Source organism: Harpia harpyja, chromosome 3 (assembly GCF_026419915.1).
Source record: "Harpia harpyja isolate bHarHar1 chromosome 3, bHarHar1 primary haplotype, whole genome shotgun sequence".
Lineage (NCBI taxonomy): Eukaryota > Metazoa > Chordata > Aves > Accipitriformes > Accipitridae > Harpia > Harpia harpyja.
Window position 1 is genome coordinate 73,217,519 of NC_068942.1, and position 144,179 is coordinate 73,361,697.

Here is a 144,179-nt window from a genome sequence, read left to right on the forward strand (position 1 = left end):
ACCAGACTACATAATTAAAATGCCAAAGCTGGTACTGATGGAAGTCTGAGCCCTATGCAGAATGTATTGATGATTTCTACCCAGAGGAAACATGCCCAGCAGCACAAAAAAGTCTCATTCACTTAATTGGCACCCTGGATGGTAGGCCTAGGACTGAACATTACTTTTATAGCTTATGTCACACCACCCATGCGAACTGCTCAGCAGAGAGCAAAGAAAATGAGTGCCTTCAAGACTTCCCAGTGTAAACAGATTTCAACTGAAAAGGCTGTACTAAGAAAATTTCCACATTAGCCCTAGTGATGGTCCCTGTAGCTGTGGCATGTTATCCTGGCAACGTTCAGGGACTCGCATTGACTCTGTGCAGCTTCTGTTTTCTAGACAGAGATCTTCTCTATCCAGGATTGACGATACAGCCACACATATTTAAAGTAAACACACTTTGTGGGCTGCTGCTGGGGAATCATTTGTTAGACATAGTGAGTGCAGAGAGCCAGGTTCTTTGCCAGCGTGCGCTGACATAGTCCCTTTGAGCTGAACGGATGGACCCTGAGTTATTCCAGCTAAATGGCTGCTTCAGGCAGTGGATAAACGTCAGCATGCGAGGCACAACATACAAAGCTGTCTCGAAGGAAGTATTCCTTTCCACAACAAAATAACAAGACCAGGGCTGGATGCAGCCTCAGTGTGGAGGGAGGAAGATTTTGCCCAGCCCTTTCCATGCCATGTGAGGGAGAGGATGTTTTGTACTGTGTGGGGCTAGTGAAAGGGCAGAGGTACCTGTAGCCTCTCCCAAGTCAATCCACATTGAATAGTGGAACAGCACCATTTGGACACACATTTAAAGAATTCTTAGGACAACCACCTAGTATTAAATGAAAAACATTGTCTCCTGCAGAGAAAGAAACCAGAACACCGTGGCACCACGTTAGGTCAGGAATGGCAGTAATCACTGTCAGAGCTCAGTTTTCTTTTTTCTTGATAGATTAAAATAATCAGGAAAGAGGCAAAATAAAAGGAAATTGTGTGCAACAGAAATGAAAGCACACAACTGGAAAGGCCAGGAACAACAACCATGAAAAAAAAAACCTGGAGAAAGCAGACCCTTTGTAAACCCTGCACATTGCTGTCAGCAGAACAGTAACAGCCTTGCAACAGCAAAACCAATTTATTGTCTTGAGAGTGCCCTCTAGTGTAAGTGGGACCTTCGACCGTTGGTCTGCTGGGCAGAACTGGTCTATCTCATGGCTGGCAGAATAGTAACATGCTATGAAATTTAACCACGCCATGCTAATTTAAGAACCAGTACTGTCTGCCGTGCCAAGATGGCAGAACCTTGGCTTAACAGCAGCATACTTCAGGAGCCAGCCCTTAATCCTGCACATTACTGGTTTATCAAATGTTTTTTGATGCACGAACCAACTCATCAAGATGAGGGCACGAACTCCGTTGCTAACAAGTCATAGTAAAACGACGTGCACTTGCGAACAGATAATGTCTGAACTGGGTGTAGTGCTTTGATCCGAGTTGTAAACATGTTGTCTGCTAAGGCTGATGTGCTACGGTAGTATAGGAAAAGCAAAGGGTACAAAAGAAAGGAATCGGCCCTGAGCCATTCTAGTAAAAGCAGGTTTATTCAAGGAGGTTTTTTTAAACCTTCGAATCTGCATTGCAGAGCACAGAAAGAAGAGTACAGTGGGACTGAGTGCATAGGGTGCAGTGCTTTACTTCAGTCCTAACAGAGGATGTGTGTGCATCCTGATACTCCAGCGGACATAACATAGATTGCATGCTGACCCGCGGCCAATTACATCAGCTACTATAACATGTATTCCACTTAAAAGATTTTCCAGAATATTCCTTTCACCATTTTAGCATGAAAACATTAGAAAAGAACCAGTGAGTTGGCCAAAATCCACTCTTTTTGTATCAATACAAATTGAGAGCAGTCATTAAGGGAACTCCTTATTTAAAGTGGTGTAAGAGAGAGTCCTGCCTCTAGGTATTGTGTTTTGATTTCTTTCTAAATGGCCTAATAAGGAAAGAATAGAATAAATGGGGAATTTTTACTACAAGCACGTGGAGAGGAGGGCTTTGGTATAAGTGAAGCTGGAGAGAAAGATAAAGTATTTTTAAGGCCCTTCCAATGCTCATGGGAACCTACTGTTAGGCATTTGGAACAGTTTAAAAGCTAATATAATCTGGATTGCTATTTACCTGCCACCTGTTCCTAGAATGGAACACTTTAACTTGTTACAGTAAATGGATAAAGGTTGCTTACAAAACAAGGCATAGAGGGGAAGAAGTAAAACTGATGAATATTTAGATTCACAAAGCCAAATCAGCCATTGTGGATATTTTGTCTGACCCTGCCTAAAACAGAAGGCAGAATTTTCCTCAATTTGCTCTTTTTCAAGTTTATAAGTTCTTTTCCTTTTAAGAAAACCTCCAGTCTTGATTTGCAATGTCTGTGACTTACAGTCTATGATTTTTATTCCAGTCTACCTGTTTATTTCTAATTATGTTTTGGAGTAGTTGGAAACATTGGCTCACAGGCAAACATTTATTGTGATTTTCTTACAGATGGATCAGAAACAAAAAAATCTTAAAATCTGTAATTGCTTACTGGAGTATTTAAAATCTAAATCTACACATTTTGTAGGCAAAGCCTATCGTAGTTCAGGTCTGAATGTGATATATTTATTTAAATTAGTCTCAGTGCAAAAGGAACGCAATGCCAGTTCTTACAAAGGGATCGGTGTAATCCTGAGGACTGTATATCAGTAAACCTGAGGAAGCTTCTGGCAATTCAATGTATTTATAAGTACTCTGAGGAAAGGAGATGAGCAGTGCGGTATACGTATTTGCTGCATTATTGTTAAAAGTCAAATCCAAAAGCCAGCTGGGAAGAGCTGCAGCTGTGTATTTTCCAGGCTCTCACAATACCAAACGGGCAATAAATTGGCAGTGTCAGTAAGTATGCAGTACACGTGGGGGAAAAATAGCCTCAGTTATATACATAGAGTGATGGGTTCTGAATTAAGTGAGTAGCACTCAGGGGAGTGATGCTGTAAACCATTTATGAATAGTTCCCTGAAAGCATCAGTTTGGTACTTTAGTAGTAATCGAAATGACAAATCAGATGTTAGGAATTATCAGGGAAGGGCCCAAGAAGAAAACACCTTTAGATTTGTGCTGTCTGGGTGCATAGCATGCCCGCAGCTGGTGCACTGGCCACCCAGCTTCAGGAAGGACGTTAGAGACTATGAGAGGTATGGAAAATGATATCTGAGGCTGTCTGTACCCTGTAGCTTAGGTATGCTGGGTGCACTTGGTCACCTAGTCCTCCGCTGCCCAGAGCTCTTGGGGCACCCGGGGCTCCCTCCCTCCCTCCCTTCCCATGCACCCCAGTCGCTCTCCAGAGCAACAGTGCACGTTAGAGAATTTTCCTGTGCCGTGAACTGGGATGTGGCACAGGTGATGTGGATCGGGACACACTGCAAAGGAGTGCTTCAACATGGCAAAATATTTCATCTTGAATAAAAGATGGAGGAGGACGATATAGCAGACGTCTTTGTAGTCATGGATGTTATGCAGAGAGTCAACAGGGAATGGTTATTCATTACTTTTTATAAAACCAGACATAGGAGACACCCAGGGAAATTAACAGGCAGCAAACTGAAAACAAACCTGATGAAGCATTTTTTTTAAATAATACATTACTAAGTTATAGACCTTGCTAGACAAGATAAACAAAATGTTACCAGTTTTGAGAAGGGGACTGGACAAATTCGTGAAGAGTGGGCCTACTGACAGCAATTAAACATTAAGATCCAGATGGAAATTTTGGCTCAGAAAATTTCTGAACTTTAAACTGCTAGAAGCAAAGAAGGTGAACTATGGCCAGAGTCCTTCTGTGGCTGCCCTGACTTTCTTAGAGCACTGGTAGAAACAGAATATTAGGAAAGACAGACTTAGCGAGCACAGTCCATTTTGCTCTTTAAATTTGCTTACTGGAAATGGAAACTATTGAAAAAAAATGAAATTAAATTTTTCTTTGTTCTGTAAGTGACAAAGCTGTCAACCAGGCAATTTGTCTGTAATATTCACATAGGCACAGGAGAAGCAAAGGAGCAAGAAAAAGACTGTCATTTTTATTCTCTGCTTTTTTTTTTCACAAACACGTTTTCAAGGATAAACCAAAATCATCGTATTTCACAATTACCATTAGTGGTCTGGGATTTGTTTGGGTTGCTTTTTCACATTCAGAAGCTGCGTAATGTAACACATGATCTCATTAACTAACTTGGGAAGTTGTTAGCATTAATTTTCATGAGTGCTCAATGCCAGCAAGCTTTGCCAGATCAGATCTCAGCCTTTCTTCTAATTCCAAATCACCAGTGGACCTTCCTCAAGGCTTACTGCTATGAAACTAATAAAATACTCAGAATCATTCTGTTGGGTAACAAGTCAACAGACTGGCAGATGAACCACTTCCCTCCCTGTAGGATGCTAAGGTATGTTGGTACAGACCAGACAGAATTATTTTGCCTTCATAGCTTACAAATAGGGAATAGCTGGTCAGTAACAGATGTTGTTAAGTTTGGGGCTTGCAAAGCAATTAAGAGATGTCACTACCTGAGGCTGACTCAGCTGCAACAGAAGATTTCTGCATCTGCCCTGCAGTGGGGTGGTGGTGGCACATGTCAAACCTAATCAGCCCTCAGGGAAAGTGCCCTTAAATTTACCCTTCAGTGACAGCACCAGAAGCACTGCTGCAGCACATGCTGCTTACTTTCAAATCTACTTCATATTCTGACATGAGTGTTTCAGAGCACTCCTTCTTCACAAACAGAACAGCACTTTTAACTTTTTTCTTTGTATTTCACACCATTCTCAGACAGTCGAGTTCCATCCACGCTTATCCTATGCCGTGTTCATGAAACGTGTGATCTGCTGCCCTCTATCCTGACAGGGCTCCATCTGACTGGGATTACATTCTCATTCACCCATATTCCCCAGAGAGCTTCAGGGACATCAGAATGTATATCTAATGAATATTTACAGAGAAATTTCCTTAAAGAGAAAGAGAAGACCATAAGTTTTCAATGTGCAGTGGAAAATTGTCTGTCGAACATCTTTAAGCATGCCTTTGCAAGTGCATGCAGAAAAAGCCAAAGTAGAAATCTTCACAGGTAAAGAAAGCATGACAGGAGTCAGACTTTGGTGCTCAGAAGGGATTTTTGTGAATTACTGTGCATGACAACCGTAGCTTCCACTCCACAGACCACAAGCCTGGGCTGATCAGCTCTACAGAAAAAAAAAACCAAAAAACCAAAACAAAGAAAACAAAACCCCCACATTAACCTGTATGAAATCAGTATGGTTGTGCCTGCAAACTAGCAGCAGTTCAGCAGCTAGTGGAAGTATGGTTTTGGTGTTCACTGATGGAAAAATCACCCTTATACTTGGTCGTGATTTTGCCCAGAATCCTAGTGTACATACAGGTGAAGGTTTGAATTCAAAAACCTCTCTGGAAGAAATACAACTGTCCTGACTGATTACCTTCTTCAAATGACACAAAGCATTGCACCAGGGACACCACCACCAGTTTTAAAGGTCTTGTTTGCCCTGTGGAAAACAATGTGTTTTCAAAATATACATAGCAACCAGACTGACTGCTACTTGGAATTGAACACGACACTTTTGATCTGTGAAATGATACCGAGACTGCTGTAGACAGTTTACCTATAAATAGCAAATTAATTGTAGTAATTCCCGGTCACACAATGACAGCAGAAAGTCTCAGGGAACTCGGGTGATTGAGCTGAAACCGAGCATCAGTCCCCGCAGCCTCACTGAGCACTGCGAGTGGTGAACCCGCCCTCCCTGTTAGCAGGCCCTGGCCGGCCGGAGGTTCTCCAGCCTCCCGGCTGGTTTTTTAAAAAAAGTGAATTCTTGCACTTGCGCACGTTCTCGTTGGTTCTACAGCATTGAGACAGCTAGAGCTTTGGCAGGTGGTTTAAGTTTTAGGAAGAACTGGGTGGGCCCGAACCCAGACGTAACCCGCAGGACTTGTGGAAAGGAAGGCGAGTCCGAAACCACTAACGGGGAAAGAGGATTTATTGGCAAACCCGAGTTTCAAAACCTCGTTTCGCTTTGTCCTGCCGGGTTCTTCACACCAAGGACCAGACGCACGGAGGAGCGGACGACCTCCGGCCGCCGAGACGCGTGAGGAGCGGCAGGGCCGGCCGGGCGCCGCAGACGGCCCCGGCGGGCGGCAGCGGGCGCTCGGGGAGCGGCGAAAAGCGAAATTTTTCCTGCGGCCGAAGCGCTGGGCTCCCGGCGGGCAGAGCCGGGCGCTCCCGGCTCCGAAGTACCTCAGGCTGAGGAGGGAGGCTGCGGAGGGGCGGGGCGGGCTCCCCTGAGGCGACGCCGCCACAGCCCGCCCCGCCCATGCCCTCGCGCTTCCCCTTGCCGCCCCGCCATTGGCCCTGCGCGCCGATGACGCCGCGGAGAGCGGCCGTCCGTGGGAGGCGGCGGCGGGCCGGTCCCGCCATGCCGAAACGCTCCTGCCCCTTCGGGGAGGCGGCCCCGCTCCAGCTGAAAACCCGCGTGGGGCTGCGTGAGCTGAGCCGCGGCGTGCGGGGCGAGGAGTACCGGCGGGAGGTCTTCGGTGAGGCGGAGGGCGGGCGGGCGGGGAGGGGTGGCGGGAAGCGCCGCGAGCCGTCGCCCCGCCGGGCCGGGCCGGGCCTGGCCTGTGCCCGCAGGCCTCCCCCGCCGCCGCTGTCTCCCAACCTCCCGGGCCTGGCGGCGGGGTGTGAGGGGCGGGAAGCCGCCCCTAACCCTCCTCTCCCCTCTCGTCCCGCCGGCAGAGCGGACCCGGCGGCTGCTCTTCAGGGGCGCCCAGGCGTACATGGAGGGCGCCTGGCCCGCCAGCCCCGCCGCCGCCCGGGTGGTCAGCCGCTCGCCGGAGCCCGGCGGGGAGGCCCAGGACGGCAGCGCGGGGCGGCGGTGGAGCGGACAGCTCCTCATCGGCCACGACGGGAGACTGCTGAGGGGCCCCGCCGCCACGGAGAAGGGTGAGTGGGCCCGCCGCGGGCGGGGCGTCCGGCGCTGCCCTGCGGTGTTGCCTGGAGCCAGGCTGCGGGGGCTGTCCCCCCCCTCCCTAGTTCTTCTTTGTTGTATTTTTTTTAAAGGAAGTGTTAGATTTGAGCTTCGCTGGCGGATTTAGAAACTGTTGCACGTATGGTCTGCTGGAGAATCTCTCGGTGGTCTCTGCCATTGAGCAGAAAAAGTACCAACAAAGTTACAAGCAGCGGGCCCTGTGCTTGGGGCCTGCTGCCGCCTGTGGCTGTAACGCTGAGCGGAGATAACCACGCTCTGCAGTTCTTGGAACTTCCAGGTGCTTTCTCTGTTTTGCTGTAAAGTATCTCTCTTCTTAACTGCATCTTTTCAAAGCAGTTCCACCCGTGGGAGTTTCCAAAGCCTGTTCATCGTGTGTAAGAACTGCTGATGTCAAGGAAGCATGTACACAGTGCGACCAGTTCGTCTGCCAGAACTGCAGCAGGCTCTGCAGCTGCTGTAACACAGTTACCTGTTCTTTGTGCTCCACTATTGAGTAAGTGCCTTTTGAATTTTTAAGCTTATTTTAATTATATATGCCCTGAAAATTGGCTGTAGCCTATAAAGACCCAGCAGATATCTAGCTCAAACTGTCTGAAACATGGAAAATAAAATGTCTGCATGAAGTAGTCTAATCAATCTTAGTGCAAGTCTCGTTTAGCTTTTCATTTAAGTGTTCTAGGAGGCAAAAATTCCACTTGCTTTCCCACCAGCAATAGAGTATGCTGGCCAGTGATGAATGAATGCACTCCCAAGGAATAATCTTAAGTTTTTGCCATCATTGTTAACAAATCTATGATATGAGTGTGCTGCGTGGGAGTCCCGTGGTTACAGTTGATAATGGAATAGGATGGCATTCTTTTTGTTATGTTCCAGAAACAGTAGACACACTGACATTGTTTCTTTTGGTTTTCTCCCCCCCCCCCCCCAGTTATGGTGATGTGGGAGAGCAAGTTCTCTGCAATGGTTGTTCAATATTTCAAGTCTGAAACTTGATGAAATGGCCTTTATGGCTAGGATGTCCATAAATTTCATGAAGTCTCCTCCTTACGGCTGGTCAATTAATCCTTTTAGCATGTGAATTAATTATGGAATTTCTATGTTTTATATCTTTATATTGTACTTTTTAATATTGTAGCTAAATAAACTTTTATATTTTGAGGCTTTCTAGATTATTTCGGGTCAACTTTCTCCTTTTCCCTAGTTGTGATATGCCTATCTGGAAGGGGGCCACTTTGTGCTCTTACCTGGTGTTCCTTATGTGATACAGAATTCAGAATATTCATCCAGTGTCTCTCCACTTGTTGCTCATGTTAGGACACACTTTTGTGGGATCAGAATAGAAATCGGTTGCTCCTCATGTGCTTTCAGGTGAGTGTAAATCTATTCTGGACACACAATGTTTTCTTTGTGAGCTAACTAGGAAAATCAGCCAGGCCTGAAGGTTTTTCCAAGCAGAGAGTTTGCTGATTTCTGGTCAAATTTTTTTAAACCGTCACAAACTTCTTATGATTACTGACAGCTTGGATGGTTTTAATTGTTCTTTCCATGGTAACTTTGATAAAAAGAACAATGGTACACCAGGCTTAACTTCTCAATAGTTAAGTGTCAAAGACTAATTTTCCTGTACCCTCCTTGCAAGGTCTTTCTTGGAAAGCGGCTTGTTTGTATAAGTTTATCATCTCCACTGTAAACTTCATATTGTCCTGAATACCCACTCAAAAATAGCTCATGAAGTGGTCTGAAAGATGGTCAGCACTGAAGTGTACATCTCCATAAACTAGCTCATTCTTCATTTTCCTTTCATATCACTGCAGAGACCAGTTTGCTGAGTATTGTTTGTGCTGTAGGAGTGAGACTATCATTAAGTACTACTGCAAAGCCCCTCAAAGTAATTTGCTTTTACTATTTTTGAAAACACCAGACTTCTCGTTTTGCAAGCCAACTATACGTAAGACAAAACTACAGTGGTCTTCATCTCAGGAAAACGATGACTTAAGTGGCTGATTTCAGACTATAGGAGAAAAGGAATAGAGCTGAGAGAAAAAAGAAATTATCATGGCACTCATAGCTAATACTCAGTTTCCCAAATTATTTGCCCTGAATTCCCAAACAAAGTCTGCCACTCATGCTTCCCAGCCTTCTCAACTGTGATTAGTGTGTTTTGCGTGAGGTAACATTTTTTTACCTATTCCCCTCCACTCTAGCCATTTCTATTTGAAGACACTGAAAGGCCCTTGCAATGCAAGTTGAGGGACATCTTTATTTGACACACTTTTGAAAGCATACTGGGTATTTTTACATTTCAGAATACTGCAACTAACCAAAATGGAACAGTAGATGCAAAGGGTGGGGTGATAGCTATTGCTGAAGAGCAGTACTTTTTCATAGCTGCACATTGGACGGCTTTGGATATATGAGCCACACTGAGGTACAAGATGACATTTTTTTTCTAGCCCCTGTGTAATACTTTGTATAACTACACAGAGACACTTCAAAAGCATTCGTGGCCTTTAGGGTATCCTGGTGGGAGGGGCAGGTGTCACCTCACTACTAAATCAACCATCTGTGTGCTAGCCTAGTGTGCCTGATGGATCTGGTTTTTTTCCCTGTTCTGCATGCTTTGTAGCCAATTAAAATGGGAGTTTGCTAGTTCTTACTCCAGTCTTGATTATGAGCAACTGTAAAATGTATCTTGTCCTCACCCCCAAAACAAACAGAAAAAGTCGTAAGTCAGTCAGGTGAGCTAGTAGTGGAAGTATTAGTCAGTGTGCAGTAATTCCACAGTATTATCTATCTTTTCAAAACTGTAGTAGATTAAGGCAGATTGATGCCAGATCTCTGGTGCAGTTCCCAGCTGTCAGGTATCATAGGGTAGATGAAAATGTTGCTGTGGTAATCATCTTAAAACACAGAGATGAGTTTTATGAATGGGAAGAATCTGTGGGTTATTGCATTTAAATGTTAGTTTTAGGAAAGAATTTTAAAACTTGGCTTCATTTCATATGAAGCCTTAAGCAGTGAACAGAAATGTTTTTCAGTCAAGCATATTTTTCAAACTGAAACCTTCAAGTATGTGTCTGCTTTTTCTCATTCTCTCCTGACGGTGAGAGACTGAAAATACTGTTTTACTTCTAGGCTCCTGGAGAGATGAGACATGTTGTTTACAAATGATTTGTGTTTCAAAGTAGTTGATAAATGTGGGGTTTTGGCTCATTTATTCACTGCTGTATTTCATAGAAAGATGTCCTCTGTAAACAATGACATGGATTTCATGGCTTAAAGTTCTTATTTGTTATCCTCTAGCCTGCTCCTTGAAAGATGGTTGTTCATTAGGACAGATACCTGATGCGGAGTGAAGAGCTGGGAGAAGGAAAAAGCAGGAGGGGAGGGCTGGTAAAGAGGGGTTAGTGGCTGGGAGGAGCAGGGCAGGAGGAGCACAGAACAGCGTAGTCAACTCTTGCACAGGGATGGTGCATCACACATGTAAGAAATGTTCTTTAGTGGGTTGCCAGCTGACTTGCTTCTCTGGCTTCAGAAGGTGTTAAAAACTGCTTCTCATGTGCTTGTATCTCCCAAAAGATTCAAATATTATTGAGGAAAGTTCCTGCTCTAGTCCTGCAGTTCTTAGATGAACAATGGGAGGTAGGATTGGGGACTGTTTTTAAATCTTTATATTGCCTACAGGAAAAAACTATGGGAAGGGAAGAATCTTTGGGTGAGAGGTCCAAAGATTTTCCTCTTTGTCTAATTTACTCCTACTCACAAGGCTTTGTATGTTGCCACTGGTCAAGGAGCTGTACGTTGGGTACTCCTAGGACTGCATAGGAGAGCCAGAGAAACTGGTTTATTAATTGAGCAGGAAATTATTTTTTATACTGAGCTTTGTTGTTGTTATCATATGTTCTTCCCCTCCTATTCTGTGCAAAGTGTCAAAATTCAAAGTTTGCCTGGTGTTCAGAGGGAAGGAGATCCTCCGAGGAGCCAGCATAATGTTGGGTGAAAATATCCTACGGTAATGATTTTACAGACGGATGAGAAACTTCTTCTGAGGCCTGTATATCATTACTGGTGAAATAAGTCTCCAAGAGCACAGTTTTATGTCTAAAAGGAAGTCAGCTGATCTGATCAGGGTAAAACAATTTCTTTTAAGCCTAGTATGTGAGTAAATACTAGAAATGTATGGTTTCAGAGACACCAGATATTCCTTTAAAGACAGTCTAAGGTGGTAAATGACTTCAGTAGTCTCCAGTATCTACAATCTGCATTAGAACAAAACCACACAATATTTTGAAGAACTTCAGTAAAAAGATCAAATACACTTGAGTTACCTCCTTCAATAGCATTTATCCATTACATGCATCCCTCATAGTAATGTTGTGTTCTTGGTGTGTAGATCAGATTTAGTGGTTACACAAATAACCTTAGTCCTGTGTGCACAGTAATTCCTGGATGCTTTGCAGATCAGGTCAGAAGCCTGTTTGCTTTCCAAGAGAAAAGTGAGCCATTCTACAGATGATCCAGACAACCTAAAAAAAAAAAAAATTAAAACCCAAAAATCTTAGCTCAGGACACAAATCTAACCACTGCCATTGTGTGATCGGTACATCTTTTGTTTAATACAGCCAGCACCTAAGCCTCTGCTGCTCCTTTTGTTTTAGTGTCCTACACATTTGGACCTTGACTTGTAGCCAATTCATAGCCTTTTAAAAAATTTTTTCTTCTTTCTGGGCAGGTGATAACTAGATGCAGTTGTATTTTATCTCAGGACAGGGCACAAAAACCAAGTTATTTGGGTGTAAGCGAAAGATTATGTCCTTTTTTTGTTTATGAATATGGGCAAGATATTTATGCTTTGCTTCTGTGCTATATTTGCTACCATCGGCTGTGAGATACTAAGATGTGGCAGCAGTCTACAAATGGTTTAAGTCTTCTGAATCTTTTCTGAACAGGCACAACCAAGAAGTAGAAATGGAAACTTTATCTTTGTCCCTATGTTTGTTAGGTCTGATTCTTCTGAAAACACACAACTAGCGTCAAGGTGAATTGGTTAGACAACAACAAATGCCAGCACTATGCAAGTAATACATACTTCTGTCTTTCTCCATGCAGGACCCTTGTAGTAGTTGCATGATGGTTTTGTGTTTTGACAAGATCAGACTGTATTAAAAAATTGAATCCTACCAAAACTTAACTACCATTAAACTCCTACCTATGCTGTATGTGTACAAACTTACATATACTACTCCTCTGTAATTTTTGGTTAGTTGTAATATTGTTTCATCATGGCAGGTGATGCAACTATTAGCTATTTGTGCCACCTTTACCTTCCATCCAGATTCTGATAGTGCTGACTACCTAGGTGTGAAGTCCTCACTCAGTGCTTGGGGAAACTCCAGTTAGTATAGAGTGTGGCAGTATATCTCCACAGTTTATTCTGTACACATCAAGCTTGTCCTCTGTTCTATGGAGTAGTTTACCATCGATTGTTAGACTAAGCTTAGATCCCAAGCTACTGTAGAAATGTGTGGGGTTGTCCAAGCGGGGGGGGGGGGAAACTTCAAACCACCCAACAGAAGCACTCTACTGATGTGCAGAACAAAACTGCTACAGCAGCACTAAGATTGTATAGCCAAACTTTGTAGCATAACATTGGGTATTACAGCTTTGCAAATGTGAAATGAGAGGATTGGTGGGAGGCTCTTCCAAGAGACTGTCTTTCTTCCAGCAGGCTTTTGCATGAGGACAGGTAAGGTTAAGAAAGACCACGTGTACTGTGATGTTGAGTTTCCTTGTGCTGTTTCTTCCACTGTCTTTAGGGTTTTTCATTACTGAATCTTACAGGGGAAGGTAGCAAAGCTTTGAACATTGTGTTTTGTTCATTTTGAAGCAAATTGGTTAACCTATTAAAAGTAGCCAAGAGGCTTTAGAAAATGTTAATGCTTCTTTAAAAATAAATAGGAGCTATGTAATTCAAAGACCAACAGTGCTTGTGGATAGAAAATTGGAAGAAAATGATTCTAAATCTTACTTTCTATTTTACATTAATAAAATTGCAATAGAGTGAAAGTGATCAGACACTGTATATTTTATAATATTTTAATGACTATCACAGTTATGTATATAACTCTTATTTCTTTTGTATAGATACTTTATTTCTAAAGATACTGAAATACCATAGTTCTTATAGTTGATTGCATTTTGAACTGCTACCATTGTAATACAAGTTTTAATGATATTTGCTAGTGTTGTGTATTCTGGGCTTTTGTTGTTTTGTTTTTTTCCCTTAGGAAAAGCTGCAGCTGGAATCAAATGATTATAGCTTACACTTTAATTACAAGTTTTTAGTTCTTGTGGTTGTGATTTCCATTAAAACCTAGTGATAGATGTTATATTACTTATCTCTTGCAGAGGTTATTATTGCTTAAACATTTTGTCATTGTAGGATTTACTTTAAACTTTAGGATTTATTTAATTGTATTTGCTTAAATTGTTTTACTCAAATGTAATAGTTCTGCCCTTCTCATTTGTTCTGTTGTCACTTTCTCTGTAAGATATGGATGTTTTTCTGTTCTTTCCCTGACAAATACAGTTGTAGGTAGTGGGGCCAGATGTCCACTTGATAACCTGCACAGCAATATCAAAATCAACATAGTATCACCAGGTACTATCTCGATCTGTTCTACATACATATGCTCTTAAACTTGCACTGAAGTTCTGAAAACTGCCAGCAGCTTCTTGTGCAGAAGTCCACTTTATTCTGATTGGAAGATAAAACATAACCATTCATCCTACCTTTTCAGCAGAAGTTTCATGTTGTAGCCACAGGGTGGCATCACTATGTTAGTTTTGTGTAGATTGTTACCCAAGTTCTTAGTTTTTTTCTCAAGTCCTCACAGCTTGATTGATACTATTATAATTGGACTGTTGGGAGGGGTAGGGAGGGCTGGTGTCTTAAAATATCCCCCTCATAGATCTGTAGGTCCAAAACAAATGTTTCCAAAACAGAATTTTTTTATCCAAAATACTTTGTACCATTCATAAAAGATAGCCTGAAATTCAAAATGGACCATTTTGCTGTCTACAAAGACAAAAGCAAAATGTAAATCATATGCATAAACATAAATTGATCACATTTTTTCTTTTGAATTTTAAGGTATCAGTATCATAAACAAGGATATTTATATGCCAGACAATATGTAAGTTATATCACTCTTTTCTTAAAAAACCCAAATGCCAACAACAACAAAAGACCCCCCAAACACCCACATTCCACATCTTGTTGCAGTAAATTAACGTATCACACGCAAGTTGCTTCTCATAAAGATGTGAAAGTATGGTGATAGCTATGCCAATAGTAGGACTGTAATGCTGGACTTTGAAATCTACTGGAGGGTGCTGAGCAAGCCAGCTAACGTCACTAGAAGGCTGCTGTCCATCACCTTTGAATGGCAGTGGCAACTGGTGGATGGTCCTGATGACTGAGAAAAGGTGAGGGTTATGCCATTCTTTGAAGACAAAAATTTTGGGAATTATGGGCTGGTCAGTCTGACCTCAGTCCACAGGAAGATTATAGTGTGAATCCTCACAAAAGCTGTGTCTAGGACTATATCCAGACACATGAAGGGCAAGAACATAACTGGGAACAGTCAACACAATTTAGAAAGGGCAAATTATGTCTGACCAAGCTAACTGCCTTTTCTGATGAGATGAGCAGCACCAGATGAGAGGAGAGAAATGGATGTCATTCACCTTGACATTAGCAAGGCTTTCAACGCGGTCCCTGAAAGTACCGTTGTAGAAGCTCTATTGGAGAGGTGAACTGTAAGGGGTAGAAGCTTTGCTAGACTGTCATACAAAGGGCTGTGACAGGCAGGGCAAACCCAACCAGCAGCAGATTACTAGTAGTATTGCTCAGGGGTTGTTACTGGAGCTGATGCTGTTTGATGTCTTTGCTAGTGACCTGGACGATGAGATAGAGCAGACCCTTGGGCAGTCCCTGGATGATGCTGGGTTGGCGGCAGTGGTCAGTACCTGAAGGGTGGTGGACAGGAGCCTCAGCAAGCCATAGCAGTGGGCTGGCAGGGGCCTCCTGGATTTGGTGAGGGTAAGTGCAAAGCCCTGCTCTGGGGACAGAGTCATGCCATCCATAGCCCAGGCTGGGTGCTGATGGACTAGAAAACGGCTTTGCAGAAAAGGACCAGGGTGTCCTGGGTTGCACCTGAGTCAGTGTGTCCTTGCTATGGTAAAGGCAAACTGCTGGGCTGCATTAGCAAGAGCAGAGGCAGCAGGGTTCCCCTTGTGCATGAGATCCAGAGCTGTTACTGTTGCACACGGAGGCTTTAGTTGTCCTGAAGACCCATACAGTGCAGAGAGACAACGCTAAGGGACAGGAAGCCTGGAGACTTCCACTTCACAGATGGGGCATGTCTGTGGCCTTCAGAGTATCAAAAGCACAAGTATTTTATGATTTTTCTTGGGATTGCAAGGCTCTGTATTCATGTATGGTGCTTTTGAATACACTTGGGAATTGATAGTACTGTTGAAACCCTTCAGCGGCCTTAGACCTGCTACATTCTTCTTCTGTTCTCCTGAGCATTGATTACTGCTAGTCAGAAATGAGGAACTGGTAAAAGGATATGTGGTCTGAGTGTGTCCACTCTTACATCCTGTTTACTCTGCTAGAACTACTGATATGATGAAACTTACTCATATCCTTAAGTGTTTTGGTGGGCTGTGCTGTAGAGTGCAGCACTTCGCAGAATATAGATTCCTGACCCTAAAGAAATAAATAATTAAAATTTCAACCAAGTAGCTTACATACAAAAATTAATGCACTTTTATGTATCTTAGTCCCACTGATTTACGTTTTAGGAGCTTGATTCTCCCACGCTTTCTTGCACTGAGTAATACCTTGCTAAATGAGTAGTCTGATTGTTCTGATTCCTCTTTCCATGATAGCAAGATTATTTACTGCCCCAAACTAGATTTTAAAATATTTTTAAACCCAGTGAAAACAAGCTTAGAGACCTGGGACTGTAGTCAGTTTGGACGAACAGTATAAGGAATTAAAGTATAGTGAAATGTAAGGCTGAAAATATATAGTCAATGTGCAAGTTTTCATGGTCTCCTCACAAAGGTTAGAAGAAACCCAGCTGAAATACTTCCTTTGTACCTTGTTTCATCAGAAGATGAGTGGTTTAACTCCAGGTTGTTCTGGAAGTCCTCACTTTGAAAATGAGAGAACTTAGTCTCAGTTGGATATAGTCACATGTATTGCTACTTTACAGAGCTGGTTTAGGATACCTGTGTATTTAGACAGGTCAGATTTTCACATGAATGCAAGAGCTTTCTTACTCAGCCATTGCATGGAGTAAAGAAGTTCTGTAGAAAACTGCTTCATTCATGTGAATTCTCATGAGCACTGTTGAACACAAGCATCTGTAAGTCTGGAAAATATCCTGTGTTCCTCACCTATCCAATATTGGAGTGCACTGTCTTAGTGAGACCAAGAACTAGAAGTTATTGTAAACCAGGTTAGAGGAACTTTCCCTCTTTACTGGTACAAGTTGTCCATTCTTTGTTTACTTCATGCACTTTCATGTATCTATGTATTTGTGTTTAGGATCATTGCTATAACCTTTTTTCCTTACATCTTTTACTGACTTTGTCCTTTCTGTGCTGATGCTACTGATACGGATACAGCAAGAGCTTGCGCACTTCTGTTCACTTTAACACTAGTAAGTTTTCCATTTGTGGAAATTGTGCTGTCCTTGCTCTGCTGAAGAGTTCATCAAAGCTCATGATGCTTCATTGCTGCTGGTGCTTGTAATCTGCTGCAAAATGACATGATTTGGGGTTCTTTTGTTTTTTCCTTAGTGCCAGGTATTGTCTTTGGTTGTGTTTTATAGTGCAAGTGTAGCTTAATATGCAAGAGTTGTGGCTTTGAGCTGTATCTGAAATGTCTGTAATATTAATTTCACACATAGTCTCTTCTGCCCAAGTTGAATGAAAACTTTCATAATAATGAGGGCTTCAGAAACAAGACTACTCTTTAAAGTTTAGTGGTATACATCACTTGGACATGAAAACTAGTTCAAACCTCAACACTTGTTCTCTGTATTTTCTCAAGAATTTCAGTTCTTGTGAGGCTTTTAACTTTATTCCTCCACTCAGAATGTTTTCTTAGTTTGCTTAACTCATGCTACCATCTGTTGTTCAGTAACTACTCAGAGCCAAGACGGCTGATGGAGATCTGAGTTCTCTTAGATCAGCACTTGGCACTGTGAGCTTTTTCACAACCCAACAAGCAGTTCCAACAGCTGCATGCATGAATCACTTAAGTTATAGTACCCTGCAGCACCCTGTAAGAATGGGTTTTGACAATCTGGTCAGATACCACACAAGCAAAAGTGCTATGAACTGAGCTCCTTGGAAGGTGTGACATAAATTTAAGATCATTATTTTGATACTTATTTTAATGTAATGTGCTCTAAAGTTTCATTACTCTTCAGAAAGCTTTGGGAACACCTAGATTGCACATAAGAATTTACCATTAATTTCCCCAAAAATTCAGTAGGCTGGAGGGGGGATGTGTGCGTTTGTTACAGCAAACTATTCTGACACGTTGCTTATGGCATTTCATATTACTGAGAGACAGTTTGCCCCAGCAGTAGAACTGCTCTTCACGTGCTTTTGGGTCAGTCTATATTTAAAACTGTCTCCAGCAGTATTTTATTTCTGTTGTTTTAGTCTGGTTTGCTTAGCTGTGGATACATTCTTGATTATGCTGTATGTTTATTGAAAGATTTGGTATCATAGAATCATTTAGGTTGGAAAAGACCTTTTAAGATGATCGAGTCCAACCGTTAACCTAGCACTGCCAAGTCCACCACTGAACCATCTCTCTAAGTGACACATCTATATGTCTTTTAAATACCTCCAGGGATGGTGACTCAACCACTTCCCCGGGCAGCCTGTTCCAATGTTCATGTACTGTTCTTCTGCAAACACTACAAAACATCATTTCATTCACAGTTTAGCAAGCTGCAAGAGCACTTTAAGGTTTTCAAGAGGATAGTGTAGGTTCCTTGTTGCTTTCGTAGCACTTAGCTGACTGCACCAACACCAAGCCCAAAGGACTGGTGTACATCAGCCTAGTGTCATTGGGCAAACTGAGCTATGCAGCTGAGGATCTTGTCCTGTGTATAACTTGTGTTACGCTCTAGTGTTATTATTTGTTTAATGATAACCATTGCTTTGGCTGAGTATTTAAACCAAGGCCGTTCACAAAAGAATTTATGGCGTCCATATGTTTTTATTTCACTTAACTGCCTTAATAAGGGGTGGGGGGGAAGCACTATGGAGGTTATATTGTCTTGATTTTTATTTTGAAGCTGCATCTGCAAACTAGCTGGAGCCAAGCAGGGTAACTATAGGATGGGACAGTATCATCCAGGAATAGAGTGTTGAAACTTCTTGGGCAACTTTCACAGAGCTGCCTGGCAGGACTTCCCCCCCCCAGCTCCTTGTAGAAAATTAGATCAGTGGGTACCCAGGGGATAATGAGGGATGGGTGCCAGAGATGGAAAGCCTCAGTGGTTCTGCAGGAGGATGGGAAAGGACATGATTAATTCTTGTGTTCTAAGAGTTTAACCAGTTTTGTTGAGTTGGACTGCAAGCCTTTCACACCACTAGAAAAGTGGTCTTGGGATGTACAGTCTGCAGACTGAGGCAGTGAACTTGAGGATGCTGAAGAAGGTTGGTGTTAAGTTTCCCACATTTTAAAGAGTTCTTAAGAGTTTATAAGAGTTTTTAAAATAATATGTAAATGTCTTCCATCAGCAATTTTCAGTTAATGTCTTATCAGGGATTTAACTCTATTTTTATAGAGACCTCTGGGTAAGTTAAACTTGATAGTTCATCCCACAATGAAAAGATAAGCTAGATAAAGGGCAGAGAAATGGTCTATTTTGCTTTCCCCAGCTTTCTGACATTTATCAGCTGGAAAATGACACAAATTTAGGGATGCCCTGGAACAGAAATGGCTGCCACTCAGTAAGGGATGACCAGATTATTTTTTTGGAAAGCAACTGACTCCACACATTCTTATTTCTTTAGTAGAGTTAGAAGGATGAAAGGCACTGGGCAGTTACCTCCTCTTCATACCCTAGTAATTTCTACTTGTGCTTCTGGAGCAGAATTGATATGAAAAATACCAATGGGAATAGGGAATCACTTTAAAATTCAATGGGAGACATTCTCTTTATTTTGGTTAGGCCAGTATTTCATGCCAAAATACACCAATCAAGATTCTACAGGAAACTTAGGGATTTAGGTTCATATAGACAATGTAATGTAAAGTGGTCCTACAGGTTTGGGTCAGATGACAAAATTCAACTCGCCCAGCTTTGCTACATTAAGGAACTGTAGTATCCAAAACAAGCTAATACACCCATCCCTAAAGTCAAATATTTGGTTGTCTTCAGTATTTTGTATCTTCTAGTAAAGTCACCCACACCCAGACCAGTCCTGACCCATGCTGGTGCCTATGGCCAGGACTTTCTCCCAGGCCCTGTGCCACACCAGATAGTGCTGATGGGAAGAGGAAGGACTACACTACAGGCTTTAACTACCATACCTCCTTTTGCTCATTAAATCTGCACTTGTCTGAGACACCAAGGTTAAGAGGGTCTTGCAGCTTCCTTTCATTATTTAAAAGGGAGCTTAACTATATATTGAGTCTCTGAAGTCTCCACAGTGACCCAAGGAACATCCAGCATCAGGACACTGCCCAAGATAAAGTAATTATTTAAAGAGATACTATGTCAGTTCATAACACACCTCTAGAAAGGACTGCAGAAGATCAGAAACAGGCCAAGTCGGCATAAAAAAGAATGAGAGGAGGAGGAAGGAATCCATTGTTGTCTGCTGGGAAGAGAAGGGAAGGAAGAAGGTGTCATAAGGAAAAAGGCAAAATAAAGAGAACTGGAATTCAGACAGAACTGACTAAAATAAGGGAGTGGGGACAGAACAGAGCAGCCTGGTCTCTACAGGTAACGCCCAGCAATCTGCATCCAACCTCCGTGCAGCAGGGAAGTGAAAGCCCACCTCCATGTGCCAGCTTTTTTTCTGCTCCCAGGAGAGGAGGTCTGCTCTGCAGAAGACAGACAGATGGCATTGCCATTGCCTGTGCTCCTGTGGGGGATTTTTCCAGATGGGGAGTTGGAAGCTTCTTTGTGCTGCTACAGCCTTCCTCTCCAGCAGCCCTCGAGTGCTCGGGGCCTCCACCAGTCTGCGTACCCGTATCATATGCTACCCAGACATGTGCGCACATGCATCTCAGTACTGTGAAAATTTCAGCTGAACCTGTTAGAAAAATAGCTGTATTTATATCTAGGGTTTTCTTCATATTTGAAAAGTATCTGTGTTGACTTTTCCTTTCTTGTAACATGCACCTGTGTTTTTACATTCTCGAGAGATTGCTAATAAAAACCGAGTTACCAGCAGTGATCTGAAAAGAAAGTTGACACGACTGTTTTGCAGAGAGGAACTTCAGACAACACTGCATCACTCACACACTGACTTCATCAGTCAATCTCAATGCCTTCCTATATTGTTAGGGTACCTCTTGTACCTCTGACAAAGCACAGGTGTGACAAGTTTCTCAAAGTTACCTGGAAAAACCACTGGGCAGCCCAGGAAGCATCACCCTCCTCACAACTCAGTGAGTTGCTTACTAGAATTAAAAAAAAAAAAAAAAAAAAAAATCCATTTTAAGTAACAAGCAGCTACCTTTGACCTCACTTCCTTAACAGATGAGCAAATGAGCACAGAAAGTAAAACTTTGGAAAGGTAATGTGATTTCAAGTTTTACAATCAAGTAAAGGGAGATAATAAGTTTAATCCCTTTATCTTAGTTACACATTAAATTTATGACAACCTCACCTGTGTAAATAAGTACATTTTGTTCTGCTTTCTTGTACTTCCCTTCCTCTTCAACTTTCCAGTCTGCAGTTGAACCAAGTGACCTTTTTTTTTTTTTTTTTCCTTTCCCTCAGTTTCAGTTTATGCTCATTACTGGACTGTCAGCAGGTATTCCTGTCTTCCTGTTTAGTTTCATTTCCCCCAGTAATATCGGAATAAGGAACAATTGCAGCAGCTGAATGTATCATATGGAAAGCTTACTATATGCTGCAACCAGCTTAAGAATAGTATCACTCCCTTTTTCATTACTGAAGTTCATTAAAGGGCTTATGTTTTGATCTTTCTGCACATCCATAAAGCCTTCAAAAATCATTGGAGCAATTTATCAAATACATTTTATAAGTTCATTAGCTATTTAAAATCACTCAAACACTGTATCATCTCCAGGCCTGTGTGGGGGAAAAGATGGTGCAATTGTTCTCCAAAGTAAGTCACATCTGCACTTCACTAAATTAAAAATAAAAAGCCAATTTCAGCGTAAGGAGCCCCTACAGCACAGACCTTGCCCTCAGCCATGCCGGTGCTCCTGATTGACTGAGGCACTGCTGACATGTGGTGAGCTGCTGGTTCAGTTCTGTCAGGAGACCAAAGCCAAACTGGCATTTTCAACAGCAGTCAGCAAACTGGAAGCATATATAAATCCACAGGGTACAGCTGTGCAGCTCCAGGTGCAAGCTACCTTAAGGGAGCTGGCAGCTCCAGCCTGCACTAGAAAAAATTCTGAGTGACTTGTGTCAGACGGGTGAAAAGAACATTAAAAGGAATCTATTCTGGGCATGACACTGTGGAAAGGAAAAGCTGCAACCACCAAAACCAAGCAGAGATGGAAGTGCCTGGTGGTGATGCTGTTAACGCAGCCTCTCAGAAACAGCCAAAGGACCCTGTTAGAGTGCAAATGCTAATGCAAAGCAGACATCATCCTTCACCTGAAAGAGTAATCACTCAGGGTTTTCTCTCCTAGTCATGCCAGGAGGAAACCTAGAATATCCAGCCTGCCTGCAACCATCTCAAGCAATGCAAGGGCAAAGTGACAATATACTAGAATAGAATGTACTCTTCATATCCCTGAGAAAATTACTTGCAAAACTGTAATGCAATAAAATGCATATCAATTCAACAAAGATACATACTTTGCTTAAAACAGTAAGTGCAGTGAACTTGGGATGACCAGGGCCAATGACATAAAAGAAAATGAGAAAAATGCAGGATTTGTACTACTTGGAAGCATCTCAAAGCAAGGCTGGTGCCGAGTCACATAGATTGTATGACAGTAGTAGAGAGGTTGTGTCAGTCTGGAAGTATAAATACATACCAGAGATGATAGTAAAAAAAAAAAACCATGAAGAACCTCCTTCACTAAAGCACATGATCTCAAATCCAGGACCTAAATCACGGAATAGACTCACAGACTCGTTGAGGCTTGCAGGGATTTCTGGAGATTGTCTAGTCCAGTGCCCCTGCTCCAAGCATGGTCAGCAAGACTTCCCCAAAGGAGTCCAATTTGTTCCAATCACTGTACTTCAATAAGATGAAGGAAGAACAGCACTACTGTTTTTTCTTTTTTTCCAAAACAATATAAAGTTTAAAAATGTATTTTATGATCACTTTAATCCAATTTCTATGAATTCCCAGGCACTGTGCTGAAAATCACAATCGCTATTTTTTTGTTCTGATACAGGTTTTCTCAGTACTACACAACAGTTTTCTGGCTAACAGCATCAGTACTGTAAGAATACAATAGTGCAAGGAAATAGATATGGTGGAGTTTACAAATAACTAAAGATCACAGCATTTGGGGTAGGGATTGTGCCTCCTCTGTTTCTGTGAAGAATTTTCACTCCTGTACTCAGAATAATTACAGTATCTTCTGTGGGATGAAAGTTATGTATTATTATAAAAATGTGCAGAATTTGAGACCCTCAGAAAGACAGCAACCGCCATCTGTGTTGTCATTATCTTCTTGAAAGAAACTCAAAGACCTGATGAAGATGCAGAATACAAGCAGTGACAGTAATATGACAGAAGACAATGAAGAAACTGTGTGGAAAAATTCCTGCAAATAGAATCTTAGGTTAGACCGGGGTTACATTTAACACAAGAGGAAGTTCCTAAAGTCCATCTCTAGAGAAACAGGTAGTGAGCAGTAACTAGCAACCAACGACATGAAGCAGCGCTTCAGCGAAGGAGAAACTGAGAACCAAGCTGCCAGGACGCTGAAAAACCACAGAGGGAAGAAGTGTTTTCACATACAAAGTCTTTGATCTGATGCTCAAGAAAGAACCCACCATGCTTACAAAACCAGGATGGTGACCAGCAGTTACAAAAATTAAAATTGGGGCAAAAAAAAAAAAAAAAAAAAAAAAGTGGCATGCAGGGACTACTGTAACAAAATGGTTTTGTTTAAAATTATTTCAGACACAGAGCAACTAGTCATCACCTGATTAGAATGCAACATATGTTCCATTAGACAGCTACCAAACGTCTGTAAACTCAGCTGCATTGGGGATAATAAGCTCCCATTTGCTGTAGGCACTGTGTGTTCTTTCGTTTTACTTCTAGTGGCAATTAACCTCCCTGTTATTAAGAAAATTGAGCTAAAAGTGGAAGACAAACACACTTGTTTGCAACACTGAAGAAACAAGATCCTTTTACGTTCACCCATTTCTTCAAATATGTTTTTATCTCTGAAGCTCTTTTAGACACAGTGAAATAAATCAAACTTTCCTCCTGAATTACCATTTCTGAAACTTCTCAGGCAGAAAACCCATGCAACAGTCACAGGTGCTTTACATGTGTGTGCTTCTCTTCCGCAACTCCGTCTCCAACTTGGAGTCTGCATTCCCACTACAGGTTGTGACCTCCAATTTGGGACCACCGTCCTAAATCCTGCTCCTGGAGATAAAAATCTGACTTAGCATATGCTCTAAAAAGCAAAGGGTTATTTTCTCTGATAAAGATTTAAAAATCCCACAAACACTTAGGAGTATGAAGAACACAGTACTTTTGTACTGAGCATTTAAATGCACATAAGCAATCCAAAGTAGCAGACAAGAAAATTCACTCTCAGTTAAAGCAAAGATCATCCAATTCAAACAATCAAGGGAAAGTTTTTACCCTCAGATATCCAAAAACTATCATAATTTTTTTCTCAGGTGGAAAACAGGGAACAAATTCAAATAGCAGCTGAGATACTCAAGGCCTGCATGAGAGCAGTGCAGCAGCTGGAGAGCATGTGGAGGTTACCTGCTGGAGGGGTGATGGTGGAGAAAGAAAAATGAAGCAAGCAGTTTGTTTTATTGTGGGGGGTGGAGGTCATAATTTGTGCAGAGTTGGGAATGCTATAAAGTACAGTGATCTTCACCCAGTTTAAAGGGAGAACAGCCTGCTATATCCTAATGGGATTGTACTGGATGTTTTAGTTACACAAGAGAACATAAAATGGAATTTGCAGAATTACCTGGCTTCTGCCAATGTCTCTTAACCCCAAATAGCAGGAGCAGCAGTGTATCTCTTTTGACCAGTGCTCAGCCGACCTTATCTTCTGACTGCAGTCAGAGGCACACAGAGAACTGCATGTTACTTACTCGCTCTTGCAAAGGTTTTTTCCTATTTTTCTTCCAATCCGAGTTTACAACCAAGTTCCTGGGCTGTAACATACATACACTACCAGTGTTCTGGACTTGGGATGCACACCATCTTTGCTGCAACGTACAACACCAGAGCAAGATGACATTTGTCAATGCCAGAAGGAAGAATGAGGAGGTTTTGGCTGTACAGGTAGAAAAGTTTTGGGTTTTCAAATAAAAAAAGCTAAAGGAACATGCAAGATTTAAGCAGTCTCCACATATATGGTACAAAAGCAATCCAAGGTGAATGACATGTTATACAGACTTTTGTGATAGGATTTTCTGTGCTAAACCAAAATTTAGAGGACACATTTTATGTTTGCAGGTAGACAGCTGCAATGCCAGTAATCATTCAGTTATAGGCAACAGGCAAGGCGTTTTAATAATCACAGGCAAAATGAGGGAAAATATCCAGAAGACCCTGCATTCAGGTGTGGCACTCATGGCTCACTGTTGCTAACAATACTAAGATTCCCAGACTTTTTTGGCATTTTTTTTTTTTAAGTTCCATTTTATAGATGGGAATTAAACCAAAAATCCATTAGCAACAACTGGCAGAAAAATACTGTTCTGAGACATGATCAGCCTCAGCAGAACCACCAGATCCATGTCTGTTCCTGCATTTAAAAGACCAGATTTTCCTGGGGCAGATTATGGTAACCTTTGCTCATTCGTGTTGCCTATATTTGGATGCACGTAGTGTGTTAGTTCAGAACTTGTCAGGGCTTGTAGACTTGCAGAGAAGTTCTTTGGACTTCGTCCCTGGGCTGCCTGGAAACTCAGATGAAGGCTTGGAAGCAAAGGAAGGAGAGCAGTTAGGAGATGATACTTGCAGAATAGGACAGGCTGTCCAGCATCAGTCTCTACAGAAACACACATCCCTTCTTTCACCTTCCCTCCTTGCATAAAAGTGCAGTAAATTGTACTGGGAATTACAGCTTATTCCTTGAACCAAAAAATGTTTTGCATGTTTAATGGCTTACTACAGTTGCAACTTCTGTGCTTAGTTTGAAGCATACTGCAGTTGTTCTTAGAGGTTCTTTTATTTTTCTCTGTATTCTTGTTTGAAAAATGACATTCCAGCCTTGTATAACTACCTCCTAGAAGCAATTAATATTAGTCCCTAGGAAGGAAATGCAGTATTATATATTGTACACTGGCCCAAGTGACTGGAATAGAAATAACTTTTAAGATTAGGGCCTCAGTAACACAATCTCACTGGCATCAGGAGGACAGCAAAATGAGGCCTGTCCTCATTTACCTCAAGACAAACTATTTCTGGCACAGGGTGTATTTCTTTTAACAAACATTTTCCAAAATTATCTTTGCATAATGATCAGCACAGAGATGAAACAACTGAGGAGGGGCTGAAAAGCCTAAATCCCTCAGTAATACACACATCAAAACTCAAGAAACTGGAGCAGTTGTTGCACCTCTACAAATTCAGAAAGCTCCTACCACAAGAAATAAGAACCTAACTTGTTAAAGCAATTTTTATTTAAGTATTTGGAGGGAAACTTTCATATCATGAGTAAAAATACTAGAGTTGAATGTTGTTAAAAAAAAAAAGTCAAGATAGATGATGGGCTCTCTGTGCAAACACAGCAGTTTCTGATGGAAAGGGGAAGCGAGGGTTTTCATAACATACTCCCTTTCAAATAAAAAAAATGCTAGTTAACTGCAGTACATGTCATCTTTTTTTTATACAGTCAAGAGAATGAAAAACAAAAAAAAGCTATTTAAGAGAACGCAACCTACAATGGAATAAATTCATTCGCAGCAGAGACAGAATAAGACTGCTTTTATGAAAATTACAAAGAAACATGATACAACAAAAATCGGGTGTGGGGAATTTTCCACTAAGATTAAAAATGAAAAACAAAAAAAAATATTCACTTTTTGAACACCATTATTATTCAAACACATATGAAGTTTCAACCTAGTTTTTTTCTTATACATGGGAAACACTGTTAAAGTGAATCTTCAAGAGTGAGAAGGCACCATGAACTGTTGGCTGATACCTTTAATGCACACTCAAGAAAGAAGAAATGATCTGGCATGATGCAAAAAATCATTAAGTGTTTATATATATTCATTTATCTTTTCATAAAAAAACAGCGGCAACAAGTCATTACTTCAGTGCCAAAATGTACTTTTGTCTGGCTGACTCACTCATTAAGATGATTTCTCACTTAGACCTGCATGGTATTTTTATACAGTGGTGAAAGTGGGTGATTTTGTGTTGTTGCATTTCATATTAGATTGGTAAATCAGGCGTTTTCTAGGTTCTGAGAAGCCAATCCTATGAAGTATTCCTACACTCTATGCAAATGGAATAATTAAATGCACTGTCTAGAATGGAATACTCATCTGTACGACGTGGCAATTCCACTGGATTCAGTTTGATATGTAATGTCTTGTAGCAGATGTTATAACAAAAATAACTTTTGCTTTTTGATTTACCTCACTGAGGCCATTAATGCTGTTCCTATAGTTGGTTTTCTGGAGTTGGATGACACTTCACTGCTGTCCAAAATGAGTTTGAACCTTAACCCTCCAGAGTTTGTTCACTTTGTTGCTTATATTATTGCACTAGCTACTAAAGTCTTATATTTTCCTATATAAATCTAATTGTTCAGAGTGCAGATTCTATATTTAGATAATGAACTGTATGAAATAAATAAAATAAGGGGATTTTCTGGTCAGAGTTGCTGATATGTTGAATACCTTAATTATTTCTAAAGTAAACAGTTTTGGTGTATATTCTTAAAAACCTATGGTCATTCAGCATAAAAGCCTTGACTTAATACTTTAAGAATGGATTTGTTTTCCTTCTCAAAAATGCATCAAAGAATTGTTTTAAATACAGAATCTGTGAGGCTTCCTACAAATTCATCTAAATTGTAATACAAACACAGTTTGTAATTCAGATAATATAGAAAGTTCTCTAGTGTCCATTGAAGTAAGGTCCCCAAAATGCAGTCTGTTTTGTTTCTGAATGGGAAAACATTGCAAAACATTAAGCAGTTCCACTGGCTGAATAGGAGAACTGAGGAAAATGAGGTCTTCTCTCGTTATCTACACAATCCATGCTGTCATCTGAAAAATGGAGAAAAAAAAAAGTAGACAACATTTGCTTCCTTTTTGATTTTAAGTAAACAAACAGCAAGATAATGCATAGTAAAGTTATTTCAGAAAATTTCACTTTCGCCTTTTTCTTCCACAACTTGAAGGGACAAAGAAACAGGAAGTCTTAAATCTCACCCCATTAAATGGGCATCACAGAAGATCCCGATTGTTGTATGTAAACAGTTGTTCGGATGTCCATTTAAAATTGCTAAGAGCTGCATTGCTTAAATCCCTATTCAGTGTTCTGAATTTCTGGCAATTGCTATTTCAGAGCATCAAGCATGCTCAGTTACCATGAAAATAAAATATACTTTGATTGAATATGGACATTAGTCCACACTCAATTGACTGCTTGCATACACACAGTGTGTGTGCAGATGTACACATGCAAAACTCACGAACAGAATTATTCTCCAGTGGGAATGTGCAGATTTGGAAAAGACAACAGTACAAATAATTTCAGTCTTCTAAAACAGGCTTTTCATTTCCCAAACTGTAAAGACAGGTGGAAAGTTTCACTTCAATTTACCAACTTCTTGGTCAAATACATATATGGAAAACCAGCGAGTTTAAACTGATGCTTTTTCACATGGTCTAAAGAGACCAGGTAACATTACAGCAGATTATTTCTGGTGGTCTGGAGAACACAGTGGGAAGCATTTGCGAAAACTTTACCTTGGTCAGGAGGAGTGATTGTTATCATCTGTGCTGTAAATTCTTCATCAAAGTATCTCGTATCTGTTTCAGATGTAACTTGTGGCTTAAACAGAGGTACAAGCTATGAAAAGAAAAAAAAAATACTGTCCACTTACAGGTTCTTGCAGTACTGTTTGAAACAGGTAGAATTTGAAATAGAGTTATAAGCTACAGTGCCTTTTCCTACATTCCTAAAATAAGTTTAAAAAATGACAGTTCATAAAGAAGGAACCATGTACAGTAAAAAGTATTTATTTAGGTGGGCCCTTCCTATTGATGGGGCATTTAAGGCATTTTGTCCCTAGGATTTAATTGCACAAAGAAAAACCTAGAATCCTAACATTCCTTCAAGTAATAAATAACATGCTTACAAATACTTAAAAATAATAGTATATACTGGTTCCCCACCTAATTATAAGGCAATTGTCAACTGCATCTAGTCAGATTTATGCATAAGGAGAATGAAAATGAGTAAAAAAGATGCTTAGTGATACCAAACTGATTACCTAGACTTGCGTATCACCACAAGGGTTGTAACGTTCACAAAAAAAAGTCAGCTACAGAGCTACCATGCCCATGCAGCTCTGACTGCAACTGTGCTGTCGGTCCAACCAACCCAGGAGAATTTAGGACAAGGCAGCAGCAACATTAAGCTTTTATACTCCCAGTTCCCAAAAGCAGTTTGATATCAACTCTGAACTTAGAAAATCTGGAGCGCTTCCAAAAAAGCCAAGCACACTTAGCAGTGAACATCCTCCTCTTGTTACACCACGAGTCGCACTATTTGGGTTTTATTCTTGACACTCGCTTGGGCAGACAAGCTAGAAATCATCCATGTGTACCTAGGCAAGCTCTGGCAAGAGGAACTCCAGATGGAGCAGAGCTGCTTGACTGGGGCTGGAGGAGGAGCCCGCCTGGGAAGCGGAGTGGTGGAGCTGGTTGCATACAGATGCACAGAGTTGGAACACGTACAATTTTGGAGGGCAACGGAGCTGGGATTCAGACCTCGCTCACCTCCCTGCTGCACGGTGCGGTAGAAACAAGAATGTAAACACTGTTCTTAGCCCTCCCACAGAGGACATGTAATAGCTCTCGGCGCTGGGCTTCAGTTCGCCCACCACTGGGGTTAAGCATGGGCATCTTTTAATAGCACAGAGCCACACCAGGCAACAATTTAGGAGCGTGATTGAGGAAGTATACGGCTTCCAATCTGAAACTGCAGGGAAAGGTTTGTCAAGGCAAATGGTAAATTGCTCCAACTGGAATTAAGCAGTGACCCCGAGACTTGCACTTCTGCTCTTCCAGAAATAAGAATGATACCAACAGAAATCACTACCTGGAAAACATCAGCAAATCTTGAATGTACAAAACACCTCTTTCCCACCTTCGATCTGAATAATCATTTGCTTGGCAAGTTGGTAAATAAGAAAAGCACTAGCTTCAAGCTCCCTATCGTCAGGATCACCTTTCTGATCTGTTTTGAGAGCAACTAACAGAGTGTTGTCCTGTCTTACAAACAACAATCCAATGAAGCTCCTTCATTTTCAATGTAAAGACTTTAAGAAATGGAATCTACACATATTGTCATATTTCCAAATACAAAGAAACATTTACTGTTTAAAATCAATCTATAAAAATTCAGGGGCATAAATATTCTGTTGATTACAAAAGAGTACAATTATAATATACATTCATCATTTTTTAATTACTAATGATCCTCTGTGCCTAAGGACAGCTTAAAGGAGCCTGGCAAATGTTCCTGTCAAAAAAAATTAGGTCCTTCGAAGTGGTCTTTATGTCCCGAATTTAAAAAGCAAAAGGAAACAGGATATCCCAAAGTCACAAGTCACTCTGAGCCTTACAGTCCTCCTGAAGCTATTGAAGAGGGAATGCTTCACATTATAATGTTAATAATACTACTCTCAATCAAGTCACACCAACCTATTATATGTAAAAACCCTGCTGAGGATGAGCATTCTTTCTTTCACATTTTAACTCTGTTCTCTTTCTCCTTATACCAGTTTTCTGCCTACTCCTTAGAAGTGAACCTTGGCTTGGTTTTGACAAGCTGTGTGTGCTCGCATGTGTGAAGTTCTATCTGTCCTTCTAAGCTAATGGTGGTTTTGGCACTTGCAATGCTCCCAAGTTGCTCTAGCTCGCTGTGCGCAGCACAGAGTGATTTAGGACTTGGGCACTGCAGCAGACACCTGAACTATGAACATCGGAACGACTCGAAGCAGCAATCCTAAGTCAGAACACACGTGTAATGGGCTAGTGCTGCCTGTATAATTTTCCCTTTCGTTTTAGTATCTGTTAAAAGCAATTTGAGACAGACTATGATGCACCCACAAGACAATTTTTTCTTCCCCTAGCTGTCAAATTCAGAACATTAAGCTGGAAACAGAGGGGAAGCCGCAGAAAGCTCTAACGCTGGCTTTACCAAGCAAATATGTTGCTTTACTGAAAAGCTGTCATTGCAATAGCTCTGCAGTTCAACTGGCAGAGAGGTGCCACCTGTAGCCTCCCACTGCTGCAGACCAGCGCGATACCCGCAGGCTTATGTTGGTTTAAGAGACAAAAAAGACCAGAAAAAACCATGTGATTAAAATATCATTGTGTATGTTTCGCTTGTGGGTGGGCAAAATACTGCAAATTAAATTGCACCTTTCTTTGCACCAGAGACAAACAACAACACTCTTCCAGGAGAGCCTAATAAATATTTTAAATTCTTGGGACAACCCCAGTTATTCAAAACTCCTTATAATTCAAAGCAAAGCTATGTTTCCAAAAAGCTTAATTACAAAGTACGTGTTCTCGATTACCCCAAATCTATATTCATCAACATATTCACCATTATCTGGAGATAGTGGGTAACCAAGCTTAGCACATAAACACCTCTAGGCAGCTCACAAAATTCAGCTTTTATCCATGAGACTGCATTTCAGGTAAATGCTGCAAGATCCTCTCTGGACCACCCAGAACATAGGCAGCAATTACTCACAGGCTTTTTGAAATCTCTTCATTTGCACAGCATGGCTATTTCAGATGCACGTGCTAATGGGACAGGAGCAAAACCAGAATCTAGCCTCCCTGGATATGCCAAGGTCAGAAATAGTCTCAATTAGCACACAGTTTTCTCCAAAATATGTAACATTTGGAATTTCCTGGTAATTTCCACAAGAATCTGAGTCAGTACTACTATGGGACAATTTCTGAAGGCTTTCTCAGTCTCACAGATAAATAAATTGCCTCTAGCTTGTGTGATTTCTCCTCCATTCAGGAAACCAGGACTACCACCAAATAACAAATAACTTCACTGAGTACATTTGAGCCCCATTATCAACTTTTTACCTTAAACTACAAAAAAAAAAAGCAAAACCCCAAGTATTCAGCTTGTCAGCTGGGTGAAAATGGGGATAACCCCCTGTTTAGCACAATAATTCAGATATACTTTTACATTATACTGAATAAACTCCACGCAACTCCCTCCTGCCCTCATGACTGCACGCACCTCTCTCTCAAGGGATGCTTTGAAAGGACAGAGGTCTAAACTCTATCTACACTTTCAAGGCACAAAAACTTATTTTATGATTTTCCAATTCCCTTTAGCCACACAAATCTGTGAGGAAGTGAAAGAAGAGAAGGAAACAGAGCACTCTTTGTAGTTGTATACAGGCACTGGACAATTCTCCCACTACGGTATAGAAACCAGTGGTGTTATGCTCTGTTTTTTTAAGAATACAAACATTGCTCACAGATCACCATATTAGTTTTACCAAAAGAATCCAAGGAATTAAAACTCAGTTTCTGCTAAATGTCTTACCTGCTCCCACCAACAGGAGGGAAAGCTAAACTGTATTTAGAGATCAAACAAGATCTGGTATCGTGAGGGGCTGCAGGGGGAAGGAAGGAAATCAAGAAAGGCTGGGATTGAATGAGATTATGTAGCACCAATAGATGGGAGCCCTGAATCACCATATCCATGTTTTAGTTAGCTGCATTTCACATGAGTATTACAGAAAATGTGGCTGGTGAGAATCAAATGGGAGAGGACAACAGCAGATCGCCCTGAGAGCACAAAGCAGGGCATCTTGGAGGAATGGAATGTTATCTGTGAATGAAGGGACAATGAGGCGTAGACAACTGATAAAACACACTCATACAGCAAGGGCTGGGCTCTTTGACTTCAGTGGCTCCCACTGGAAAGCCTACAAACTCAGTGGGTCTCAATGAAAACCAGTGAGAAACACCATAAAGTGCAGACACTTCACATCAGCCCTCTGTCACCAAAAAAACCTAAGTATTAGGCTTGGTTTGATGTAAAAGCCTACACTTCTCTGCACTTGCCTATTCAGTCTAATTTCATCATTCAAGACAGGAAAAAGGCAAAAGGGAACAAACAGCCCATCTTCCACTACTGCTTCTAGGAAGTTTTGCTTCAGGTGCTCAGGAACCAGCAGTAACTCCTGGGCTTGCAAGAGATATGTTAGTTGATAGCAAGGAACAGCAACAAGAATTCACAGGAAAAGTCACTTTAAAAGCTTATGTTCGGTCTAAATTTGGAAGCAATTTTGGTTACATCCTATTTATTCAGTCACAGAAACAAGTATCTCAGAGATACTCCTCTCATTGTGAAAAAAAGCTTTGGTTCAGAAGTAATCTGATTACAGTATTTTAAGAAACATGAAGCAATTTAGCCTTGCTAAAACAACTGCAAACCTCTTCCGTGGAGGGCTTCTGTGTACCTTACAGAGGGCAACAAAATTTGAAACATTCAGTATATCCACAGCTACAATTCACCTTGGGAAAACAGTTGCACAAGTACCTTTTTCTCGTATACATCTTGCCAAACAATGCCAGCAAAGAATTTGTGCTGCATAATCTCCTTGGCATCATCAGGACCGCCACCTAACCTGTTTGGGGCAAAATAAGTAATTAAATGTTTGACTAGAGTTATTTTTTCTCATGCAATTTTTATTAAACCATAGTGAAGAAATTCTGAGTTTATATAATACAGTTGGGAGCAGTTCTAGCATTTGCTTCATATTTGGTTTTTTGTGCAAGGGCTGCAGGATAGTCTATTTTAGGCTTCAACATAGTTCCACTAAAAGATCTGAAAACATACTAACAAATAGAATTAGAATAAAGGTCTCTCTTAAACAAACAAAGAAAAAAGAAATAATAATCACAATTCAAAAGACCTGCCCTTCAGGAAAGATGCTGTCCTAGGGACCATAGCAGATCCTGCAAGTAAAAGGTCTGAGCCACACACCCTTCTCTCTTTCTAAATTAACAAGTGACTACCACTTAGAATTTTCTAGAGCAGAGTGATGCCAGCACTAAAACTGAATTTGATTTTGAAGTGTAAGAGAGGCAAGGATTTTTAAGACAAACTGATTTATGCAACCTGATTTAAATTTCCATTAAAGAAAACAGTTGACAACTGCAGTGATAGTATCGTGTTGTATGCAAATCTTTCCTCCTCCTCGGCTTCACGAAAGCACAAAGGGTGTTTTATTGACTTAAGGTATATCAAGATAAAGCACTTTTATTCCAAAATAAAACTGTCCGCACAGCTTATAGATGCAATCAGTTTAGTTGCAGTCTTGAGCTAATAGATGCTTAAATTTTGCTGTGGAGGTTAAAATGTTCTCTGAAAGACTGAACCACATCTGCAAGCAAAGGCATGCACTGAGAAAACAAAACACATACTGAGTAATCAGCAGGAGACTTACTTTCAGGTAACAAGGTTAAGAAGACGCCCAGGATTCTAAGTACAAGAGGTGCCACCACATTCATCCAGGCTGACCTCTAGTATCTGCCTGTTCTCCGAGTCTTGGTGCCACTGGCAAACTGAGATATTATCCCCATTTTAAGAGCTTGGAACAATGCCTCTACGTGACCAAGGCTAGAGCTATACTGCTACAGAAAAAAGGGCCAAAGACTGTTCTTTGAACCTGAAGCCAAGCTGTCCGGTCAGGCCTCCACCCTTGCTGCACAGCAGTTGGCCCTGAATCTCCTCCAGGCCACCTGCGGTAATGTTGCAGCCCTAATACATGATTATTTGGGGATAGAGGGGAGGGTTTTGGTTCAAAATATCAGAGATAATGTGAAGGCTGTGCTAAAGCCCACTGAAGTGGTATTTTTACAGCTTGAGACTGCACTGCATGGTGTGGGATGTAGCTTGAAGGCACAGTGCTACTGGGACAGTGTTGGACAATCGTTTAGTGCGGAGGAGACAAATACTGCGGCGCTTTGTCCATACTGCCGACTGGGAAGTGATCCCGGTGCATGCAACCCTCTCGGCCATGCCCGAGCACTGTCTTCAGAGAACACAAGCTGGCAGAGGCCAGCTGTACCAGACAGACCAAGCAGCAGAGGTGCCTGAGAGTTCAGAGTCCATGCTTGCTTCCTGGCTCTCTTCCATTTAGCAGCACAGCAACCTAAAGGGTCTGCTCCTTCACGTTCCTTCAGGAAATGTGCAGTGGAACAGGGAACGGGTCCCCAGTCTTCCAGTACCAAAGTGTTGGGTGATGCTCTCCTTCCCCAGGTAAGCTCTAAGACCAAGCCTAAGTTCACCCTTGAGTTCCACAGGCCAAACCAATGGCTCTCCCATCTGCCTGGCAGCACCTTATACAGCTGCAGAGCAGCCTGGAACAGAGACAAACTCCAGGGCAGCCTGGGAACAGAGACAAACTCTGTGAGTAATCATCTCTCGGCTGGTTTCCCACAGGTCTAGAGGCTTTGCCAAGTCTCTACCAGGCTCCTTGTTGCTTCCCCAGCACAGATGATGATGGCCAGTGAAGAGGAGGGTGGAGTCGATCCTCTTTATCCACAGAGGACAACAGACTGCACTTCTGCACAGAAGTCCAGGAGTGACTATGAGCTAAGAAGAACCTGAATCGCGTTTTGCAGAAGCATGCAGGAAGGCTGGCTGGCTGCACCCACATAGGAGTGTTTTGGAGAATACGTTATCTAATACGAGCCTTTGTTCCATGAAGGGCAAACACATACTCGGGGAAATGCCAAGAAAAACCCCAGATGTTTTACTTACCTTTTAAAAATCTATACTATTACACAAATCCATTCAAAGCAAATGGGGAAACGATAGAAACCTCATATTTTGGATATGGGCTTATTCCAAAATACACTCTTGTTTCTCAGAATTATTATGAAAGGACCCTCTCAAGGAGAACAAAATTATATCAGCACCTAATGCAAAAATCATGGTTAAGCACCACTGAGAACTGAAAGAGCAGCAGGTTTGTCTTTTGTAGGGACATGCAACAACTGCAGAAAAATACAGCAGGAATAAAAGTCTTGAAAAGCTTTTTGTACAATAAAGTTAAATTCTGTACATTTAAGTCTGCAGACAGAACCAAAACCAGTTTTAATAGGACTTCAAGAGAAAAAGCTACTGAGATTTACAGTATACAAGGAAATATAACAGAAAGTGTAGAGGCCAAAAAGCAATTAAAAAAAACAAAACACCAAAACACCCCCCAAAATCCTCAAAGCCTAAACTTCTGTCTAAATTGGTCTCCTTAAAAAATACCTGCCAAACAATTCTCGTTATTCATTTAACTTCCATCTATATTTGAGAGCCTTTGTTTCTGTATTTCAGCTAAATCCCAAGGAGAAAATTATTAATAAAGTGCAACATCAATATTAAACTGAAACAATTTCCACATTTTTAATTTTTCATGAAACTGTGTATTGCTTGCAAGTTCCTTTAATCATTTAATGACAAATGTCTGTGCTCCGCAAATCAAGGGCAATCAGCTATCACTCCACAGATAAATCATGTGCAAATATTTTTAAAAATTTATGTAATTTTTATATATATAAAAAAATATAAATATACTGTATAAACACACAGTCAACAGTGAAAGTAGTATTATCACAGGCCAGAAGATTGCAATTAGTGGATCACAGGAAAAATGCTGTTTCTCTACTTGTCCATGCAAAAGTAAGCAGTGCTCAGCACCCAGGTCCATTCCCAGCTCTTTAAGAAGAAACCCACAAACTTCTAGTTTTATAGTTAAAAAGTTTCTATAGTAAGGACAGCCAGGGTCCAACACAGGAAAGTGGGCAGCAACCGCCTTCACTCTGCCCTGGCAAATAATCCCATTCATAAGCTCGTGCTTCACCATATTAGGAGCCACAATGCAGATTCTGACTGTGGGCGAATCCTCATCTGAAAACTGTCATACTTTCAGGTGACAGATTTCTGTTGTTTACAGATTTGCACATGCACCACCCTCGTCTGAGAAAACGGCCACAGTTTTAGACACCACTTCTGCTGCCGTTCTCTTTTCACATGATTTCTCCGACTCTCCCCTGCCCCCAAACCTGGTTCTACAGCAGTGCAAATGTACCCACCAGGCTCGAGAAAAATCGGTGCAGCAAAAGCTGTTGGTGTTCACCAGCTCAGAGCACACAGACACCTATTTCTCCCTCCCTGATACAGTCAGGAAGGATACTAGTAACTTATTCTACCATGACCCTTACCTTCAGAGGCCTCTAATAGCCACAGGGAAAAATTTAGGAACTGCATCTACATCGCTTTCCTGTGACCAGCACTATCAGCACAGAGAAGCTCTGCCTGGCTTTGGGAACAGCATGATTTGATGACTCCAGATTTGGAAGGAAAAGGCCACATTCTTCCCAAAGCCCTGTACACATACTTTGGGGGCTTTCCTGCTTAGAGATTAAGACTTTGGAAAGCCTAATGCAACTCCTTGGTCCGTGCTGAGCTTTACTTCCCCATTTCTTCATTAACTACCTGCGTGCAACACAAAAGTAGTGGATCCAGTAACACTGGAAAAACTCCCACTCCCCAACATTAGTAACCACAGTCATGTTTGAGGATACTGAGGCTTGGGAAGTCTCTAAACTACTGATTTCTAGAAAGCTGGGGAAAAAAAAAATCTCTTTAAATTTGCCTTTTATGTTTTCCTCAGCTTCAATTTAGATCTCTTATGGGTGAACTGTTTGAGTTTGTCCAAACTTGTTCTGAATAGCTTTGGACTGAACCGATTTACACTAAAATTATCATATAGAACAGCTAAATCTCAGTCTACTTCAAAGCACCTGGTGAAACATGTATGAAGACTTGATGAGCACTCCACAGTTCAAGTGATACCCAGGACACTGGAGCTGTCTGGAGATAGAAACACTTTTGTACTGAAGACACGCCTATTTCGGAGCAAACATAAGACACTTGTCGTGTGGTTTTAAAACTCTGGATGCCCACAGCAAATGAAGCCTGCTGCCTAAGAGGACCAGCTATTCAAGGTTACGTCCTCCTGCCTGCCACCAGCTAGCTGCAGTCCCCATGACTGTCACCTCTACCTCTTCCAAGTCCAGCAACAGCTGCATGGGCTGCAGACCTAGCTGTGTCTGAGAGCAAGTTTGCTCAAGCCATCTACCCTTCCTGTAGCAGAGCACCACAAACAGAGGACACAGACATACACCTTAACTACAAATCGCCTCCTTTCATGAGGAAAAAACCCAAGGAGTTTGATTTTCATGCAGATAAAGGCTTGATTGACCCTGATATTCCTGAGCATCTGCAGCCAAAGTTGCACTCCAGACTTGGAAAGAATGACCATCACTAGAAAGAACAAAGTGCCAGATCTCTGTGTGGCTGCAAGGACTGATCACCAGTTCCCAGCAACCATCTTCAGCACTCCAAAGCCACAACTACAACTCTGTGAAATTATTAAATCTTTTAACAGGCATTTGTGAAATGCTGCATCTTCTTCCTCTCGTTCTTCCTGAATGGCAAGGTCCAACAGCACCACAGAAGATAGAAGTAGATGAAGCAGCTTGTGACAAACCCCATTGAAAGAGGCTGAACAACCCTGACCTATGGCAGGGAGCACTAAGGCATGTAGTGAAAACACATGATCAAAATTCAGATGAAACTATCCTGAAGTTCTCTCAAGTTTAAAACCTGCCAAGATTAAGAGCTTGCGAGACACTCTGCTGATTACAAACCCACCCACTCATCTAAACTCAGCCCGTTTACAGGGATCACTCTGATCCCTGCCCACTTTCACAGGTTGCAGTCTCCACAGCCAGAGAAAGAACAATAAAAGTTAAAAACTTGGCTGTTTTATGTGTGAAAAAATGCTCTGATTACCTCCTTCCATTTGATACATGCCACAAAGCAGTGAAAGAGAATTTCGGGTCACATTAAAAGGAAATACTTACAGAATAGATTTTTTTCCTTCTTAGGAAAATTAGGGCTCACATTACAAGATTAATAAACTTATATCAATCCCAAAAGAAACTTCAAAATTCCTTTTCTCTTACAAAATGGATTTTATATAACCAAATTTAGAAAACAGCCATGATTAAAAGCAGAATGCAATTTATTGGTCTTCACATTTTCCCCATATGCCTGTGAATTTGAGACTGAACTGGTATTACTGAACGCAGAGTGCTAAGACTGCTTCTACATATCCAGCTCAGGTACAACAGGTAATTTTTAAGATTTAATTCACTGACAGAGGTCACAATTCCCTAGCTCCTTGATATTTAACTTAAAATATCCTCATCACTGAGCTTCATTATATCAACCTTTTTTATTGTTGGGTTTTTCTGAGGATTTTACGGGAAGGAACAACATCTCCCAGTTTCATTTTTCTCATGGTTTTGGCCGTCTCCTCCGTCTCACTCTGAAGTTCATCAGCAGTTACTAAATGCTGCCAATTCTGATGTTTTCTGCCACAGACAACATTATGATGACACCAACTTCTGTCCACCACTGGGCTTTGTGGAAGAGGGGATTTCTGTTGAATTACACAGTGGTTCCCCAAAGCATCATCAACAGGCTAATGTCAACCAGACCACTGCACATTATTTAACTTTTCACTGAGTGCATTTCGTAGCTATCTGGCTGTTTTTCTTCAATATGGCTCCATGAACTCACTATGAGTCAACTACCAAGTATGCCAATCACCCACCCCAGCACATAGACCACACAATAAAAAGAACATAAAACTACAAGGCTAGGACTCAGGACTTCTACCCCTAGTGCTTCCAGCTCAGTTCTCCGTACTGTCTGAAACGCTCTGAAGTGCAGGGGATTTGCAGAATCACAACTTCAATTAAAAAGTTGGGTGAACGGTGATTGGTGAGAAACCAGTATTTAAGAATGGTCCATGATCCAAAAAGCTTGGGAAGCACCAGTGTAATTAGCAAGCTGCGGGCCTGTGTGCAGCCTTGTCTAGTCTATAGTTATTTCTATCAGCAGCATGAAAATCATCTGTCCAACAGATCAGAGCATCACTGGTTCAAAGCCTGCAGAAGATACATGTGAAGAAGTGGCTATTTGTATAAAATGAGCATATTGTGGAGTAATTATTGGCATTGGGAAAACCTTGTAATTAGAAACAAGTGGCATTCTTTGTTTGTAAACAAATTACATTTTGGTTCATCAGAGATGCTCCTTTAAGAACAAATTACAGCAGATGCTGCTTGTTTCCAGTGATTGAAAGGCCCCACCTGAATAAGCTACAAAAGGGTCACAATTGTATTTAACCTGTGCTTTCCTGGATAGGAATCCTGTTGGCAGGGGCTGCAACCACACTCGCAGAGCACAGTACCTGGGGGGGCTGCTAATCAATTACACAACCTTCTCCTGGAGGTCCCCTTGCAGGCACTGGGTTCAGGAGGCGCGTGCAGCTGTTGCCACCTAGTACAAGGCTGGCCATGCTCCTGACTACAACTGTTCGTGGTTCCCCATGTCACTGCTAAGTTGAATCCTCTGGCAGTACAAATTGTGTATTTGCATTAGAAGACCTCTCAACAGGATTTTCCATCAAAACCAGCGATGGAAATAGCCTACAGTGATGACAAAAATCCTTGCTACAAGTATCTACATACTGGCAAAAACCATTTTCCTGCTATGTGCATGCATGCGCACACACACAGGGAGACTAAACAAACATCAGAAACCAAACCGGAATACTCTGCTTGCACCTCACAGGAAAGATTTCCTATTTGGGGCCCATTTACGGTGGAAGGTTCAGGACAGGAGATCAGGGGCAGAGTCACAATATTGTTTTTAAAATGTCTGGGTTGACAAGATGGCAGGTTTTTAAACTGATGTTTTTCTTTGTGCAAAGGTCAACATCCTTTTTGGATCTTGTTCTATTTTCTGTTTGTTAGCCATTAAGAGCTTGGGGTTTTTTTGTTTAGTTTTTTCTGATTTTAAATCAAGGGTTACTTTTTAAATAATACCGCATAGCAAGAAAAGAAAAAAAAGGAGAAAGTAGGAAAAGTAGATTAAGCATGGTATGAACTCCACCACAAACATGGCACAAACACCACCACCTACTGTCTAAAGCAGGATGTTAAATCACTCTCACGGATTTAAGCAAAAATTCAGAAAATGGACAGCAGCCTGAACTGGGACAGAAGGTGAAAGCATTCAGCATAGAGCAGCTTATAACCCACAGCAGCCATTGGATTCGTTATGACCGAAGGCAGGGTTAACTTGCTTTGTCCCAGGCTGTAGTTCTGCATTAATGGCAGCCATCATACTCTGAAGTTCAGCCTTCTGATCACCAAAGCTGCTTCATGTCACTATTTGCAGTGTCAGCACATGTCAAAAGTTAAAACAAAAATGAGTAGGTCCACTTGCTGCATCTTGGTGGATGATCATTTTGAATGGATTAGAAACAAAACTACCGTTTTGTCTGAAATACCTTCCTCAACTTTAAATAAAGAAAAACAGCTGGCATGCATACATGCAATAGCTCTTTGTGCAGTACCATTTTCAATTGTTTTTCAATGGTGGCGATATGGGCATTTCATAAGGCAGCATAGAAACAGTCACTTTTAAGTCACCTGTCTTGAAGATAGTTCCCTTTCATAGACATGCCTCTGCATAGCACAATTATTAACTTCTTTGTGAAGTTTCTTTTGTATTTCTGAGGGCATGAGTGCTTAAAAGCACAACTATTAAGCAACAGTCTCACCTTTGCTTGGGATCTTTCTTCAGCAAACCTGACAAGAGAGATTTTGCTTCAGGTGACAAAGTGCGTGGAAATCTGATCTCCTCCATAAGGATGAGTTCAAAGAGCTTTTCATGGTCCTGATTGTAGAAAGGGAGGCGGCCACACATCATTTCATACATCACAACTCCTAAACCCCACCAGTCCACTGCACGACCATAGTCATTGTCTTCCAGCACCTGCAGAAACGTAAGGAAAAGGCTTTAGAAGACATTCCCAAACCAGGCATAAACACAGAACTTGAAAGGCAAAATCTACCCCAGCAAGCTCATCTTTTCACACATCACAGCCGTATCTACCAGCAGAGTATTTGCAGAGGATCCATTTGAAAAGAACTGGCATCCACGTTCACCGCACGACGTGAGCAGAAGGGGGAAAAGGAAGCAGCGGGTACGTTACGGCAGCTTCCTTCTCTTCTTCCTCCCACCCTCCCTCACATTATGGTCATAAGCACAACCTTCGAAAGCCCAAAGGCTGAGAACTGTTCTCATGTTACAAAGCCAGCTGTTAAATTCTCACTTATTCATCACAAACTGTTCCAAATGGGATCTAATTTTTTAGAAAAACCACCAAGGAGCCAGTACAGAGAGAGCGGAAAAGACGGTCAACCTGTTATGTCACAAGCAACAAGCCAAACATCCCCATCATCTTCATATCAACCTACACCCCTCAAAGGGTGGCTCTGCACATCCTGAAGGACCACCCACATATACTAAATGACTAATCTACATTAAAACACTAAGAGCCAGAACGCCACTCCTAACATTTGACTGGCTGTAAGGCCATAAAACAGCAGCCAAATTGTCTGGAAATGTTTCCCCTCCTCCCTCTCCAAAGGCACTTGCTTACTAGCTCTAACACTCCTGCCTCTGCTTAGAGGGCTGCAAACCCAGGAATTGTCAGTGGAGTGGACTTCTGCCAGGTCTCACAGCAGAAGGAGTCCAGCACAGTTCATTTTTCCCTTCCCCTGGGCACTTCTACCTAACAAAGCCCCAGCTGGTGCAGGGACTTGGGACTCCAGCAGTGCCCTCCACCTCTCCTGCTTGTTCTGGAGAAGCCCTGTCATAGTGCATTTCTGATCTTCTGCACTGAAGGTTGCTGAAGGGAGTGGGGAGTGTTTTGTGGCTTGTGGAGTGGATGTTACGAGGACTTCTCTAGACTTTGTGTCTCCTGCGCAGTTGTCTGTAGCTGACACCAACAGTCTCATGTTCCAGACCCTGTCCTCAGGTTTTAGTTGCCATCTTTACTCTTTTCACGGGTCTGCACTCAACTGCTTACTCTTGCTAAGAGCACAAACCACGACCGCACCACCATCGTGTTTTCTCACTGCATGGTGTCTGTGTGAGCTTTAAATTGCTACAATTCAGAATACTTTACACTCAGAATTAAAAGGGTGAAAGAGCCAAACAAAGTTGACCCAAATTTAACAAAAGCAGAATCTGAACCTCTTACAAACCTCGATAAAGGTTTTGCACACAAAAAAGAAGCATCGAGACACTCCACATAACAACTGTTTGCACTCTGTCTCTCTTTATTCACTAATTATTCCCCTTAATTATCTGAACGAGGGGAAAGGGCCTGCAGTAAAAATCAAAAGGCTGCCAGGTATTAGATTACCCCACGTTGGTCTATTTACAGCATCCCCTGCCGTATGATTCACACCAAACGACAGCTGGCTGTGCAGCTGCCCCGTATATGTATACGGCCGACACAGCTGCTGGCCGGACAGGATTCCAGGAGCCGGCCCTGTCCTTCCCAAGGCATCGTGGCCCTTCAGCTCACAGGAGATATTGTGTGACAATGCAGTTACCACTCTCTGAGTCACCCCGTTCAATAAGCGCTTCCTGTTCACACTCCCCTACACTTGGGTTACCTAAAATAAAACAGTCATGGGGCCTCCGATTTTTATTTTTTAAACTGCTGCAAGAGATGCAATAGGAGAGACTGAAAGAAAAAGAAAACCACAAAGGCCTTTATTGTGTACATAATAAATGCTACAGGTGCTTTCGAAATGCAGCAAATACTTCAAATGTTACTTTAGTAAGCTTATTAATAGTCTGTATTACAATCTAGATTACTAACTACAACTCTTTCCTTCACCTCCATTAATTCTAAACAGAAAATAAAATGCTTATTTCGTCAAAGTTCTTTATCACAACGAGCATACACTCTTATTAGTGATTGCACAAAACAGAGCAATGGTGTTAGTATCAAAAATATACTGCAACAAAAAAGGTATTGCACTCATCCCTGATTTATTGCAACACACAGGATAGCTGGGGAGTAGTAAAGTAACAAGGTCATTTCACTTAAATCAAAGGATCATCATTTCCTAACGAGCAGCTCCAGACTGCTGTGAGATGGAATTTGAAAGAGAAGGCAGAACAGCTGTAAACATCACAGCCATCAATGCATTTGACACATCAAAGTTGACATGGTTCAGTCACTGTCATCCATGCACAAGATTCCAGTATGAACCTAAAAACAACGATGCAACAACTGTACAAACATGCCGCTATGTCGGATTCAAGTTACAAATGCAGACAAGAAGATCAAGACCCCTGCTTTTAAGGATGTATGACCTTAAATGCACGGAATATTGCTCATGCACAATTTCCAGATTTTTTGCATGCTATCGACCAGATGACAAAAGCCTCCGGAATTTAACACTCCAACTCACAGATGGGATTTGCAAGTAAGGGAGAGAGTGGGGTTAATCAAAAGGATTTGTCCTTCAGGGTTTTGGATGAGCCAACTCACCATAAATATTAAAAAGAAAAATAACAGCAAATAATGTAACAGAAAGAACAACATAACACCTGCACAGGGAATCCCCACATTCCAAGTTAGGAAAAAACAAAACCAAAACAATAAATATTTTTAGTCTCCTCAAAATCCTTCATGAGAAACTGAAGTTCAACAATTGATTTTAAGAGGGAAGCTAAAATAAAAGCCATGTTTATGAATAATAAACACTCTGTCGTGCTGCTAATTACTCCCTGCATCAGTAAATCTCAAATTGTGGTGCATAGACCCCAATTTAGATTCACTGAAGACTTCTGGTGATCTGTGGAGAGCTGGCAGCTATCATGAGACTGGCTCCACCTCCTTGCTGCAAGCTACTTCGACAGGTGCCCACGTTCTTCATTATTACGAAGAGACTGGAGGCCCTTGAAAGCAGCTGGGAGTTAAAAAGAAAGAAAGAAAAAAAACAAACAAAAAACAAGAGCACAATGCCACCGCTATGCAAGCAAAAAGTGCTGATGAGCAAAGCCATCAGCTCTCATTAGAAATATTCCTCCTCCACTTTGGTTTGCCATACTTTGTACTTCTGCATACTTCAACTCCAGAAAAGTTTGCAATGCTCAAGTCTCCCATCTCGGAGAAAGGCTACATCCTGGCTGTGCCAACAATATGTAATCTGCTGGCAGTCCAAGGCTATCTTCTGCCTGTGCTCCGAGCTGGGTGGAAGTCTTAATGCCACGGGTAGCAAAGGCCACCTACTACAAGGCAACCAGCCCTTCTGCGAGGCACACTGCATTAGCTCAGGCTTGGTGCCCTACTAATACAGCGAGTCTGCTTCCAGACAGCTCAGAGCGTGGGCAGAGAAAACTAGCGTCTGCCTGCAAAATACCATGTATACATATATTCTCTATCACACAATTTCACTTTTGATCTGCCTGTAACTAACTCAACAGCTATAACACCACCTGTGTTGCACAACTCTTGGAAGGAGTATTTCCAGGATGAAAGTTGCAAGGACACCTTTGCTTTATACTTAAAAAACAACAACAACAAAAAATCACTCCAAAAAAATCCCCAAAACATACAGTTTGGGGACTGAGATCCCCTGCTTGGATTTATTTCCTCTGAAACTGAAAAGTTCAAATTAACATTGAGAAACATCTTGTGCACTTACAGTCACAAAACAGTTGGCACTTTTAATGCATACCATGCTAAATACTGCAAAAAAAAAAAGCTTAGTCTGTCCTGTTTGTGAAAACATGTCACCTTATACTGTCTTCAAAGAGTAAAAGAATTGGACAATACTTTTACTTCTTAATCGAAGTCCTGTTAATAGCTTTCAAATAGGCCAACACACAGCAAACAAACTGCAGAACAGTCACCAATCCATCACGCAGTATTTGAAGTGATTTTAAAGGGTTTTTTAAAACTAGATTTCTGACACAAGAAGCAAGCACTGTTCCAGTAAAATGTAAATATTCCCTAAAGTGGAAGGAAGATACTACCCCGCCCCAAAATTATCACATATCGTTATGCTAAGATAGGTCCCAGAACATGATGAATAAAAGATTTTCACTATGTGTTGTTATATAACAGTAGTTACTGTATGAACACATTATAGCACAGGAACTATTCTGTATCACTACTGCTATCACAGATGGCATTTAAGACGATAATTTAGTACAATAGCCAACATAAACGTACCTCTGGTGCAAGATACTCTGGAGTGCCACAGAAAGTCTTCATTGTTGCTCCATCCTTGATGCCTTCTTTGCACAGTCCAAAGTCTGTTATTTTTATGTGTCCATCTTTATCCAGCATAAGATTTTCCAACTGAGAAGAAAATCCAAATGAAAGACATTACGTGTAACATACACTGCTCCTGAGCAAGTCAATGAAAGACATGAATTTCTGCAGATTATTTTTCAACCTTGTTCTCACTGGGGTCAGAACCATAGTAACTGCCAAAGCACATATGATGTAAATATACATTTATATCACTTTCCTAAGTTCTTTAGGGAATGTTAGGTAACTAATTTGCAGTCTTTGGGTAACCGACCACATAGACAGAAAGAATGCAGAATGTAGACGTTGTATTTATACTTCTACAATATTATCACCAACAGAACACCAGTTCTTTTAAAAATATATTAAGTATTCCCCCTCATACAACTTCATCCCTGCTTTTACTCTAAGTGATTTTGTGAAATATTCTGCACCAGTAAAGGATAGCAAGTGAAACAAACAATCAAATGCAAGGCTAAGGAACCACTTCCAAAGAGACCCTTTACATGAGAATCACTTTTTACATTTACTCAGCACCTAGCCTGTGCCACTAATTTGTAAGAAAGCCATCCAGATTTCAGGACAGAGTTTCTACTGTGTATGAAATAAAGCACAGTGTCAAAGGAATCATGGCGGTATGGGAGACGAAATCCCAGCAGGAATCCCAAAATGACTTTGACATAGCCTAAAAACATTACACAGCATGCTTCATTTCAAATTGCTCCTAAATGAACTACCAGTATCCCCCATCCTCTCCTGAAAATACTCCTCAGGAACAAAAAAAAAAACAAAAACAACAAAAAAAAGCTATTGCTGCATTTTCCTCAAGAATTTCCCAAGTTTGTTTGCTCTGAGATTTCTTGTTTTGTTGGGTTTGGGGTTTTTTTTTTTCCCCCCTTCTGTGCTCACCAAACAAGCAAGCAACTTGAAGCTTATCCAATTTTCTAACTGCAAACAGGTACTATGAAGATAGTGCTGCGCAGCATATCGCAAGGAAGGACAACATCCATACAGTATGAATTTGCATCTATCTGATAAGACCTGGGATGAAGAGCCCAGGATTATGTTACACCACGCAGAAGAGCCAGCCACGTTTCTCTTAACGTAAGAGAACATAAGCAGGCAAGTGAAAATGCAACCCAAGTAGCTCCGTAACCCTTCATATTCTCTGAAAAGCTGCCAGGGTCTTGATAAATGCATTATACAACCTCTTAGACTATAAAAGTGTTTAGATATCCTGTAAAGTCAAGTCCAACAGCTGCAATAACTGTTATGCTGAAGTTCAGTCAGGAAAGGCTTTCTTGTAGTTCAGGCTCATTTGCTTTTGTGACTAAGAAACAAAAAGCACAAACCCAAAAAGCCTATCAAATTATTTTTCTACGTACCTTCAAATCTCTATAAACCACATTCTTCTCTGAATGCAGGTAATCCAGCGCTGAAACAATCTCAGCTCCATAAAACCGAGCCCGGTCTTCAGAAAAGACACGCTCTCTTGACAGATGGAAAAACAACTACAAGAACAATAATTTGTTACCTTTAGATTGCACATTTCTGAGCTATGTCTCGCACTTTGCAGCCCATCCTGCTTGGAATGTGATACCGCCTAAGAGAAAATCCCTTCCCATCCTCACCCAGCTGTGTTCCCAAATGTGTTAAAAAGCATCATAAATTAAATGATTAGACAATTATATCTCATACTCACAGATGCACACTTAAAACCAGTTTGTGTGCTACACATTCTTGTATGTACAGAAAATTATAAAAACTCATTGATTGAACTACAATTGCATATTAAAACTACAGCTTAATGCATGATTTAGAGACATGTTAATATTCCAACTTTCCATTCTTGACTAACAGTAGTTTGCTGTTTCTAGTTCCCTCCAAAGTAATGCATGCTCACAATATTCATTAAAAAGTGTTAAAAAGTTGTCTGAAGAGCAACTAGAAAGCAACCTTGCCTTCTTGAATTACTAACTGTCAGATTACAATATGTTGCTGTCATGTAAAATATGAACCTACACCCAAAAACTCTATTCTCTAAAAATGGAGTTAAGAAAATTAAGAGTCTTAATTCTTAATATTAGTTAAACCTGCAAACAGCTGTTTAACTGGGACAACTCGGATTAATTAGAATTGCAAACATGGACCTTAGCTAAATAATGTCAAACAGAATTAGTAGTAGTACAGGAAAATCCTAAAGTATTAAACATTATTACATTTCCCTTACCTCCCCTCCATTAGCATACTCCATAACAAAACACAAGCGATCATGTGTCTGAAAGGAATACTTTAAAGCCTGAAACAGATTTAAACCAAGACTTAGAAGACAGATCACACTGACAGTTATAAAAGCATTTTAAATAGAATTTCAGAAACATAGACACACATGAAATTTTCTATTGTAGTGGACGTTTTGTCCTTGGATCTTATATAATACTTACACTTTCCTGTTGCAGCTGAGGACTGATCCACTGCCAACTTATTTCATTAAATAAATTTAAACATTAAGCAATCCCCTGCAGAAGCTATCAGTAACACCTATAATGCCGGGAAACAAAGTCCTGGCCCATTAACAGTGATACAAAATGTACCAATAATAGCTCTGAAGTTTCCTCCCCAGGCCACAAGCTCCCGCAGTTTCATCCCACAGACAAGAGGCCACAACCAAACCCCAGAGCACAAGGTTTTACTGCACTGGCTATAAGCTCTCTTACATGAAACACATATATTTACACACACCAGCACCCTGGCCTCTGCCCTGCTGCTTCCAACTGCTCCCCATTGACAGCCTGCCAGAGGATTGAGCAATGCTGCCATCAATTTGTGAGCAATTCACAAAAACAGACCGGATGGAGGGTGTGATGGAGCGTCACAAGGTGCCTTTGTACAGTCCTGTCACATGTATTCCTGTGGCAAAAGTAACAACTTGTTTGCTACAGTCTTAAGTTTTTTGGTCATAACCCAGTCTCCTAGCTGACTTCTCAAGACAGCCCTTGTTTTGGATATTTGGGTTTATGAAAGCATTAAAAAGAAAATACCGCATATGATATCATCGTCTTCATTACTAGGGGTGGCATTTTTAAACCAGTCATATTTTTGCAGAGAAAGGGAGGATCGGGTTTTAGACATGTCAACAAACATTTACTGATTATACCCAATACAGCCAATATTTACTTCCAGAGGCCACGCTTAAAAGGTCTAAATTCCAGTTAAGCCCTTGTGTACCTGGATGAAAGAAACAACCGGGATCCTACAGAGGTCTCTTAGAGGGCTTAAGCGGTTGGAAACAATTCAGAGCTGACTTGTAATAAATACTAGAAACAAAATCTTGAGGTGGAACTTTGGTATCTAAACTCAACCCAGAGAGACTGCTGGTGTTGGAGGTCTAAACTGAGACTATGGTTTGATTTTACAGCTAAGCCAATCCAAAAGGAAAGCAGCAGATAAAACATGGTCTTGCTCTTCCCTGTCCCATCCCACATGCTCCCACCACTACCCTTTGGCTGGCACTACCAGTGCTCTGATTCCATAGTAAGCTGCTTCTGGGAGCTTAAAAAAACAACAAAGGCAGTCAAAATTAAAGGGTTTTTCCCCCACTCTATCTTCTTGAACTTTTTTGTCACAAGATCAGGGTCACCCTGATCTCTGATACAAAGAGGAGACTAAGCATTTGGAGGACAACGAAAGCAGATACTTCTCTCAGAGATAGCAAGCCATTAAATGGGTGAGCCATAAAGTCAAACCACACCCTAAAACACTGTCTTCAAGAGGCACTGAGGACCTGCTCTGCAAGAATCAGAAGACTTAAAAAAGCATTTTAATTTGTGCTTCCCAAAAATGGAAGGGTACAAAAATACACAGCCACTCTGAAAACACAGATCTCTGATGTATTATATAAATAATAAAAAAATAAGGAAAGTCTTGGTTGTCACGATGTTAAGTTACACTCAGCAGAGAGAGAAATGCTTACTGTTAAGAATGGATGCCGCGAGTTCTGTAAAACACGGTTTTCTGTCAGCGTGTGCGCTACTTCATCCTGAAACACAAGCAGAAGGAAATCAGCAAAGTGATTCCTCAGATCAGGGGTCCATTTCAAACACCAATGGAGCAATTCTTTACAAGTACTCAGAGAATCCTTGGTATGACTTTCCCAAAGGCTGTATCAAGGGTCAACCACATTCCCAAGTTTCCCATCTACCCACCTTTGCTACAATAACTTCCTTCTTCAGAATTTTCATAGCATAATACCGTCCAGTTGCTTTTTCTTTAACTAAAATGACCTTTCCAAAAGTGCCTTTTCCCAGTAGTTTAAGGTATTCGAACTCATTCATGGTCTGTTAACGATACAGATAAACAAGAACTGAATTACATGAACTAACAATAAGTGTATCATTCTCAGACTAGAATTTCTCATTCACGTGAGAATACACTGCATATGTTGCATATGTGTTTTTTTAAATCCTTTTGCTTAGTAGAATTCAATCAAGGACACAGAAGCCTAACGGCAGCTACAACTCAGAGTGACACGTAAGTAGCCAGCCCCATGAGTGTAAAACCACTGACATGACACAAGGCTGGCACACATACTTGGTGATGACACTAGTAGATGGCTATCTTTTTTTTTTTTTTAAACTTCATTGGTTTTCCCAAAACTGAAACTTATGAAAGGAAGTGGGGATGACAGTGGTGAGATAAGGACACAAAGAAGTGCCTTGGTACAATCCACACACATAGCATTCGCATGGGAAAAGGTTCTATCAATTCTTTCTTACAAGAGCAGGTGGGAACGCTTTGGAAAATGGAAACACAAACAAGAGACCACAAGGAGATAGAAAGAAGTGAAGGGAGGCTGAAGACAGATACCTAAAGGGGCTCCACAGGGCAAAGATCTCCTCTGGCACATACTCCTTTCATGGAAGGTCGTTGCTGAGCTGACCCTGTGCATTTAGACAATGCTGTGACTGACGCAAAAACCCAAAGTCTAGGAACACTATGGACAGACACACAGCAGCTGTCTGGGAGTTAGCCTAAACCCTTAATCCGGAGCAATTAAATCCACTGGACCCACCCTAGATCCTGCAAATCCACTGGAATATCTTTGCACCAGCCTGCAAAGAGTTTACACAGTCACACGGTCCAGCAGGAGCTATGATTTCAGGCTCTGTACCACAGAAAAAATAGGCAAACCAAACCCAGAAGTGAGTTGGCCTTGAAAGCTATCCAGTAAGGACATCTGAACTCAGAACTCCAGTGGACCCAGACAGGCTTTGCTCAGCACAGAGCTCAGCTGGTACCTGCTCAGCTCAGACAATCGTTTCCTCCAGAAGCTGCATCTACAACCAACTGTGAACTGTTATGGGAACAGATGCGTGTTGATGGCTATTTGTCTACATTCGAGAAGACCTAAAGAATACTGTTATTCCTGCTACGCTGACTTACCACTTTGTGTTTTGGCTTTGTCATAGAAACTTCCATTTCTTCAGCACCTGAATTATCACTGGGAGAGCCAGATCTAAAATCCATCATCTCTTCCTCTTGTTTCTTGAGGCTGTCTGCTACTGTTTGGATGGCTTTTGTCCATTCTTCCCTGGCAAAATATAAGCAAAGACATTCATTACTTGTGACTTTGGATTACTGTCTGCCGTGGCAAGAGTCACCAAAGAATACAGAGTAACTAATGTTCTTTGATGAATCAATGCAACATACAATGAATTATGTGCATTTTCAAGCACTATAAAAATGCATTTTTAAGAGCACTTTTAACATACATCTTTATTAATCGTACTAGAAACAAGAGACAACTGAAGTCCTCCCAGTCTGGATACAGTATAAGGCTTTTCAGACAACAGAATTTCTAACAGGCATTCAGTCAGCAGCTCAAGATATGACCTGGTAATACAGAGATTTACATAACAAAAACAGACTTGCCAAAACCAAAAAGCAAAAGGCTCCCATGCAGCACAAAGCAATTAAACACAGCTTCTCCATTCTTATGGTGCATTGAAACACATATATCCAACTGCTGGGGGCACTATGCCACCTCTTCGCACACATATCCTGAATTTTAATGGCAAGAGGTGTTCTAGAAGGTATTAAAGCCCAGTATACTTAGGTTATTCCTCTGTTGTAAAGAGGATGACAGAAGTACAGCAATTCCTGTGTATATTTTCGCAGAATGTCAGCAAAAGCAGTGACATTTTATCTTGGGCACAGGTCTTGGTTACGATACAAGTTTCCACAGCTGTTTCAGCAATGGGTGCTCTAATACTGACCCCTTCGACTCCCATGGAGACCACTTCCACTCCAGTGTCCTTTGGGAAATTTCACACCTTTGGAAACTAGTGAAGTGAAAGTTCTTGGCCTTCATTTCACTGCAAATTTATTGAACGTAAAGCATACAACTTGTAAGGGCTTACGGGGTTTTGGGACAGGCTTTAAGACAAACAGGGGCTGAAGACATGTTCAGTGGACTATGTGAATTTACCATGTTTTACTATCTTTTGTATCTGTGGGGAATGGGATGTAGTGGTTTAGTTGGTATTTTCTGGGCACTGGCTAAACTCTTCTCCCAAGGACACCCCAGGTAAAATACTTCACTGCTACGGCAGGAACAGAAGTAGCCAATGCTGAACAACTCTATGTACAACCCGCAGTGAAGCCATGCCATCCTAATCAATGTCAAATTTTTCACTGGTTCTATGAAATTGTTAAGGGGGGGGGGGGGAAGTATCTGAACACGTGAATTTCAGTTTGTGACAGATGGAAGAGGCAGATCATTTCCCAGAGGAAGCAAAGTCCATGGGAAAAAGTACCCAACATAAGATTCTAATAAAACCTGCACCAATTACACATAAGGTCTTTCCCACCCTGTGCATTTTTTATTTTGGATTTTGTCTGAACGTGCACTATCCAGCCCTGTCTGGGGCAGCAAGGTAATGCTAAACGTTCTGAACATTCTCCCTATACTCCCAGCACAGACTACTTCATTTACCATCATAAACACATTCCTTTATTTACTAGTCATTTTTCATATTCAGAACGATTACAAAAAGAACTTTTTCTTCTGTGTTTTTATCTCTCCATCTCTCTCAAAAAAGAAATGTTGGTTTTAAAGGCACAGAGAAAGCTAAAGGCATATCTACCTTCACATCTTTTTTAAGATTTGTTACTGACTTGATTGAGATCTCGGCCCTCCTGAAATGAGTATCTTTGATTTCTGGGAGACCAGAACCTCACCCTCGGCTTTTATGTCTCAAGCATACACAACAAAGGTGACTAACACTCCAAGCCCTGAAGTGTCACAAAGCTGACTTAATTGGCTAGGAGGGAACAAAACAAGACTGAAACAGAATCTTCCCCCCAGTGGAAACTGTTATTCACTCCCTTTAGGGTCACTGACCACAAAGCTACTAAAAGAAACAAGGACCAGTTTCTTTTTCTTTGCTTTTAATTTGATTTCACCTTCCTCTGATCATTGTAACAGAATCAAAACTAATAAACAGGAACCTTCTTTAAATCAGGGCATGCAAAGGCTATGGAAGAAAAAAGCAAAGATTATTATGTAGAATTTGCTGATCTTAAAAATAAACATGTGCCAGTATCATATCTAGGGAGGACAAGGGTTTTAAAATACCCCTTCCCCTAGGGCAATGGTACTGGAATAATTTAAGTCCAGTTCCTGAAGAGCAAGTAAATATTTAAATACTCTGTAGTTGTAGAATAGCTGTGCTGGAAAACTGTTCTCTCAGGAGGTAAGAGATCAATTCTCCAATGATGAGAGCACAGGATGCATGCTCTTAGCTTTGTTTCCGAACAGCTGAAACAGAAATCTGCACCTGCAGTAGATAACTATCACTTTTATTATCTAATTTGCATAAAACATTAGCAATCAGCAATGATACAACTAATTTTTTTCCTTTAAAAACAAGGTGTCTAAAAAGACTTTAAAGGGTCAGTATTCTGATACAACTCAACTTTGCCTGAATCTTTGTTTCACTGGTGCTCACCCTTCCAGAAATTCCCAGGTCAGAAACCCTTCATTTCACATACCACAACATTTCCAGTGAGAAATGAACCTTAAGTTTCCAGAAATAACTACCTGTGTGCTGGTACACACCTGCACCTGTCCGTTTTGGATACCCAACCTAGCAACACTTCATTTATAAGTACTACTCAAAATCCACTCTCTGAAACACCCTTTAAGGTACCTTTTATACTGGAACACGCACTAAAACTGAGGCGCTCAAAAATTATGTGTCGCTTTTCAGTCTAGACGTACATCATCCGATAAATAAGAGCTTGAGCAAAGGACTCGCTATTAATGCTGAACGCTTGCATCTGCTTTTGCAAGTAGTTTATGTATTAAATATGAATGAAACATACCGCTCCTCTGGAGTCTCCACATGAAATGTTCTTTCAATTACTGTGGTCCACTGGAGGCATCTAATGATAAATGTGTTTGGTTTAGGTCGTTCTGTCTTCATCAGCTGGCACTCTACCACAATCAAGGAAGAAAGAGTCATGGTACATAAGCAGGTTTAAATAATCATTTGTCTTTATTCTTATCTAGCAAACTGTTGCAATTAATCAGCCATAGAAATCTCTGTAAATACTTCTTTAGGAGACTTGAGACAATTTACTGTGTTGATGAAACCAATAAATAGCTTGGGAGATAGTCATCTAAGCAGCACCAAAATCAAATTCTGCTTAGAACGGCTCCACATTTGGTCTGCCCATAGAGGTAAGTAGAAATGTGATGTGATAACACAGAAGCTGTTCAGACTCAGGTCCTACATTCCAAAGGTCATCCAGAGCAGAGCACACAGACAAAGTCAGCTGATAACGCAGCAATTACATCCACTGAAACTGAAGCCAAACCCCCACATTCCCTCCCTTTGACTTTCCCGACGTAAAACCCTGTCCTTGGCTTTCAAGGAGTTGCTAGAGAGCATGTTTGGTCATTTTGCAGCGACCTGACGATTAGACTCAGCATTTCCAATCCTCAAACACTAGAGGGAATATCAAACTGCGGAGGCACCCCCAGAAAAGACCCTGTTCAGAACGCCTTTGGGACAGCTGCCGCAGAGTCGGATGCTGTACGGACAGGCAGCTAACAGCTTCCATCATTGCCAGTATTTAAGCACAACCCAAAAAGGCTACAGAAGTACAGCCACATGCAAAAAACACTGCTTCCTTCATAAAAATGCTCTCTCAAAAGCTGAGCATTAATTATTTTTTTTTAAATCACACCTACTATTTTAAGCTTCATAGGATGTTATGAGTATTTATTCTTCAAATTTAGGCCTGAAAATGCACCTGATTAAGGGTACACTAGCTATACTAAAAGAGAGGCTCTGAAAAACAAAAGAAAAATCAATTAAATAACAACAGAAGCCAAAACACCACATTTTTCAGATTTACATTAATAGAAAATCTAATGCTAATTAAACAGCTCCTGTTAAAGGAATGTCAAATTAAGAAACAAAGTGAGCAGGGCTGGAGGAGGGGAAGAGAGATAACTGGGGTTTTTTTTCTTATATTAAACTCTTTTCCTTGCAGTTAATAAAACAACAAGCTTGCTATTATTTGGTCTTCGGGTTCTAAATCAACTTCCAAGTAAATAAAAAGGCACCATGAAGACAAGAAGAAATTTCTGCTTACTGCTAGAGCTATGAACATCCTCCACCATCAGCAATGTGCAAGTCAAGGACAGAATCCATCCAGAATAACAGTGCACGTTACTAAGGCTACACTAGTATCGTTAGGTTAATTTTATTATTGTGATAATTTAGAATGCTCAGTTTTAAATTCAAGCTCTTAATTAGCACCAAGATAAAATATTTACCGCCAGTGGTTTTGGGCGCTGTATTTTTGGCAATATATTTCATGCCTCATTTGGTACTGGAATTATAAGCTTTTCAATGAGTAACTTTACATTTTTCATGACAAGAAAATCTAATTTTTCTTTAATAGCACGCTGAGGCTATACTGCATCCTACTAAAGCACTGCAATTAGATAAGAGAAAGTTTATTAATGAGTCATGAAAAGGTTTTAGTGTGATAAACGGCACTCCTTCATTCACCGAGATTAAAGAACTTCCACACAGCGACGCAGCCGTGCTTGCAGAGTGCCGTATTTAGCCTTCCAGCTACCTCCATCCTCTTTCACAGAATGGCAACGAAAGCTGAACACAACTGCACAAGTCGGCGCATCCCAGTAAGCCCTGTTCTGATAAATTCAGCTCAAAATATCTCGTTCCTGCTCCCAGATTGCTCACCTTACCTTAGCTGCTGCTCTTTTTCTTTGTTGTTGTTGTTTGTTTGTTCTGTCTCCCATTTTTGTCTGCTTAACGTGATTAGATTAAGGCTGGGGTTGTTCTTTATGAGCCTGCACAATGCAGCCCTAATAGATACTGAATTTGGCTGAAGACTCAAAGAAGAAAATCAGACTATTTCTAACCTCATGCTAATCCAGAGCTGTTCTCCTGTACTTACCCAGAAGTACAACATTATGAAGAAATAAACTGACTTTAGATTCACATTTAGTGCCTCAGATTAAGTATTCTGAAGTAGCAGCACAGATATTTAAACTAGCCATGAACTCTAAAGTTTAACCATTTAATTTCAGCATAATAAACCACACAAGGCATTTTCTGTCATAGAAGGGGACCAATTAAACATCACCACTTTTCCCCTAAATCAGCACTGTCCATTGATATTTGTTAAGCTTGCTGATCCAGCAATCTTTAAGGCATACAGCAAGATGAATAATAGAGATTTGTCAGTTAATAACCACTATAATTCAAGTATGTCACATAGAAGTGTTTTGTTTAGTGAACAATATGCTGTCTAATTACCCTGCTCAATCATAACAGCACATATCAAGAAATACAAAAGGCTTTATTTTTAAATTGCTTTACCAAAGTGCTGTACCACATAGGTTTCAGAAAGTTTGAAGCTACCACTTAGTTCTCCCCATATACAACAATTCCATGGATTTTATCAACAAAACAATGAAGCAGTAGGGTTTTTTTCTTACTTTTAAAACTAGCTCTGTGCTCTTCACCATAGTTGGCAAGCTAGAGAAGCACCAAACTTGCCTTCTGTAATCGGGTACCGCAACATGCGCCACTACAGCACAGCACAGCACAGATACAGATCAGGTCTGATTCATGGCATGTTGGGGATTCTGCTATAGGAACATTCACATTTGAAATACGGGCCAAGGGTCGCTTACCCACTTCCCCACTTCGAAGACAGTTTTTCCTGTCAAACAGGCCAACATAAGTATTTGCCATTTGCAACAAATTAAATACTATAAACAGCAGCCTGTTAAAAATGATTTAAATTGCTCTAAAGAGCCTCGATTCTTTCCTGGCCTTTGGTCTTTTAAAGTAAGTAGGACAGAGAAATTGTTCCTAACGGGAATAGACACTAAGGCATTCAAATGTAAATTACCATTTTGTATTTGAAAGACACTTAGTATTATCCCAGTGACTTTCTAAAATGTCACAATATTTGCTTCCCCAGCACTTAAGGTAAAAGGCAGATTACTTTCGATGAAAGTGTCAGATTCTGCTCCCTATATAATGACATCACTCTTAAAACAATAACGTCAAGGAAGAATCCTTCCCATTCCTGCTTTGGTTTCTTTAAGGAAGCAGATGGGAAGAAAAAAAATAAGTAAATCGGGCAAGAAGAATGATGAATAAATAAAACTTTGGATAGGCCAACAGGAATATTATGTTGAAGTGCTCCTTTTCTGCTAGCACCACTGGATAAATTAGCCCCCAAACAGCTCAGCATGGCAAAGGCAAGGAGCTGGGAGCCCTGAGTTACAGACCTGGACTAAGGTGGCCCCTAGTAACAGCAGACAAAAAAGTCTGTTCACTAATCTAGCCATCTCATGCCCTCTGATAAATGCTTGACTGCAGACACGCAGTCCTGTCCCAAAAGGAGCACTCATATTGTTGAGCAATTATGTTTTCAGCTGCACAACAAAACCACCACAGTCCACCCTTCTTTTTGACAGTCGGAGAAATAATCCCTTCTTTCTAACAGAATAGCCTCTCTCCATGTGGTTTTTCACAATATACTGCTCTTCTCAGCTATATGGTTTTAAAGGCTTATAACCTAATAGGGAGACATACATGATAATCCAAGATTACAATCGGCATGAAGGCTACTTATCTCACAGATTTACAACACAGGCTCTATGGGTTATTTATCTGCAGGGTCTCTGGAACAGAACTATTTAGTTACAGGCTTTTTTATTCCTTTTGCCTTACTAGTGGTGAGGTACAGAACATGAACACAAATATGACAAAAACCACAGTTAAATGCTCAGGCACCATCCTTCAGAAGTTTGGGGTTGTTTGTTTGTTTTTTTTAAATAAATCACCAATAGGTTACTTCCAGGGAGAATAAACTCCTTAAACATATCATTAAATTACAAACATAGATATATGGCTATTTTAAATGGAAGATTAGGTGGAGAAAAAGGTACTTTAAAGGTGAGCCTCTCTACCTACCCATGGGGGGCCCTAGAAACAAGTTTTTGAAGATGTATTATCAAAACCCTCACAGACTGAAAGGAAAAGGCGGGTATAGGAGAAAGAAGAGACTGTCAAGCACATGGAAAGCATGCTCTATTTATTGCTAATACTTTCTTCATACCTGTTAAGGGAAAAGACAGATCATCATTAGATGCTACCTTCTTTCACTGTTTTCTCCTGAATTGAGTATTTCCTACCTCTCATGGGTTGACAAAATCACTTAATATGAATTTTATACTACAAGTAAGAAGAGTCCCCTATTCATGAGAAAAAAATCTTTTACTTGCAAAGATAAAAAAGCCTACATTATTTTACAGCAGAAGAGGGTAAAGATTTTAATCAGAAACATGGGACCACTTCCAAAGAACAGACTGACACAGACAGCCTGCCATCTCATTAAAAAAAAAAAAAAAAAAATCTAGTTCACTAATTAACAAAAAAGTCAGGAGGACTATCATGGTGTCTTGGAAAAAAAAAAAAAAGAATTTTAACAAAACTTTTAAGCTAAATTCCCCCCACCTTTCACTGGCAGGAGGCTTCTACAGGCTGCCTCTGCAGTGCAAGGCTGTGTTCTGGCCTGAGCCTTCCTCCAAAGGCAGCTCAAGTTCACTCATGCTAACTCAACAAGTTAACCCAAATGAAAGTACCAGGCAAGCAGGTTCAAAGGCAAAACTTGTGGTGCAAAACACATCCAAATGATACAAGTGTGGAGGGTACCCAGAAGGGAACCGCACATCAGGTGCTGGCAGCACTGCATGCCAATGCCTACATAAGAAATTAAATCCTGGTGGGGCAACAGCTGCTTCTGTGAGCCCAAAACCACAATAATGATTTCTGGCAGTGAGGCCCACTCCCCCAGTCATCAAGGCCTTCCCAACCTGTCACTGGTTCACCAGGCAAGAGCCACTGCTAGGAACATCCTTCCACCCACCACCCTCCCTGCAATCCCTCTTACGGGGGCTACACCTTACTCTATAGGCATGTGTCTTGTCTCTTTCAACAATGCTCAGATACCATGGTAACCAACTTGTTTATCTATAAATGCCAAGACTGATGGGCTCAATCTGCCAAAAAAAGCACCATATTCCTGTTGTGAAAACCGATTCAAGTTAACCCATTCTGAAGGCAACTTGGACAAAGAGAAGGCAATGGACACATCTTTTTTTACTCCTTAGCACTGAGCTGCAGTAAATAATTATCATAAGTAACAGCAGCAACAGAATAGAAGTGTCCTGCAAAAAGTGCATTTGTTAAAAGCCTCTGGCTACAGACCAAGTACTGAATTAATTTATGAATAAATGGCGCTCTGCTGCTTTTCTTTACCTTCTTGATCCATAAGGAGATACCAGTCTAAAGAGGGAAGTACCGTGTCATTACCAAAATGAAAACACTACGACAATTCGCTCTCTAAAACAAGACAAAAAACGCCAAAGCACTCTTGGCATCCTGCACAGAGGCACCAGGCAACAGCATGTCCATTATTTATTCCCATCATCAGTCAGAACAGGTATATGTTGCTACCAGCAGAAAAAAATGAACATTTGCATTAATTCCTAGCACTGCCCAGCCCTCTTCAGGCCCAGGATGTTCCAGAATAAATCTGCCTGCTTAAAGGTTAACTATAAAGATGAACCCCATGTATTTCAAGCTACTCTATAATGAAGAGAGAAAGCCCCTACCCTTCTCTCTGCAGAGCTTCGCTTCCACTAGTCACCAGGAACACGGAACAGATCGTTGTTAATAACAGGTGCCACAATGATCTATTTTTAAGTGGTGGAACGAGACATAGGCAGATCATGAGACAGGAAAGATTAAGAACAGGAGAAAATAAAAGCTGGAAGTATACAGCGAAAGGTTAAAAACATGAGCAAGAAAAGGAAATGATCTTCAGAGTCTTCTATCACATCCTGTGCTGCAGCACCTGAGCAAAGTCGGAAACGTTTGCATAGGACAGAATGCAGAGGTTAGGAGATGTTATTATTTCCAAACCCTTTTGTTGGCCCTAATAGAAGAAATATGGGTTTGTGCTCAAAATTAAGAAAAACTGAGTGTGTTTCATTAAAACCAGTACTCACTCTGCATTCTCTTATGCTAACAATCAAGTAACTTTGACCTCTGTCAAAGCCACTTGAACCCAGATCTGGTGGCAGAACAGAGGCTGAAACACTTCGGCTGCGCCTACCTGCCAAGTACCGAGACACATGCCTGGGTTAATTTTCATTTTAAAGCAACTTGCTGAGTAACAGACATAGAAAATATTAACAAATAAACTTGTTTTATTCTATAACCAGAAACAGTGAAAAAAAAAAAAACCCAAAACCCAAAACAAACCCCCAAAACCCCCAAAAAACACCTGCAAAAAAAGGCAGAGCATCAAACCTCCACATCCCAGTCATTCCTGAGAAACATGGGGCAGGGGGGGTTCATCTCAGATAAACACATTTAGTGTTTAGATACATTGCTCTGGGCAGATTTGAATGTTACTGATGCAGCTTACCAGCACTATGACTACAAGATGACATCAACCCCAAACTGGACAAGGGAGCAGGTAAAAACACTTACGAGCTACTGAGAAGTTATTTAAAGGTGACTCCCGCTGGTCAACATCCTGCGGTCGTTCCTTGTAGCCAATGAATGTGCCATCGTTCTTCAAAAGAAAATACCGCGGCCTCCATGTTTTTATGTATTCTCCTGGAAAGAAAGGATGGACAAAAGAAGAGAACATCAGAAAACACCCCAAAATACTGACTCACCAATATTATTTTTTTTTAATATTGAAACTATATGTCATCCTGACATAGCAACAGTTTTAAGAACATTCAGTTCATTCTGATACAAACAGTGGAAAAATACAGACACTGAATCAGATATTGCTAGTGATATTAACCATAAAAATGGGACTTCATAAAAGGTAAACAGCTATGTTTTGTTCTTCCGTCTACTCCGATTTCCATTCAAATTCTGCAACATCTGCCTTAAATGCATTTTAAGTTTTAAAAAAATCAGAGCAGATGTCCTATGTATTATTTTTGCTATTGTCATTTTTCATACTGACAAGTGGAGAAATTTTTTTCATTTACATTTTGCAGCGCAAGTATTTTAAACAACAATGGGTAATTTACTAATTAGTCAACTGCTTTATCAAACCAACAGTCACTTTTAGAACATAAGAACATAATTCTCTGCTTAAGTTACATAACATCACTCACTCCTCTCACAACATCTCTAGCATGAAACACAAGATGATGTATCACAATATGAAGGGGAAAACACCGGATGATGTATAACCACCACAAAGAAGAAAATTCCACCTTTTCTTTGTCAAGAGAAAAGATCCCTTGCTCACACTATGCTACTGCTCATCTGAGTAACCTGCACAGGTGACAGTTCCATGACTGTGTTACAGCCACGTTCCAAACAGTAGAATAAAAAGAAAAGAGTTGATCAAAACCTCAGTTATTTACTGGGTTTACTAAGTTGGGCTTCAGGGAAGGAAGAGAGGGGTTCCACCTGTGGCTCTTCTGGGTGACTTTGTCAATGTGCCTCAGTTTCCCCCTTTGCTCATTGTCCATGTCGTCATCTTCTCAGGCAGTCTCTCCAGAACCTCAAATAGCTTTACCTGGATGGCGTCAAGCTAGCCCTCTAGGTCCTACAGGGTCCTGCAGTAATGTTTCTATTCGGCTGAATCACAAAAGCCTCACTCAAGGTGTTATTCAAATCAGGGTACCAGCCACACTTTCCCAACTCTGCTCACCCCAACAACAACTGATTTAAAATTAAAAAAAAAGAAGTGGTCACTACAAAGCACCCACAGCTGGGCAGCAGCTATTCCCTCCTCCCTCCAGTATGGTTTCTCACTTGTTTGTTCAACATCAAGGAGAGGACGAGGGAGCAGACTAGGATCCAAGCTTCTTTCTGGTCTGCCACAGCAGGAGCACGCCTGCGCACCCCGTGATGCTGCCCCTGCAGCGGCTGGTACCCAGTGCCCACGGTTTCATCTGCTGGCAAGCTCTTCAAACAACCACCAAGAGCAGTGAGAAGAAAAGACTCCCCAGATTTATTGGCTCTGGCAACCTCCTGCTGCTCTCCTGTTCTCCCAGGCTCCACTCACACCCTCTTTTCCTGCTGCTCGGCTCTCCTCCACCAGTAATTTCTCTCCCAACGATGTGCACCCTGCCCCAGGAACAACCCTGCAGCTGCTTTGCCTCCTTCCTCTCCCCACAGACCTCCTCTCCTTCTGCAGAGCAGTTTCAACCTGCTTCAGGCACTAGCTGGTGTCTTTTCTTCTCCATTCAGACTCGTACTTTTCTCTCCTGCACACAGAACCATAAGCAACCCCAATGCCCATGCCACTCGGCCATGGGCACGTGCACCCCTAGCTGCTGCTTTCACCTGTTTACCCCTCGTTAGGCTTTTAATTTTCTAATCTAAAGCAAAAAACTAAGAGTTACTGAACTGGCGGAGACAGTCACACAGAGCTACATTTCCAACAGCGGCCACGTCTGCAGAAAACATCCATTTGCACTGATCAAACAGGGCACAGGGCAAGAAAGATGAGAGGAAAAGGAATGAGCCTTCTCAGTCTTTCTTTTAGAGACGTCTGTTACAGCTGTAAGTGTTACACTAACCTATAAGAGGTTTACAAAAATGTCATTGTCGCTTTAGGAATTTCAGAAGAACTCACCTATAGCTGTCAAGCCTTAACATTTATAAGCAAGGCAGTAAATGTGGAAGGTTTTGTTGTCATCATCTTTTTAATTCTGACCTTAATTAAAAGCTGAAAACTTTCTGGGATCAGTAGGAGATTATGAATCCTTTCACATTTAAATTATCAGTCCAACTCAGCCCAGATCAGTGAGATTACTCCAATCTCATTACTATTAGACCACAGATGTGACTACAGGGACAAGAAGATACATGGCACGCTCAGCCTAGCTCTTGACAAGAGGTTTGTCAGGTAAGCAGGTCGGGGAAGCAGCTGCCCAGACCATCACGATTTTGGAACACACTGTTACATACCTGACTTGTTGCTAGTTTCTTCTCTTGCATAAAGCAGACACAGGAGACCCAGGAACCATCACATAGCCCTTATCATACCTGCATTTAGGACTAAATCTAGATTGGATGGGACAAAAAATATCTGAAGAGGGGCAAGACACAGAGTTTCCATTTCCCTTACTCCCTAATCTATGCTACACATCTTCCCCATCGGTATTTACAGAGGAGACATTTATTTCTTGCAGATTCTGAAATTATTATCTGGTTATTTTCAGTGAAGTATGCATAATTTTACACCAAATTACACTGTACTGTCACAAGAGACCCTTCCTCTTAGATTAGATGCTTATGTTTGGCTCTCATACTTTCTTACAGCTTTATTCCACCGATCTGTTTCTCTGTTAGAAACACATCATCTAAGAGATTAATCACATAGTCTTTAAAATGGTGTATTCCATACATATATAGCATCCTCCTCCACACTCACTCTTTCTTCACTCTTTCTGTGTGAAAAATCAAGCATTTCATTACTGCCAGGCATTTTGCAAGGACCATTCTACTTGGACCTTCCCTTATCCACTGCTTTAGCTGGTTCTGGTTCCTGATCCACCTTTTTAATTTGCAAACAAGATTTTAAACTTCTTTTTCCACATGTCTGGAGCTTGATGAATCCTGTAATATGGCAAGCATACATATTATTGATTATTGCTCTTGCCAAGGACAGTACGAGGCACACTGCAGCATCTGTGGTATAAATTCTATCGTATAACACACTGAGGTTATACTTCCGCATCTTGCGGCAAAGTGGAAAGACATTGCCTGGTGTGTGACTTCCCAATCACGTATCTATCTGTAAGTATAGTTTTACATTCAAGCCTGAGCAAACTATCGTTCCTCTACAGAAGTTCTGAAACACAGATTCACCAACGCAGTCATCAAGAAAACGTACAAAGTGCATATTCTCAAGAAACAAGTTCATATTTTTATGATTAGCTAAAACACTACAAACTTCCTACAACCTGTGAGGAGGACCACATTGATCACAGCAGCAAATCTGAGTATTTTAGGCAGAAGAGGAGTTTGTCAATACAGACAAAAAATAATTATGTGGAACTGCTAGGACAAAGCTGACTGAAAAACATTAACACCTTTTCCTTCCTCCGATATATTCAGTAAGCTGTCATGCCTGAAGAGTGAACTGAGCTGTTTCAATTTTTGCCGTGTGTTTTTTGTTCCTGTTGCGGTTTTGTTTTTAAGAATAATAAGCAAGAAGTTACTTGAAGTCACTAATATTAGTAGTTATGTAGTCACACTAGAAGAACTGTACCGAGTACAGTAAATGCAAGCATGTGTGGCAAATTTTATCAGACAACCCTAAAAAAAAAAAATAATAATAATGATCCACCATGGAAAAGTGAACAATTTACAAAGCAAAACATTTTTTCCTCTGTGATTCATTGCTTGTGTAATGCCCTGGCAGAGCCTTCTTTGTTTTCAGTAACAGAATGCTAACACTGCAGAGACAGGAAAGTAAAAGCATGGGTTATAAATCCTACATATAAAATCCTGGAACCAAATAGACTCCTCTGTAGCTTGCTAGCTTTATTATTTAAAATCTTTATGTACCATTCTGTTCACTCCAAGCAATTTCCAAATTGCAAAGATTCCCAAACTGTATATATCTGGAAATATACACGAAGATTGTTATAGACCGATTTCCCTTTATTGCCTTGTGTCTGCCCCCACACACTGCACATTAAAATACTTAAACACACACTTAGAATGTAAATCCATCTCATGCCAGAAAAGCTTTTTCACAGTAACACGTACTGCAAAGCACGCTTACGCCTGAATATTTCAGAAAAAGTTAAACACGAAACTCTTTTGGTTCATGAAAAGTTAATTCTACTGAGGATTTACAATAATGCAGGGTTAGGTTATTTTCCTCTCTTCCCCACAACAGTATCTCACCGAATCTGGAGCTGTCTACCACTGATAGAGTGTCTAACATCAGAAACAGCTGCCACTCCCTGGGAAGCTCACGGGGTAAGTGGAGAATAATGAGCAGCAAGCACCAGCAGAACAAAAGAAAATCCATCTTTATTTACCAACTGCTGCATGCTTGTTGCTGCATCAAGCTCATTCAAAGCCAACACCACACCCTTTAATTCAGAACAGACTATATTTAAGAAGCCTCTGCCTCTTTTTTTTTTTTTTTTTAATAAACTCATACATACCAATGGTTTGGAAAAAAAAAAAAATCATTAGGTTAACCAAGTCAGCATCCAATGATACCCTTGATATTTACAAAAGTGCTGGACCAACTATTAACTTTCTTATGCCCCAAAGTAACCAGAACAAGCCCAGGAGCACCAACTGAAAACAAGCTCTCAGTTACATGAAATGCACTCAAGTGGCTACCACAAATCTATGGATAAATAATGCATTAAAACTTTCTGCTCTGAGCATCAGAAGTAGCACCATTAATTACAATTAAGGTTAACACTCAAAATATTAGAGCTTTTGAGTTACGCAAGCCTCTTCTACGTTCCCACATGCTTCGAAGATGTATGACATTCCTTGACTGTACAGCCCTGAACCGTCTGAGGGAAACACGAAAGTTATGCCAATCGCAACGTTAATGTGCCACCGGCCAAAGGCGGAATGACTCATTTCTGAGACTTCAATGGCCACGAGAAGTGGTCTGCATCCTGTCGGCCTAATAAGGTTTTGGTAAAACAGATGCCAGCTTCCTTAAAGACATGAAGCTTTCAGGAGCTGCCATGTCGTGCGTGCTGAAGAGCAGGACAGGGATTTACAGTTAGTTTCTGCTGCTTGAGTAAATAGGGTAAGTGTCCGCTCGCTTCAAAACCAGCAGAAATCAAACCAGATTTGGAAAAAGAAAGCAGGGCTTGAAAACTTGCCTTTGCATTTCTAAAGGACTCGGAAGCAAGCCCTTTCCAAACACAGCGAGCTAATTCTGGATCTTAACGACTTGACACCAAACAATTAAGTCTAGGGTGACCCGAATGAACACTCTCAGTTCAAATATGTATTTTTTTTTTTAAAAATAGCTGCACAGACACCCACCAGGCTGGTGCAGCACTCTTCCCTTCCCTCAACAAACTGTCAAAACAAGATATTTAAACACAGTGCCAGGTTTTCGGTAGCTTGGGGAAAGCAAAAAGAAAAAGAAAGAAAAAAGAAAAGAAAAGAAAAAAAAGGAGGTTATGCTAATGTCTTTCCCAACACGCTCGCGGAGAGAGAAGGACCTCTGGTTTGTCTGCCTATTCAGAGGCGCAGCGAAGGGGGCCGGTTCTTTGATGATTTTCTTTTTGGCCCCTCTCTGGACGCCTCCTCGGCCACCGCCTCCAGCGTACAGCTGCGGAGGCGACGCCTGTGCCCTGAATCTCAATGAGGCGGCCGGGCCGGCCGCCGGGGCTGCTCCCCAGTGGGGAGGTCAGCCCGCGGCCTGCCCGCGCCAGGCCAACGCTCGGCGGCTCGCAGCCCTGCTCCTCCGCACCTTTCGCGGCCCTAACGCGGGGTCCCGCGGTCGCAAGGGGCTAATTCGGGGCGCGGCAGATCCGCTCCCCGCTTTATTCTCCGCCGGGCAGCTGGACGGTCGTGCGGTGCGCCGGCGGCCCGCGTGGCCGTGACTGACGTGACTGCCAACAGGTTAAGAAGTAACGCCGCCGCCGCCGCCGCCTCCTCCTCCTCCAGCTCGGCTCCGGCTTTTCTAAACCTACTGCCGTTTCTCACGCTCACAGAAAGCTGCGATGCGGGGCACCTGCTTCATTATCATATCTTGGGGGAATCTGGGGAGGGAGGGAAGGAAGAGGGGAGTTGGAGGTGGGGCGAGGGGGATGGCGGAGCGGTCAGGCCTTCGAGCGACAAAGGGAGCCCCGTGAGGACGACTGCTGGTCACCTGGCACCCCACATCTGTAAATTAACTTCAGAAAGCAACAAACAGCCTCGGCTTAGCGCTTCCCGCAAAGCTCTATAGGCGCGCTGTGTAGAAAAATAAGCATACTGGAAGCTACCCCTGCCTTGAGTTACACAACAGCACAGATGGGGAACACCTAACGAAGGCAAGGAATGGGTGCTCTGATTCACAAAGCTAGGGCATGGGAGAGATCAGAAGTCAGATTACGGAGAAAGAAAAACACATTCTCGCCCAATACAGAGGATGGACAACTACCACGTTCTCCGATTCCATCTCTGTCCAAGAGTTTGAGATCACCAGCCAACACCACCGCTACAGAGGATGACACCTCTCTATTTTTTTATCACTATATTTCAACTGTATGGTTATATAAAACTGAAACACAGAGGTTTATCTTTTTCTTTTTTTTTTTTTTTTGCTGAATTTCAGTTTAGAAGGTCAAAAATGTTGCCATATTGCTTACAGCAATCAATTTAAGCAATACCAGATATTCCCAAAGGAGCGAAAGAGAATTAATCAGCATGTAAAAAACTCCTTACTCCTACCTTTGGCACAGCTTAGTCAGGCTAGTCCTAACCTACAGCTGTCTCCAGTGGGAGAAGATGTAAATGAAGTTTCATTAAAAACAGCAGTTTTAAGGATAGCTACATAAATTACAGGAAAGTATAAAGCGATTTCTTAAGCTATGCTGAAAACAATCTCGGAGTGAACTGCATCTCCACTACCTCATGGTGGGAGCAAAAGGACTTAAAACTACCACGAGGTGTCCAACACAATTAGAGAAATCTCTTCTGTAATATGATCGCAAGCAGCTACAGCATTTTAACAAAATAAAACATTCCTGTAACAGAAAATGCCATCACGTATTCCTCTGCTTTTGACAGGTGCCCAACTCACTCTCATTTTTATAAATAAATAAAAATGACAGAGGAGGTGTCAGATTCACTGAACTGAATTAAGCATGCTTGGAACAATTATTTCTCCCCAAGTAATTTTTACCTTGACGCTATAATGGAAAATAGCACAAGCAGCTAACAAGGCACTTAAGCTAATAAGTCTCTGCAACTTTTTAAATATCTTCCCTCAGAGGGGGAAGGTACCTACAACTATTCCTCGAGCTCAATCTGAAGTCAATAAAATCAGTATTTCTGCAAATCAGGCTCTTAAATACACTGAATGTATTTATATAAAGGGTGTGACTTAATTCTCCAAGGATTTTATGAACTCTACTAAAAATACAAAGAAAAAAATCCAAACCAAAACACCAAACACACCACACCCTGGTGTATTTCAACAAGGAAGGGCTTTTCTAGACATCATCTGAAAGCTGATTTAATTATTTTACCTCTTAGCATAAGCATCCTTAGCCATGACTCTCGCACTTATCTGAACACATGCCTTATTTGAATATGATATACCCAGTTTTGTTCTTCACTAAATCCTGTCTAGAGACTGACAGATAGTGTAGAGAAGGGACAAAGCAAAGAAACACACACAAACCAAAGCTCTTCCAGAGATTAAACAAAGTCCGAAAGCACAGTTTTAGCTTGTATTCCTAGGGCTGCCTACACATAGAGTACGTTCAGAAAAAGCATCATTAATTGCTTAAAAATTGATTTTTAGGTGCCTTCCCCCACTCTGCCCCATTGAAAAAAGATTCAAGAGCCAAAGACTCAGGCGAGAGTGAATTTTTATGATGCATTCATTTGCTTTGTGAACTTTAAACCTGAAAAGTACTCAGCAGAGGCTCCCCATTAAAATCCTAAAGTTGGTGAAGCTGAGAGGTGAGCTGGTAACTTGGGGGGTGGATGCACACGGGAAAGCAAGAGCAGGGGAGGGAAAAAGCAGGATGCAGCCGCGCAGAAAACATCAGCGGCGAGGACTCATGAGCCCCTGGCTTGGTCTTCTAGGCTCCCATTACTAGATCATTGTGTCATTCACAAAGCGAATCAAAACCTCAGGGAATTGTAAAGAAATGGTGAAAAAAAGGCTAAGGGACATTAGGGGAGATTTATGGAAACAGCAGCTTTTCTAAAACAGATGATATGGACCAACTTCAGAGGCAGTTTGAAATGGGAAAAAAAGCTCTATTGGTAAAAACTAAGCTGCAGAACATGGACTTTTATAAATAAGCAATTTATGGAGGTTAAGAAATTAACACATCGTATTGTTATCCTTTAGCTTCTGGGTTTGAGTCCTAATTTTCAACATAAATACACAGAGTTGTTTTAGGCCACTTACAATAAAAGCTCTACCAGTAATTGTGTGATGATGCTGTGCATCAGGAAATTTCTTAAAAGTGCCAAGAAAAAAAAAAATCAATGCAGAATTTTAAGCATGTTTATACAAACAGTTACTGGGTAAATATTTCATAGAAAGATGCATAAAAGCCAAGTTAAGCAAATATTTCAATGGCAAAAATAAGCAGCAACATAGAAAAAGGGGTGTGCTGTTTATATGGCTGGGGCTAATTTGGATTTCCCTTCTTCATCTCATCACTAGCAAGTCTGAAAAACCCTGGAGGGGCACACGGAGACCATGTTAGTTTCTAATAAAAAGTTTCATTTATCTTGAGCCATTTAATGGCCATCAATGGAAAAATTACAAGCACTTCCCAGAAAGCAAGTTCTAATATTTGTTATCATGGCAACCTCCTGGTTACGCCTCCAAATTTAGTACTCCGCAGATAACTTTTACTGAGTCACTACCCCAAACTCAGCAATGAAAGTCTCCACCAGATAACAGGAGTGCCTGCCTCAGTTCAGAGGAATTTTGCAATATAGTAACTTAATTCCATACTGAAAATTTATTAAAGCAACTTCACCACTGGGTAACCTGAGAGCAAACAGCCACTGTAGCTGTGGTGCTAAGCTTAGCCAAGTAACACAGGCATAAGAAACTTTGCCAAGGACTTTTGTGCCTTGGACTGAGGTGTGTCGTCACCGTAAAGCAGAACACAATACACGCTGCTGCCTCAGCAGGGTTATGGGCTCAGCTAGACACACTTCTGTCACCCTAAACACTATTAAAATTCATTTATTTTTACAGTACACAGTAAAAATATTGAGTCTCAATATAATCAAACAGCAAAATTCCTGCTGGATTTCAGAGGTACCACAATTTAGCCCTGTAATGTGGAAATATACGTATATACTGCTAAAAACAAATACATATAATAGTGACTACTATTTTTTGAAACCCAAAGTCATCTGTTATAGTAGACTCCTCATACCTCTTCCTCACAGCTCCACACTCCAGGAGACATGCATTCCAGTCAGTCACACGAAAATCTGTTTCTTACATAAGAAGGAATGAAATAAAGACCCACCTACCTTGACATTGTTACCATGAATTAATTTTCATGTTGCAACAGCATCTTGGTATATTAAAGCCACTTTTCATTTTTAAAAAAGTATCAAAAATGAAAGGTATACACCACACAGAAGTGAAAAGCAGATGGGCACAGGAAGATGGGAGCTTGAATTACACTTTCCAGCTTGCAGTGCCCTATACTGTTGTTTTGGGAAGACATGGCAAAAATTCCAATCTCCTCTTTTAAAACTGCTCCTATTCCCAGGGGAAAAACAAACATCACCCCCTACCCCCAGCCAGCCCTAAAGTGACACCAGCTTCCATGGGCATCAAACCTGGGACCTGGCCCACCGGATTCTCAGAGGTCAGGGATTGCTGCATCAGCCCGACCTCTCCACCGCAACCGATTTTCCAAGCACAGCGCACCACGCGACTGCTCCTCACCATGCCCATCCCCTCTGCCACCTGAATCCTAAAAGCCTTGTTCTATAACTGAGCACAGTCTGCTCTCTGTAGTTCATCTTCCCACTCTTACTAGCATGTCCCCAAAGAACAGAAGCAAAACAAACACCAAAACACATCCCTTGCCTAGCTGTGTTACAGCTACCCTTCAGGTTTGTAGAACTTGCAACAACTACAACAGCTGTCCAGGAGAGCTTTGATTCCCACAGTTTAAGCATGAGAACACCAGAAAGCCATAAATAAAACTTTAAACTCATATGAGTTGGTTTTGGTTTTGTTTTTTTTTTTGCTTTGTCTTGTTTATAAAATATTTAAAAAAAAAATAAAGAGAAAAAACCCTACAGGTCACCTGGGGTAATGTTCCTGAAGAAGGTCATCTGGGGCCATGTTCATGCCTCAGGAACTTCTGCAAAGGAAGGTACATGCACACATACAGAAAACCCTGCATGCAAACCCTGCTTTGTCGTTCGATGCTTAGCGCATGCTCTGGTTACAGCATTTTCTTCAACTGGTCCCTGATCTGACACTATCAGCTCAGGCAGCAGCTGCAAGGGGCTCCTCTGCTGCCCCAGGGGTCAAGCCAAAAGCAAGGCCACCCTGAAAACCCTGCTGCTGCTGCCAACAAGGCAGGAGGGGAGCAGGAGGAGAAAGGGGGAGAACAGAGGCATCTTGTGGAGGGGAAAGAGTGTGGTAAACATAAGCCAAGATGTGGCTACCGCAATTCTGGCTGGAGTCTGCTGCATCAGAGAGGTGAACGCCGACAAAGGGACAAGCCGGGGTGTCCCCGGTGCTGGGTCTCTGCTGGGCAGGGGGGAAGGCACTGGGCTGCTGAGAGCACAGGCAGGGCAGGGAGAGGTGGCAGCTTGACCCTCACCCCAGGCCACACCAGCTGTGCCTGTAGCCATCGCCAGTCCTGGTCCTGGTCCTAGTCCCGGTCCTGGTCCCATCCCAGGACCAACGGGGGCAGCTGGAAGGGCAGGTTGTGCCCAGCCCACGGGGAGAGTACTGCTCCCCATTCAGGACCTCATTCTTGAAACATGGCCAAATCTGAGCAAGTTTAAATAGCAAAGCTACATCCTTTAAATACACACACACACATACGTACGTTAAACAGAGCTAACACAGAACCTGGCCATGAGCACACATCGCCGCACTGACCCTGCTCCTTCACAGGCAGAGCCAATGCTCACAGTGAAATCTTCCAAAAGTCAGGCTGGCCACAAAGACTCAGCCCACCCCCTGGTCTGTGGAAGCTATGAAGTTTAGATTATTCCCAAATTAATGCTTTTATGCATTTATTTCCCCTTCGCCCTCCATACTGTGAGAAAACCATTTTAACATCAGGATTACAGTTTCAGTATTAAGCTAAGAGACAAAAAATGTTTCAAAAAAGCAGTCACTGCACACTTGCAGTGGCTAATCTGCAATTTTCATTTATCCACAGCACACTAAATGAATCTTTGTAGTGGGCAGGCCTTCTTGCAAATTACGGTTTTCTAAACGAAGCCACGCTTGGGTACAGAAATTGGAAGGTACAGGTAACACCCTCTCCTTTAAAACAAAAAACGAAAAAAAAAAAGAGAGAGAACAAAGGACCCACATGAAAATTACTGTCCTGATATTATATTTGGTGATAAAATTGCAGTTCAACTACAAAATTAACTACACACAAGTCCACTATTGGGTCACTGTCATTGGTTTGAGAATATGTTTTTCTACATACTTTTCCTCCCCTCACCAGAGAATCCAAATTTCCTAATCATCTTCCCTTTTCCAAAAGAAATGGGAGTCTTTAAGACATTTAGTTATTTAATCACAGGGGCAGTACAAGATTAAAATGGATTAGAAAAATTAATCCAAACTAAATGTCTCCTTTATGAGAAAGTTTCCCAATGAACCTTAAATCAACAGGTTCCCAATTTCAGGTATAAAATCTGATTGAAACTGCTGCTGCTTTGAAAAACTACTGCTTTCTCCTGCTCCTCCTTACTAAAAATGCAGGCCAAATTGCTATTTCCACAAAGATATGTCGGATATTGACAGGAGTTCTATGAAAAATTCTTGATGGCCTGCAGGGATTCTTGTACTTAACCCAAAGGCAAAATTTACAGTAATTTATCATATAAGAATGAACTGCTCTGCAGATCAGGGCTCCTGTTCCATGCTGCAGTCAGAATTTCTACCTAACGGGGGTGTATGGGGGGGGGTGTGATGGTAATTAAATAGCTTCATTTGCAGTCCTCAATTCTTTGCACCTAATTCATGACAGCACACAGGATGGAGAGAAAGGTAGTTATGGCACCCTATACACTTTGCATTTCATCGGGTATGCTTCCCTGTCTTAGTCTTTAAAAAGGAAACTGTAAACAGTAAGCTGCAAAAAGATTGATGATGAAACAGCAAAAGACAGACAGGGGTGAGGGAAATAAAAGGAATTAAAAAAATGGGGTTTAGCATTACAAACATCAAAGCCTTTTAAAAAGAAGAGATCCAGCTATATTTTACCCCTTCCTTTGTACTGAAGTTTAATAAACATTTTCTCCAAGTTACCAATTTTGAGAAAATCGCTGGATAAACACTTGTGTTAACCCAGTTACATGGCTCAGTGCCAAATGTAATGCCAAACTTCCCAGTTGCAAAACGAGCTGTTTTTACACACCAAAGTAACCACGCAGCAGGCCTGCCGAGCCTGAAGACAGCTGACAGAGATGACTGTTGCTGTCCCCCCATTGCACCGACATCCATCCAAATACCAACATCTGCTGTGCTACAATTTACTTTTTACACAACATTTAGCAAAACAGTGCCTCTGACTGCAACATCATTAAGGAAGTAACAACAAATAAATCGCAAAGTCCCATCAGACAATTGTAAAATTAAAGCATAGTTTGTCTTGCATACAGTGAGCTTTAGTTCAGACGTATTGGACTTCAGAAATAATAAGCATTAGAATCTGTATTCTTTTATTAAACACACAAGACAAAATTCTGTAAACCATGACAGGCATAATCCATCATTACAGTGAAAATTAGAGTTTTGAGGATATTGACTTGACTCAATAGGCAGAGAAGCAGATGCCCGCGAGGCAGCCTGGCCTGCCCAGTACTGTCGCAGCAACCCAGACTACTAACAGGATTACACTGTGCCTGGAAGCCTAAGAAGTGCACTCTCAGTTCGGGGCCTGCTCCTTTTCAAACACCCAGAGTGCATATTTGTGCTTACGAAGTAAGGAATTAGTGTGCCTAAAAACTAAAGCACCCTTTGCTCTAAAAGCAGGACAAAGCACAGGGGCCAAGGCAATCGGATGCCACCCCACAGAGGTGAGGTGGCAAGGCAGGCTCCGGGAGTCCCGTTCCAAATTCATAACCTGGAGGTTCAAACTGGGATTTAGGCTCCTAATGAAAGCCAGGTTTGGTCAGTGGTTCCACTGTACTGACCAACATGTTTCACATCACAGAAGTCCCTACATAATCTGGTGTCCTCCAATTAGCTGTCCTTCACACCCACGTCACCCAGGGTGCTGCAAGTCAAAATGGGGCAGCGCTGCCACCATGACACTGCCACAGGGCTTGGGCTTTCATCGGTACACATGTAAGAGATAAGAAAGAAAGGAGAATTTTAATCTTTAAAACTGTGACCAGTTTTCAAAACCACTTCTTTCTTCCTCCTGTCCTGAAGTAATTCTATGAATGCAAAAATAAGAAAAAAAAATTCTCACTTTCTTTTGAAATGCAGATAGCGAATGAAAAGTTTCATCAAGAAACAACTTGAATTCTGTTAGGCATCAATTAAGGGGCTTTTCCTCAACCTTTCTGCTCCTCATCACCACCTTTAACACAACCTAAAAATCGCTGAAGTTACAAAAAGTGACTTTTTTTGTGGGAACACTCCCCCGACATCTCCAGACAATGTGTCTGTCAGGAACAAACAACATACCCAACACTCAGCTCAAGATACAAGAACTTGGCAGGCTGTATCTCAAAGCAGTTTCACCAAAACAATACTGTTTCCCTCAATCCCTATCAGCGTAATAGTGGAAGACAATATTTCAGATAACATTGGCAGCAAACATTTTGGTAAGTTCAGTGGACATACTTTATCCAATTCACAGATAAAAACAGCCAACGTCCATGGCTAGATTAACAAGAGTGCTTAATTAATTTTGTGCTTAATTCATGCTAAAGTCAAGGGGTTAAGCACTTAAATACTTCTGGGGGTTTTGGCCAATGTTGATTTGTGTCAGACTTTATGTCTATATATATATATGACCATCATGGGACACAGGAGAAGCCGTGCAAAGCACAACCAATGCTTAGATCCTCTCCCGAGCAGGGATATAGAGGACAGTCTTCTCCGTGCTAGCTACTACATGTTTGCACAACAGGAGTCAAGGTCCATCGGAAACTTATCTGAAGAGTTACTCCTGCGCAAACTTTAGGTTCAACCTCTGAGTTCAGAACTGAAACACTGTTTGTCCATTTATCCCCTGGCACGGTTGGCTTTTTGTCAGACAGATGTATGCCACATGCAAGTTATTTCCCAACCTCTCTGCTCCACCTCCCTCCACGCACTCTGCACACACTCTGACCCCTCAGCAAATGTTGTAAGAGAGGAGGAAGTGTTTCTGACAGTTTGCATACTCTTCACAACAATTTTATTGCGGGGTATAAATGTTCTCTCCTGCCCCCCAACCCTCCTTGTAAGGAGACAAAGCAAAACAAACAAAAAAATCCACCACTTCCCAAACAACTGAATGCCCTAAACCCAGCAGCAGGAAAGGAAAGGGGAGGGAAGGGGTGGAGAGGAAAGGACAGAGAGGATGGATTACACTGAAGTTATTTTTGTCCTGTTCAAGTGGATGGGCAGAGGCAACTAAATATAGAATTTATCAAAGCAGGTGAACAAGGAAGATGACATGAGCCACATGTTTCAAGGAGCAAGCAATAAACGAAGTACACTCCTACCTCCTGGCCCGAAAAGCTCCCAAAAAACACACTTCAATTTGCATGAGTGAGATTTGATTGAACAAATATTCAACTCACCACAGCCTTCCCTTTGGACATGTGACAATGTAAATGTTAAGCAGATAGGTTTCCTGTCTCTTACCTGCTTGTACTATATATAAACACGTACTACGAAGTCCATGTTAAAACGGAAAGAGGTTTGCACTCTTCTGTGGTGTCTTGGACAGAAATTCTTCTGAAGAAAGCATGTTTGCATGTACAGCTGGGTAATAAAGCACCACTTGAAATCAAACATTAAGGAATGTTATGTTGTCAGTGGCAACACAAAGGATGTGGTTTCTATGAAATTTAACCAGTTATGTCAAGGACAATTGCTTTCTTCTGGTCAGACTGCAGCCATGGCTTGCTCAGAGTAACTGCTACAGTAGTTTGAATTTCACAAGTGAAAATCCATTCATACATATTTTTAACTCCTTCCAGGGTCTGAGTGAGTCTGTGAAATGCACTGGGTGGCTGTTGCCAGAAGCACGTACTCCATTCAGTCACTGTGAGCAGCCCACGCTGGCAAACACACGAGTAGCAAGTCTCACCCAGGCTCTTGAGCTCTCAGAGCCTGCAGCCAAGGATGCAAACAATAGTATTTAGCAAGGACGTTAAGTGCTTTGCTGGTATGCATGTAGTGAGCAAGGAAACATTCAGAGAAAAGACATGGCACCGGTCAAACCATGACTTCAGTGGAAGCCACACTCACATCAGTGCTGTAACCTACCACTGGGCTTAAAGAACAGAAAGCTTTTATGCAGAACATTTCCCTTCTATCTGTGCTCCCGGTTACCACAGTATCTAAGAGCCCCACAGCCTGAGATGCGTTTGTCCTCACAACATCCCTGTGAAGTAGGGAAGTGCTGTTATCACCATTTTACAGATAGGGAACCAGGGCACAGAGAGATAAAAATAACCTTATCTGAGATGATCATATAGGAGGAAGTTTGTGGCAGAGCAGGGGAGGACTGGCTTCGATTCTCGGTTCCAGGATGGTACTCTAATACACCAGCTACCTCTTAAGCTTCTAGATGCTCTGCCTTCAGTTTGACCAACCTACCTATCTCCCCTGGGCAACAAGGAATGGGGAATGCCTACGACTTTTATTAACAGCATTTCCAGCCAAGCAAAAATGGAAGAGGGTATCAAATGCAGGCATTGTTTGCATTCAGAAGTCCAAATCTGAACAAAGACAACAATTTCCAAAATAGTCAGCACTATCCTGGTATTGTGGGAAAAGGAAGGAAGAAACATCAAGTTTTCAAAGTAGAAAAATAAAAAAAAAAATCCACGGCAGCTCATAAGTACAATTTTAAAATAATTAATAAAAGTTTTAATAGGAAGCTGGTATTAGACATGCATCCTTCAAGAACCTCCCCGTTCTGGAGATTTGAGGTTATAAAACAGTAAGAAATAAAAAAAATCCCTTTGGAACTACAGCTATGTCATTTCAGACACAGATCTAAACACAGATCTGATGTAGTTCCATATGGAGACCTTGGCTCCAAACTTCACACAACAATCTTGTCTCAGATAAAACAAATTCCAGAGTCTGGAGACTGCTCAAGGTTTCCCATTTCTGGCTGAGCCAGACTTCAACCCTGCCCTTGAAGGCTCTCTTTTCTAAGTGAAATGGCACATCAGGTCCAAAATTTACTCTGTCCTTTGGAACTCCAGTTTCAGCCATCCAGAGCACCAGTAGCAAAATAAGCTTCTACAGCTTAAGGGCATTCATAAAGCAGCATTTCATGTCACCTATTTGAGGTGACTATTATCCTGGAACAAACAGCATAGATCCATCACCCCATGGATCACCTCATTTATCAAGTCTGACTCCAAAAGGCGGCTGCTCATAACAGCCAAAGGACTACAGACCACCACTAAACCATCACAAATAGGCCTTGATGAAGGACACTGTCACTATACTGATTGGGACAAAGGAAGAAATTTGTGAGTTGATACTAGCTGAGGGCACCAGATCAGCCATGCTCAGCTTCCAGGTTGCCTCTGCTATCAGTAGACTATCTTGTTAATCACTGCTGATAAGCTGGACCTTATTGCTCAGGCCTCTACTTTTATAACAAGCTGTTGCTGTAAACTTCAGCCACCAGTAACTCAGCGTGAATCTAAAGCATACCTCCTCTGCCATGGTCAGAGTCTCAAGGAGCTGCAGCCAACCAGCTATTGCTGAAGGTGACCATCAAAGCACCTAATTCAACTTCCATCAGTGACATAAAATAACTGAAGCCTTGCTTGGAAAGGACCGGAAAGAACAGAGCCAGTCCCACCACACATCCTGCTACCCCTATTTCTCCCCCTTCTTTTACACCAGGACTACAAAAGGGTGAAAGAAAAAGGCTGGGATGAGGTTAGAAACATTTCTACTTTCTGACAGCGAGCCTCACTGCAACAACAGCCAACCAAACAAGCAAAAGAAAGCCAGCTCCCAGCAGTTTCACAGCTACATAGCAATCTTAGTAAACCAGGCATTCTAGTAATTAAAGCAAAGAGCAACTTTTGGTTCCAAAGCACGGACCCAGAACACTAACGACAAGTAGTAAATTAGCAAGGTTTGTTATTATTCCATGTTTTGAACCTTTTCCTTGGAAAGTCCCAAGTTCTGTATTTGAACAGATCAGCCAACACTAAAAAATGAAAAGGCCTGTTGACAACAGAGGAACTGCTACTTATTTTCTGTTTCACAGCCATCACAAGGAATATCAAAACTAAAACCAAGCACCTCTACCAATGGGGTTGTTATTCTCCTTCAAAATCAGGCTGGGCTTTGCATGAGATTCCCAATATCAAACCAGTCAAGAAACACAAAATCACAGAATACTTTATGTTGAAAGAAGCCATTAGAGGTGATCTGGTCTAATTGTCCACTCAAAGCAGGGCCATTCAAAACACTGTAAAAGAAATCCTAACACTCAGTAGTACATGTAGGTAATTCAGGAGAATTATAAAAACACAATGGCAAAAAATAGAATGAATGCAACTTTATCAAACTGCAACTTTCAAATCAAATTTGAGGAACAAAACCTCAAGTCTGCTTGGCCATGTGCCCTCATTTTTAATCACCTTGCCTCCAGTAACTAGTTTGATGATTTTAACAGTCAGCAGAAAGACGATTATCAATAAACATTGTTTGTGTACTGGGCATAAAAAGGAGAAATGAATTCTGTGTTCCTCCATGTTTTATTTCACCACATGAATGATGAAAGATACAGCACAGGATTGTACACGGTCAAAAAGGTATGCACAGTCTCTGAAGCATGAACATGTACCTACAACCACACATCCTGTTGTGTGTCATTCCACTTCTAAAATGGTGCCTAAAAAGAGAAAAGTCTCCAGAAACATGAGGTTTTGCCATAAGCACACCCCGTCTAGTTGCGGGAGTAAACAAACCTCTCCAAGACACCAACAAGAGCTGTTGTAAAGTAGCCTGGAGCAGGTGCTGAGAAGAAAGCTTTCCTCTGGCCACGTTGAGGAGGATTCCTTAAAATGGGAAGAAAACTTCATATATACTGGTTTTTGCACATTCCTGCCAGTAACCTGTCAGAGGATTAACACAAAAAACCCCCAAAACAACCACAAAAAACAACCACAAAAAAACAACCCTTACAAATGCACAAAACTTATCACAGTAAATCTGATCTCCCCACACACATTTTAGATACAGCTTTCTGTAACATAATGATTTGTATTACTGCAGTACACGGCAACTTCAGATACACATCTGGAGCTGAGCCACCTGCTGTACAAATAAAACAATGAGACAGTCCCTGTTCTGCAGAGTTTATTGTCACAGGACAGGGACAACGGAAGGCCGGGCAGATAGACACACAAAAAAAAAGGGGACCAATACTGGGCATCGCAGTGAACAGCAGTCTCAGTACACATGCACTGCAAGTTCGTCAAGGCCTTTTATAAGCAACACAAGGAGTGAGAGCTTTTAAAGAGGATAATAAAGCAGTACTGCAGCTGTTTACAGGGACCATTTCCCAAGTGTGAAAGGGTAGCACAAGAGAATGCACAGAGTGCGTGCTTGCCCCCATGTTGTAGTCACAGTATAGAGACATGCTAGGCTAACTGGAGGCAGAAGTTAACATCTTAATAGCAAATTAGAGATGGTAAAAATAGGTATGAAAAGCAAAAGCAGATGGTTTTGCAGCTCAATGCAAGAGGAACTAGTAGATAGCAACAAAGCAGCAGCCCAAAGAACGAGCTCTGCCCTGTTCAGAGCAGCACTCTGAATGGGACAAGGTTACATGCCAAGCATACAAAGATGCAAGATGATGCAAACCTTAGAAAAGTATATTCCCCCCTCCATGTTTTGCTTTTGTTTTCTATTTTCATGAATAACAGTATACTCCAACAACTACAGCAGCTTTGAAAATATCAACTACTTTGAAGATCAAAAAATACAGTCTCTGCAATCTGGTTATATTTGCTTTAGAGCTGAGACAAGTCACTATTTCAGAAAGAAATCTGGCCACCTGCTGCTCTAAGCAGAGAAGGCAGTATACATGTAAGATCATGCTTTTCTCCAAAATAACAACTGATATTACCCAGGAAACACAGACTAGACTGGGAAAAAATGCATTAACTCCAAATGGCACAGTTATGCTGAACTGAATTGTACATGGCTGGCTAGCAGTCTTCACTCAGTTGTCACAGGTTTGCTAATCTTAAAATCATTTTATGTTATTCCCAATGAACAATCTAGTACAGCCGCTTTAGACCTCTGGCTTACTTTCAAGTCAGAGGGTAGATACCAGTAAGGCTGGGACATCCCAATAACTCAGGCATTAAAAAAAAAAAAGTTATAGCAGTTATTATGGAAGGATGAAACACCTGCAGTACAAAAGGTTCCTATTGCAGCAAGAACAGCACATTCTAACCCAATAAAAGCAATCACCAAGTCCTGTCCTAGAGCTCGCTTGGGATCAGATCAGTCTACGCCAATGACAAGGTGTAAGTTTCAAGCAACTGCTCTTAATGCAGCTGAGCCACGCTGGCTGAAGAGAAGAAGCTGCTCCACTGCATCTGTCTTTAACAGGTCTGTCCACTATGTGCAAAATGTAAGGCCAGATTTGGCTGCTACATCTTTGCAAGCCCCCTGCGTAAAGGGGGAGAATTAACCCACCTTGTAAAGGCAACAGTCCAGAGGAAAAATGCCTCGTTCTACCTGAATGTGCTGAACCTGGCAAGCGCTGACAGTCAGGGAACACACAGAACCCTTTAAAAATACACAACATCGTTTATTACACTGGGACAGTACTTCGTGTTGCACAATCCAAGCTTTTGTTTCAAGCAAGAAAATGTTTTCTAAATATTTTGTCACCATGACAGTCTAGCCTTGGACTCGAATTCTGCCCTTGGTTACTCAAGAAAACCCCTGTGAAGTCAACTGTGTTGTTCGGCTTGTCGCCGCGTCCCGGGCCACCAGGAAGGCTCACCTGGCAGTGCAGCTACCGGCGTCCTCTCGGCCCTCTGTGCTCTGTAGGGCCCTCTCATCCCAAGCTATTTTGCCCACTCACAAACTAAAACAATCAACATAAGATCCATGTGAAGAAACAACAACGAATGTAAGAGGAAGACTGTTTTGCAACTAAGAAATACTAAACATCTCCCCGACAGGTTCAGCTTTATCCGAGGAATACAGGCAAAACAAAAACCATTCCCAAGATAGCAGAATGAAATATTTTAAATACATGGAGAAAGAGAGACATAGAAAAACATCCCAGCTTTGAGGGCCCTCTTCCAAGTAAAAACATTTCTTTCAGGGACATTAATTTGGCAAACTAAATCTGAGCAGATACAGCCTAAGTCCACAGCGCAGCCCCAAACAAGCAGTGGAGAATTTCTGTATGACTCAGGAAGCCCAAGGAAGACTTCTGCAGAACAAGATCAACAGGGTGTTTATATACAACCAACGGTGTCATGTGAAGGGGCAGTTTAGTTTGTTAAATGAATGTTTGCATTGTCATTTAAAACAAAAAACAAAAAACAAAAACCAACACCCTCCATTCCACACTTACAAGTTTCCAACATTAAAAACATAGCAGGGGAAGGAAGTACTCCAGCAGCCAAAATTTACAAATTCTTACCATAACTTTGGCACAGTAAACTTCTCCAGTGTCACAAAGGCCTATTCTTCAGGGGGCTTGGTTGCCTTTTTTTTCAGAAGGACTAATCCACATGTGAAGGCTATTAAAGAACACACAAAATGCCAACAGAAGCATAAACATGCACACTTTTTGTGCATGCATGTGTGTTTTCAAAGTTTTATCTGTCTTTCCTTACACAGAAAGATACCTAGGAACAGCCTGGAGGCAGGTATTTCTGCTTTCTCTCTTTTTACTAAGTGAAGCTCAGTAAGGTTTTTCCCTTGCCCCCCAAAAAATGACAATGCTATTTTATTTTAATTCATTCAAATTGGTGACAGAGATTCATTCTCATGAGTTGCATTCAGCAGCCAGGTTTCAAGAATTTAACAAAAAAAATGAAGACTTTAGTATGGGGAGGGGGTGGGCTGTTTGCTTGTTTTACTAGAAAAGAAATTCCTAACAGTAACCTTTTAATTGTTTTAGAGGCACCTTACTAGAACCTCAAAGAAAATGCTAATACTCTAAGTTACACTCAGCATTTCTGCATTGCAAAAACAAATCCAAGCTCTCAAAGTCAGCACTTTTTCCTCTTATTATCTGAAGCTATATAAAAGCCCTAAGATAGATTTGAAAGAAATACAACAGAAAATCCTGCCTGATCTAAATACATAGAGCTAAATTTATCTTTCAGTTTTCGAAACACCGCTTAAGAGATTGAGCATTTAGAGTTCTATTCACTGGCTAGAAAAAAGCCAAATGGTACATTTTAAAAAACTGACTTCGAAATATTGTTATGAGAACAGGGACAAGCTATGTAAACCCTAAAATTCTGTGGGTCTTTGTATTCATGATTATTGTCACAAACTAAAAGGCTCATATTCCCTACTAAGCAAACATTTACAATTAAATCCATTCTGCACAAGGCATTTGCATTTTGAGATAGAACAGTCAGTTGTTCAGCTGCTGTGATTTAGATGGATTGGTTCATTATTGCTGCAGTTCGTTTTCAGCTACACTGTATAACAAAGGGGTGCCAATGTAGTCTTGAATGGCTTTAAAGCTAAGTATGCTGGTATTCTTCCATGATGATGTAATTTAACTATCTCCCCATCTCTCAGATCAAGATTATCTTGACTTTACAGGCTAAACTTCAGCAAAAACGACAGAAACAAGCTGTCACAATAGTGTTCAATAGGCAATATCTCTGCAAGTCAGCTGAAGGCTGTTGCTGGCAAGTTTGCAGTGATTTTCCATGTATGAAAAAGTAATTTTTCCCTGAATTCTTATTTAGAAAAATACTTCTCTTATGCAAGTAACAAGGCAACTTCAACTTCCACACTGGAAGATACATCAGTTATATACCTTCAAATGTTCATGCTGTAGTAAAAATTAACCTGTACCAGAAAAGACCTAGAACTACAATGATCTCTGATGCGAAGAAAATTTCAAGTTGAAAAAGTCAACTACTATCCCTACTCCTTCACTGTCTGAAACATATCACCAAAGGCAGCATTAGAGAAGCAAAACTATTTTTCTATTAACAACCATGTAAAAAGGCCAGACTTCTTTTTTAAAAAAATTATTGAAGAAAAAGCCATGATGATTGGCGGCATTTAACCTCCCAATCTAAAGCATGGTCTTCTTAAGACACTGCCAGAGCAGCATAAAGAACACTTACCACAGAATGACTTAATTACTGAATTTATAGTGACAAAGGATTCATATCCCATGTCCAGAAATCAATTTCCAACTATAAAACTACTTTCCAAGCCCCACAACCAGCACTGCCACCATAGAGCATCACAACTAGATTCTAGTCTGCTCCATGCATAAACTTCAAGTGGAACAATAAACATATGATATAGCTAAACCTATTCAACTACACATTTAAGTCAAGTCTTGAATTAAGAAATAAATGCCTTCTCTTCTCTCGGTGTTCCCAAAATTTCATTTCAACTTAATGAGGATAGGAGGGGAAGGATATTGCATGAGCAAAAGTTAAAAATTAAAAAACCAACCCCCCCCAAAAATCTGCATTACAGAGAAAACACTTTCATTTAGTTAACTGACTGCTATTTATAAAAGGTTTACAGACCACAGACAGGTGCAGGGATATGTTTGACACACAAACAAACACCAGTCCAGAAAATCCATGCCTGGAACTCCCTGAAAAGCAACCAGCAAATAAAAGGTAGTATTCCCACTTTGCAGCTATGAAGCCGGACAATAGATTTTGAACTGCTTAACAGGTTTGTTCAAGGGCATAACTTTTTACTGACACTCCAACTGTGAAGCTCCAACATAGGCATAATGGCAAGAACATACAAAATAGTGTGTACCCTTGTATTTCAGGGCATAAACCCGACTTAGTGCAAGTATCTTCCACACCAGTGTAACTACATCATTCTGAACAAGGCAGCATTACATTGTCAGCTGTAACATGGTATGTACAAAGGCTCATATGGGAACACAGCGTAAAAAATTTTACATAAGTATTTTTTTCTCTTAAATCTTGAGATTTAGTTTAACTGGATTTTGATGGATGAAAAAGCAGTTCAAATATAGTTTCATTTGTATGTTTCTATTAGCCATTAGACCTGTCAAGCCTCTTGCAGAAAATGTGAAAGTTATTCTTTCATATCGCTTGCTTTCAGAAGTGTAATCAGGATGCACTTCTTGATCCCCAGATCCTTTGACAAAATTGCAGAAATAGTAGGGTATACTGCTAAGGCCAAGAGTTCAGAAAAATAAAAACGCACATTACAATTTATTCTAAATCCTCTATTTTCTGAGGTTTTTCTTTAAAAGTAATTAAACAGCTCTTTTTCTTCTTCTTAGTCTAAACTGTGAAGAAGGCACTCAGGTTACATTTTCCAGGTTTTTTCTACATCATGAAGATTAGCAAGCTCCTCTGCTTCAGAAAGAAAAAGGGGTAAAACTTTCAAAATCTTGTGACTTCTACAGCTGGGAACTGATTTATAAAGTCACCACAAATGTAAGGGCCGCACTTAAAATTTGAGAATTAGCAGCGATTGCTGTAAGCAGCCCTGACCTGCATCAGCACCTGAAGTCCACTCAAGTAACACCAGTGTCAACCTCATGAGTTAGACTTTCATATCAGCATATTAATGCTTGTCTTGAAGACTCTGCTACGAAGACAGGCTGAGAGGGTTGGGGCTGTTCAGCCTGCAGAAGAGAAGGATCCAGGGAGACCTTACTGCGGCCTTTCTATGTATAACAGGGGCTTATAAGAAAGACTGACAGAGGCTATTTACCAGGGCCTATAGTGACAGGACACGGGGTAATGGTTTTAAACTATAGGAGAGTAGATTTAGACTACATATGTATAAGGAAGAAATTCTTTACTAAGAGCGTGGTGTAGCACTGGAAGAGGCTGCCTAGAGAAGTTACGGATGCCTCATCATTGGAAGTGTTCAAGGTCAGGTTGGATGGGGCTTTGAGCAACCTGATGTAGTGAAAGATGTCCCTGCCCAGGGCAAGGGGGGTTGACTAGATGATCTTTAAAGGTCCCTCCCAACCCAACCCATTCTAAGACTGGAGCTCCCACCCAAAACAGGTGTCTCCTATGAACGCCATGGTTCACGACCAACACAAAACCCACTTCTCTGGCATGCATGTTCTGTGGTCCTCATTAAGAGAACACTAGTAAAGCGCCAAGCAGAGGAGACTGATTTGAAAGCCCCGTAAATGATTCAGATGCTGCACTCAGTCTCAATATTAGCATGAAATACCACTGCAGTCATGCACAGAACCACTGACTCCAAAGTGTATTTCTACATGCAGTTCATCAAAGGCCTGAGCTTTGGACAGCACTTCAAAACACACTCTCCTTACTTGCCCAAGAGACTCAGGAAAACAATAACTGACTTGCCCACAGTCTGTGATGATTGTTTACCTCTGCTGTCCTCAAATACGACCATGCACTTTTGAATAAATTGACAAATTTCACAATATTGTTTGACCAGCTATCTTTTTCACATTTTTGGCTCAACTTGAAGAGGTGAGAGAATAATCCCAGAGTTCCGTAACATGTTTTCCAACTGCACTCGAAGTCGGTCTTCTTATTTCCCCCTTTCAGTTGCAGTAAATATTTCTCACAGAAGCACAGTACTTCACACCTAATATGGTACTATTCTTTCTCCATTCTTTTTCTTCCTCTTTCCTCACATAGTTTCCTGGTTTTTGTTCCCCCATTAAGAGGCACATTGTACCTGCAACATAATACATCTGAAAATAATAATCCCTCCTCTGTCTTCCCCCCATGAGAAATTACTTTTTAAATAAGATTTAACCCATTTTTTTCTTAGTAAATCAATTACCTCAATATGTAAAAGGGGAAAAAAACCACAAGGCTGACAGTTGTTTGGTTTTTTACAATGCTCTGTCTTTTAAAATGCATCCAAACTAACTGTTCAAATGTTCAGCAAATCCCTCTTTCCAATATATACTAAGGCTTGTTTCCTGAATGAGTCTGAGACCAACCACCACACTAATTTTTAAGAGAATTATTAGTAACATAAAAAGTGGATAAAAAAAAGATACACTACATGTCACCGTGTACTGCTCTAAGAGCATCCAAGTCCTCACCAGCTTTTTCAGATGGTAAAGTCTAGGGCTAAGAGTAGTAACACAGAGCAAGTTTAGGCAGGGGAAGCTGCAGGCACAGGCAAGGAGTGCAACTGATGGGGCTTAGGCAGGGGGAGCACCAGGAGGGAATGTTGGAAGGGAAGGAACCTTCTGGAATCCACAAAGGGGCTGCAGGGGAAGACATTTTGAAGTGAGGACAAGGTACCAAATTTAAAATGCATGGCACAGCACCTTGCCTAAAACCACTCCTGCAAGAACAATGAGCAAACTTTACTCTCTTGCTCTCTCTTTACCTCAAAATAGCATACTCACTTAGCACTTCTTCCTTCCTAAATCCAAACCTGATGACTTCTCAATATGCCTACTGAGAGAAAAAAAGAACAGAAAACCACACGTGGAGAACTTCCCCACCACCACCACAGGCCTACCTTTTCCTTCTTGAAAACGAAGGAACCATGAAAAAGAGGATCAAAGCCAACGCAGGCAGTTTCTGCATGATCCACTGTATCAAGCATTCCCAGGCTCACTTTAACAGGGCTTGCAACGTCCTAGATCCCTCATTCTCAAATCTCTTTTAATGACAAGTAACAGTAATTTATGACGCTACCCCACTCTTAGAGATAAAATTGAGACCTAGTTTGTTTCGCTTCTGATGTACAATAAAACAGAATATGAAAGTAAACTTCTAGGACTGACATAAATAATGTGGGCATCAACATCTGAGCTCTTCCTCTTTGCCATTCAAAGCGAGAGTGTCACTTGCACATAGCATGTAAGTTCCAGACAGTCAGTTTACAAACACAGAGAAAAACATCTAACCTAGCATGTCATCTCTAAAGAACTGAAAGTATTTTGCAAAAAAAGGTGGGGGAAAATGTTGGAACAACAACTTTTTTGGAGTAATTTTTACTGAAAAAAGAAACATTTGGACTTCACCCTGCAAAAATGTGAAGCTGTGGCTGGAAGAAAGGCTTTTCTAAAAGGACACTGGAAAGTAACAAAGATGGTCAAAGACTTAAGTAGTCTGCTCAGTGGAAGGAAGATGAGCAATCTCCAGGCTATGCTAGCTCTTTCAAAGATGTAATACAGTACAGTTACACTGTACTAGGTAATTCTCAGCATCTGACTTCCCTGTCATCCAAAGCAGACTTTTTACAGTACACTGGATCCAGCCCTGTTTCCTATGATCTCTCCACAAATAATTCCATCAGATGAGATTTACCCTCCAAAAGTCTAGCTGACTAGCCATTATCAGCTCATATTTCTCCAGATGTTTTGTGATCTCATCCTTTCTTAATGTCTCTAGCATCTTGCCTACCATCAAGGTCAGATTTATTGGTCGATGATTTCCTGGTTCCTCCCCAATCCCCTTTTCCGAGAACAGTGCAAGCAAAATGAAAGCAACTGAGACCTAGCATTGCAAAACTATTGCCCCTTGTGTTGAAAAAGAGACACAAAAGAAAAACCACAAATTGACACAGCTTATCTTTTGGTTCCAATAAGAAGAACAACGATTTCCCTACAAACCCAACCCTTCAGCTCTGGAAGTAGCATCAGCTTCTTTCCGTCTGTTACAAACTTCCCCCTCTCTGTTCTTTGTTCAGCCCCTATCTTGTTTCTTACCTTTCCTCTTCCCCTCAGTTTTTCCTCTGAAGCAGCTGTGCCCTCTATAGCTGGCATCTTCAGAGTTCAGATGTGTCTTAGGATCCCTTGTATCAAGTGCCACAGCCACTCCTTTGAAATACCATGAAAGACAGACAATCCTTGAACTAATCTGAACCTTGAAGATTCTGGCTACACAGGTCATCAAGAAAGCGTACCGCTACATCCCAGGGACAGACAGAAGCCAAGGTAAAAAATAAAAAACACCCCAAAATAAAACACACACACACACACATATACAAAAAGAGGTAGGGAACGCGGTGAGAACAGAAAAGAAAGAAGAAAGAAGAGGTGAAGAAAAACAGTGACACAAGAGACCCACTGGCTTAAAGAAAAAAAAAGTTAACTTCTGGTCATACCTCGTAAGATCCTGTTTTGATTCATACTAAATAGAATACTGAAAGTATGAACCTGTGCTCAAAGTAACAAAGCTAAAGTTCACCATCAGAACTATTATGCTAGAGAAAGTTAAAAGAGCAACAATCAGCATTTGATTCCTGGCTTGTATTTTACATATGGATTCTGCATTCATTTTATGCAATGAAGCTACAGGAAGACAAATCACAATGGACTACTGGTTATTTATTAGGATATCTGTTATCACTCCATTTCATTACAGAAATAATTCTTTAACAACAAAAAAAAATCAGTAGTATTTCCATAAGTGGAATAAGTATTTTTTGTGTAATTTCTTATTTAAGGACCTCTAGTAATTTTGATCAGCTTGGAAGCCAGACTCCCAACCAGGCAAATAGTTTTACCTGCCTAAAGTCCACACAAATTGACATTTGGAGGACATGTTCTGGCTTTCACGGTCAAAATTACTGCGTGGTGTTTATGTACTCCTTAAAAACAAAAGCAAATGTAGCTCCACATTTGCTGCTAAATATTAATGAATACACAGGTCTCTCCTGCTGCTTATAATTGCTTCAGAGTTCTCAGAGTGAGAAATGGAGATTTCTATTTCCTTTTTTAAATGTCAGTGTACATTTTTCCCTCCCCCTCTTTCCCTGCCTCCAAAAGACTCCTTTTTCCATATGAGTTTATGCCCTAATAAGAAAACCGGACATACTAGGGAAGACAGAGATGACAGAGTATCAAAACGCACAATCCCCCTCTTTGTTAGCCTTGCAGAAAGACTTTTAAAAAAAAAAAAAAAAACCACAGGATGAAGACTGAAGACAATAGAAGGACCTTTATAAACAGGGACCAGAGCAGAAAGATGCAAAAAATCCAATGAGACCTTTAAAATGGATCCATAAAGTAAATAAAATACACTCAGGCATACCTCTTTTATCCAAAAAGTTACACAATACACAACCAAAATTAAGGGTACTCATGACATACATCCAGAAAACCTGCAATCTCAGAACTCAACAAGCTGCAATTTGGGCAGATAGTTTTCTCCTTCCCCCCTCATATTCAGTCACAACTATAGCACCTCTGCATCAACCCATTTCCCTCATCCTTTCCCACTGAACAAACCTTCAAAATAACACAACCAGGGACTATATATTCTGGACATACCCATACAATACACCAACCCGAAGTCTGAGTTTCTTCACATTTTCTACATGTGTGCTGGAACACTTCAGCCACTCAGTCATGCAAAGAGTGTTTAGTATTTTAACTACTGTTTCCGTCTTCACACAAGAGTCTACCACCTCACTGTGATTAGAGTAACAGCACCAAGCACTGCCAACGGGGAAAAGGGGGGGGGGAAAAGTTCATTCATGAATTCTTCTATTTCTGCCTGGTTGAGGTTAGACATGTCATGGAGATGACTCTGGCCCCTGCACAAACATCTGCGCTACTGGAAGTAGAGCTTCCTTTAAGCGACCAACGGAACTGCCAAGAGCTCTCGGCCAGGCAGTGATGTTTAATTTCATTTCTCCATTTGTATTTTTAATCTTGGAAACAAAAACAGAAATGTAAAGCATGCTGACAGAAGAAAACAACCCCACAATTCTAGAAAGCCCTGCTATTTCCCTGCCAGAACAAAACACCTGCTCCTGCTAATGACAGCTTTATGCTTATATACACCTGCCATCCAGAAGGGCTCCAGAGCACTTTGCAGCCTGATTTATACATACACAAATCATTAAAACCACCAAAATTAAGCCACTGCTGGGGTGAGATGTGGCAACTGTTTAACTACACACAGCCATGCTGTTCAACTGCTCAGGACATGAACTAAGAGACACCATATCCAACCAAAGCTATGCGGGAATGTTAGGTAGAGAGAACACCATTGCCCAATCTGGATTTCGGCCAGTCACTACTTAAAATATTTGCATGTGGAGGGCCCTAGGAACTTTAAAGAACACATGCAGTGCAACCTTTGGTTTTATAAATGATCCAAAAGACAAACAATATACATTTCCTATATCTAAAATCCTCCTTTAGCAGTCCCTCCCTGCAGTAATTACTGTTTATGCTTTAACTTCAGAAGCTCACAGTATCAGACATCAGTTTTGGAAACATCCTGTGGTTGAAGCACTTGATCTTGCAGAGCCAGCAAACTGATAGGGTCTGGCAATAAAATGCAGATGATTTAAAAAAAAAAAAATCCTTTACAAAACACACACACCAGTGGATCAGTTCCCCCTAGAAGCACCCCCAGCCAAAAGAACTGAATCTGTCAACTGATCCCAAAACAGCTACAAAAACCAAGAGAGTAACGGAGCTGACACACTGGCAAGCTGAGGAGGAGAGATAGCACTGCTTTCTAAAACCCTCCTCACACGGACAATGCCAAATTAACAGTTGCAAAGTCAATGAAGTAGAATGAAATAGGTGTCACAGCACGTACCAAGAAGGCAAAAAGGCATTGGGGAATAGGTTAAAAAGATTAGGAAACCTGGCATCCAAAAAACACCAAGAAATCTTTTAAGAGTTTGGGCGTTGGGGCACAAATTTGCAGTCTCAAATATGCAGAACATGCAGAGTAACATTTTGGAAACGGGAAAGTGTTCAGCAGATAATCTCATCATAATATTATCAGCAAACCATCAGAGATAGTAATCTGTTCCTCTAAGGTAATTTAAAAAAAAAAAAAAAAATCAGATCAGAGCATCTTTTACTAAGACCTCCTCCAGAGGTCTCCTTACTTGAAAGTAGCTTTATCATAATCGTAGAAACAATGAAAATTCAATTCTCAAGAGTAAATATGGACAAGCTTGAAATACAACACGACTGTTTTAAAGTTTCAGACACATCTGTCTCTGAATCATCCTGACAATACAATTCCATTTTCATACTTTTTAAAATAAATGTTTCTCTCCCAGATTTTTGTACAGTGCTCCTCAAAATAACAAAATAATTTTTTTAAAGTTACAGGTAAGTACAGAAAGAATTGTAACAATAGACGGTTAAAAAAACCTCAGCCTAAAAACATCATTTAAAACTAAAACCATATCTCTTTGATTTGAAGAGTTCCTAGATTAATAAATGGGAATAGGAAGCATAATTCTGTGTTTCTTTCTCCTATTTTATCCAACCACAGCATAATTCTCAAATACTTTGTCAGAACAAGGTAGCCTGGTACACCAGAATTATCAAAAGAGTTATTTAAAATACTGAGTGGAAAGGCATTTCTAACTGAAATAAACCAGAACAACAACAACAAAAAAAAAAAACAGAAAAAACTTTATCAAAACATTTTTACATCAAGCATCAGACAATTTGCTAAACTAAGCTGCATATCCAGCTGTTAGAAATACATGTTTCCACCCTTTTAAAACATGGATTATCAACACGTTTTCTAAATTCTTAGAAATTTCTTATTGTTGCAGAAGTACCATCAGCCTTTATCAAGGTTATGATAACATATTTCCATTTTCTTCCAGAAATAATTATGCTACACCTTTGCACCTTCAGGCAAGTTGTTGCAAACCCTCTAGAAAAATCCTGAGTCTGCAGAACCACGCGAGCTTCCCTACTGCTGGAGTACACAGATTCTGGTTTTGGTCCAAAAAAATGATGATATTATGGAAAGTACCTACACTGCTCTCTCCTTTCCAAGAAACGATAGTAGAATACAAAGAAACAGGTAAGTCAAGTAACTTATAGGAGCAATGCTGTCGTACTTGAAAACAAACAGCCTCCTACCCCCCCAAAAAAGAATAAACCCACTGTTTTGGGAATAAAACATTCAAGAATGCAAAAAGCGTAACGGTACACATGACTCTGTTATTTCAGTTTCGCCACCCAGTCAAGAATAAAGACTTTTTATAAAAATCAAGTATCATTAGTGGTACAACAGAAATGCACAGACTGCACAAACTCAAGGCTATTCTTCCTGTCTAGGACACTGGTACCAAGTGCGGTTCAACACAAACAAAATAGCATATTCTCTAGCAAGACTCTGCAAGAGCACTGCATTGCTTGCAAAATACAGGCGTATTTTCCACCATTCACATGAAGATTCACCTCAAGACAATTCTATCTTCTAACACAGAAAGAAAAACTAGACTTACATATAAACTGAAACAATTTGCTACAGTTTAAGCTTTAACACTCTAAGTAGCATCTCCTCAGTTGCTATCTTTATCATAATTTTCAAAGCAGTTGACACAGTTGTCAGTGCACACACACACACACGCACCCAAAGAAGACCCCTTACACGTGCGTTTTCTCAAACTTGAGAGAAAATCATGCACGCTCCTTATATGCGGTTTCCCGTTAGGGTGAATGGGAAAATAATGGACTATTTGAAGATACGCTGCTGCTAAAGGACAGATCACCGCACAAGAGAAAGTCAATCTACTGTCCTGAAGCAAAGAGACACTTACCTCGTTTGTGAAGCCACCCTTCCTTCACTATTGCTACTTCATTCATAATGGCAGGAATGTCTCTTGAAAAACCAGTTTATGCCAAAAGATCACTCTGTTGAAATTCCTGAACTCCCGCAGAAGGCTCCACAAAAGGGATGGGGTTTTTTTTTCCGTTTTTCTCCTTCTCAGCTATTTCTAAAAGGATCAAAAGAAGAGCGCACCATCATTTTGAAGCATGTCACATGTGTACAGTAAGGTGTAGAACAGGGACTAGCTTTCATTGCTGGGTTGTTGGTTTGGGGGGTTTTTTTATTATTATTACAAATCCTGAATGACGGCTTAGCTCTTCACAAGGATTTTTACATCTTGGTGGGTAGAGGTGCCAAAATATGTGCTTGCTAAAGTCCTGCTTCTTCACCAAGCAGGTTGATCATGGGCAGATTCACAACATCACCAGACACTGTCTGGATTAGAGGTAGATGCAAGACATTGCCCAGCAGACCTCCATCTCTCCAACACCACCTCACTCTTGACAACAATATTTCCTGGTAAGATGACTTCCAGAACCTCTTCTTGAAGGTTTCTTCACAGCCTGGTATAGCAGTCTATCAACTATCATACTCGAGATAAACCTCTGACAGTAAAAATTCCCAATACTCTGCTTCAGATTTTCCTACCTTCAGCATCATCCTTGTTAATCCCGCCAAAAAGATCTCGACTCCCCAAAAAGTGTCTTCTCTACCTTCGATTTTTATAACTCCTACCTCTCCTAGAGGTATACAAAGAATCTCAGGTAAGCTCACATACCTTTCTGTTATCCTAAATCAGCCCTTATAGCACCCTGATCAATTTTATTGCTCTTCCCTGCAGTTTGCTGCTGTCTTTCTCACAATGAAATACACCTAAGTAAAACTTAGGATTTTTACCCTTCTGCTTTATGAGATGAAGTCCCTATCTAAATAGCTCAAAATTGCCATATCTTATTGAAAATGTGTCTAGCTCATGGCTGACTACCACAGAAATGCTCTTCGCATTTCTCTCCCTCATTGAAAGTAATCTCTTCCCAAATGCATTAGCTTTTATTATTTTTCTAAATTGAATCTGATTATTTTTCCGCTTATGGTACAAATGTTCTCTGTTTGTATTTCTTTAATGACTTCTGTGCTCTCCGAAGTGTCCATACTGCCATTCAATTTGGTATTACTTGGGTGATCAAAGAATGTAATTGGTGACAAATTCCCAGCAGTAACCAAGAAGTCTAATAAAACAAAACCCAGCAGCATTTGTAACCTGCCACCAAAGACCTGGCTTTTACTGGAGTCTCTCTCCAACCGCAAAGATATCACATTCCCACCTAACAAATATACACCATCTCTGCATGCATTTGGCACGCGTGCATCAATTATCTCAGAGCATGCAGGTGATAGCCATCCATCAGAAACTAGATTAAAAAGCAACTAATTCCCCATAACTCACTAAGACACAACCCTGGATGGAAGAAACAGGTGGTCAAAATGAATCCAACCTAGAATTGAAACCCCAGCTGAGACAGAGGGCTCTGTACCGTACATCACCAGTGCTCTGAAATGGGCAGCCTTCAAAGCAAGGTCAAACTTGAACAAGTTCCATCACTGCCAGCAGAAACGGACTGGGAGAAACGAGGTCACTCTCCTGAGCCTTTGCCTGTGAACTCTCACTGTTTATCACTATTCCTCAGCTTTTCCAGTAACATTTTATTTTCTAGTTTTTCCCCAGAAACAAGGCAGTGGGGTTTTTTTTCTACATTACAAACCTGCCATATCTCACTGGTTGTAATTACAAACTCCAAGAAACAGACAAGACATTTGCCTGAGGGAGGGAAAACACAAAAATTACATTGGAACAAGCGACGCGTAAGAATTCCTTGATTTCACAAATAAATATGAGAATAGAGACCAGTAACCCAGAGCTGCCAGAGTTACCTTGGAACAAACTCCTTTAGCTCCAGAACAATTAGGACAGAACCTGACAAACACAGCAGGCTTTCGTTCTCCTTTCAAAATTGCATGCACAATAGTCATGCGAGCTAGACTTACTTGTTGATGTCGAGAGGAGGCTAGACCTCATTTAGAGGCTTCGTTTAAGCATCGAGCCATTTGCAAAGTGTTGAACAAAACCCCTAAGATTATCACAGCTTACGTCTGGAAACGCAACACCCAGCTGTGAAAGTTAACGCTTCTAATGTTGTGCTGTAACAGAACGCAGGAACTGTGCAACCTATCTCTGCATCTTGAATTCAGCGATGTAGCTGCAATGATCAATCAATATCCTTTTCAATAACCATACATAAAGAAGGAAGCTACGAGCCAAATTAGTCTGCAGAAAGGACAATCCTATTATTAAAAGCAGAAAAAAGCATGAAGGCCCAAAATTCTGCAATCTGCAGCTAACTTACTGCAGGTTTTTCTGGGTTAATGCTTGCCAAGATTACCACTTTGCAGCCTCCTGCTCATCGGCTAAACTGTCATCTCATAATCTGAATTTGAATGACAATACAGCCCAAAAAAGCAGATCAACAAAGAAACCCAAAGTTCAGAGGAACTACTTTTTCTACTCTCTGTGGTGTCCAGAAAGTTTGGACTGCCTTTTCCCTACAATTTCTACCCACGAAACACTGCCCACTTGCTACTGCAGCCCTGCTATCAGGGATGTGTCTTTATCTGCCCATCCGCTTCAAAGGGAGAGGGGTGGTGAAGGGAGTAGAAGAGGGTATTATAAAGGAGCCATGCACAGAAGATTGGGTAGCACAGCGCAACGAAGTGGGAAAACACTAAACATTCCCTGACACCAACCTGCAGCATGGGCTCTGCCTTGGTCCTTCAGTCAGCTATGCCAGAGCGCTTATTTTATAAGGAGGAACTTAAGCTATTTTTTCTTCATACTGCAAAGAGCTGCCGATCCCTTCTCGCTGTCCAACAAGATGTCCATAGACACAGCTCCAACAGCAGCAAACCCGCTCTATCTGGTATATTTTAAAACACGCTTTCAAGCTGTGCCTAATGCATCTATTTTAGTAAAAGAAGCTATTGAAGACAGTGACAGCAAGTAAGAGTAATTTCTCGGAATAGAAGAGCAAGTTAACTACAGGTCAACGTACTACTGAAGATGCATAAACCAGAGAAAGTTCCTTTTCCATAAAATCCTTAGAGGGGAAAGAAAAAAATAAAAAAAAAAGGAATGATTACAGTCCTCATTTATGGCCATCTAGGAATGGTTCCCAGTGAACTGAGGGCATCTGAGGTAAGTATGACCTGGCTGCTCCAGCCTGTGTCTGCACATGACTGAATGCTGTCAAAAGCTAAACAACTCCGTCTTTCTCTTAGCCTTCTGTTTGCTTGTTTTTCAATATGCATTTCTGTAATACCTTTTTCAATACCAAAGTATTCCTCACGCAGCTGAAGTGCAGTAAATCATGAATGGCATGACATCAGCATCGTATCATGGTGACGCTGGTTTTACGCCTATGTTCCTTAGAGGTTATTAACTTCTTCATAAACAATGAGATAACTCACTTCCCTAGGCACTGCAGCAGCAAAACCTGCTTTAAGGAGTCAGTCAAACCAACCTACCAACAGAAGGTGGAGCAGAACAGTCTTTTCCGTATTTGGGTGAGTCGCGTTAGAGCTCCTTCTCTCGTTCTCTTGCATTTATTATGCTCACCTTCTTTTGTCTCTACAAAATCAAGAGATGATCTGTCCTCCTTCCAAGATGAAATTTTATATTCGTTTCTACTCACAACCTAAAGCAGAGCAGGAAGAAAAGGAATTCTTCCGTAACGCTGAAGCTGAAATGTAAGCTTACAGGATGCACGAGCATCTATGGTAATCACCTCATCTTAGAATCATAGAATCATTTAGGTTGGAAAAGACCTTCAAGTCCAACCATCATCCATGCCCACTAAACCATGTTCTGGAGTACCCCGTCTACTCGCTTTTTGAATACCTCCAAGGATGGGGACTCAACCACTTCCCTGGGCAGCCTACTCCAATGTCTGACAACCCTCTCAGTAAAGAAATTTTTCCTAATACCTAACCTAAATCTCCCTTGCCGCAACTTGAGGCCATTTCTTCTCGTCCTAAATGAGGGAGAGTAAGCAAGAGACTGAAGGAGGATCAGACCCACCAACCTCGGTCCTGCTGCTGCCTCACCTGGCATGTTAGACTGTGTCCAGGCTGTAACAGTTAGCCCAGATCAGAAAGCAGGTTACAGCGAAGCATGCTCCCGGACTAACACTTTGCCCATCACGCCACCAGCTACCAATGCCCACTGCCCTGGTGTGACACAGTCCTGATGCCCCCAGGACACCCTGAGCCCTAATGTTCTTATAATGCACAGCAGCAGGACCAGGCAAGAGGATCCAGCTGCCCATGTTTGCCTACCTTGGCCACATGACACTGTCATGAGAGCAGATAAAACACAAAGGAACTGGAGCAGGGCAAAGGAGTGTGTGTTTGGGCCCATTACATGGGATATCATGAGCAACCTAAGCTCTCTTCCCACAGTAGATCCCAGATCCCCGTGTGAGCTCACAGCTGACAGCCAATTGCACCTGAACAGCACAGACACAACAAAGTTGGGCACCAGCTAACATTTCAAGTGGAGCATACAGATAGGTGTTCCCACCAGGCTTTGACCAGTGAAGTACATCTCCTGCATTATGCAAATCCTGCCTTGGGTGTTTCACAGGAGGAGCAGCAGCGGTTCCAAGGCACTCAAGGCCCACTAAGCCTGCAGTAGCTTCACACCGTGACCCAGTTACCAAATCTGGGCAGACAGCTTTCAAGAAAGCTTAGAAGGACCAGGTTGTTCCAGCATCTTAGCTTACTTTACAAAAATGCACTGTGGGCCACGAGTTAGGTGTGGTCACTAGTACTTGCTATTAACGTTCTGTGTTGAACGACACCACCACTAAACTGGTATTTCATGGCAGCAAGTGCAGCTTATCACAAGGTTCTGAAAGGGTTCTCTGATACCAAGCTATAGCGAAAATGGTAAGCAGAGAAAAAGAAAATCTCTAGTGTCACATCCACTTTTATTTCAATCTGTTAGCCTAATCTAGGTTTAGGAAACTATAATTTGAAATACTTGTGCTCTCATGCCTTTGCTGATCAATTGACAGGAGGTTAATATTGTTCAGGTGAGGGGCCAGAGTTACGACATCCAGCTGTCCAAGCTGCAACCACAACTACAGTTTGATAGGACAAACTAAGCTGCCTATTTCAAAACTGAGTGATGGCAGAAAAGAGACTTCTTCATACCCTCTCTGTCAAAGACACAGCCCAGACAAAATCCTCTTTATGTTCCCAAACAAGAACAAGTCCTTTTACAGTTTATGCTCATATAATTTAAGAACTGTGCTGCTCAGAACTTCTGTACCAACTTGAGATGCATTTAATCAAATTCCATTTTAAAGTATTTATAACAGAAGTTTTGTTCTGTCCCCAAACAAATCAAGTCAGTCATGAACCTATTTAATTCTTAATGTAATCACTTACAGGACGTTTTTATAAGCCAGCAAGTGAATGCTGGAGCTACAAGTTACTTGTAGACATTGGATCAATTCTTAAATTTGATTTAGCACTGCTGCACACCAAAAACAGTTCTACAAACACTGCACACAACAAAAACTCTCTTATTTGAAAAAATCAAAGGCAGTTCCACAGTGTCTTTAAATCTGTTAACTCAGACAAATGTTGTGGCTGTCATCAGGAAATTAACTACTACATGAAAGTAATTACTAGTCATGCAGTATGTCAAATTTATTTACCTGTAAACAAATATTCTTCTGAATTAAGTGTTAGTAACTCCCCTTTATAACTGTATTTTGAAATGTACATCCCTCCTGTGGTATAAATAAAACAAACAAGAGCAAATCAGGGATTTGCTTCTTACATGTTAGTGGTGGTAGGAAAACAAAGCAAAAAGAAAAACAGTTAAATACTTTCCCTAGGGGGGCGGGAGGAGGGGGAGATACCGATAAGGTGCAAGCTGCATTAGCATCAGTAGCGTACTGTCAGTAAAATATATAAAAAGTCCCAGCACGTTCATATACTTGATTATAATTATGTGTTTTATAAAGAAACAGGAGCAAAAGTCCTAGAAGTCTCCAAGAACATTTCGGCAACTGCAGAATTTCACTTGGGGGGGGCAGGGGGGCATCTGCAGACAGCTCCCTACAGCTCTGCAAAACACGACTGCAAAAAAAAAAAAAAAAAAAAATCAAGTCCACAAACGCTGCACAGCCACCTACACACGCCAAATGCCCACGGAGATAATCTCACCCCCGTCGGCAAACACTCAGTGGTCCGCAAAGCGGAGCTGGGCTGAACAACGCGGCTACAGAAGACAAGGGGAGAAAATGGGGGTGGGTGAGGTGGGAGAAGGCGGGGGGGGAAGAGAAGAGGGGGGCACTTGGCGACTTTATTTGCCACAGTTTTAGAAATACGCACACCCCCCTCCCCGCCACCCCCGTTTCCCCGGGGGATGCTCGGGCAGGTCCCGGGCGGCCCCAGCCGCCCCCCGCCGGCGCTGGAAGGGCCGTGGCTCCGAGGGAGCCGGGGCCGGCCCGAGGGCCGCCGGGGGAGCCCCCCGCCCCGCCGCCCCTCTCACCCACCGCATCCCGGGGCAGCCAACGGCTTCCTGTCCGTCCCGGGCCCGCCGGCAGGACGCTGGCCGGGGGCCACCCGCAGCCCGGCCCCCCTCGGCCCCCCCAACCCCGCCCGGCCGCCCCGGGGCGCCGCAGCCCGGCCGTGCCCCGGGAGGGGGGGGGGGGGAATGGGGCAGCCCCCCACCCGCCGCCGCGGCCTAGGTGGGTCAGCGACCGCCGCCCGGGGAAGGCGGAGGGCAGCCGCCCCCCCCCTCCTCCTTCCCTTCCCCTCCCCTCCCGGCCCGGCACAATGCGGCGGGCACGGCCCGGCACGGCGCGGCCGAGCGGAGCAGGCCCCGTCCCCGTCGCTTCCTTCCCCCAGCCCTTCCCAGCCGGGGGAGCGGGTCACTTACATGGCTGGAGCCCGGGGAGGAGGTGATGGGAGGGTGGCGGCGGCAGGGAAAGGGAGCCGGGGAGGGAGGCAGGGGAAGGGGAGGGAAGGGGGGAGCGAGCCAGCGAGCGAGCGGGGGGAAGGGGGAGGCTGGCGAGGCGGGCTCTCCGGCGGGTGCCGAGCGAAGGCCTCACTGGGCTCCCGGCAGCCGCCGCCTCCTCACCATCCCCGGGCGGCGGGCGGCGGGGCGGCTCCTCCTCCCCCTCTCGCAGGCGCTCGGCCCATGGGGCTCACACGCCCGCTCCGGCTGCCGGCTTGCCTTCCCCGCCGCTCCGCCTCGCCCCCGCCGCCGCCCTGCCTCCGGCCGGGAGGGGGGAGGCCGCCCCTCGCCTCGCTCAGCAGCCCCCCCCGCAACCGCCGCCGCCGCCCCCCCAACGCCACCGGGCCGAGCTCCCGCAGCCGGGGCCGGGCTCGTCCCACACGCGTCTCCGCGGCGCTCGCTCACATCCTCCGGGGAGCGGCCGCCGGGTCCTACCGCCGCCGCGCCGCTTCCCGCCCGCCGCGCTGAGGGGCCGCCCCGCTCCGCGCCGCTCCGCTCCCCGGGGAGGGGGGGGAAGGACGGAGGGGGTTGAGGGGGGTTCGCCGCCGGGGCCTCGCCGCCCTCCGAGCTCCCCTCAGCGCGGCGGGGCAGCGCCCGCCGGCCCGGCCCCCCCCACCGCTGCCGCCGCCGCCGCCCCCCTCCGCCCACCCGCCAGGCCGGCCCCGGGCCCCGAGGGCGGCGTTTCCGGGCCCCCGGCGCGGCCTGGCCCCGGGCGGCCCGGCGTCGGGGTCCCGTTCCGCCCCGGCACCGTGCCGGCCCCTTGACCCGGGCGTTTGGGACGCCGTGCCCCGCGAGGTGATGTGGCCTCTCCTAAGTGGGCCCTGCGGGAAGCCGCCAGCGTTAGGAGCCTGGTGCGCGGAGCGTGGACGATTTACCCCAAAAACCAGGGGCCCGACCCCGCCGCCCGGCGTTTCAACCTCTGGGAAGGGGCCGGGCCCCCGTAAACCTCTTGGGGTGCCACCAGCAAGCTTCCCCGACAAAAGCACAGGGTGCCAGTCCGCTCACCCTCTGCTCGGAGCTTCCCCTCGTGCCCGCGGAATAGCGACTGATTAAATAATACGGTATCGCGGTACTTCGGGGGGGTATTCCGATATCCCTTTGCTCAGCAGACGGGCTGCGAGGCGTGGAAAGGTTAGGCCACGGCCCCGGGGACTCTCGGCGGCGGAGGGGCCAGGGCGGTGGGGCTGGATGCTGCTCTCCTCGCCGCCTCGCTGCGCTCGAGGCCGTCCTGCTCTCGCAGCAGGAATGGCTCAAAACATCACAAATTACTTGAACTATGGCTTTGCAGCGTGGCAGTGTGTTGTAAGATTTTTAAGAGCCGTTCTGCTCTGAAAAATGACGTTGTGGAAATGCCTTTGACAGATTTATTAGTGCTCCGCGCTTCCAGTATCAAAATTTGCCCTCTTTGGTCATTAAGGGATTTTGTTTATTTTCTAATTGACAGTGCCATAAACGCTAACTGGGCTGTAAGAACTGATTGCATTTCTTCAGGAACGTACGATCACTGATGAGCGCGTTTCTGCAGTGGGAAGCTAGCTGGAATTTAGAGAACAGCACATCTTCCCACAGCTTTACACTCTTAACATAAAGGTGCATAAAACGCATTTACAGCAGTAAAGCTGGGGAATACGACTCTGCCTTTACACTGGTGGCAAACCTGTTTGATATAGTAAGAGGCTTTTATACCACATCATTTGAATGATTGCACACATTTAGTGAAATTCACTTTCTTTCATTTTGATCTGCTCAGTCTGTCTAATCATATCTGTCATGAGGGTTCCTGAGCATCAAATGGATCGCTGGATTTTGGGTACACCAGCGTGCAGAGGAGCCAACGATGAAGACAGAGGAGGAAAGGCTTCACTCTTCTTCATGGTGCAGGGAGAAAGAGCAAGACCTCCATTCCCACCGAGGAACAGACCAGTTCCTCCTGGCAGAGCTGCTGCATCAGCGTGGCATTTTCTGTGGCTGTCCTTTAGGTTTACTGGGGCATATTTCAGCACAGTTTTAAAAATGTACCATTTGGGCAACTTAGCGGAATAAGCAGACCCTGTGGTACAGGCCCAGTTACCTAGTTTAGAGTCAGATCCTCATCTGCTGCAGTCAGTGGAAAGATTTCTGTTGATACCAGGGCAGAATGAAATAAATGGCTGTGAGAACTCTCTACGATGCAAAGGTAATGGAAAGGAAAAATCTGGGTTTGTGATCACATTTCGACCTACTCTGTATTACGTACAGAATATTTAGCGTAGATTAAAATGTAGGTAGGCATTAAAGATACATTTAAAATTAAATTAATCATCAGTGTGCAAAGCTTGCAGGCAGCTCAGAGGACATGTATCGAACTTAAGAAAACCAAGAAGAAACTTAATTTTTGAACTAATTTTGAGTCTTCAGACTGCAAGAAAGAGCATGTGTAAGTACAGCAGTTCATGGGCTGTAAGACGCTTCTGTCCAGGCAGGGGGATCTCTGGTAATGGATCTGATTGCAGGAGAGCTTTCTTGCCTTCCTGCCAAACCCTGTCCTGATTGATAAGCTCCCAGGCTGTGTGGCGAGCAAGGTCATTAGGACTTCCCCCTGCAAATGAAGCAGCAGTTTAAAAAATAAGGTCATACAGTAAACAGTTTTCTGTCCCAAAGAGAAGAAAATAAACCTCAGTTGTTTGCTAGAAAGGAAGTGCAATTAAAAAAAACCCAAATTTCAACACGAACAGATTGTTTAGATTTGGCAATTGTTGATTTACGATGATGAAAGACAGGCCCAAACTAGAAAGTTTGGATCCTGATCTGGATCTGACATTCCCCAAAGTTGAGGGGGAAGTGCGGTTCAGAGTCTGGAGTAAGGGCTTATCTTTCAAACACAGCAAAGTACTGTGGATAAAAATACCCAGGTGAAGTAGGAAGTGCCTGGTCTGCAACAACAAGAGTGACTTTGTATTGACAATGAACAAAAGCAGCTTTTTTTTTTCTTTTGAGAACAATGAAATCACTCAAGAATTGTTATAAATGCAAACAATGTGGGTTTTATCACTCAGTTATCATCAATGGGATTATAGTCTATAACCCTAATTTTCAGGGAAGTCCCTAGATTTCCCTGAGCACGTCCTCAAATTTCACATCTGTTGACTCTAGCTTATTAAGTGCTTCAGGATAAGGTGCATCAACTGTTCCTTGGTTTTATATTACCTAAAAATACTGAACGTAAGGGTTAGTGGCAAAGAACGGTTGATTGCCAAACAGCGTATCAATACCATGCCAGAAGAGCAGGCACTCCTCATCCATTTTTAACACATATGTAGGTAACGTATAATTTGATGTAACTTTTAAAAGTTATTTTAAAATGTTAAAATTAAGCAGCTTGGGATAAAAATGTTTTTTATCCAGTCACACATAAGAAGAAAGACTAGCACGGTAAAATGAAGTGAAATTATTGAGTTAACCCCCAGTAGAACAAGTTCTGTTCTGTGATTGCAAGTAATGACAGCACCTTTATGGGTCAACAGTGAATTTGTTCCTCCCTTTTTAAAAGGTGGGCTGTACTCAAAGGTACTCAAAGGAAGAGACTATATGATATCCTATTAGAATTACAGAGCTAGTATCTCAGTCTAGGCATTAACAGCTTTTAAACAACTCAGGTTTGGTCTCAAACAAAAATCTAGCTCAATAAAAATACAAATTAAAAGTGCATTTCATGGCACCAAATATAATAAACATAGCTGTGCTTCTAAAATTGAACGAATCCAGTGTTTGAAGGTGTATTTCTCAATAGCAAAACAATAGCAGGCTATCTGGAAAAAATAATAAATGTAGTCATACTGAAACATTGTAATTTTGCCTTTTAGAAATCCATCTTTTGAATAAATGTATGATTTCGTTTGTACTTCTCCAATGAATTTCCTACAAGACTAAGTGTCAGCTAAACTGGTAACGTGAAGAGCAGCAAACTGAATGATGCCTGTTTGTTGAAGCATTTTTGGGAGCTCTTCCCAATGGCTCGCTAAAAGTCCTGGGAAAGGTTGGACAGGAGCCCTAGGTTTGGTTTCCAGCTTCTGTTCCCGGTCACCAGGGTGCTCAAGCTGGACAGCCCTGGGATGGCAGTGGGCTTTCTCCAGCTGGAGCAGGAGGAAGAAGGCACGCTTCACAGTCCTGCAAAGAGCTTTTCTGGCTGGGTCACGAATGCTGCTGACAAACTCCAAAGTGAGAGCAGTACAGTCCTCTTGACCAGGAATGATGACAGCCGTGACAGCGGGCAGCAAACATGGTATGGGGAATTTGCTATATAAACAGGAACTGAACTGGTTTGCATAGAAAATGCACTAGTTAGATATAGAATGTACAAAAATAGCAAGTGTATCAGGTCTGTCCCATACACCACCGCAGTTGCTTTTGTTGTTACAGTAATAACCACAAGTCCCTGTCTGGACCAGGCACCATTAGGCACTGTGGAGACACATCGGAAGACACAGGTTTTGATCTGAAGGGACTGAAGTCTGCTTCAAACCGCTGCTTTTCCCCCTTGCTTATAAAGTAACATGTCTTGAGTTCTTAGTTCTGGGAGGATACCTGAAAATGCAGAAAATTCCAATGATCTGTGTGAAGAAACATCACAATCTTAACTCTAGTCAGAAAGGCAAATCCTCTGAGATGGAAATACTGAAGTTATAGACACATTAAAAGAAAAGTAAAAACTTCCAGGTTCCTGGTGCATTCCCAACTCTCACACACCCAACGCTGATTATGCTCTTCACCTAAAATTACAGAGTTAAGCACAATGTGGGCACGTTAACTTGGGTGCAGTTTCAGTGATTGTTTACCCCTGCAGATCCCCACACGGAAACGTGGAAGGAGCAGCAACCGCGCTGCTGGATGCGGGCACTCACACAGCAGTGGGTTCTTGGAGCACTGGTTCTGGCTGCATTGAGCTCCAGGGGAAAGCCAGCGCAGAGCAGGTCAGTCTTCCTCATGACATTTGCAGTTCCCTAGAGATCAAGAGCTGTAATCGAGCTGTTAAGGTTTTAGGCGCTATGGTGACAGGGGTTTCCTAGATCCTTTAAAATGTGTATATGTATGACATTTATCCAGTGGACTGGCAGGTTTTTTTATTATTTGTATATTAACGCCAGAAGAGAAGGGATTGCTTTTAATTTCTTCAGTGCATTTTTAATGGCATCTGCATGCATGCATGCAAAAATCTGCTACCCTTTGAAACACTTCCTCAAAATTGTATGGTTTGGAAACTTTTTTAAGGGCAGAAGTGACCATTTCAGCATCATTCTGCTCTGACCCTCTGGCTACTGCAGCCATAAAATTGCACTTAGTGATGTCTTCATCTGTATTCACGTCACAGGTAAAAGAGAAGACACTACCATGCATAAAAGCAGGAAAAGAGAGGAAAGATGAATTCATATCTTTGGTGCTCTCTTTACTTCAGAGCCCTGCTGCGTCCCTGTTTCTGCAGTCATGCCAATCAGACACCAACCAAAAAGCAATGGCTTATGGAGCAACAAGAGAGAGGAGTTTCTGCTTTATTTATAATACAACAAGCAGTCTTATGAAAGGAAAGCCCCGGTAATAATTTATATATTATATAAATATTTTTTATATATATATATAAAAAAAACCATATTTTAAATATATATGGGGGGGGGGTGCTGTTTGAGCATCTCTCTCCTGGAGTTCTTTGGTGTCTGATCAGGTTTGAGCTTGTGCTACCCCTTGCCCTCAGTGACATCACTAAGGTCTCCTTTTCTGCCTGACTTCTTATTGTCACAAAACTTCCGAGTGCTTTTACTACACAGTAAAGCTACACCTACGCTGCTTTTGTTAGCTGTGCCTACAGATAGGTTTATGGTTGTTGCACCCTGTGGCCAGAGCGAGTTATGTCGATCTTGCTTTGAGGGGCAGGGCTCCTCTCCAAGCCTGAACCCTCTTCCTCTCCCCCTGGCCTGAAGTTTCCTGTGGGCAACAAGCTGAGCTGTGCTTGCTCTGCCTGAGCAGTAGTGGCCCTGGAGGAGTGGTTTTCTGGAGTAATCACTCCGTTGGTGTGGAGGACCCCATCTCCACACCGAAGGTGTTCCAGTGGAGTGGGGGTGCTTCGGACTAGCTGCAACGGGGTCCTACGGACTGCATGCCCAGTGGTGGCCAGAGTTCACGTGAACTGGTCTGGAGGATCTCACTGCTTTAGGTTCACTGGAAGGGAGCCCAGTTGATGCACTCCCAGATTTGTCCATGATACAAACTGAAGCACAGCAAATCGGTATGATCAGGAGATTTGCTTCGGTAGCACACTCCTGATTCAGACGTGCTAATGTAGACGCAGGCATTGAAAACATTGCTGCCACATGAGCTGATGGTATCCAGAAGTTAAAAAAACATTAGGAAGAAGAAGAAGTTTAAGAAGATATTAGGAATAAGAACCAGGCACATGCACAAACACTGCAGAATTCAGGCTAAAAAACCCTGCATGTGTGCTGATATAACAAGTACCTACTTGGTTGCCCTCACCACCCCACCACTCACCATGCTCAGCACATAACATCAGTTTTCCTGGACCTCGAGTCATCAAACATGGCCTGTCTGCTGAACTTCCCATCCCAGCCTTGAATAGAAAGGCTCATGCATTAAGCTGGGTCCACTCAGAGGCTGCGGATTACAGGGCCATCCCTTCGGGTCTGTGTGGACAGGACCTACCTCTCGGCATGTCCGTGTCCAGTGCCGAGCACAGTCTCTGCAGGAGCTCCTCGGTGCTCGTCTGACATACATGCTAAATATTAAAATGATAAGGGCAACTGTGAAAGAAATCAACCTGTTGACCTGCCTTGCAGTCTTCACTGCCCTCAGCCTTGTCATCTGCATTTGGCTGGAGAACTGGCTGCTCCTCAGCCAGATATTCGTTGCCAGCCTGGAGGGAATCAGGCCCACTGTATTTTTCTGCTGCATCCAGCCTGGCTCTCACACAGCGTTCCCGCTGCAGCCCCTGAGCCTGCCAGGACAGGCTGGAAGTTGTAGAAAATGATGTCACCAGATGGGCAGGGCTTCTTTTTGCCACCGATAACATCTCAGCAGATGTCCTCCAAATGTGCTCATGGTTCTTCCCATTATAGCATCTTTATTCTCCATTTACCTTTCACCGTCCCACCTTTTAAGTTAGCAAAGAGGTTACTCTTTGCTAAAGACTATTTATGTGAAAAAATGGAAAAGAGTTTTGCTGCAGTTGTTTTAAGTGCTTTTGATTTATTCTTGGGCAGGAAAACTTTGCAATTCACTAAAACACCAGTACTCAGACACTTCAAAGCACATAGGTACCAGATTCGCACTGAAAAAGTTTATGATTCTCCCTTGTTCATTTACCCTCTTCCATAATTAATAAATAAAACAAGTCATCAACAAAGTTGCTACACTGCATACCTTACGCAGGCACCCCTGTGATCCCGTTACCTATAATCTGTTCCCCATAAATCCTGCAGGTTTTACTCCCACCTACTGCATCTCATCCCTATTTAGAAAATCAGATCTACCCCAGGGAATCCTTCTGGACATGTAGAGTTCCACTGAAATCAGCAGGGATCTGTTTAAGCACATGCCTGCAGAGAGTATCTGTTATTCTATATTTACACAGTACCCAGCATAATAGGACATGAAACCTGATTAAAGCCTCCGAACGCTACTGCCATGGAAATCAGTCTTGTTATTGACTGATGACTCAACATGTCTGCATTTAGATGGAAGAGGGCTACTTTCAATTCCCAATTCTTTTATAGACTCTCTGCATAACCTAGCCAAGTCATTTAATCTCCATACCTCAGACACTCCTGTATTTAATGCAGAGAAAATCAATCATTGATTAATTCCCTTCCCCCAGCCCCTTCGCTATTCTTTGATTATAGGATCCTTGGGGCAGATGTTGCCTCTTGTGAGGTGCCAGGACACCGCACAGCACCAGGGAGCTCTGGCAATCCTATAAATGATAAAATAACAATCATGTTTAGTAGCACAGAAGCAGCTGTGATTGCCCTAATATTTGTCCTCATAGAGTCATTTTTAAATTGAAAGCACACCTGGGACAATTCAGTTCCAGAAGAGGCTCAACCTGAGCCTGGGATGATGACAACCCCAGAGTAACCTGAGCTACAGCATTGCCTTTAACAAAGTAAGAAAAAGTAAAACGAAGAGAGTCATAGATTTTTTTAGAAAATGTAAAGCAATATGGATAGATTCAAACCTTAAATAAAATACCAGCAGCCACACAGTTTTCCCTCTTCATGAGAACAGATGTGGAAAGCTATTATTATAATTTGCAAATAACGTTACCCCCCTTATGTGTGTCATTGGAGCTTTTTTATGACACGGCTTCAGCTAGACAGTTTCTTACATAACACTGTTACTCTTTTTATTTCAGACGTAGTTGTTAGGTGATGGTTTTCCATGTATAGGTTCTATTAATAAATAGCCATTAGTTACACAGCTAGTTATCTCTCAAAAAATTAGTATTTTGAAATTGTGAAGATATCTCCTAGGTTAGAATATTTGCCAAAAGTTAAGCCCAGGAGCAAGCACAGATCCCTGCAGGTATGCCATACACCTTGCAGAGACAACCATTATTAATACAAATCACTTCAATTAATATTGACATGTGAGCTAATTAATAGCATGGTGGTTGATAAACAAGACCTCACTGATTTTATGCAGGCATTTGTTAATCACCTGCCTGACGTTGCAGCTGACCGGTGAGGACACACTCCTGCTCTAGGAACGTTGTGGGTTTTGTGTGCGTTCCAGTTTACCAGGGATTGGCTGTACCTTGAAAATAGCAGTATTTTTGAGCCATGGGATATAAAGTTTTGTGTCTACCTGCATCACAGCTGGGATATAGTATGCATCAGTCCACGCACAATAAGGTAAGTATTATCTGCCGCGCAACGCTACAGTAAATTCTCACATTATTTGCTGATCTTTTTTTTTTTTTTCCTTCTCTCTCCTATTTCCCCCCCGACATCTGACAGCACTGGCAGCTTCCACAGCGCTCTGTAAAAGCAAGCACACTGCGACACTGTTGCAGGGGTTCCCTACAGCAGAGCTTTCCCAGTGCCATTGATCAAGCCACAAGCACTAGTTAAGTAATGCAAGGTTGCTCTAATTCCCTGACTCATCTCCTGTTCCCCCTAGAAATCCTAAACGTGTGCTGGAAACTGAACTGCAGTTCTCTGGCTGCAGCAGGATGAAATAACTTTGATTGCTGAGTCACCACGTTGACCCTCACAGCTCAAATTTCTGTTTATGGTTAGCAATAGTCAAAAACGCTCATTGTAATCTTATCACGGTTGAGGTACTAACTGCACACGCCCTGGAAATGCATTCAGCCTGGCTTTCGGCTCGGAGCTCAGATTCCCCAAATCAATATTTGCGTAATGTTTACAAAAACACCTTTTGTTTTAAGTAGCCTTGAATTATTATATTCTTGAGGTCCTTTTTTTATGCATATGTCATCTTAGAGCTAATCAGCATTCTGCTCTTGCATTTGCAAGTGCTGAGAAAGTCAGGTCTTAAATAGCCATAACTCCTCGACAATTTCTGCCCGTCAATAGCTCGTACAAGCTGTTTGGGTGTAGTAAGTAGTGTGGAGGAAAACTGAAGATCAAATTATTCTCAGGTATGAATTAAATCTATTGCTTTGTAGCTGCTGACAAGTCTCCTTGCTCTGCATGATTAAATTCTCCTCGTTATGTACTGTATGCTTTTACAAATGCTGCTATCCTTCTGAGCATGATATATGTTTCTCCGATAGAAATCTGTGTTTTACTACAGTGGCATCACTATGCAACACTTCTGATAATGTTAGCTATGAGTCCCACTGTTTTAGATGCAAACCTTTTGTTCCGGTCCGTGACGTGGAATGTATTTGAAGTGTGCCTGACTGCAGAGACAAATGGAAGAGTAGAAACACTCGTGTGCTACAGTCTGTTTCTAGAATTGATCTTGACCAGTCAGCATAAAATGCATCGTGTCAATGAGATTGCCCTAATGCTCTTTCATTAGGAAAAATGATTCCTCTCGGACATGGGGCAAACAGGAGTTGAGTGGGGATGCCTCCACCACCCCTTCAAACTGGCTAATAGAGAAAAGCCTGCCTGCAATTCAAAGCAAAATATGAAAACAGATCAATGTAAATAAAGATGAAGGAAGAGGAGACTCACATCAGAGAATGGAAAGGCATGTGACCAGTTTAAAATACGAATGGGCTTCTGTTAAAAGAGCTCTCTTCAGTGACCTTCTTTCCTGCCATGTGACCAAATTCTTCAATCAGGCACTGTAAAGGAATGCTAAAATTGTCTTTATTTTCATTTCAGATCTGGCCACGTCAGCATGTACTTGCTGTATTCATTTATTGCCCAAATAATCTCACTTTCTGCTGAAATCAAAGGGAGTTTTTCTTGTAACCCCTCTCCTGGTTCTGCTCTGGGCTGCAGCGGTGGTGCCTGCGACCTTTTACAATTCTGAGGGCCTGGGGCCAGCCAGCTCCCTGTTATCAGGCCCACCTGGGAAGGGAGCAACTCATTTTAAAGCCAGCAAGTGGCTCTGGAAAAAAGCTGGTCTCTCTGCAAGGTCCTGGGCTGAAGGGCAAACGCCTCTGAAAACAGCTAGCCCTGGGGCGAGCAGAGGGACCCTCTGTTTGGAGTTTATATTTAACCAAGCCAAATGTCCTAAAACAGGCGTGGAGAGGTAGCAATGTGGGTACCTGCATCTATGCAGCCTCTTTAATTTATCAAAATCCCTGCTGAATCACAGACCCAGACCTGGAGGCAGCATTCACTCGGTTGCACCCGGTGCCAAATGCAGCAGTATGGTAACTCCTTCTTCTCCACTCCCCCCACTTAGACTTCCAAGGTTCACAGAAGAATTTCTGACGTGCTTCAACATTGAACAAAGCAATCTCTGATCTTAAGTGAAAAAAAAAAAGGGTTCAGTTTAATACAAGCAACTGGCAAAGATTCAAATTGCATCTTATTTTAGCCAAAGCAGTTCACCAATCCTGAGGAAAGATGTGAATTTTCAGCTCCAGTCAGATGCCTAATTATTCATTTCTCCTTATCTTGCTTTTAAAATCTTGCCAAGGCTGCACCCATCCCTATATCTCTAGGCATTTGAATACCACTCAAGAAGCATCTGAACTCTTTGACGGTAGGCCTGTTTTCAAGTCACCAGGTAACCTCTCAGAAACCCCTGCAGATGACGGTGTGCTGACAAAGCACACCTCTCGCTGGAACGATGCTGCCTCTTACCTGTAGAGGTACCACTCCCTCCACCATACCTGAAAGGATCTCTGGGACTGTCAGCCTGGTCTCACAGACAGGAGCATGCCCTTTTCTAGGGGATGCTTAAGCAGAGCTACTGTGTGTGACAAATAGTATCACCTTTTTTGCTCTAGGCAGGGCCCAAGATTGACTCCTCAATCTGGTACTGACTACACAGTAGGGGCTTCCTCAAATTGCTGAGTCTAAAATTAAAGTGAACAGGAAAGAGGGTAAAACATGCAGGTTGTGCAGCATAAAATCAGACTTTTCAAAAATTCCGGTTTTGTTTTCCTCCCAGATTTGTTCCAACCTCCTCATCTTCCATTCCCTCCCCACCCACGTTTTCTGCAAAGACCCCTTTCAGAGGTGCACCATAAACTTGTTTTCTTTGGAGCTCGATTTCAGCCTCGCTGAAGTCCGTGTCAGTTTTGAAGAAGGATGTGAGAGGATCACATCTGAGCCCCAGAGGAAGGACAACGCTTTGGCTTCTGGCAGGGCATCAATTATAAAGCCAGAAGAGACTTTTTTATGTGCCACTTGCAATTAGAGGAGTGACCTGAGTGATGGATAACTCTTGTGCAGGCTTTCCACAGGGGACAGTTTCACCCAGGTAAGGGTTAGCCCCACCAGGAGAGACTGATGGCATCTTGTATGGCCTGGGAAAAGTGCTATGCAAGCCACAGGATCAGTTTCTTAGCATATCGTGTAAGAGGATGCTATGGTTTCCTGCATCATCTCCCACTTTTAGATCTACTTATACTGTATCATTTATAAAAGTGATTATTGTTCATTACCCTTGGCTTCAAAAATGGCCACCTGCCACTTTGGAGTACAGGACATGTTGAGAATTAAATTTATTTCAGTTCCCTCTCTTTTGTCGGTGGCTTTGCGCATGGGCTTCAGGTTTGGACGAGGAAAGTTTAAATGAAATTTGGATTGGCTAATGCAGAACCAAAGTGTCTTTTTTAACCTTACAAACCTTTCTGAAACACAGCATTTTGTGTGATCCCTGGAGAACATGTGACACCAAAGCCCGTCTCTGAAGAGCCTGGCTGCGTTTCTCTTATGCTTTAGACAGAGCAGGCATCAGTGACATTGATACATAATTTAGTCACCACCTTCAGGGTACGTTAAATTAGCAAATACTCTAATTTGCTAGGAATTCACATAGATGAACTGATGATTAAATAGGTGATTGAACTGAAGAACCCAAATGTTGCTAATTTAAATGCCATCTATGTCTAGACCACTCTCCTTGTTACATTCTAATTGACCTAATTATTGCCAAAAACACTCTTTTTGTCATTTCTTTTGCATTGAGATCATTCTGTATGGGGGCTGGATGTGGGAGGAGGGCTGTTCTGGTGTATTCCAACAGCAGAGAGTATTTTAAGCAGTGACTATGGATAGCAGCAGCAGTGACGGGTTATGAAGCTGGAGAGCTTCACATAGACCCGGGGAGAAGATTGCAGGCTACCTGTTTGAACTTCTCCACTGCAAAACCACATCCATTTTTATGATGTCTTAAGAATGAACACATCTCCAAAGAGGTCTTCTCATTTTTAGTGGAGTTTCAATATTAGTGCTCAGACATTCAATTGAGTTACTGCCATTTGACAAGCTAGCGCTTGTCAGCCCAACTGAGCTGGGCAACTGTTACAACCGTGTGCATGCTTCGTCTCTTGTGAAGACAGTGGAATGGCACTTCTTGTGGTGGGGAAAGCAAAACTGAAATAGCACACAGTTGCTGTAGGGAGCTATTGTTATTGCTTGTAGGAGCAAGTACGCGCAGAGTTACCACATCTCAGCTGACATGAGGTAGCTTGTTTGCTTGCAGTAACTGGATCGTGCATCTGAGCCCTGCAGAGACCTGGGTTTCCCTCACGTAATAGCATTATCTTTAATTTATAGTAGCGAGGACATCAGCTGTTGGATGAAGGAAAGCTGAATGTTAAAACACCATTCTAGTCCTCTAGAACCTCTATCTTTAACGTCAGAAAAACACCCACACTGCCTGTAGATATTCTGCATGGAGAATCCACCATGGTCATTGGTAAGCCGTTGCAGTGGTTCCTCGTCTGCCCTAAAAACATGCTCTACACGTTCAGACTGAACTGAAAATGTTTCACCTTCCAGCTCCTGGTCCCGTTTTACTTTTGTCTGTTGGATGATCACCAAAAGTTATGTACAATCATCAATGCAGCCAGAATGGCTGTAATTACATTTAACTCTTCTACACTGCTCTGGCAGATATCAACATGTGTGACCAAAGCAGTCTCTTGTTTCCCTCATTTAGAGAGAGAAACTGAAGTGAGGGAAAGAAAAAATGACTTGCCCAGGGTCACACACAAAATCAGTGATGGTGCGAGTAGGAGAACCTGGATGGCCTGGTTCAGGGATTGTCTCATGAGGCAGCAACATTTTAACCAAAGTTCACACTATCTTTAGCCTGTCCTTCACTGACTTTAGCTGAATTACCCCTGGCTCGGGTCTGGTGGCTGAGAGAAAAGAATGAGGCTTAAGATGCATAAAAATGCATTTTGTTATCTCTGGTGGGTGCTTTGATTTTTCTCAGCTTTCTGTAGCTGGAGACGTGTCAGTCAGATGCTGTGCCAGATGTTTCCCACAAACTGTCACATAAATGAAATAGCTGGAGTGAGGTAGGAACGTACCCGATTGCCAACCGGCTGCCAGCGTCCGCTGACTGCGTTCAGCAAACCATGGCTCTGCTCCCCTTCCAATCAACTTCAGACAACCTGCCCATCCAAGAGACCCAGAGCGGGTGGTGGTGGCCACAACATCTGGGAGAAGACAACCTTAAGTGGCCACCCTGGACCAGGCTGCCCCTTTCCTTCACTCCCAAACATTCAGGACCCCTCAGCAGGGGCTGGTTGGTGTGGGACTCATTTAGCGGCAGTGCTGAAGACCTGGGCAGAAGGGCAGTTGCACAACCATGAGCAGGAAATAGCCCAAAGCTTGTTGGTGCGAATGGTCCTGCTCCAAAGCCCTTCCGACAAGTTCCCTGGTAAAGTTGCTTTCCCAAATCTGGAGTGCCAGGCGGGTGTTTCCTTCAGATAGGACTACACCTGGGTCTGGGGCTTTATAGGAGGTTTTCAGCTTACGGAGCACTGGATGTTTTCTGTCACATCAGGCCATCAGAAATTTGTCGTGTACTCATTTCTCAAATTAAGTGCATAAAAAGATGGTGCAGGCAGCCAAGTCTCACACAGATCCGGCCACGTACTGCCAAATCTTTAGACGCCAACACTGACCGATGCAACCGGCAGCAAAAAGCTGCTCGCTAAATCCAGCAACCTCCTCTGGAGGTGGTGCACGATGTGCAGATGCAGAACGTCCCACCTTCCCTGTGTACCACCGGCCAGAGGATCCCCAGCCTGGTCCCAAATTTCCTGATCCCACCATGTTACACTGATAGCAGGGAAATGGGTCTTTTCCTTTCCTTGAGACAGGGTCTCCCTTCCCACCCTTGGATCCCTCAGTTCTTGTGGATTTCATCCAAGAAATAAACCCTTTCTTAGCAACCTTAGAGATAAAAATCGGTGTAACAGCAGCTCTGCCCTCCCAGTGCTTTGTGCATTATTATTCACTGCACCTTTGGATGTGTCTTAGGATGTTTGTGATTTAGGAAATCAACCGTCACCTGAAACAATATCCTACATAAACCGTCTGACCGCATCAGTGATCTCTCCTCTGCCCATCACAGACTCCCCTCCCTCTTCTGGTACTTCAGGGAGCTCTTCAGTCTTTTCCAGGTTTTCTGTGTTAGTGCTCTGTCATTTGCTATGATCAACTTGCAGATAAATTCATGAGGCATTTGCAGATAACTTTTTCTTTTTTTTTTTTTTTACTTATAACATGATTTTTCACTTATGATTTTCCCCAAACCTGGGAACTAAAGTTCTTTTTGTGTGCACAGTATTTTTCTCTGAACAGTATTTCTGCATGCAGTTAAAAACCTCTGATTCTGTACATTTTATAAATAAAGCCTCTAGACTTATATTTAGATTACAATGATCTCTTGGGCATGAACTGTCTTTCCAGTCTCTATTTATGAAGCACACAACACAATAGTAACAATAAAAACAATGTCATCTAGTTGCATTCAGACAGTAAAGATCTATTATCAGCTATATCTGGATATCCTCCTTTCATCAGTGGCATGTGAAAAAAAACTTCCGTGAAAATTTCTTACTGAAAAAAAAAAAAATTTCCAACAAAGAGAAATATTCTTGGGAAATTTCAGTTTTATTCGTTTTGTTGTTGTTTTCGTTGGAAAACTGGGCACCTTAAATCCCTCACAAAAAGTTATGTTCAAACAAAACTTAGGGGTTTGGCACATTGAGGTAAAAAACCCATAATTTTTGGTTTCAGCCCCAAACTACCAACAACAGAGGATGTTTTCTAATTAAAAATAAAAATTTCCTCTTGCTATTCTTTTGTTTTTCAACCAAAACTGCCGAGCAACACTTTATTGCCAACTCTAGCACAAATAACCTCTCTTCTGGTTTTGACAACTTCCTTGGGATTATGTTGCTCTATTTCAAGTTCTTCCTTGTTTTCTTTCCTCTACCTTAATGCCAGCGTTGGCACCGAAGCTTCCCTTAATGATGACATATGTTCCTCACTCATTCAGAATATGATCTAACTCTTTATATAGAGCATCTGTTTATTTATCTGTGGGACATGTGGCTTGAACATAAACTTGAATGAGCTGTGGGAAAGGCCAATTTTAAATATGAAAATAGTCTAGCATTGGTGTACTTACAGACACTCGCAGCTCCCTAATCTGATTACTAGTCACAGAAAATGCTTAGACATTCTCATGACAATTAGTATAAACATTATTCTTTCCACTGGAAAAAAATATTATCGTAGCTGGGCAAATAAACTGACCCACAACTTGAAAATGAATGTCATTTCAAAATTGCCTTTGAAGGCATAATTCAGTAGTGGTGCTTAATATTCTCAGCTGTCATCGACCATGCAGTAATTAGTTTCAGTTCTAATGAATATTTATTTATATGAACAAGGTATAAGCATTGCAAATATCATATGTATTTGACCACAGTTTATGATGATGATATTGTATGATTGCATGTATGTATTCATTATTATTACATGAATATTTTATAGATCAGTGTAAAATGTAATTACATCCTAGTATGTTTGCTTAATGTCAGTGTCAACAGTTTGATCGAGATTAGCATAAGATCAAGTCATTTTCTCAATACGGATCCAAGTTTCTCATCTCTGGTATCAGGATCAAGATTTTGGGGATCGTAAATCATAGCAAGGTGCTCAGGGTACTTGATGTTTTCTACAGCTTGAATCACTTGATAGAAAACTTCTCAACTCAAAGGCAAACATAGGAGAGGGGGGAAAATCATGTTTAGTTTTCTTGAATGTTTTATCCTAGAAGAATCAAAGAGACAGAGCGTTTAGTTGAGTGTGATGCAAAGATCTGCAGTCCATTTAAAGACATTTATCCATCGTTCTTGCTAGTTTCAGGAAGAGTCCTAAATACAAGAAATTTTTGTATCCTGCTGTCAGTAAGAATAAGATATTGTTTCATCGCATGCTAACACCTAAACTCTCTATTACATCAGTTGTTTAAAAATTTCCCATTTGCCTGAAGTGTTGGAAGTTCTCCGTAATCACAAATATCCCCTAAAAATTAAAGATCAGAGAGAAAATAAAGCACTGCTTTCTATTTTTGTCAGTGTTTACTTTGTTCCATTGTTCGCATGTCATACACGAAGCCATTTCAGTTTCCTCCATCGAGACAGTTTCTCTTGCAGTTTCAGCGTGTTTCTCACAAAGCAAGTTGGCAGAGAAAACATGTTTTAAAAATCGGAAAATGTGATTGTGAAACCACAAACTTGTGTTTTGTACAGAGGAGAGGTGAAGATGGTCAGAGAGAGCTACTGCATAGAAATCCCTTTAATCTAAGTTTGGAATTGACAAAGTCTTACTAAAGATGAAACTCTTCACTTTTATACTCATACTAACCTTGGTATCAGAACCTGTGTACATATGTGTGTGGGAGATGATTTCTCAATATTATTCAGCTACATAATTTCCCTTTTTTCTTGTGATTCCCCATTTTCAGCACCTTTCATTTGCTAGTACTGCTGCCCCAAATTGTCGATCATTTCTGAAATACTTCTGCTGAGATCCTAAATCATGAAGATTTCACTTGATTAATCCGCCAGTGCTGCAATGCCAAGGCAGCACTGTGGGACTCGGCTGAGGTCCATTGCTGGCTTGGTCCATTTTGATGTTGCTCAGGATTTGGGGGTTTTTGTAATGTTGATGGGATGGAGGGGAGTGTGAGGTGGGAAAGAAACCCTTTCCATGGAGAGGTTCACAAACAACTTGGTTTTCTGAGCCTCTTAATTGTGAAGTGCGTGCTGATATTTTCTGCTAGTTGCTCTTGACAATCTCTGAATGATGTATATGTTTTTGCTTATGACTTGGCATTTACTTGCCTTCCTTGCATGTAAGGTAGAACCTCACGTGTTCTGCAAGGGGCATATTCCCACCAGCGAAACCTGCCGGTGCTGCTCCTGGTCCCATTCCCCTGAGCATTACAGACCCAGACCATGCATGGATTTCATGAGACGTGGGTGGCAGAGGCGTGGGAAGGGCTCCTGAGGTTCCAGGTGCTGAGAAACCCCGTGGAGGGAGTCATCTGATGGTCAGAAATCTCTTTTGAGACTGAGTGGTGTGCTCTCTTGGAAGAACTGATAGATTTTTGTTGCTTTTAGGAAATGATTTGTTTTGGAAAAGTTCTGGAAAAGGAGGCAGGATTTGTCTTTGCCTGAAGTCCTTCTAAATCGTGTTGGCTCATGAGGTTGAGATGGCTCCCAGGTGTTTGGACTGAAACCACCAGCCAAGGTGACGGTATGCACAGAGTTTGTCACAACATAATGTGCACAGTGCCTGGCACAGGCTTTGTAACACATTGAGTTATGGTAAGAGAGTGCCCAGACCCAGCGTCTCTGATATTTGCCTCTAAAAGGCCACCAGCTACCAAAGCCTTGAAAGATGCTTGGCAGAGGGGTGACAAGAGCCACAAGCTTTCCGGGCACTGCTGATTTTGGGGCTGTGTAGCACTCTGTGTTTCATGTCATGTGGGTTCTTTTTCTTGGTGTAACAGGCTGATTTCAGCACTTTGCCACCTTGCTTCTATCAGCCATTCCCGTAATTGCTGCATAGCCAGCACTGTTGTAACTTCAGCTGCTAAGCCTTCGGCCCTTCTTGGTTTTAACCTTCCTATCCTTTCCCCTGTTTCAAATCACAAAGGTCCGTCCTCGCAAAGAATGGTCCTTTTCTCATTGCGCTACTGCTTGTTCTGCAGCTGAACCTTTCCCTGACGCTTCCCTGGTGCTTTGCATCTAAGGCACAACACAAAGACATGCAATGCAATGTGCTCCCTCCTTATTATTATAGATTGATGTTGAAAGGAGTGCTGCATCTAAGATTTTAATCAAGAAACTGCAGCAAGTTTATGAGCAATATATATCTCTCTTAATTTGGCCAGCAATGAAAATATGGTTGGCAGGGGGAAAAAAGAAAACTCCTTCTCTCTCACCAATGTACTTTCCAACATGAAAAAAAGGATTTTGAATAAAGTGGCAATATGGATGCATTTGAAACTGTGAAATGTGATTCTTAATTGCTCATGATTGTCTCTCCAACAACTGGTAGGTTAACCACGGCAGGCTGACAGCCTGTACTAACTGACAATCAATATTGTCGAAGCGCAGAACCTTTGCCTGCGAGACACAAAAACATTTCATTTTCAAACACTACAGGACATCTGCTTCTGGAGAGAAAAAGTTGCTTCTTCTCGGCAATATGCACCGACTTGTAACTTATTTTTCCTCCTTGCTCGAAGGAAACAAAAGTCTTCTTTATACCATATCCTTTCCACTAATCTGGCAGCTATCCAGTGTGGGTTTAAACAGATGTTCTGGAAAAAAATATGGCATATACAAATGAGATGGAATCCAGCAACTCAGTCATGGATTATTACAGATATAAAATACGAAGGGCTAAATTCTTCCCAGATACACATCCTATATAATATTGGCACTAGATGTAAGAACAGCACACAAATAAATCATTAATACCCTCATTATAATAATTATTATATATTTAGCACAAAGACCCCAGGCTGGCTCAAACTCTTCGCATTAAATACTGTACAGATGCCTGTTCAGGCTGAGGAGTTTATTCAAACGGCTGCATGCACCAAAGATTTAGATATATAAGTAACTTTACTTATGCATGTTTACAGGATTAAGCCCCACATTTGATTATATTATTGGCAACAACGGGCATTTCTTACTTTCCATGCTGCAGCCTTTGAATAAATCACACAATAATGAATGATTTGATGTTAAAAGGAAAGAATTTGAGTCTTGCTGTGTGTAAGTCTACTAAGCCTTAGGGCTGCCACAGGGTTAGAAGCTCAGTGGTAGAAATCATACGGACACACACTTCATAAATATATATTACACACAAGGCAATGAAACTGATAAAATTATCTTTTTAAATGCTGAAATGCATCATATGGTCTCCTGATGCGAAGGGCAACCACCTAAGCCCTGAGCTCCGGTAACACTCCCGGGACAACCTGTAAAAGCTGCGAAGCAGAGCTTGTACCACGCGACGGGCCAGCCACAAGGGGAGAACAAGGGATGCCAGCAACTTTGGGAAAGGCACAAAGAAATTGTTTTCAGCTTTTACTGATATCGTAGAGGGAATATGGTCTGATGGACAGAATAATATCTAAAAGCAAGTGTACCTGCATGGTATGTGGAGACCGCAGTCTTCCCATGCTTCTGGGTGAATCCTTGTCTCCCGTATTCAGCCTGAGCTCCTGGTGGCTGGGACCGTGCCTACCATAACCTGCTTTTCTCCAAAGCTTTTATTTTTAACTTTTCCCATTTTTCCCCTCCCTCACCTTATTTCTTCTGAATTTGAAATGAATTTGCTTCAGGCAGCTCTGGTGTCCTTTCAACCAAATGTGTGCTCCCAAAAGACGACTCCCCTTTGGAATAGCCCTGAGAATGTATAGCAACGAAGCCCAATACTTACAGAAATAAACTAAAAAAATAACTTTTTTGAGCATTCACAAAGGACATTTGATTACTTGATAAATAATTCTGTTTCCTATTGTTGTTATTGCTGAACAAAATAAAATGAAAGATGTTGGGGAGATGCCAGGGTGAGGAGTGGGAGGGATTCATTTCTCCCCATTTTCCTGACTGCTTTTCTTTTCAGTCTCTAACTTCTCATGATTTCATCAACTTCAGAAAAGTTACAGCGAAATGAAAGTACAGCAAACTCTAGCTTTTCTACGCCCATACTTTTTGAAACAAGAGTTCACTTGATGGGTTGCAATGAAGAAATAATGAGAAGTTGTAAATGGGGAAGACAAAGAAGTGGGCAGGTTTCTTTCTTCCCTTGGAGCCAAGGTGAAACACTAAATATCAGAAATTTGTGAAATCCAAGGATATCAGAAAATTGCCATCTAAGAAATATCCCAAACACAACCAGAAAAGCTGCTGCATTTGAAGTGCCGTAAAAGAAAAGCAACCTGCGCTTTTCTTTCCAGGAGTGTGACAAGTCTGTTCTTTCCCCACTGCTGCCTGTTGCTGTTGCGTGTATTTTTTTTTCCCAGCTGCTGCAAAGGGCTGGGCTCACCCCGAGCGCCGGTGCCCTGTGCCAGGGGCAGATGTTCTGGTGCTGGGAAAGCAGAGGTGCTGGCACTGCCCGTGCCAGCCCGCATTGCTGCGCGCACCCTCCCTGATACACACAACCGCACAGACCCACCCAGCATCCACGCATATTTTATGCCTCTGCAGAAATGCTGGTGAACAGCCACACAGAGATGGTTTCATTACATACTCTTGAGCAATTTTAACAATTTTAACTACAGAAGAAGGAGGTGAATGGAACGTGTGGGCTGACTGCTGCAAACTGCCTGGTTCTGGTTATAAGCTCAAGAAACCGAGTGAAATAAAGCGCGAAGCTTAGTGTATCCTCTCTAAGCCAGTGAGCAAGTCAGGCTTAGTGGGTTATTGGATGATATTTGACTCTCCTTCTATATGAATAACATCTGCAAATACGCTGAGTCTCTTTGGAATTGTTTTTGGTTTAAAAGAATTTATTATTTGGAGCGTTTCAATCAGTCACTGCCTGGCTTGCTGTTTTGGCTGGTCACAGTGTCACGTTTGAGCCTTCCCATCCCCTGCCTCAAGGAACATCATTCTCATAATAATCAGGTGTTTGTTACAGAAGCCTCCAAAGACAACAGGAGAGAGCCCTGATACTATAAGCCTACTGCTGGGGGTTAGAAATGAGGATGATGCGAAAGCAGGGAAAGAAGACAAAATTAAATGAAGAAAAAGATCCAATTTCCGAAACTCCACTGGCTACATTTAGATTTCTCAGCAGCAGCCAGCTCAGTGTTAGGCTAGTTCACGCACGCGTCCTGCCCCGTGTCAGTGCATCCACCCAGCTGCTGTGGCAAGGCCAGTGACACCAGCAGCTTTAAGCATCCCAGCCATCCCAAAGGCTCTTCCTGAACAACGATGCCTGGTCTTTCTAGGAAAAGGCTCAGGCAGAACTGTTTGCCTTTTTCACACCAGTCAAGTCACAGCAAGGAATTAGGAGGACAATGCTAGAAAAATCAGTGGCCACCACACCTGCCCCCATCATCTCCACCGTACGTCTAGAGGGCTTCTGCAACTGCCACCAGTAGCAGAGCACAAGCAAGCTTTCTTCCGTATCTCAAGATAACAATATAAAAAAAGGCCACCTTGGGGCAGACGAAGGGTACACCTAGTCCAGTGCCTTCTCTCCAACAAAGAACAGCAGTGATAGGGAGGAACGAATGTAAGAACAGGGTGAGCAATCAGCGATGCTTCCCCAGAATATTCTTCACCTGTCAACGCTGTGTGGCTTTCTAAGCCAAAATGAATGCATTGAGTTTAACACCTTTTGGTGAATTTATTGACCATGAAATTTTCTCATGGTCCTCCAAACCCATGCAGTCTTGGCACCCTGAAGGTGCTGTACCAAGGAGATCCACACCTTAACTACAATCCCATAAAGAATCACCTCTTTTAATTCATCCTGAACCTGCCGTCTTGCCAAGTTTATCTGCTGTCCCTGGTTCTTATCCTGGAAGAAATAGGGAAAGACTGATCTCCCCGCACTGATCCGATCCTCCAGGCTCCTGCCACCCCTCCCTGAGTCACCTTGCACCCAGGCTGCAAGAGCTGTCCCTCTGCAACCACCCTGAGGCTACGCGGGCATGGGGGTCAACATCCCACCAGCCTGGACAGCAACTCTGGGATTGGGAATGGTCTCGGACACAAGCTCAAAGATAGTCTCCTGTCTGGTAAGATCTTAAGCCTCACCCAGGCGGTGTGGCTTAATTCATCAGTGCCCACAAGGAGTGCCGGTACACAAGTACGAGGCACCGCACGAGTGCCACCAGCGTGGCAGCAGACAGATCAGCCTGTACCCCAGCCCCTGTATGTGTTTAGACAGACAGCAATGTTTTGCAATCATAATTTTTCCACAATTTGTCCAACCTTACCTCCTCTTTCCTTCCAGACTTTAAGGTAAGCAACCTTAAAAGCAGCTCCAGAGGTAGGCAGAGGCTGAAGAAGAAAGTCCCAGAAAAGACATCTGGGCGGGGAGAGGTGGGAGGCAGGCACATGTCCGTACGCACCATCACCAGCCTTCCTGAAAAGAGAACTAATATCATTTGTGTGGGATTTTCCTCCCCCTCCTGCAGATCAAAAGGACAGCAGCAATGCAATCTGCTGTTTGTGTAGGAAATGTGTCAGAAGAGGGAAGGAGGGGATACACATGGGAACATCTGCTCTAAGAAGCCACTTGAAAATTAACCATTTAGGTCCTGATCCAGAGAGCACCTGCCTAGCATTAAGCCTCAATGACACTGGGGCTGTGCACGTTCACGGCACCTTCTGCAAAGTCCTGGAGGAGGACGAGGGCCATGAGCAATTCTTCCTCCAGCTTCCTCGGACTGGGTTTACGCAGGCAGAGCGGAGCCCTTCCTGGTGCTGCTGAGCAGGCATGAGCAAGGGACACTCCAACGGCTGCGCTGAAGATGTGGGAAGCATCGTGCATGGCCAGAGTTATTCATCTCCATCCAGGCACACCTGGACAAGTGCAAGATTTGCAGCTTGGCTCCCTGAGTCATTGGTGCCAAGAGCAGGGCACAGAGTAGACGGGACTGTTTATCTCATTTGTCTATCAGGCTTTAAGCATCCAAACCCTCCCTTCTCCTGCTCCGCTCATTGCTCTCTCCCTCTTTCTGTATCAGCTGGACCTGGCAGCCCACAGCTGAAGAACCCATTGCAGAAAGTTAAAGGTGGAGGCAGCACATCCTGGGTTTCCTCTTCTGTCTGTGACTATTACAGGTGCCCTGGTCACTCACAGTTGCACCTTGTGCCCTTTGCACAAAAACTTGTCGCTGGAATAAAGTATTTGCTGACCTGGCTTTGTAGCACTGCCACACACAAAGACAAGTACAGTGGAGAAAAAGGAAGAAAAAAAAAAAAGAAAAAAGGTTGCATTCTTTCTTCTTTCTGCATATAAAATTAAAAATCTCACATTGTCCCAGTGCAACAGAGTCGAGCACAAAAGGGAAAAAACAGCCCAGTGTTGTTCTAGGCCAGGCGCCAAAACAACTTGTGTGAGTTTGTGCTGGCAGCAGCATTCTCCGGCCGAGGGTCCACACTCAGCCGCGGCAGAGTCGTAACCACCGACCCTGCCTCCCAGGTCACTGAGTCACCTTCCTGTTAGCCCCCCGCCACCCCGAACCTCCCACGTACTTAGGCAAAGGGTTGGCTTTTTTTTTATTTATTTGGTGCATCCTGTAAAATGTGTCCCATGATTGTCATTTACTACCCCGGGTGGCATACGAAAGACTGCCGTCTCTGTGAAAACATCAACCTTAACCGGGTTTTGGATGCAGTCCAACGAATCCTTTACCCACAGAAATACTTTTACACAAGTATTTAAGTCAACAGGATTCCTTGCATGAGTAAGGGATTGTGGGATTTAGCCTTTACCCATCTTATTTTTCCAGTAAATAAAATGTACTTTTTTCAGCCTCTCTAGAGAACTTCACCATTTTCATCCTTTCACTGCTCTTCAGGTTTTGCCTATTTCCCCAGAGTTCCCTATCACTTCAAACACCATTTAACTTGCAATTCCTTTCTTTCCAATCTCTCCTCTACATAAATCTCTCTATATTTGCCCACCTTACCTGTAGACATGGGTTAAATCAGCAATCTGATCTCCTAGTTAGGAGAGGGATATTGTTTGGATTTCAGTTTCTGCATCAGAGCTGGTCTTCTCAGTATTGATTCTGCATCAAATGCAGCGCTGGAAGGGCTGGGAGAGTTCAGATGTAACTCCCAATAACCAAACAAAACCCCCAAATTCGGGGTTTTTTTATTAGAACTGATCTTAAAAGGACTTGTGCTTTCCTTTTCTTTCCCTGCCTTCTTACAAGTCTGGTCTAAATGCGTGTAGTCACAAATCCTCCCTCATATTCATCCCTGAGACACAGCAGAGAGCCTGAGAGTACCCCAGTTACAAAGGTGTAGTTTGAACGTTGCTCTGGACTTGAGCTGGAGGCTATCTCTGCTTCACTCAGCTGCAAATAAGTACTTAGCCTTTTGGACTATGGAATTAAAGGCAGACATGAGCAGCAGCACATCACTTTGCGTACGCTGCTGGCTATGCAAACTAGGGTCCTACAGTCACCCCAGCCAAATGGACCACCTAGGCACATCCTCAAGTCTGGGTCTTGAAGCTCAGCCAAACTAAGGGAGATGTAAAAGCCACGGAGTTTTGGCCCACTGCTACTTCTTTTGCAACTCTCCTAGTCCATTGAGTTTTACTTTTAGTTTAAGTCCATTTTTTGATTTCTGCAAAGGAACATTTCACCATCGTGCCAACTTCTGCAAAACCCCTTTGTATACCGAACGGAACATACTGTCACCAGCACCATTTCCACGACAGTGGTCCTTCTGCTTTGACCAGATGACATCCTACCAGTAATGCCCACAGGTCCCTGGCAGGCAATTACCATTCCAGGTTGTTTCCTTTCACTTACTGTTTCAGGCTGACCTCCAGTTAAGCATGATGCCGGGTGTCTTTTGGAAGCCTTTTTTCCAAATACTCTCTACTAAGTACCACTGGGTTCACCAGACAAGACTGACACTTTGCAAATGCATCAGGAGTCCATCTTAATGAACTGGTAATTTTTCCCAAGGTTTTGCACATTTTCTGACATCTCTACCATCCCATTGTGTTTCCAGGAGCGAACTACTAAAAACCTTCTCCTCCATGGGTGCAGGTGGAGCTCAGGCTCTTCGCTGGGCTGCAGGAGGAACTCAGTAACCTAATAGCCTGGATCTCGAACTGCAGCCTGAACCCCCGATGCTGTGAATTCTGTCACTTCATTGCATGGTGAACCCGCGATCCGGGAGCAAAGTGTCCAGTACACAAGTAAGGGCTCCGAAATCAAAACTCTTCCACAAGCAGAGGGGTCTACCTGCAGCTAAATTCAAATCTATGCCCCAGTTTCAGGGATTCCCTTCCCCCTTACTACACCTTCACCTGGGTGCTAAGCACTCGTCTCCCCATAGACCCCGCCGGGCGACCAGCTTTAAGTATCCAACTCTGCAGACATATTCTGAAGCTTAATGTTATTCACGTATTTCAGTGATTCATTAAAATAGGACTTACTCTGAGAGTCTAATTAAGACCAAAGTTCCACATTCATTTCCAGAGTAGTAAAAGGCAAGTTATGTAAACTCACAGCAAGTACTTCTTCTTTTACCAGAAGAGCAAGATAAAAGCATAAATGACATCCATAGGCAAAACAGTAAAGGAGGGAAGCGAAGGGTTTGGCAGACAGTACATAAGAGAAGGAAGTCTAGAAAGATATTTTTATTTGCATTTCTTATATGACATTCTCTGGACTTCCCCTCTACCTGGAATACATCAGAGGGAAGTGGAGCGACCAGTGTGATGGCTACTATACAGCCCCGAGACAAGAGCAGCTCTTTTTGACTAGAAAAATGGTCTGTCTTGCTCTCCCCAGCCCCAGCCTCCCATTTCTCTCTCCGTCCCTGGGGGCTGGACTGCTCTCAGAGGCGCGGGTTTGGCATCCAGGCTCCCAAAGGAGTCAAACAGAGGCTGGGAGCACACCAAACCCAGCTTTTCTCTGCATAGAGCTCCCAGACTCACGCCAAAATCCTTCCTATCCAGCGCCGCTTCTCCCCAAATCCTCATCCCAGCTCCTCTGACTAGACTGAGGAGAACATCACCAAAGAAAGGTTGAGGCATGGCTAAGAGCAAGACAGATGCCCATGACAAAGGAGCCCAATATGACAGCACAAAAAGGATACAGGGGTGAGGGAAGAAGAAAATGTCCAGAGAGGTTAAAAGATGGTGCCAGTGTGAGCAGTCCAAATTACAGAGGGTCTTGGAGGTGGGAGCAAGGAGCTTGGGTGTGATTCAGTACCTGATAAAAGGATAAATAGTGGAGGTGATTGCTTTAGTTATCTGGATGGGTTTGAGAGGGCAGAAGCAGGCATCGCTAAGGCCAACAGCAATGTGATTGTAGCAATGATGGTGTGAACTGTGTAGCATGTGAAGATTTTAGTATGGGGAATAGAGAAAAATGAGATGTTTGGGATTTTATTATTTTAACTGGCATCTGGGATGCTTACGCTTGCTTGTATTTGTTCAGGCGGGGTTGATTTGGAAACCCCATGGAAAAGCCAAAATCAAGAGAAGACCAAGATTACATGCCACGCACATGGGAAAAGATAGTCTTTTATGCCCTGAGATTGCAGATTTATCTAATGAGGATCACAACACTTGTTCTAAGAATATGTTCAGCCAACCCCACAAGTCCCAAGAGAGGATCCTGCTTAAGAGACCTTTTACAGACAGCGGGATAGGTACACCAACTCTCCACCCTACAAAGCTCAGGGTAATAGTTGGAGGTAAAGTTGATTATCCTGGGACAAAATATTTTCTGAGGAACTGTTGCTAAACTGGCACCAGAACATTGCTAGTACGAAGCCCTTTATTCTAGGTTATATTTTTGCTTAGCAAGTATTTCCATTGTGAGCTTTCCCAGTCCTAATCTAGCAAAACACTTCTGCAGTATTTAGCCCTCTTTTCTTCTGGGAGTTACTAAAATAAAGTGCATTGTTAACCGGGTGTATTACTTGCTTACAAATAGAGCAACGCCAATTAAGAGCCTCTTCTTTGACAAGAAATTAGTAACTCTACACTGGACCCTACCAGTGCCGCTCAGCTTATCTGAGAATACATCAGCTTCTGATTTAAAGACTTTTGTCTGGGCCTGATAAATCTTACGCCTGGTCCCAAAGCAGACACCAATTTTGTCTCTTACTGTCCACTGGTATTTATGGCCTTTCACTGTCATTCTCTATATATCCTGCTACAAACTTCTATACACCTGTTAATATATAACGTGGGCTCTCAGATTTCCTTCCTGGGGATGGATAAATAAATAAAGCAAATATTAAAAAGGAAATAACATGCTAAATTGCATTAGATTTTTTAAAGTAAATGTATATTATATTCTGAATGTGCCAAAGAAAACCCAAGCAACATTAAAATATGGCTGCCAGGGTGAGTAGCAAGAGTGAAAGGAAAAAAAACCCTCTCAAAGAGGAGAGTGTACCTTATCCATGCCATGCAAATTTCCTTCACCACTGCAAACCAAGAAGTGTGCTGCCTTTACGGAAAAAAACAATGGATTTTTAAAGGCTGAAAAAGCACCTTCATTTACCATTTCTAAAAATCCAGAACACGGCAGATTGTAACAAAAACAACCAGAAGTTGAGGGTTAGGCAAGCTGAGTGAAACTGTGGAAGATGAATAACTGCGAAGAAGCCGTCTCCCAGCCGCTGACAAGGGAGCTGAAGTACAGGTGTGATATTAAATGCCTGGCTGGTTCGGACAGGGATGTTGCAAGCTCTTGCTGCGGAGTCGAATGTGACCTGTGCCAGCGGTACCTCTGCAGAGTCCTTTACGCTCTTAATGCATGTCGCTAGATTGGTGTATCCTTATTGATAGCCGTGTTATAGCAAATACAACAAGTTAATATGTAATTTATACATGCAGCTTAGTGCTACGAGCCTATCCATTTGGTAGGATGATTTGACAATGGCCCTAGCTGCTACAATATATACTCACAAATACTCCAGCGCACACAGGGTCTCGTTATCGGGGAGGAATCAGCAGGACAGCCATAAAACAAATACGACTCACATAAGCACGCTGCTGAGGAGACTGTCTGCAATACATGCTCTGATTAATGTCTGGAATAGCAATAGTGCAAGTTAATGCTTCCTTGAGTCTTAGATGACGTGCTTGAAGAGATCTTTGGGAAGGTCATGCCCAGTTTTATGACTTGACTGCAAACTGAGCAACCCCCCGAATGCTGACCTTGGATTTGACTGCAGGGTACGTGCTGGAGTAGATTGCTAATTGGGGAAGATCGTGGATGCCGATGGCAGCTCCTTCTCTTACCACCACAGGGCTCAGCATCCTCCGGGGTTAAAATCCTCCCTGTTTCACAGGAGGGAATGAAGCATTCAGTCCTTCTAATGCCCGCTGCTGTCTGCATGGGATAAATCAACCTTTGGAAAAGTTTGAAAGAACTTCTGCAAATAAACCTCGCTACGACCAATGCACTTAAAATATCTTCAATCCTGCAAGTATCAAACAATCTCAGGCCCTGACTCTCCCTCTGAAATGCGACTGGACTACCACAAAGAAGATGCCCTACAAAAAAAAAAAACAAACCCCCGAACATAAAAGCACTGAAATCATGTAGAAACAAACACAAAGAGGCTTCTGCCCAAGGTGGTGAGAGAGAAAACGATTAAATCACATGAAAAACCTGTTGCTACCACTTCTGCACTTGGCCAACAAAGAGGGCTAGAGAGGCCCCGCTCAGTAAATACATACTCTTGTTGGATCAAAGGGGTAAGAATGGAAGCGAGTCCTCAGGCTTTATGGACCTGATCCAGTTGGTTTTTCTGCTAATTTCTGTGGGCTTTGGCTGGTGTCCAGGCAGCATAAACAACCAGGAGCGGGGCTAGCCTTGCTTGGCAAATGAAAGCCCTGCCAGCACCACTGATTTTTACTCTCTCTGCCCTAAACCTGGGTTTCTTCTCAACTCTACAAGGCTCCATAAGCAGCAACAGGCTCGCTGGCGCCCAGGAGGGTTTTAAGCCAGACCCAGGAACGCACGTGGCTGCACAAGGATGCCTAACACAGTGGCTCCCGACATCTTCCATCAGTCCCCGTCCACGTTGAGCCATCCTCGTGTTCGGTGGCGCGATGGTCGTGATCTCCCCCGAGCACGGACGCCGGTCGGAGAGTTCCATATCGGCCGAGCAGCTGCTGCCTGGCTCTGTTCCCTCGAGGAAGGGCTGAAAACGGAGCCTCTTCTGGGCTTCGCGGCAGGGGAGCCTTCAGCCTGCAAAGGGCTCAGGGGCCACGGAGATGAAAGCAGACGGTTTGCTTACCGTGTCGTGCTTTCAGGAGGGCCTTCAGACACACAGGAGCTCTCGGAATAAAGTTTCTGGGGCAGTTCTTCCTGTTGCCTTGCCCCCAGTAATGACTTCGGGCTTGTTTACATTAGAGAGTTGTACTACCAGTATTTTATACAACCATAGTTAAATCAGTACAACACCTGTATTGTACCTATCGTTGCCTTGGTGTGAAGGCGAGAATAGTATTTCTGAGTCCTGAAAAAGCAAGCCAACAACGCACAAAATGGATACCTGCTGTTGTGTTTTCTGACATTTCAAACTCGGTAATGACCACACACATACTGTGAAATTGTAATTGGTTTACTAAAAATAAGACACTGCTAGATAGTAGACAATTATTCCTAGCTTACAGCACCCAAACAGGAATTAAAACCTTGGTTCTTTTTTTATCCTATTTTGTCTCCCCTTATTATTAAAGGGGAGGGGGGAAAAATGAACAATGAATTACACAAAATAAGGGATTTCTGCCAAGCGGCATAAGTCATACGAGTACAAGAGACTGCCTAACATTTCCAGTGTACAAAGACAGCGAAACTCTACAAATTGACAAACCCACAGAGTAACTTTGTGGAAACTGCACCCGCACTTTGGGGAAGAAATTGTTCCACTTTTGGTAGAGCCTGTATTATCAGGCTGCGACTGCAGGATAGTAGCATCTTTAGAAGGACAGAGAGCTCCCATTCCCAGATTGCGTCTGCCATCGTGGACAAATAGATAAAGCTCTCGGCTTTACTGAACAGTGACAGATTTAACCCCAGCACCTTTAACTCTTTTGCTGGAGCTGGGCACCTCCACATTCTGGGCTGGAGTTTCCCAATTTGAATGGTATGGGCGATAGTATTACCAAATACCTGAGGAGAGCTTTGTGACAATGCAGTCATTAATGCTCAAAAACCCCCTAAATATCCTGGCGTTCGCTGCGGTCCGTGAGAGACAAGGGGTGTCGGCAATGTAGACCCTGACTTCTGCGACAAAGAGCCTAAAGATAAAGTATCAAAGAACGGGATTAAATTAGTAACAAATGCACCAATCGATAAACCCAACGTTTTAAGGTGCTAATGCTACCGTCGTGCCTTGGAAAAGACATAGAGGGGGGAAGAAAAAAAAAAAAAAGTTGCTATCCTGCGGATTTTATCATCTAGACGAGGCAACCTAGAGGAAGGAAGAGAAAGGAGTTTCCCCGCTTTACTTGTTGGAGGCTAAAGCAGGGGCTAGAGACTGCGACTGGCACCACGCAGCGTGTGCGCAGGGAAGCTCTGAAGTGACCCCAGTCCTCCGCTCCCCCCTCCTCCACCCACCCAAACCTAACAGCCCTCTCAATCTCATCCCTTTTTCTTTTCAAGGGCAGCAAAACCCTAAGCAGCGACCTCGACCCTCAAGCCCCCGCTTCAGGTCTGCGGCCACCTCCGCCCCCCCACCCCCCCCGGCGCTGCTGCAGCCCGGGGGCTCCCGGGACAACCCCCGGCACCGAGGTGTCCCCCCGCGCCGGCTTCCCGCGGGGCGAGGGAGGCACCGGGGGCTCCGGGGGCCGGAGTTTTGCGGCGGATTTCGGGGGCGGCCGGGTCTGCCCCCGGGCGCTGCGCTGGGAACCGCGGCCGGGCCCCGGCCCCGCGCTTCCGCGCCCTCTCCCTCTGACGGCGCTCACTTCTGATGGGCTTACAGCTAATTAAAATTTAAAATTCAAATCAACTATCGAAAAGGTCATCTTGAAAAATCCGTAGGCATCTGGTATTTATCCGCTGACGCGCAACTAAAGATAAATCCGGGGGAGCGCCTCGCCTTCTCGCCCCATCCCCGCCGCGGGGCAGGCGCCGCGCAACTCCCGCTGCCGCGCTTCCCCCCGGCCCTCCGCGGGCGCGGAGGCGGCCCCGCTCTCCCCCGGGCAGCCCACCGCGGCACGTCGGGCTGCAGCGGGCGGGCGTGCGCGCCCTCTCCGCGGCGGCGCAGCGGAGTTGGGAGCGGGACGGCCGCGCTGCCAATGCAGCGGCCGGGAGGGGAGGAGGAGGAGGAGGAGGAGGAGGAAGGGGAGGAGGAGGAGGAGGAGGAGGAGGAGAGGGGGGGAGGGCGCAGCCGGCAGCGCACACCGGCCGCCGCCGGCGGGGCTGGCCGGGGCGGCGGGGGCTATTGTGTGCACCAGACGGGGACACACACACAGACGCACACACACTCACACACACGCACTCACACGCACCCGCGGCTCGGAGGGAAAGTATCGCGAGAGCGGCCGGCTAACAACCTGCTCCACAACACCGCCGCGCCGCCGGCCCCGCGCCGCACCCGCGGAGCGCCGCGCACCGCCGCGCACATGCGGACGCCCAGCCCCGCCGTCGCACGCCGGTAAGGAGGCGCTGAGCCGGCCGGGAGGGAGGGAAGGAGGGCGAAACCCACCCCCGCGAAGGGAAAGTCCTCCCTGCAAAGTTGGGGAGCGCGGCTGCAAAGGGCGGCGGGAGGGGGGAATCTGAAAAGCGGCTCCGCGGTGCCCCCCCCCCCTTACCCTCCCCCCCCGCGCTGCGCGGAGCCGGGCGCCGGCGAAGGTCACCGCGGCGGGCTGCGGGGAGCAACTTTGCGGCGGAAGGTGGGATCCGGGGTGGGGGAGTATGTAAAAGGGGGGGGGGCGGGCTCGGGGCAAGTTTGTGGGATTTAATCGCGGGCTATAAATGGGGCTGCTGGAACTTTAAAAGGCAGCAAGCTGTGGTTGGCTGGTAGCGAGATTTGGAGTAACATATGGCATTAAAAGGCGCACAGCTGGAGGTAGCATTTCCATCGCAGTGAAGTCAGAGCAGCTGACTCTCCAGCTTGCGGTGTAATTAGCAAACCGAGCACTCCTCCTTCCCTCCCTCCCTCCCTCCCGCCTGCCTCTCTCCCCCCCCCCCCTTCCCTCCCGCCGCGCCTCGCTCGCACTCGCGCACGCACCCGCGCCCGCGCTCCCTCCTGCCCGCCCGGCTCCGCGCCCGCGGCCGGCTCCGCCGCGCCCCGCGGGAAGGTAAGCGCCCGGCCGCCGCAGGTAGCCGGCTGCAGGCTCAGCCCTGCCCTCTCGCTGGCCTTACGCCGCTTATTTCCCTCCTTGGCTTTTAATAACTTCAAGGGAAACTTTTTCCTTTTATTTCCCCCCCCGACACCCCCCCTCCCCTCCGCCCCTTTCCGCATGCCGGGGCCGGGGCCGCTTCTCCCCGCCCTGCTCCCTCCCTGCAAAAACGGCTCTTCCCCAGCGCCCGCCGCCGCTGTTTTGTTGTGATTCGGTGCATAACGACTGAGGATAAAGTTTAAATGTGCGTGTGTGTATGTGCGTGACGTGGGTAATGTGCTTTATTAAAAGATGCCCCGAGTTAGTGTTGCTGGGAAGACAGCCTGGGAGTTTATGCTTTTTTTTTTTTTTTTTTTTCCTCCCGCGTGTGCTTTCCTCCTCTTAATTTTATTAAAGTGCTTAGTGAGAGAAACAAAGGTTGGAGGGGCTGCTGCTTTACTAGCTTTTGTTTACTTACAATCAAGTTTTTCCTGTTCAGAGCAGGTGCGAAAGGATGAGAGGCATGTTGTGTTGGGTTTTTTTTTCTCCATGCCCCCCCCCCCTTAATAAAACTATTACAGACAATTAACAGTAAACGTTATCTCCAAGGCTGTTTCTTTGGCTTGTGTTACCAAAAAGCCGATCTGTTTGTTACAGCTGCTAGGAGGCTTTAGTTTACAGTAGCATTCAAGTTTTTCCTGTTTTGAACAGGTTATGAAGGAAGAATGGAGTTTCCAGACCATAGCCGCCAGTTGCTGCAGTGTCTGAGTCAGCAGCGTCACCAGGGCTTCCTGTGTGACTGTACTGTTTTAGTTGGAGAAGCTCAATTCAGAGCTCACAGAGCCGTTCTTGCCTCTTGCAGTATGTACTTCCATCTTTTCTACAGGGACCAGTTAGACAAAAGGGATATTGTGCATCTGAACAGTGACATTGTCACAGCCCCTGCCTTCAGCCTGCTGCTCGAATTCATGTACGAGGGAAAGCTGGAATTCAACAGTCTCCCGGTCGAAGATGTGCTGGCTGCGGCTAGCTACCTTCACATGTATGACATTGTGAAAGTCTGCAAGGGCAAGTTGAAAGATAAAGAATTATGTTCGGAAGAGAAGATTAATGATGAGGCGGCTAGTTTGGAGAAAGCGGAGCATTTTCTAGACGCCGGAGTGCCCCTGGTCCACGAGTTTGACCCAGGAAACAAACAAAAATTCAGCGTTGCAGAATACGAGAGAGCAGCAGGCAAAGAAAAGGTCAGCAGTCACCCCGCCTGGTCCTCTGATCATATAAGTGTCAGCTCTGTGCCGACAGAGGCAGAACCGTGCGCCGCAGCAGCTGGAAAAACAAAGGCTAATGTCAATAGTTCCACGGGACCTTTGTCCCAAAGGTCTGTTAACCATCCCCTGGCTTCGAGTGATGTGGACTGCGCGCTGGATTTGTCTTTCAAGCCCGTGCCGGGGAGAGATTCCTTACACCCCTCCTATGTCTTTGGACAGCTGGCTTCCGACAGCCAGCAGCAGGGTACCGAGCCACTTGTTAAAGATGAACAAGACTTGCTGTCAGATCAGGAGGACGGCGAAGCCAGGAGTCCGGAGAGTCAGCATTTTGGGAATTCAGCCAAAAGCCTAGTGACAGGGTTAGGACACATGTTTGCGGGGAATGGCAGCTCTCATGCCCGAGAGGAGGATATAGATCACGAGCGAGACGAGAGCGAGGACGACATGGATTCGTCGGACATCTCCTCCTCCGGCGTCCTCGTGCCTCCCGGGCATATCTGCATTTGCCCCCTCTGTAGCAAGGTGTTCCCGAGCCCGCACATCCTTCAGCTCCACCTGAGCTCTCACTTCCGCGACAAGGACGGCTCCCGGACCCGCCTGTCCCCCGACGGGTCGGTCCCCACTTGTACCCTCTGCGGAAAGACTTTTTCTTGCATGTACACCTTAAAGAGGCACGAGAGGACTCACTCGGGGGAGAAGCCCTACACCTGCGGCCAGTGCGGAAAGAGCTTCCAGTATTCCCACAACCTCAGCCGCCACGCAGTGGTGCACACCAGGGAGAAGCCCCACGGGTGCAAGTGGTGCGAGAGACGGTTCACGCAGTCTGGGGATTTGTACAGACATATCCGCAAATTTCATTGTGGCCTTGTAAAGTCCTTGGTTGTTTGAGAAGTGCGTTTTTTTGTTTTTTTGTTTTTTTTTAATTTTTTTCCCCTCCGCCCATTTAAAACAAAACAGGAAAAAAAGGCAGCATCTGAATTTTAATTTTTTTTTTTTCCTCCCTCCCTTTATTTTATTTTGGTGATACTCACTTCAGGTATATGATCTTTAAAAGATGCAGAGGTATACACTCCAGAGGCCTTTTAATGCAATCCTTCCATCTCTCCATCTCCCCCCTTCCCTGCCACCCGCCCTTCCCAGCACTGTTCTTTAGGTCTTCTCTTGCGCACCCATGTTACATTATTAATGTGAAATGATCTAAGTAATTCTGCAATGATTTAGCATCTGTTTTCATGCTGGAAGTACTTGCCTCGTGGTCAGGGTTTTTTGGTTTTTTTGTTGGGGTTTTTTTTCTTGGTTTTTTTTTTTTTTTTAGTTTGAAAAAAAGATTATCAGCAAATTCCGGAGAAAAATTTGGATTCCGTTAAGCTCCCCTAATGCTCTCTGCGTGTTGCATAGAAACATCCAAAGAGATGAACTATGATTTAAATACATTTCAGTGTAGAGAAACTTGTCTGCATATCGCAGAGTATGCAGATGTACTCTTATGTTACAGACCTAAACGAGACCTTAAATTGGCCCAAATTATAAAGGGGGTTGAGGATTCCTGGCTGTGTCTTTGGTACTGGTCATTATATTAGAATAGTTCTGCAATCAATCCTAAAATCTGAATGAGAAGTTTTTGCCTCAGGACTTGACTTAAATTTTCCCCTTCCACCCATCCTCTTCCCTGGGCTAACCTACTGAAAAGCTGCTTTTGAGCATAAAACGTGGATGGAAAAACTCTTTCTGTCTGCAGCATATTCACTCCCGAAATGTTGAAGGATGCGCGCTAGGGCGTATGAAAAAATCATATGATACGTGAATATTTTCATTCCCATATCGACACCCAGGGGCTGATCTCTCCCCCTTGGTGGGGAGGGACAGCAGCCCTAAAGCAGCTAAATAACCCCTCTCGATATCGGGCTCCTGAGGTGTCTCGGTTCAAGGTAACTCGTACCACATGTGTTAGGAGATGCCCTGCTATCTTGTCCAAAAAGTTTGCTGCTAAGCTAAAATCAGCAGCTTGGAATTATATATTTTATTTTTTATGAAGTTGGTGATTCCCTCTGGGCCAAGTTCTGTGCAATCGCCAGGGTTTCAAAGGGGCAGTGTGAAGATAAACTGCTGGAAGGAAAACGTGGCCCAACTTTTTCCCCCAAGTCTCCCACTTGTTCAGGGGAGGGGTTTGGGGTATTTTTGGTGGGTTGTTTTTTTTTTTTTAGTTTGTTTGTAAACTGAGGCTGCCTGTAACTATTACCAGTTTTACTCCAAATAACTCAATTACTTGCCTAATAGAGCATCCTTTGGTCTGTGCATGTCGGTAAATATCAGATTATTCCCTTCCAGTCAAATAATCCATTCAAGGTACATGTACAAGCAACTGAAATAATAATAATATCTGAGGGTTTTGAATGTTGTTCTGCTGCGTTAGTGTTGCTTCACCAGCTTTCCTGACACTCCTGGAGTTGTTTTGTGGAACTTAAGCATTTATTTTAAAATTAATTTGAAGCACTGAGTTAGATTATTTTTAAAAGTTGTGCTTAAAATACTGTATCTCATCTTATGAAGAAAAAATTTCCCGATGCCTTCCCCCTCTGGTCCAAAAACTGAGCACTACCTACATAAATAATATGGGATTGATTTCTTTATTTTTATTTTTTAAAAAATAAGTACTTCCTCTTTTAAAGAATATCAGGATATACTTGTTACAGCCTCCTCTTATTATTCATCTCTTAAACTATGAATGTACATGTAATGTGAAATTTTGCTTCTATTTATAGTTTTGGGTTTTGTTTTCAGTCTCATTTCTTGACTGTAAAATATTTTTGCTGAACCTGTTACATATGAAAGTTGTGGGAGAGTACTGTATCTTGAACATAAGTGGCTTTGGTACTGTGGTCTTATTCTACTTAATCAGTTTTTTCTCTCTCTTTTTTTTTTTTCTCCTTTTTGCTGTGATTGGAAATAGCACTGAACAAAATCTACTAAAATTAAGTTATTTTTCTTTCTACTAAAATTAAGTTATTTTTTTTCTCCTGAAGATACTTGATATAGTATTTATTAGATTTTTTTTTTTGAAGTGGAATTATTACTGTTAATCTATTTCAAAACTAGTTAATTTACACTTCACTTAAAATTTAATAACAATGGGTTTTGCATGTTGAACAACATGTAAAGAGCTTAATGTAGAGTCAGCATTACTGAAGCTGGTAATCTTAATTTTGCATTTTTGTGACACTTTTTTGCATTTCAGTCTTCAATTACTGTTTCTTTTTTTTTTATTTTTTAGAAGATCATAAAATAGGATGTGCCATAAGAACATCATTAGTGTATGGAGCAGGGAGAAGTTGAAACAAGTTTGTGTCTGATCTTAGTATAGAAATAATTCATTAAACTGATGCTATGAGCATGCTCTGTACTGCAGTGAATATGGGGCAAAAGTTTTTTTAAAAAAAAGGAAAAAAAAAAAAAGACTTTCTCGTTCTTGACTACATCATGAACACGCTGTTCTCATAGTCTGGTATTTGTGTTCCCACTCCTCATAGCTTGAATTTCTAAAGTAAAAAAATGTTTGCACTTATTTTTGTTCTTAAGGTGACTTTTTTTGGCTATCTCTCTGTGTGTGTCTCTTATTTTTAAGTTGCAATAGCTCGGAGCATGTTTTCAAAATGGTTCATGAGTCTTCAGAGAAGTACTAAAAACATGGCACACTTATGCTTGTCTCTTCATAAACTATTTCACTGTGGGGCAGTTACTATTTCTGTAGGGAACAGTCCTGCTCTGCATTTTAAACACTGGATTTGTCTTCTACTACAAAAAAATACTGTGAAGTTAATGTAAAAAAAAAAAAATCATTGATATTTTTAATTGTTTTTAATCTTGGTGCAGTTCAGATTAAATATGTATATTTAAAGACACTAATTTTTGTGGGAGAGTTTTATAGTATACAGTATGTAGAAAAGCTATTGGAATGGAATATATTTTATAAAAACATTCTATCACTGTTTTATAGTGAACTATTTTTTCTTCAGTGTTAGTGTAATACTGTTAGTCTAGATACGACAATCGCAGGAAGAGTGATTCAAGCTACTGTTAGCGCTTAGTTTTGCGTGGAGTTCTGTTTGCAACTGTATTGGTATGTGCTGTACAATGTGACAATCGTGACTAGGATTGTTGTCTTTATAAATTTACACAAAATAAAACGTGCTAGAGTTGTAAGCTTGAGCCTCCTCCTCCCCCCTTTAGCAGAAGGGTTGTGGTGTTTGGGTTTTTTATTATTATTTATTTTTTATTATTAATGTTTTACAGGTGGTTGTGCTGCTTTTTAAATTATTATTATTTTATACTCTAATAATTTCTTTCTTTTTCAGGGCCATGTGGAATTTTAGGCATGTGAGGAGCTGCAGTATCTCAGTCAGAGCCTGACCGAGCATTTCCTTAGTCACTGGGCAGGACTAAAACCAGCACCACTTCTGCATTTTAACCAGAGTATCAGGGAGGTTTGAACGGGCTCAACTCTCCCTCCGATGCCCTGAGTGAGTTTTGGACCAGCCCTGCCCCGAGCGATGCTGCTTTACAGCCGCAGGCGGGTGCTGGGGACCGGGTGACCGGCCCGCGGATGCAGAAGTGATGCAGTGTGCATGGACAGCCCGGCAAAGGGCTCCGGTGCCTGCCGGCATCCCAGCGCCGCTGCCCGCTGGCATCCCAACATCATTGGGCTGACTGAAGCCACGTCGGCTAACTTGCGTGAAGGGGTTCTCTTAAGTTCCCAGTGTCTCCCAGGCTCGGGAGAGCTGAGGTCTGACCCAACTCCCACTAACATCTCCCTTAAAATTTGGGTTTACGTTAGCAGGAGCTGGGATTAGGAGGAAGAAGACGTGAGCTGTCTGTGCCAGCTGCTGCACAGGGGAGGAGGAAAATAAGCTGGTGGGTAGGTTTGCACCTGTACTACACGCACTGCGTCTTGTGTTTCTTAATTACTTGGAGGTGAAGGATCCTGGCAGAATCGGACTGTCTTGAAATGGTGCTGGTTGAAGGATGGGCAAGTTATTGTTAATGCTGGTGTGGGGGCACAGCTATCTTTCCCCTCCTGCTATCATGTAGCTGCTTCTTTGCAATCATTTCAAAATAGGTAGGCATTTCTTCCATTCAAGCATGTGTGCTGCTTCATGGAGCTTGTGCCTCCATCCCCACCTGTGGGGAGGGTGGAAAACTGCTGGAGATGCACAGTGGTCCTGCTCTGATGTGGTGAAGTGTTAGAAACTATAAATACTTTTTTTTTTTTTTTAATTTCTACCATTGAGGGGTGGGTGTCCCTGCAGCTGCTTATTTGTGGCACTCTGTTTTCTCTCTTTTCTGCTGTTGTGGATGTATGGAAGAACATTCAAAGGTGTTTTGTCACTGCCTCCCCGCCCCCCCCGCCCCCCCCCCCCCCCCCCCAAAAAAAAAGAATTAGCTAAGTGTGTCCACATCTGGGTGCTATGCTAGGGAAAGGGGAGGCGAAAGGCTATTCTTTGAGGGAGAGGGTGCTCAGAAAGAAGCAAGCTTGAATCTAAACCTGGGAGGTGGATGGCTTGCAAACAGGCTATAAATAACCGTGAGTAGATTGAGGAGAGCAGCCCACATCTACTCTGGCATGGGCATGCTGTGCCCATTTTCTTTGTTGATAGCAATTGCTAATGTGAATTCTGGCACTCCAAATCCTGATGCCTGTTGTTCTGATAACATAATTAAATCTTAGGAATGTGAAATATAAAAAGCTTTGAAAAGAAACCAGGCCAGTAAGCAGCTACTGGAAAGGGGGTGTGTGGGGCACGTACGTACCGAATAAGCAATGGGATCCCTCTAGGCAGGGTTCCCTGCCCGCCAGCTCGCCGGTACGCTGGGAGCAATCCTACCCTTCCCTGTGGGAAAGGAGGTGACCCCCAAGGGCATCTGCTGTCCTAACCCTGGGCTGCAAGGGCTGTCATCTTCCAGCATTGCACCATGTAATGGGCTCCTTGGGTTGGCAAGGGTCAGTCCTACCAATGCCAGCAGCTTGGGTTCCTGCTGCCCTTGCAAAGCCCAGTTCTCCTTGGGGTGAGTGTCGTGAAACATTTTTATTTACTTTTAGCTTTTGTTTTGAAGTGCTAAGTGCCTTCTGGAGGTGGTCTGGCCTTGGTACGCACAGGGATGACTGTGGATGGCTGGGTGCATCTGGCCATGTGTCACCAAATGCCACTGTGCAGCTGGAGACCATGGAGGAATGGCTTTTTCCTAGCTTGGGTGGTGGGGTGTGGGTTTGGACCAAGTGCCTCTCAACCACTGAGGAGAGTTCATGCTGACCCATGGGGATGTCACCAGGTGAGGTCCCTGGTGCTGTTGGATCCTACATTGTGGGAAACACTGTGCGGATGGACCATACTTACTGCTTAAATCGGATTCTTGCAGGTGAAATAAGCCTCTGAGCATGTTAATGAGGGAGGTACCCCATGACAAGTAGTTGGGGTGGAGGGGTAGAGGGATCTCTGTATTGCCCAGCTTGGTGGTAGTACCATCACCATCCAGCTTCTACTGGTGCTGGGGGTTGGACGTGCCACCCTGAGCTTTGCTTGCCCGTGAGTATCTTTCTGTGCCGTTTTGCTGAGGAAGGCGCGCAGCAGAACATGAAACGGCAGCTGTTATCTGAGGAAATCAATGGCAGGTGTGACCCAGCAAAAACAGCCTATGTAGGACAAAGCTGGGCTCAAGTGAAATGGCGTCGAGCCTATGGTGCAGTTGGTGTGTGAAAACGCCTTGTCCTGGGAGGAGGAGGAGGAATCGTGAACGGGGCTGCGAGTGACCTGCCTAGAGAACATTCTGTCTCGAATGACTCGATGTTTTGTGCTGGGGTGACCTGGCTGGAAGTGCTGCAGATTGAGCAACTTTGTGCAGCGAGGTGTCTTTCATAACAACGGGACCAAGGGATCCTGGTTTCTTACTTAGCATACGTGGGGATGAACATCTGCAGAAGGATGCCGAGCGCTTTCCAAGCATGCACCCTCTGTGTATGCGCCATAGCCCTCCGCTGTCTTCCTGACTAGCTCTTTTCATCCCAATTAAAAAAAAAAAAAAGAAAAAAAAATCACTAATGCTGTTTAACGGGAGGAGAGCGAGCAAACACGTTGGTTATTGTTACCTGTTTCCTGTTTGTTGTTCCCTCTCGCACAGCTGCATGCTTCTGTACACAGCTGGCTCCTCTGCCCTTTCAAAATGATCTGTTGCAGGAAAGTACTTGCCAACCTGGCTTTAAAAACAAACGAACAAAACCAACCCCCACCAAAACCCCTGTTATAATATTCTTGGGCCTTGTATGCGTATCAACCTTTTATGTGCCCTACCCCAGCAAGAGGAGTTTGGCACAAGCGGGGATGAAGGCTGGTGCTGCTGCCAGCCAAAGCAGCCTATGCTGGGCAGTGCTGCCAGGGTTTTCCAGCGGCAGAGGGTGGGCTCCAGCATCCCAAGGGGTTTGGAAGGCTTTTCCCAAGGGGTTTGAAGCAATTTATTTTGTAGACCTCAGGACAGAATTGCTAGGAAAGGGATGTTATCAGTCTTAATAACGTAGGAATTTGGGGGAAACAAAAGTTCAAATGATGACCTTATCCACAGGTTACTTCACCCTGAGGATAACTCGGCCCACACACTAGGTACTCTCTGTTCCCCAACCCTCCTTATCTCTCTCTTTTTCTGTGCTATCCAGGTGGTGTTACGAACCATCTGCTGCAGTGATTCAGCAGAATCCATTTAGCGCTTTCCCAGAGAGGCCAGCATCTGCCAGGCAAGGGGGAGACTGTGGGGAAGCCCGGCACATCTGCCGCTGTGTCTGCGAGCGAGGTCCGGGGTCAGCCCCTAACCTCCTCCCGGCCACCCCGCGGGGCGCAGGTTGTGTGGGGGAGCACGGCTATCTTCACCTTCATCGTCGTGGCTTGTCTGGCTCAATCCAGGTGGTTAATTATCAAATGGCTGTTTTGGCTTTGGCTGTGGAAGGGAAGAACCTCCCTTGCCCTTTGTGATGTTCTGCGGTGTCTGGCCGGCACTTGGCAGGCACTGGGCTTCCTGGCTGGCACAAGTCGGGAACGAGACAGTGCCATCTTCGTTCCCAAGGTCATACTGAGGGAGCTTGGACTCAAGCACAAGTGTAAAAATACAGTGTCTCCAAAGTGGGGGAAATAAGGCAGCTCCAGTCCAGCAGGATGTTGCAGAACAAATGCAATGCGGGGCTGGGCTGGGCGCAAGAGGGGGACGGAAAGGGTGATGCCAGTTCTGCCTTAGGTATCACAAATTCCACTCATTCACCTTGGGTAGGTCCTTGAGCGTGAGGATCACTTGACTGTTGCTTCAGGATGCAGGGAGGATGATCGTTCAAATAATACGAAGGATTTCATTAGCAGTGCTGACTTCCCAACCTATTGGTAAGACTTGAGCTAATGCTTGGCAGTCACTGCCAGCAAATACTGAGTCAGTATAAAAAGTAACTACCTGGCAAGGTGTTTTGAAAGCCTGTACACATTTGAGTCTCCGGCAGGAAACGTAATAGATCTTGTGTTCAAAAATCTGTTGCATCTGTACAATAGGTTATGACCATGAGCACTGAACAAGGACCAGCAATGGGTCACGACATTTCTCACGTACCGGGAGCTATCTTTATTTTATGGAGAGCCAGTGACACTTGGAGGAGCAGAAGCTTCTATCTCCCTTACTTTGTAAATTAAATAAAAATACCTTAGTTTTGGTAGACTAGGAGTAGTTGCAGTGACTAGGATTTCAACCCTTCTGATGTCTGATCAGCTGTCAGAAGAAGCTGGTTTCCTTTTAATCATTTCCTTAGAGATGTTCTTACACATCTAACAGTTTTGTTTCTGAAAATGTTTTGTAAGCAAACCCCTTCACCCTGTTGCTGTCAAAGAACATCCACAAAATCCTTGGAAGAGAAGAAGAGACTTTGTCTGGGCATCTGGTCTGTCCTTCTGTTCCCAAGCAGGGCCAACTCACCATTAGTTTTACCTGACAAATATGTGTCTAACCTGTGTGTGGGAACCTCCTCAGGCAGTCTGTCATGGTGCCCACCTGTCCCTGAGCCTGGAAAGCTTTTTTCTCCCCCTAATGTCTAGCCCAGGTCATACGCTCTGATGCTTTTGTCTTTTAAGGTGGATAAGGAGGGAGGCTCTACTGGCAGTGTGATGACTGTGAGCTGTAAAAATGGGCTTACGTGGGGAACTGACCCAACTTACAAACTTGCAGTCATGGGCAAAG

The 144,179-nt window shown here is 42.9% G+C and overlaps 3 protein-coding genes and 1 long non-coding RNA gene across 11 annotated transcripts; 2 read left to right on the forward strand and 2 right to left on the reverse strand.

The window, feature by feature from the left end:
- Positions 1 to 6,503: 6,503 nt before the first annotated feature.
- Positions 6,504 to 13,517, forward strand: SIVA1 (SIVA1 apoptosis inducing factor). Of its 5 annotated transcripts, none has more exons than XR_008234588.1 (5): positions 6,504 to 6,676; positions 6,876 to 7,082; positions 7,465 to 7,621; positions 8,330 to 8,496; positions 9,435 to 13,517. XR_008234588.1 is itself a non-coding variant. In XM_052783353.1 (4 exons), exons 1-4 carry the CDS (start codon positions 6,505 to 6,507, stop codon positions 8,388 to 8,390), a joined length of 597 nt encoding a protein of 198 aa, XP_052639313.1. In that variant the 5' UTR covers position 6,504; the 3' UTR covers positions 8,391 to 13,517. The 5 variants fall into 5 exon arrangements, 2 of the variants coding, with proteins under 2 accessions (XP_052639313.1, XP_052639315.1); XR_008234589.1 differs by having other exon boundaries at positions 11,087 to 13,517; XR_008234590.1 differs by having other exon boundaries at positions 13,416 to 13,517.
- Positions 13,518 to 19,073: 5,556 nt separating this feature from the next.
- LOC128140026 (uncharacterized) lies at positions 19,074 to 22,131 on the reverse strand. Its single transcript, XR_008234591.1, has 2 exons — positions 19,711 to 22,131; positions 19,074 to 19,666 (listed from the first exon to the last, which is right to left on the reverse strand). It is a non-coding gene; the product is annotated as an uncharacterized LOC128140026 (long non-coding RNA).
- A 2,808-nt stretch (positions 22,132 to 24,939) lies between these two features.
- Positions 24,940 to 101,123, reverse strand: AKT1 (AKT serine/threonine kinase 1). Of its 4 annotated transcripts, XM_052783351.1 has the most exons (15): positions 100,598 to 100,975; positions 99,366 to 99,440; positions 93,578 to 93,754; positions 61,240 to 61,368; positions 54,506 to 54,617; positions 51,563 to 51,710; positions 50,326 to 50,457; positions 50,094 to 50,159; positions 48,351 to 48,419; positions 47,506 to 47,631; positions 46,040 to 46,168; positions 41,555 to 41,769; positions 33,388 to 33,475; positions 28,542 to 28,644; positions 24,940 to 27,836 (listed from the first exon to the last, which is right to left on the reverse strand). In XM_052783351.1, exons 3-15 carry the CDS (start codon positions 93,621 to 93,623, stop codon positions 27,757 to 27,759), a joined length of 1,443 nt encoding a protein of 480 aa, XP_052639311.1. In that variant the 5' UTR covers positions 93,624 to 93,754; positions 99,366 to 99,440; positions 100,598 to 100,975; the 3' UTR covers positions 24,940 to 27,756. The 4 variants fall into 4 exon arrangements, with proteins under 4 accessions (XP_052639311.1, XP_052639312.1, XP_052639310.1 ...); XM_052783352.1 differs by lacking the exons at positions 99,366 to 99,440; positions 100,598 to 100,975 and adding an exon at positions 101,081 to 101,123; XM_052783350.1 differs by lacking the exon at positions 99,366 to 99,440.
- A 31,609-nt stretch (positions 101,124 to 132,732) lies between these two features.
- ZBTB42 (zinc finger and BTB domain containing 42) lies at positions 132,733 to 136,499 on the forward strand. The gene is made up of 2 exons (XM_052783356.1): positions 132,733 to 132,992; positions 134,371 to 136,499. Exon 2 carries the CDS (start codon positions 134,385 to 134,387, stop codon positions 135,813 to 135,815), a length of 1,431 nt encoding a protein of 476 aa, XP_052639316.1. The 5' UTR covers positions 132,733 to 132,992; positions 134,371 to 134,384; the 3' UTR covers positions 135,816 to 136,499.
- Positions 136,500 to 144,179: the final 7,680 nt, after the last annotated feature.

What these genes read in the sequence shown, in the direction of transcription:
- SIVA1 (XM_052783353.1), top strand. Translation starts at nt 6,505, where the DNA reads ATGACGCCGCGGAGAGCGGCCGTCCGTGGGAGGCGGCGGCGGGCCGGT. An exon ending in GTACCGGCGGGAGGTCTTCG is followed by an intron (nt 6,677 to 6,875) that starts GTGAGGCGGAGG and finishes TCCCGCCGGCAG; the next exon opens with AGCGGACCCGGCGGCTGCTC. An exon ending in CCCCGCCGCCACGGAGAAGG is followed by an intron (nt 7,083 to 7,464) that starts GTGAGTGGGCCC and finishes TTTTCAAAGCAG; the next exon opens with TTCCACCCGTGGGAGTTTCC.
- AKT1 (XM_052783352.1), bottom strand. Translation starts at nt 93,623, where the DNA reads ATGAATGAAGTAGCAATAGTGAAGGAAGGGTGGCTTCACAAACGAG. An exon ending in AGGAAGTTATTGTAGCAAAG is followed by an intron (nt 50,160 to 50,325) that starts GTGGGTAGATGG and finishes CTTGTGTTTCAG; the next exon opens with GATGAAGTAGCGCACACGCT. An exon ending in AAGATGTATACGAGAAAAAG is followed by an intron (nt 28,645 to 33,387) that starts GTACTTGTGCAA and finishes TTCTTTTCATAG; the next exon opens with CTTGTACCTCTGTTTAAGCC.
- ZBTB42 (XM_052783356.1), top strand. Translation starts at nt 134,385, where the DNA reads ATGGAGTTTCCAGACCATAGCCGCCAGTTGCTGCAGTGTCTGAGTCAG.